We start from the raw sequence: 112511 nt of genomic DNA, 5'->3' as shown, positions 1-112511 counted from the left end.
TATTTTGTGAGTCAGTATGGTTAATGACAAAAATGTTTTTGTTTGGATAGATTTTTTTTATAGATAAAAAAAAGGAAAAAATGAAAACTCAACAAGACACTTCTTTTTTTCTATAAAGTTTAAAATGCTTCCTTTTTTCTTTTGGCTTATGATCGTTGCGTGGTTATATATGCCACCTTTGTGCATGATTTTTTCATGCACAAGGGTATGCAATAACTAAAATGTCTTCATTAAAATACAATTTTTTTTATAAGGGTAAACAAAAGATTGTAAAAAAAAAGTATAAAATATTCTCTACTTTATATATATATTTTTAAAATACCCCATCTCCTTTTTTATGTATATTTATTGCGTGTACACAGTGTTATGCACTCAACTCAATCTGCAATCTCCATTACTAGTTTCTAAAGGTGCTGGTGTCTCGAGACCATGCAGAGCAAACAACTTGGTTCTTCCACTTCAACCTGCCATTGGGTAGTTAGAGACATGAATATGATCAAAATTCTGTGTTTGTCTGAGACCCGCAACCACTATTCTCGGGCCCAACCAAAAGACATGCCATGCCATCCTCTTGCAATGAGGCACGATGTGAACACCACTATCCTCTAAGGATGAGGTCTGGTTAGCCACCAGCCATTGGATCAATCTATCGTTGGTTAAGGCGATAGCCAGCAAGTTGGAACAATTTCACCAACATCTTGCATCGTTTGCAAATCAAGGTTTTTTTTAACTAAAAAATAAAAAAAGCCTACCTGCGATACCCTTGAAAGTTGTTAAAAAATCGTAAAGATAACAAATGTAAGAGATTTAACGATGTTTTCTTATGTAATTTTGCCTGCTGTGGGTTTGTTTTAAGAGGAGGTGGTTTCTGGTACTTTTCTTATTCTTCTATGACAGTGAAAAACTCGTGCAGTCGTCGATGTAGGAAAACCCTGTCCCCAAACCATATAAAATGATTGTCTTCCTCTTTCTTCTCTTCTTGGTTTTCTTCTCTTATGACTAAGATGCCCTTTGTTCACATTAAAAAGGAAAACTTTTTGTGAAGGTAAACATGAAAATCACAAAAAGTAAGTAAACTATAAAAGACATTTCCTTTTTCGAAAATTACTAAAAGGTCCCAGCTGCTCTTTTAAGGCTTATATAAGTTGCAGCGCAAGCAACTCACTCTTTACTTGTGGGGAGAGTACTCCCAGCTGAATGTGCATACTGTCGCCTCTTAACAAGGTAAAGACTTTCCTTTTCATTTTTTAATTATTACTTCAAACAAATTAAAGATATTTAAAGTGTAATTTGATTTTTTTGCTTGAACCCATTTTGCTTTACTCGTGGACAGAACGTCTCAACTTGTTTTTCTTTCTTTTTTTAGAAAATACTCACTTTCCTCAAAGGAGATTATATTGCACCATGGTGATTACCAAAATTTTTAGAATTTAAATTCTCTTCTAACCAAGGATTTGAGAATACTAATTTAGCCAAAGTCGTGTGTTGACATATTTGGTGAATTAAACACACTACTTTGGCTTAATTAGTGTCCTCAAATACTTTCTTAGAGGATAATTCGAATTCTAAAAATTTTGGGAATCAGTCACCACGGTGCTATACAATCACATCTAAGGAAAGAAAGAGTATTTTGTACAAAAAAGAAAGAAAGACAAGTTGAGACGTTCTGTCTCCGAGTGAAGCAATGGGTTCATGCCGAAAAATCATATTACATTTTAAATATCTTTTGTTTGTTTGAAATAGTAATTGAAAAAGAAGGAAAGTTTTTACCTAGTTAGAAGGTGACTGCAGGGTCATTTACGGAGCGAGACCCTGTAACCAGGGGTTGGTGCAACAGTCGGAACATGGGCCGGTAGGTTGTCGGTTCTTGCTTCGGATCTTTATGACACCAAACTTTTGTGCTGTAAAAGAAGGCTATTGACGTGCAAACTGAAGCACGGAGAAGGCGCACCCTGAGACACTTAAAACAGCCATTGTATGTTAATGGGACTTTGGTCTTCTTTTGAGCAGTGAGAGATCTTGCTCACCCATTAATGGAGAGAAAGAATCTCTCCATAGGAAAAAATAGAAAGGCCGATAGGAAGAGAAAGGTACACTAATAGTTTCCTTCATCAACATTAAAGAAACAATCTATCATCAACATTAAAGAAACAATCTACCATCATCAACATTGAATTAAATCATATACCTTAGAAAGAAGTCAGTAAAGTTCTTGAATATGCTCTCACAACAATGCTGTTCAATGGATACAGATTCAAAGAGATTGATAGTTTTTTGGTGCGCCTTCTTATGATTTCTACGCGCTTCTCCCCATACATCAAATTTCATTTGTTATAACCAATAGTAGTTGCGCTCAAGGAGTGATGAGGTTGGTTTCTTATCTAGAATTGGCTTGCTCACAAAGTATCATGACACTCTCTAACTAGTATTTGGGCAGATCACCTACTTTGGCATAATAACAATTTCTCCTTTTATCCAAGGAAAGTTGTCTTTTAATAGCAAAAAATCCCGAGTCTTCTGCACTTTGGCCCGTGAATAATGTGTTGCATCATGGAGTCCTATTTTGTTTCTTTAAGTGAGTGCACCTACCAACTAGTACTTCTACTTCAGCCCTTCCATTCAAGGCTCATTGACCAGCACTAGCGGAGTTAGAATTTTTTTTTGGTGGAGCACTAATTCAGTACCTTTAATTTTTGTGAGGCACTATATATATATATATATATATATATATATATCTATATATATATATATATATATATAGAAAGAGAGAGAGAGAGAGAGAGAGAGATTTAATAGATTGCAAGAAACTGGATATTTAATATATATATATATATATATATATAAGTGCCCCACAAAAATGAAAGGTACTCAATTAGTGCCACACCAAAAAAAATTTCTGGCTCCGCTATTACTGGTTGGTCAGTGAGTCTTGAATGGAAGGGCTGAAGTAAAAGTACTAGTTGGTAGGTGCACTCACTTAAGAAACAAATGGGACTCCATGATGCAACACATTATTCATGGGCCAAAGTGGAGAAGACTCGACATTTTTTGCTAAAAGACAACTTTCCTTTGATAAAAGGAGAAGACTTTATTATGCCAAAGTAGGTGGTCGGCCCAAATACTAGTTAGAGAGTGTCATGATACTTTGTGAACAAGCCAATTCTAGATAAGAAACCAACATCATCACTCCTTGAGCGCAACTACTATTGGTTATAACAAATGAAATTTGATGTATGGGGAGAAGCGCGTAGATATCATAAGAAGGCGCACCAAAAAACTATCAATCTCTTTGAATCTGTATCCATTGAACAGCATTGTTGTGAAAGCATATTCAAGGACTTTACTGACTTCTTTCTAAAGTACATGATTCAATTCAATGTTGATGATGGTAGCTTGTTTCTTTAATGTATCACCTACAAAATGGTAGACTGCCTTCCTCCGGCCCTCCCACGTCAATTTGCAACGGAAGCACTACCCATTATACTATTTTCTGTCTTATGGTAAACGAAACTGAGATATTGAACTTGCTATTACGATAACGAAAATAGAGTTTCTTAGGGAAAGGTTTTTTCGTAAAACACGGTAGGTTTTTTGTGAAAGCTTTTCATGACATCTGAGACGGAAAATTTGTCGCTCTTTTAAAAAGTCAACAACTTCTCTGATTCCTCGTCCTTCCATTTTTCCAAGTCTTCCTCTTGTAATTTTTCTTTCAGAGGTTAGAATCTTAGACCTCTGTTTTCATCATCCGATTTTTGTGATAATTATTTGTCCATTGGCGACCTTTGAGTTAATTCTGACGTCAACCCTATAAAATTTTCAGTTGTCCGAGACCGATATTTAGTGTTCACCTCACTGGACGAAAATTTTCTTTCGAGTTTGCATCTTATCGATCCCTGTTTTCTTGCCGCTCGAAGCTTCTTTTTCTGTCTTTTGTTATAGCATGCTGCATCTTTTTTCTTTTCAAGGAAGCATTGGGCAACATGTCATCTCATCTCCTTTTGTTTGACTTGTTCATGATCACAGAAAAATGGTAGCCTAGAGTCTCCGAGAAAAAGCTGCTCTCAATGAAGATCCAACGGGTCACAGATTCCAGCACCCAGAAGCTGGTCAAGGGCGATGACCTGAGCTGCAGAATTCACTGATCTTGGTTCCTGAATTTTCTGATGTACAGTGCCATTTATAAAATTCAGGTGCCATGATCAATAGATGCTACAGCTAAGGTCATCACTCTTAATCAGCTTTTGGCATTGGAATCCACGACCAGAGTGTTCGTTGAGAGCAACTTTCTCCGGAGGCTTTAGGCCTTCATTTTTCTTTGGTCACGAAGAAATTGAAAAAAAGAAAGGAGGAAATAAGTTGCCCGAGGTGTAGCAGGCCAAACAAGGCTTCGATTGGCAAGAAAGCAGGGATGAGAAAGATGCAAACTCCAAAAGGAATTTTTCAACCCAGGGAGGTGAAATCTAAATATCTGTCTTGGACATGGCTACCGGCAATTGGGTCAATCCTATCGTTGGTTAAGGTGATGGCATGTAGTTTAGCACAATTTCGCCTGCAGCTTGCATTTGTTTGCAACTCATGGTTTTCTTTCCTACTAAAAATGTAAAAAATCTTAACTGTGATACCCTTGTATGTTCCTACAAAATCATAAAAATAACACTAGTAAGAGATTTAATAAGGTTTTGCTCCATGTATGGCTACCATCGACCATAAGGATGGATTGTGTGAGATGAGATATTTATACTCTCTGATTACAATAGTTTCTAAATGTTGGTTTCGATGTTTTTTTTTCAACGGAAGTGGATGAGCCTCCTTAACGTTAACGACACTTTTAATATTCTTGTTCTCTTCTTTACCTTCGTAGATATCGTTTCCTTATGAGGCACAATATTATTTTTAACTATAATGACCTTCCTTTTGTTAGGAAGATTCCATTTAATAATGTTAGACATTTCGTGTAATGCTTTCCATTTTCATCTTCTCTCAAACTTAAAAAGATGTATATGAAAAGTCCAGGAGATATTTCAACTGTTTTTTTTTTCCAATGCCAGGTCGATGCTTTTACCTCCACAGATATCATTCCCTTGTAAGTCGCAACATTGTATTTACAATAATAACATTCCTTTTGTTGTTAAGATCTTATTTGATAACATTAGATACTATGCATTTTTTAATGTCTTTTTTTTTCATCATCCCTCGACTTAGATGACGTACTGGAAAAGTTCAAATTTGCCTTCAAAATTTTGGGAAGATGAATCAAGTCATCCCTTGTTGAAAAAGTCAGTGGTCTCTTGGTTATTTGGGGGCTTTCATTTAATTGAAAATTTTCTTGAATAAGTGTCACCTTTATCCATCATAGTCTTTTCCATCTAACTTGAGCATCTTTTTGAGGTCAGAATTAATTAGCTTTATATGCACCATGTGGGTATCTGTTAACCGAAATATCAAAAAGGCTCTCAAAGTGAATTACTTAGGAGATGAAAAGTTATGTCTCTTAAGAGATGAAAAGTTATGTATGTTGGGAGATGAAAAGTGATGTCTCTTAGGAGATGAAAAAACATATCTTGAGAGAAGAAAAATCATGTCTGTTGAAAGATGCAAAATCATGTCGTTGAAAGATGAAAAATCATGTCTCTTGGGAATTAGAGACCCCTTACGTAACTCCTCTATATAAAGAAGCATCTCCACCAAAGGAATGCAAACAAAAAATAATAGAGCAGTGGACATAGGCCTATTGGCTGAACCACTTTAAAAATTCATATCCCTTTAGTTATTTCTTCACTTTGATTTCTAACATGGTATCAGAGACACTGGTCCTTGTTAGTGTTTCTGCTAGATCCTAAGGATTACATCTTGTGTTGTCGCTTTTCATTCTCATGGCAAATCAAGAAGCATCATCAAATATGAGAGTCAACTTTGATACAGGTATGAATTTTCTTGCTTCTCATCTTCAGTACCCAAGCAATTTACAACATTTCCTTACCATCAAGTTAAATGCTGAAAATTATCTCATTTGAGAATCTCAATTCACTTCAATCTTGATCTCATTTGATCTTATGAGATATATTGATGGAAGCAAACTAGATCCATCAATGTTTAGATGTGAAACAACTGAAATTAGTTCAGAATATATTGAATGACTGATAAAAGATTAGTTACTTTTGAGTTGGATTAAGTCCTCTATATCTGAAGCAATACATACCCAAATTATTGGTTTAAAAACCTCTCTAGAGGTTTGGAGTGCTCTTAAGCAGTCATATGCTGCTCAATTTAGGGCTCGAACAATGCAGTTAAAATCACAATTTCAAGATTTGAAAAAGGGGTCTAGTTCAATGGATGTTTATATAAACAATGCAAAAGCTAAACAAAGCAAAATCTATTGTTCATCAACTAGCAATTGCATCCAAACCCATTGATGAAGATGATCTTGTTCTTCAAATTCTTAGAGGATTGCTAAGTGAATATCTTGCTTTTAAAGTCAGTATGGAAACTCGAAAGGACCCTGTCTCTTTGAATGAACTTCATGAGCTTCTTCTCACACAAAAATCCAACTTAAAAGAAGATAATTCTCAAACTTTTGAATCTATTATGTCAACTGCGAATATTGTTTCAAAAGAAGTTTACAATAAGCAAACCAACTATAGAGGTCATGGTAAAAACAACTACCAACATAAATGAGGATTCCGAAAAAATGAGCAATACAAAGTGATCGTCTTGTGTGCCAAATATGTGCAAAAGTTGGTCATATTGCAAAGTTTTGTTGGTCATATACTAACTTGCTTAAAGAAAAAGAGACAACATCTCCTCAAGCATATCATGCAGTTTCTTCTAACACTTTGAATCAAGACATTGGAGATGACAATTGGTATCCTGACTCTGGTGCGACTCATCACATCACCAATGATGTCAATAACTTGTTCATTCATGTCACATACAAAGGTGGAGATGCAGTAAAAATTGGAGATGGATCAGATTTGAAAATTTTTCATATTGGTTCTTCAAAGACATCTCAAAATTTAGTTTTAAATGATCTCCTTCATGTGCCCAAAATAACACGAAACTTGTTATCCATACAATGTTTTCCTAAAGATAATAGAGTCTATTTTGAGTTTCATCCTAATATGTGCTATGTTAAGCAGCAAGGAACAGAGAAAATTCTTTATCAAGGAACTAGCAGTGATATGCTATATAAGATAGACCTTTGTAGCAGGAAAAAGGAAGCGCAGCTTGGAGAAAGACAGACTATTGGGCAGTGACACAAAAGACTTGGTTACCCTTCATTTTTCATTGTTAAGAAGGTTTTAAACAAGTGTGATTTATCTTATTATGATGATTGTTTAAATTATTTGTGTGAAGCTTGTCAAAAGCTAAGAGTCATAAACTTCCATTTAATGCTATTTCAAATAAGGTGAAACGCCCGCTTGAACTCATTTATTCTGATGTATGAGGTCCGGCTCCGGTGGGGAGTGTGAATGACTTTAAGTACTATGTGATTTTTATGGATGCCTTTTCAAGGTATACTTGGATTTATTTGATGAAAAAAAATTAGACGTTAATAATGTTTTCAATGTTTTCAAGACACTTTTTGAAAACTCACTGGACACAAGATAAAATATTTTCACTTAGATTGTAGAGGAGAATTTCAAGGACTTCAATCATATCTTGTCGATGATGGGATTGGACATAGAATATTATGTCCTCATACCCTTGAACAAAATAGAGCAACTGAAAGGAGACATAAACATATTATTGAAACAGGTTTATCTCTAATGACAAAAGGTAATATTCCCAATAACTTTTGGTCCTATGCTTTTTGTACTGTTGTTTATTTGATTAACCGAATGCCAACCAAGATCCTTGATTTTACTTCTCATTTGAAAAAATTGTTCAAAGAGAAACCTGATTATGACTTCTTCAAAATCTTTGGATGTGAATGTCTTTCTTGTTTAAGAGCTTATCAGAAAAATAAATTGTATTACCGATTTGAAAGATGTGTTTGCTTGGTCTATGCTCATCAATATAAATGATATTATTGTTTGCGTGTACGAACCAGTAAAATCTATATTTCGAGGCATGTCCAATTTAATGAGAGAAAATTTTCTTTTATTGATACTCGAGAAACTAGAACTCAAGATTTAGAAAGTCAAAACCAAGCTATCATTTTAACCTCCCCTCATGAATATCAGTTCTCAAACCCTACAATACCATCATCTAATACCTCCACAACATCAGGAAACCCTTACTTCAGTTTAAAACAAATAGTGAATCTTGAAACTCTTGGAAATGAGGAGCCAACCCAATCTAATGAAAATGAACCAAATCAAGAACGAGTCCATCCTATGACTACTAAATCTCAAGTGTGAACCCTCAAACCTAATCATAAATACAATGAGTTCAATGCATATTTTTCTAACAAACACTCTCTTCCAAGAGCTCTTATCTCAACTCTTTTTGAAGACAAAGAACCCTCAAATTTCAAGGAAACATATGAAGAAAAAAATTGGAGGAAGGCCATACAAGAAGAATATGATGTTCTTATTCGAAACAATACTTAGAAACTTGTTCCAAATAAAGAAACTAAACACACACATTGTAGAATGTAAATGAGTGTTCAAAATCAAGCGAAAGACAGATGGATCATTGAAAAGATACAAAGCTAGACTCGTCGCCAAGGGGTATAGTAAAAAAGAATGAATTGACTAAACTGAAACCTTCAACCCTGTTGTGAAGCCTACTACAATTCAGACAATATTGACTATTTCTATTAGTCATAAATGGAAAATACGTCAGCTGAATATTCAAAATGCATTTTTATGTGGATCTATTTCAAAAGAAGTTTATATGGTTCAACCACCCGGATTTCAAAATTATTCTTTCACAAATCATGTATGCAAGCTTGAACATGCTTTATATGGTTTAAGGTTTGCCTGTCTTAGTCTAATCCTCCAAAATCTTAGTTTTAAAGGGGCTCAACCAAATTCATCACTTTTTATTTTGAGAAAAAGAGAAAAACTTCTATATGTTTTGGTATACATGGATGACATGATCATAACAGGAAGCTCACCCGAATATATTCATAAAATTATTTGTCAATTTAAAAGTGAGTTTGCCATTAAACATTTGTGTGAACTTCATTTCTTTTTGGACATAGAAGCAAAAAGAATTGACAATAAGTTAATATTGTGTCAAAGGAAATATATATTTGAGCTTTTCAAAAGAACAAATATGCTTAAATCTAAGGGAGTTTCAACTCTCATGTCATGCTCCCCTGCTGTATCTGCTTAAAGTAGATCAAAATTTTATGATCAAAGTCTTTATCACAGCATTGTTGGCACCCTTCAATACTCTACTATGACTCATCCAAACATCTCTTATGTTGTCAATAAGGTTTGTCAATATATGCATCATCCTACTGATGCTACTTGGAATGTCGTAAAGAGAATCCTAAGATATTTGAAACACACTATTGATTATGGTCTTGTTATTAGACCTAGTTCAGTTCTTAATATTAATGCTTACAGTGATGCAAATTGGACTGGATGTCTTGATGATAGACGGTCTATAGGTGGATATGCAGTGTTTATTGGATCTAATATAGTTTCATGGAGTGCTAAAATGCAATCAATTGTCTCTCGTTCTAGCACTGAGACTGAGTATTGATCTATTGCCAATACCACTGCTGAAATCATGTGGTTACAAATTTTATTAAAAGAAATTTGTGTTGTTCAATCACAACCTCCCATATTATGGTGCGACAACATCGACGCAGCCTATCTTGCAGCTCATCTTGTGTATCATAGCCGCAACAAACACATAGAGATTGACCTTCATTTTGTTCGAGAAAATTTGGCTAAAAGAGATTTGAAAATTCAATACATCTCTTCTAAAAATCAGATTACTGATATTTTAACTAAGCCGCTTAGTAACCAGCACCATTGTCAAATAATTAACAAGCTCAATTTCATTGCTGGAGCATTGAGCTTGTGGGGGGATGTTAACAGAAATACTAAGAAAGGCTCTCAAAGTGAATTACTTGGGAGATAAAAGTTATGTCTCTTAAGGGACTGAAAGTCATGTATGCTGGGAGATGAAAAGTCATGTTTTTTGGGAGATGAAAAGACATGTCTCTTGAAAGATGGAAAGTTGAAAGATGAAAAGTGATGTTTGTTAAAAAATGAAAAGTTATGTCTCTTGAGAATTAGAGACCTCTTATGTAACTCCTCTATATAAATGAGCATCTCCACCAAAGGAATGCAAGTAAGAAATGATAGAGCAATGGACGTAGACCTATTGGCTAAACCACTTTAAAAGTTCATGTCCCTTTAATTATTTATTCACTTTGATTTCTAACAGTATCTTCCATCTCCAATACCACGTTCAAAAGAACACAAATATAATGAAAGCAAAAAAATTATCATGGTTTTTATCTATATGACGCCACCATCGTCCTTGAGGGTCGATTATGTGAGAATTGGTATTTATGCTTTCTCCTTTTACAAAAATCTCAAGATATTTCTTCAGATTTTTTTCTTTTTGCAACCTCAAAGTTGAGCACCCTTCTTGTTGATAACAATGCCATCATCATTTTTGTAGGCATCTTTACTTGTATAGATATCATGCTCTTATTGGTTATAACATTTTTTTGTCGCAAAGTACCTGTTTGATAGCAACATTGGATACTTCATATAATACCTTCCATCCTTGCATTTGAGTAGGCATATTTGTCTTCTATCGACAAGCAGGACATCATGAGAGAGCTTCAGTTCTCTCAATTACAAGATATATGGCATTTAGTGGCATTTAGAGTTACGCGGGGAATATTTTTTCAGTGGGGAAGATTGTGCACCACCAGAAAAGCTATAAACTGCAGATTATTCATTACATTCAATGGTTAATTTTCATGACGCCAAAAGTAGTCGCCTATGTGGTTCTTGGGTGCGTGGTGCCGTTGGAAGCTTTCTAGTGTTGCCTCGAGCATATGTCATGTAGATGCTTTTCTGGCCTGCTACAGGAATCATCTAAGGTGGTGGCATTTTTAAACTCTATTGTTAATCTATCACAGCTTTGAACAAGTGCCATTAAATAATTTTCTATGCTACTGAAGACCTTTTCCATTGCTTCCTATGAGTGCCACTAAAGTTCGTTACTGTTATTCTACTTTTAGCTTAATGAGTGTGTGCATTGCTTGGTTTGTTTATTGTGTTCCATTGCAATTTTTACTGTGATGCCGTAGATTAGATAGATAGCTTATGAAACTTAATGCATTATAGTGTAACTTGGAGCTAGAGTTAACTTTTATGTTCTCTAGTGTAGCTACTAGTGTAGATTTACATATTTTCACATTTTACTAATGTTGGAAAAAGCATATCGTAAGTTGTATCAGTCTGGCTTTAAGATATGTTGTATCGTAAAATATCGTAATGTATCGTCACCGTATCGTATTTAAAAAAAAATCATAAAAAATATAAGAAATTCTCAAAAAATAAAAAAAATCAATAAAAATTACCGTATCGTACCTATATCATACCGTATCGTAATGTATGGTAATTGTATCATACGTATCGTAGCCGTATTGTAACTATATCGTACGATACATGTGGAGTATCGTATCGCATTTTTGAAACGCAACGATACGTAAAACACTGCATTTTACAACAGTTTGCTTTGTGGTTTCATGTTTTGCTAAACTATCTGTAGTCATTTAAAGGTTTTAAGTGAACAGTTAGTTGTATCATTATTGATTTAGATAGGCTATGTTTAGCTGTTCATGGGTTTAATAGTTTATAATAGGTTCAAGCTGTGTTTCACTGCATAGTTTGTGGTTTTATTTGGATTGGTTAAATTGTTAAAAACCATATTGTTACAATTGTATTCACACCATCTTGCAGTCCTTTCTCTAGTTGTTCAGTATTGTAGTTAGGCATAACTAGTGTCTGTTTTGCATAATTAGTTTAGGCACATTTCTGATTGTAACAATAAGATTGCAGCTTGCTTATTTTGAGTTTGTACAAAAGAAAGAAAGTGAACTTAGTACAAAATTTGCCTTGAAAATTTTGGGAAGATGAATCAAGTCATCACTTTGTTGAAAAAGTCAGGGGTCTCTTGGTTATTTGGAGGCTTTCATTTAACTGAAAATTTTCTTCAATAAGTGTCATCTTTATCCATCTGTCTTTTCCATCTAACTTGAGCATCCTTTTGAGGTCAGGTTTACTCAGCTTCATATGCACCATGTGGGTATCTTCCACCTCCACTACCACGTTTAAAAGAACACAAATATAATGAAAGCAAAAAGGTTAACATGGTTTTTATCTGTATGACGCTACCATCGTCCTTGAGGGTTGGTAATGTGAGAATTGATATTTATACTTTCTCTTTTTACAAAAATCTCAAGATGTTTCTTCAGATTTTTTTTTTCTTTTTGCAACCCCAAAGTGATGTTGTTGGTGGTGGAGCCACCACCGAAATAAACTCTGCCACTGCTGCTGGAAGGTCCCTTTCTTGATCTTCTCAATCGGTCTTGCCACCCAATCTCTCATTCTCACTCTTTGTGTGTGAGTGCTGCTGACCCTCTCCCGCTCGCTCAATCTCTCTACAAAGTGAGGGTGAACAGAAAGCTGCCGCCCGACCATCACAAGGCTTATTAATTTTTAAGAATGACCCAAAAGGTGAATTAATAAAGTGTTAATACGAACTGTGAAGATTAGGAAATTAATTGGAAACTGATTACTTTTTTATAAAAGTCTCCCGGGTGCGAAAAATCTAGCCTTGTATTTTCTTTTGCACTTGTTCCGTTCCTTGCCATCAATTTGTTTCAATGATCAACATTATGACTTATGTGCATTAACAATTTATCAATGTTTGAAATTTATACTATGCAAAGAATTGACATTATCAATTTTAATGAAAGGGTAGATATTCTCAAGTTGGTTGATTTTTAATGTCATGTATATTACTAGCATATAATGCATATAGAATTAACAAGTAATTATTATTATCACATTTTAATTGTCATTATTGCTGTTATCAAGATTGTCCAGAGATACTATGGGTGCTTGCACAGACACATGCGCAAATGAATGAAAAGTTAAACTTAAAATCTCTCTAGTGACATTGTGGGCAGCATGTTACTGGTTTTTTTGCATCTGCACACCTCTTCCTAGCACGTCAACCACTCACATATGATATGATGTTGCCCACAGTTTTTTTTTTAAAATATTTTTTACTAAAACCTTTGAATACAAACAAAAAAAATATTTCGACGTGGTTCGCAAAGCAAAAAAAAAAAAGTACTCACAATAAATTGGTCTTCCTTCATATTATTGTTACTTTACTTGTTTTTTCAATTTTCATTTTATTTTTATAAATATTATACACTTAACAAATTTGACTATGAAGCTTACACTTCAATCACCGTCTCGCCTCGCCTCATCGCCTTTTACAACATTGCTCTTAACAGCTTAAGAATTCTCTTGTTAACCAAATCCATGCAGCAGCTCGCTCTTTGGGCCTAGAATAGAAAAATAACCTCACAATAAGGGTTTGAAACCAGGAAAATGGATTGAAAGTGCAATTCTTAACAAAAAAAAATCATACATTTTTACATTGTCAAATTTACTCAAGACAATGTAATATTGCCTCAAAGAAAACTCTTTCACTAGGATCTAGGAGCAGTTGATATAGCAAAACAGTAAACTAGAATTTAAGATCTGGTCTTTTTATCATGCAAAGCACATTATTAGCAAATACGCATAAGTTGAGAGGAAATAGAACATAATATAGTGCCCATAAACTTACCATACAAATTTACAATCTAATTATGCATCTGCTCTAGATAATCTATAGCATAATATAGCAAGATAAACTGGCCAGCAAGAGAATCACGCAAATGAAGCACCACTTATGAGACACTTATATAAAATAAATATAATCAAATTTTAATTCAAGTTTTTTTTTTGGTAAAAAAAAATGTGACCTTTCGACCATCAAAATTCTCATAAGAGCCCTTTTCTTCATTATTAAAAATATTATTATACTAAAAAATTACTACCTTAATGCATGTTCCTCATCAAATCAGCCTGAAGATCACATTTATTAAGTTAGAATGCTTAAAAAACAATTTAATGCTTACTTTTAATGGGTCTGATTTATCCCTTGCCTAAGCGGTCTGGCATTTCCAATTGGTTGTAGCTGAATCGGCAAATGTATGATATTATTGTATCCAGTAAAGAGTGTCAAGAGAACGCATTAGACCCAAAAATTACATTCAATTGCTTGTTTAAAAGCTTATTTCTTGCTGTTTTGCTGACATCTTGCCCTAGAAATAGTTCCCATCCAACTGTGATAAAAATAGTTAACCGAGATAAATTGCAAAATGGATCTTAGCTCTTAGCTTCCATTTTTAACCTTTTCTCTATTTTTTTTCCAAACAGTTGTGATTCGCAAAACTATCGATTGTCGCCTATTGTCACCACCGCTTTCTACTGCTCCTTTTTTGAATCGATGACAGATCACGATTACATGCTTTTCCCATTAGTGGTGGATGTGTCTACACTGTTTAATTATAGTTCTAATTTTTTTGTATGAGTAGAAGGAGTTTTCATCATTCCATTCAGAGGAGAGCCGAAACTTTCACCCAACCAGTTAAAGGATTCACCCAACCAGGTAAAGGATGTTATCTCAGTGCCTTAGGGCGCCACCCGTACTTCAACTTATGCATTGGTGACCCTTTATTTATAGCAACAAAAGTTGATGCCATGAAGTTTCGAAACTAAAACTGGCTGCCTACCAACTCCTGCCCCGTCCATTGCACCAACCTCTTTGGGGATATTTATGGTTCTAATTTTTAATGAAGTTTATAACCACTTTTCCAATCAGTTACTCCATCACTGAAGCAACTATGGCCCAAGCATATAATATGTAAGGTGATCAACAACCTTTCTCATCCCGTTATCTTTGTTGGCTTGATTGGCATTACTCGCATCATCCTTTTTAGGAACTCCCATCGTCAAATCTTGAGGAACATGGTGTGCTGTTGTGTTGTTTGGCGAATAGTTAGGGAACTATGCCACATGAGTGCGGGGTGCATGTGCTGGTGTGAATGAGGGTGCCGACACAGTGTATCTCAAAAAATTTGGGATTGAGGGTGCGGCGATGGTATATACATATAATATATTTATTTTATATATATATAAATGTATGTATTCATAATATATATAATTTTAGCTTGTTTCTTAGCTTAATCTGTTCTTCTTTTTACTTTTATTACCGTATATAAAGAAAAAATAGACATAAAGAAGAAAAAATATAGAAATTATTTTGAACATTCATAATAAATGATGCAGTTGGGCTGTTTGTGGAAGCCGCACCGTATCACCACCAACCGTATCACTACCAGCATGGGTGCAACCCATTTTTTTGAAGAGTCCATGTGACATAATTAGAGAAGGATGCAGCTGACCATTTGTTTCTTGAGGGTGTACATTCATTGGGCTCACCGTAACCCCTACATTTGCCCTTAACTGACCCATGCCATCTGTTGCCCGTGAACAGAGCAATATATAACTAAGTGCTTATATATTTCTCTGTTCATGGGCAACACATGCCGTGGGTCAACTAAAAGCACATATCGGGGCTAAAGGAAGCCCATTGAATGTACATCTTCAAGAAACAAAAGGTCGGTTGCAGACTGTTCCTTTCCTTTATCATTCGTCAAGATTCAAGCTGACACAACATTGGTGTTCTCCAAGGATAGATTGAGTTGCGTGCACATATTTATGCATGCAACAAGTATGCACCAAAGGAGGTTGAGGGTAATTTCAGATTTTTTTAAATAAAATAATGGATATTTTAAACTTTAAACTTTTTGGCAATCCCTTTTTATTCTTTTTGGAAGTTATTTTTATTTTAATGGGGTATTTCTTCACATTTTTATGCACAATTTCCCATATACAAGCATGTGCACGTAACCAGCTTCGGTTGATCACCAGGCATATTATGTCTTGGGCAGCAGACTCAATCAGTTCATATGTGTCGCGACTCCGCCAAAATTGCCTGCGGTGCAAAAGTATGGAATGAGAAAATTCACATTTGTCATATATCCACTGCCCCTGTTAAAGCAAATGATTTCCAAAACTAGGGCATAATTTTACTTTAATTTTGCACTGCGTTTAAGATGACATTTAGTTTCTTAACCATGTAAAAGGCTCGAGTTTAGTTCATAGCTTGGCTATCCATAGTAAAGGCATCAGGAGCGGCCAAACCTCATATGGACGGAACCCGTCCCAATCTCTACACAACTTTGAAGGCCATCATCCTGCACCAGCACATGGAGAGAACCAAGCAAAAAATTTTCATGTAAACATGTTGGACCATGGACATTACTGTTCGTCTTTGAGCTCATGGAATGTGAAGAATGTGTTCCTCTACAATTATTATGTTTGTCAACGGAATCCTCTCTGTAGATAACCAAAAGAGAGACATATCAATTGACAAAGTATTCATGTTTATATATCAAGTATGAAAAGGGGAGAAGAAGCATAGAGGGCAAGGATGATTTCATGAGAATGGGAAGAACACAAACCAAAACTTCCGGCATTACTTAGCGACAAGATGACAAACACACAGATTTTGTCCAAATGGGATACCGTTCAAGATAAAGAAAAGCATAAAAGTTCGGTAAACCTCCATGAAACAAACATCCAAAAAAGAAGAAGACAGAATGTCAAGCGCTAGAACTAACCAGAAAAACTCTGGGGACCCCTACTTTCCGGCCTTAATGAGAAAAAGAAAAGGTCTTTCGGATCCCTTCCTCCTCTTCATCCTAACTTCCACTCTTTATATATCGAATCTGGTTATATACGGTGGGAGAAAATTTAGTCTGTTACTATTAGTAATGATTAATGACAAAAAATGCCTCTGTTTGATAGAAAAGAATTTTTTTTGTAAAAACAAAAAAAGAAATCGAAAAAGTAAAAAACTCAAAAAGGACATTTCTTTTTCAATAATTAAAAAAAAAATCTCCCTTTTCTTTTTTTAGGTATGTTGGTGTGTGCACCGACCAATGCACTCAACTCAAAACTCTTTATATATGATGGAGAAGTCGATACGAAACTATCCAAAGTAGGGGTGGGTATGGGGCCGGCCTGCTCCGTAAGAACCAGGTTTGGGCCGACCCGATGTCCAGAAGTCAGGCTGGGGCTTGGGCCAGATACCCGAAACTCCGGCTCGGGCTCACTCTCGGCTAGTTCCAACTTGGTTATAATAAAAAACTATTTTTTAAAATATAAAATAACTTTTTACATGTATAATATACTTTTTAATAATAAAATATATATTATTAATAATATAATGTTTTTAAAAATTAAGTAGGTCTGATCGAGCCCCCGATCCAAGCCAGCCCATCAGGGCCGGTACCAGGCCCTCACCGGCGGCCTGGCCCGGCGCCCACCTTTAATCCAAAGCAGACAAGCTACCCATTGATTTCGGGAGTTTAGATCCGAACTTTTTACTTAACTACAAAATTGTCCTTTTATTTTAATGCATGGTGGTAGTACAATAGAGACTTGTTTTTCAAGTATCTGCAAGCAAAGGAAAGAAAGGTGGCCTTCAGAAGGAGAACGCATAAATAAACTAACGCAATGCAAAGGCTACGACACATTCTCCACCAAGAAGGGGAAATGGAGAAGGTGAAAATTTCAGGAAGTGAATGGGATTTCCTTCTTTTTATCTTTCATGTGGATCAGAAGGGTGGGAGAGGGAGAAAGTGGTCGGTTGGTGGAGTAAGTAAGAATTCATGGCGATGTGTGAAAAGTTGGGATCCAAACTCTCGGCTGAGAAATTATCGGGGGAGCCTATTGAAGATAGGAGGAAGACGAGGAAGGGATCCGAAAGACCTTTTCTCTTTCATTAAGGCTAGAAAGTAGGGTGTTTGGAGTTTCTCTACTTCAGTTCTAGCGCTTGACATCCTGTTTTCTTCTTTTTTGGATGTTTGTTTCCTCGAGGTTTAGCGAGCTATTACGCTTTCTTGATCTTGATGAGTAACCAAATCTTTGTGTCTCTTGTCGTGTTGCTAAGTAATGCCGAAGGTTTTGGTTTGTGTTCTTCTTCCCATTCTCACGAAATCCTCTTTGCTCTCCCTACTTCCTCTCCCTTTTTCATACTTGATCTTCAAAAACCAGTACTTCATCAATGGATAATGGGTCTTTGGGTTATTTGCTGATTGGATTTTGTTGACAAACAGAAGACATTGCAAAGGAAAACATTCTTCCCAGTACTATCAACAGGAAGAAGATCATAAGTTTAAAGACTAGTAGTTATGTCCATGGGCGAAATCAGAAATCTTTCATGAGTAATGCCAAATTAAAGTTTCTAAATTTTGACTAGGGTTGAAATATCATTTTCAAAATTTTTATATAGAACAATTGAAATTTTCTAAAATTTACATATAAATTTAAAAAAAAAATTGAGGTAGAGCTAGGACTCATGTGGGCCTTACATTGGCTCTGCCCCTGGTTATGTCTATGGTTTAGCATGGACAAAAGAGGATTTTTCCTTTGTGTAGATTGAGTTTATGATGATATGTTGTTCAAGGTACCGAGAAGAATGTCATCCTCTCCAATGGTGCTTATGGGATGACAAGCTTCACCAATACAAAAGTATGAGATTTAAAGTGGTTTTTCACTATATAAGGCCACAATCCTTTGTGAGGATAGATAGTGTAAGATTGGATATTTATACTCTTAGTTTATAATAATTTCCATATGTTTCTCCTGATTTTTTCTTTTTTGGAGTGCTAGGTTGATGACTCTCATTGATGATAACAATATTATTATTTTTATTGGCATCTTTACCTCCATAGATATCATTTCCTTATGGGGTGTGACATTATCTATAATAATTAATAACATTCTTTTTCTTGAGAAGATCTTGTTTGATATTGTTAGATACTTTGCATATTGCTTTCCATTTTCATCCTTCCTTTAACTTGAAAACACATCTTTAAAGTCCAAGAGATTTTATTTTTGGTCTTTTGCAATGCCAGGTCAAGGACCCTCGTTGTTGATAACAATGTCATTATATTTTTGTTGGCAGCTTTACCTGCACACATATCATTCCCTTATGGGTCATAGCATTGTCTTTAACAACAATAACCTTCTTTTTGTTGCGAAGATCGTTTTGTTAACATTAGATACTTTGGATAATGTATTCTATTTTTTACCTCTCCCGAATTAGTTGGTACACAATGAAAGCCCAAATTTACGTTGAAAATTTTGTGAAGAAACTTTGTTGAAAAAGCAAACGATCTCGGTCAAGAGACCTTCACTGAAGCATAAATCTTCTTCAGCAAGTGTTCACCATTTCCATTCTTTTATTTTCATCCTAACTTGAGCATTGGTTTGTCGTTAGGAATGCACCATGTGGGGATCTTCCCACTCCAATACCATGTTTAAAAAAAAAAAAATTAAAAATAATGCACATAGGAGATTAAAAAAACTTAAGTAGATTATATTTATTATCTCATTGTATTCATAACTTAGGAATAAAGACAATCATATATCAAAAGTTGGATGCTTGCTATCCTCGTATTTCTCGGATGTACCCCTAAGTGGAAATTAACTCATATTTAGAGGTTTTCTTTCACAAAACAAACTACAAAAATGTCAATCATCTCCCTAAAAGTTAAACCAATATAAAACAAATTTCTTTATATGTTAATCAAAGTATAAGAAGGTTTTAGAAATGCACAATCAATCTTTAAAAATTCAAAAAAATACTATTTATGACATTATACAAAAATAGATTTTAGAAAGATCATGTCCATATTGTCAATTTGACAGAAAAATTAAAGAGACAAAATTGGAGCTTCATCAAATACAAACAAAGTTGTGATCATGTTGCAAAAACCTAGAGTGCATATTATTTTCCACATGTGTTTAAGACCTATCTCATATGAACTAAGTGACCAGTAATCCAGCCATTCCCTTCCATTACCTCCATATTGCGGTCTCCAGTATGTCACCTCTTAGGAACCTGAAAAAAGGTTTTTTTTTTTTTTGCGTAAAACACAAATTTTGGAACTGAATTGCTTGTATCTTCTCAGCTTATCATAACCCCATGCAAACATTGAGCAAATGACTTTCTTGTCGAGTTTTTAGACATATAGTGATTCCATGTCCATCCAGTTAGCTATGTAATAACTTTATTCTTGTTGAAAATATTTAAACTGTAGTATATGCAGTGCATTTCCTATCTCTTCTTCACTCTCATTCTCTTTATTTTTTTCTTGACAGTGATGAACACATCAGTGGTGAGTAATGGTAGGCCATCACCATCTTCAATTCCAAGCGACACGCCGATAGTGCTGGTTCCCTGATAGTGAGCAGCACACCCTCTCCCCCCCCTTCTCTCTCTCTCTATGCAACTCTCCATTTCTATTGCTCATCATCTCCATTCTACCTATTAGTTTCTACAAGTGATCTGTTGTGAGACCTATAAGACAATGACTGTGTCTCTAGAAGAACTATGATGCTTCAGGGGCCTGTCATGTACAACATCCAACAACATTTTGAAGGAAGCATAAGAAATTTGGCCATTTGTGGATATAAAGGTGGTTGTTTATCAGTTCACTAGTAATTCTTAGGGCTTTGGCTTTGTCACTTTTGGTTATGAGAAGGCTATGAAAGATGCAATACATGCAATGGATGGCATGAGTCTTAATGATATCATGGTAGAGGCACATATGGGCTCCCCACACTTGTTCTTTACTTTCACATTAACATCTTCAAATATTTGTTCTCCTTCAGATATGGAAATGTATGAATGAGTGCCCCTTCAAAAAAAATTTCTGGTTCCACCATTGGGTCGAGCTATTACTGTTGATAATGCTCAACCATCTAATAGGAATCATGACGGTGGCTTCATGAGAGGAAATAGAGTTCTCATGCACTACCCCTCACCAGGGGCGGAGGGAGGGAGGGCTTGCCTAGGCCATGGCCCCACCCCAACTAATTGAAAAAAAAAATTACATTACAAAAATTAAAATTTTTTGGTTGGGTAATGTATTTTTTAGATTTGGATTTAGTTTGGCCCTACTCGGATTTAGTTTCGCCCTAGTCGGATAAGTTCAATGGACTGTTTGACCCGTCCCTGAAAAAAATCCTGGCTCCACCCCTGCCCCTCACCATCCAATTTTCTTAAAATAGGACAGCCATCTGTGAGATCCATCAGTTCCTACATATGAAGAATTTGACATAATCTCTCTCTTGATATATAAAATGAGCAAAATGTTTGGAAACTGATTTTGTATCAGATCGCCTACCCCAATTGAAGGGTGTTTGAAAGGTTGGAGTAGTACTTAGCCATGGATACCATTCCTAGACATTTCAGGTGGATAGCAGAAGGGTAACTCATCTTGGTGAACTTTTTGGTTTAAGTCCAACCTTAAGTGGACTTAATGATATAATAATGAGAGATTGGCAGCTTACTAATTCGATAAACTTATTAGTCATTACTTGATTAAAAATATATTTGATCTGTTATTTACACAGTTAACATGTGTATCATAATCAGATTATACTCTCGATATATATTTTTATATATGATGAGAGTATGAGAATGAACTGCCTCAAGAGGCATAGCTCAAATGGGTGAACTTAGGGTGCATTACTTGGTCTGTCTCTGGTTCGACTTGTAGGGGTATATGTTCTTGTACCATAAGGAGGGTGGGTCCTACATACAAGTTAAAGCACATGAAGACCTCACCGCCTAGTACCGATGCAGCTCTAGCCCTATGGGCAAGGGAAAAGAGGGGGCTTCGATTCTCACTAGGGTGGTGGGATTAATCCTCTTGTGCACCTAGAGGGTATGAACATGAACTCGATGGAGACATGTGTACAATTGTAAACATGACGTTCCTTCTCACCAGACATCACTATATATGCTTATGCTTACGATGGTTATTGAAACAAATCGCCAACCAGGGGCCGAGGGAGGGGGGTCCACCTAGGCTGTAGCCCCACCCAAGCTAATTGAAAAAGAAAAGAACATTAATAAAATTGAAAATTTTTAGTTGCGTAGTGTATTTTTGGATTCGATTTTAGTTTGGCCCTACCCGGATAAGTTTGTTGGACCGTTTGACCCTGCCCCTATTTGCCAACCCACTAAGAGCTAGAACATGTTGTCCATGAATTTTTCTTGTAGACATTAACTTTTATTGAGGCTGGAATAGCTTCTTGATCCCCGACACTGGCCTCGCCTAGCAGCATCTGAGAGAGCATACCATACCATGCATTTGAAAATCCATTTATAGATTATCATTCTAAGAGGCCTCACTTTTACCACCCTTGTTTTAATCTAAGTAGTAGCCAAGAAGTAAGCAAACATGCCTGTATTTCTCGTAGTTGTAGAGGAGGCCAGGAATTTGATTGCCATAAATTCATGCACATAATATACATGAAAAAATATAGTATTTCTAAATAAATTTTTTCTAAACATAATGTTATGATTAAAAAACCAAACCCAAACTAGTGGCTACCATGCATAACATGATATGTGTTACTTGTTAAACACCCCTTTTTGTTTGTGTTCCTGTGTTAAATTTGTATTTAATTTCAAACAAGAACAAGTATTTATACCTTTTATGGTCTAAGGCCAGGTTCCCCAAGAAGCTGACCAAAAAATGGTGCTTCAAGTTGGGTTTTTGGTGAGCCATCCTTATATCAAGATGCTCATGAGTTTTGTAAAAAGTGGATAAGATGTTTGCAGACAGGCATCATGAAGAGAACCAATATGATTTCCACTCACCTCCTATTCAAGTTCTTGAGATTTTTGATGTGTGGGGAGTTGATGTCATGGGATTGTTTCCATTGTCATTTGCTAATAACTATTTTTTGAATATTCCAGTGAACTACATGTCTAAGTGGGTGGAAGTAATGGAAACATGAATAAACAAAATCATAAAGTGGTGCTTATGTTCATTAAGCACAATATCTATAACACGTTTGAGGTATCATATGCTATTATATCAGATGATGACAAACATTTTAGGAGTGCTCATGTAACTTCTCTGTTGAGAAAATTAAAATATACTATAAAATTATCACCCTCAAACCAAGTGGGCTGACGGAGATCTCCTACAGGGAGATCTGAAGGGTTTTAGAGAAGACAGTCATACGTGATTGCAAAGATTTGTTTGAGCAACTTTATGAAACAGTCTAGGCATAATGATTCCTTTGAAAATTTTCATTGGCATGTCTCCATATCAATTGATGTTTGAAAGGCTTTGAAGTTTCAATTTAGAGAGCACAACCTACTTGGCAATTAAGGCATGAATTTCGATCTGGCTCAAGCTGGAAAAGATACAAAGTTGCAATTTCATGAGCTAGAAGAGTAGGATGTCAATGTATCCTATTCGAGTTGGATCATCTGTCTGAACAATTCCAAAAAAAAAAAGGATATGAAAATGAATTTAATATCGACTAACGAAATTTGGTCAAGTTTGGATTTAAGAAATGACATCTGACCGGTTTCAGATATGGATTTGGGTATACATAAATATGTAATCGGATTTGAATTTGGATTTGGATCAGATTTAATTTTAAATAAATATCATATATCCAATGCTATATTTTGAAAATCACCTATATTTGGTACAAAATTCGGATTCAGATATGAATAAAAAATTTGGATTCAGATCGGATTTGCATTGTGACATCGGATTTTGGATTCATATCTGGATATGACTTTTGTTAATTCGTATTTGAATCTGAGTTTATGAGTATCTAAAAAGGCAGATATAGTTAAGAGTATATTTGATTCAAATCCAATCCATTGATATCCCTATAGAGGAGCTTTTGAATGAAGACTTTGAAAATGCCAAGATTTACAAACAGCATATGAAGGCTTTCAATGACAAGTATATTCTGCGACAATTTTTGTGCCTGGGTGATGAGGTATTTCCCAACTCTAGGTTTCGACTTGTCCCTAGGATGCTAAGATCAAGATAGAATGGATGTTACAAGTGGTAGATAATGCAATTTAGTTTAGTTAGGTTCATCAATTTTTATTGCTTTGTGTTTTTCTTTGTTGTTTTGGTAGATTAGAGAGCATTTTGTAGAATCATATAAGTATCAACAATGTTAACATAAGAGAGGATATGTTGAAGTTCAAAGAACCATCTAGATTATTTCAGTAAATACTCTTGTACATGTGTTTCATGAAAATGGAAATGTGATCCTGCAAAAAACAATACATCCGAGTGTGCACGGTGGTGGTGCAGAAGCACGTGGAGGATTTTGAAGACTTCCTGAAGTAATGAAATTGTGTTTTTTCTTTCTTTTCCTTGCATTTTTCTGTTGTCAACATTCATTCAATGTACTATAAAGACTCAACATGGGAAGTGCCACTGAGGACAACATGATTCAAGCCTGGGAAGAGAGGAATGATGCCCATTTAAAAATTTATGTCCAAGCATTATTATGCAAAAAATCAAAACATTAGGCCCAAAAAATAAATTCATATTTTTATACAGATTGTTATTTCGTATGCTTTGATATATTTAAGGTTACTTAAACGCAATTCGAGAATTTTTGGTTTTTCCCCAACCAATGTCAAATGCATAAATTCTAGGTCGATTTCAATTGTTGAAGTTATGTCAATGCATGAGTATGTTTATCCAAATCCCCAACATTATAAACAGTTAAAATCTCACTGACTGTTATAAACAAGTAGAATTTTAGTTTCATGAACAAACAAACATAGAATTAAAATGCCTCGAACAAAAATTCTAGGTGGCCAAACAATATATGGTATACGAAAAGTAGAACTTTTGTTCCACCTGAAAGGTACCCATAATTAAATACCCCAGATTCTAAAGTTCGGGTATTTAACACCATGCATTCATATGTTGTCTTATGATCATGTATAGCAGTGGAAACATATTGAAAAGAAAATTAGAGCAAGTGTGCCATTGGTTCTGATCATTTAGTGACTCCGTAGTGCAATGAGGTTGAGTTGACTTGTATGTTATAAATGACCATAAATCACTAGACAATGAACTCTTAGCCTAGTTGCTACCAATGAGGATTATTGAGTTTGAGGAATTAAGTTCTAGGGATGTTCTATGCCCAGTACCTTAACGCCAACTAATCTACTATTTTTCAGCCCAAATTAAGCTCACTATATAAACAAAGTAAAAGTCTAATAGATAGGTTATTGCACAAGCTGAGGCAAAATATCAGTACACATCTCAGAAATTTTCTAAAATTTATATGTAAAATTTTTAAAACAAAAAATTTGAGGTGGGACTAGGGCACATGCGGGCCCTACCTTGGCTCCTCCCATGGTTATAAACAAGTGGAATTTCAGTTTCGTGAATAAACAAACAAAAAATTAAAATGCCTCAGACGAAAATTCCAAGTCACCAAACAATATCGTTATATGAAAAGTAAAACTTTTGTTCCACCTGAAAGGTACTCGGAATTAAATATCCCACATTATAAGGTTCGGGAATTTAATACCATGAATTCAAATTTTGTCTTATGATTATGTATAGCAGTTAAAGTTATTAGTAGTCGAAACATAATGAAAGGAAAATTAGAGCAAGTGTGTCATTGGTTCAATGCAATGAGGTTGAATTTACTTGCCTGTTATGAATGACCACAAATCGCTAGATAATGAACTCTTAGCCTAGTTACTACCAATGAAGATTATTGAGTTTGTGTAATTAAGTTTTAGGGATATTCTACACCCAGTACCCTAATGCCAACTAGTCTACTATTTTTCAGACCAAATTAAACTCAATAAATAAACAAAGTAGAAAGTCTAATAAATAAATTATTGCACAAAGCTGAGGCTACATATCAGTACACATCTTTGAAACAACTGAAAATTTCTAAAATTTATATGTAATTTTTTTAAAACAAAAAAATTTGAGGTGGGACTAAGGCCCATGCGAGCCCTACCTTGGCTCCTACCATGGTTATAAACAAGTAGAATTTTAGTTTCATGAATAAACAAAAAAAAATGCATTGAACAAAAATGCCAGGTCACTAAACAATATCAGTTATATGAAAAGTATAACTTTTGTTCAACCTGAAAGGTACTCGGAATTAAATATCATATATTCTAAGGTCCGGTTATTTAATACGATGTATTCAAATGTTGCATTTTGATCATGTATAGCAGTTAAATTTATTAGCAGTGGAAACATATTGAAAAGAAAATTAGAATAAGCGTGCCATTGGTTCTGATCATTTAGTGACTCTGTAATGCAATGAGGTTGAGTTGACTTGTCTGTTATGAATGACCACAAATCGCTAGATAATGAACTCTTAACCTAGTTACTACCAAGGAAGATTATTGAGTTTGAGGAATTAAGTTCTAAGGATGTTCTACACCTAGCACCCTAACGCCAACTAGTCTACTATTTTCAGCCCAAATTAAGCTCACTATATAAACAAAGTAGAAAGCCTAATAGATAGGTTATTGCACAAAGCTGAAGCTATATATCAGTACACATCTTTGGAACAACTGAAATTTTCTAAAATTTATATGTACATTTTGTAAAGCAAAAAATTTGAGGTGGGACTAGGGCCCATACGGGCCCTACCTTGGCTCCTCCCATGGTTATAAACAAGTGGACTTTTAGTTTCATGAATAAACGAAAAGAAAAATTAAAATGCCTCAAACAAAAATTCCAGGTCACCAAACAATATCTGTTATATGAAAAGTAAAACTTTTGTTCCACCTGAAAGGTACTCGGAATTAAATATCCCACATTCTAAGGTTCAGGTATTTAATACCATGTATTCAAATGTTGTCTTATGATCATGTATAGCAGTTAAAGTTATTAGTAGTCGAAACATATTGAAAGGAAAATTAGAGCAAGTGTGTCATTGGTTCAATGCAATGAGGTTGAATTTACTTGCCTGTTATGAATGACCACAAATCGCTAGATAATGAACTCTTAGCCTAGTTACTACCAATGAAGATTATTGAGTTTGTGTAATTAAGTTTTAGGGATATTCTACACCCAGTACCCTAATGCCAACTAGTCTACTATTTTTCAGACCAAATTAAACTCAATAAATAAACAAAGTATAAAGTCTAATAAATAAATTATTGCACAAAGCTGAGGCTACATATCAGTACACATCTTTGAAACAACTGAAAATTTCTAAAATTTATATGTAATTTTTTTAAAACAAAAAAATTTGAGGTGGGACTAAGGCCCATGCGAGCCCTACCTTGGCTCCTATCATGGTTATAAACAAGTAGAATTTTAGTTTCATGAATAAACAAAAAAAAATGCATTGAACAAAAATGCCAGGTCACTAAACAATATCAGTTATATGAAAAGTATAACTTTTGTTCCACCTGAAAGGTACTCGGAATTAAATATCATATATTCTAAGGTCCGGTTATTTAATACGATGTATTCAAATGTTGCATTTTGATCATGTATAGCAGTTAAATTTATTAGCAGTGGAAACATATTGAAAAGAAAATTAGAATAAGCGTGCCATTCGTTCTGATCATTTAGTGACTCTGTAATGCAATGAGGTTGAGTTGACTTGTCTGTTATGAATGACCACAAATCGCTAGATAATGAACTCTTAACCTAGTTACTACCAAGGAAGATTATTGAGTTTGAGGAATTAAGTTCTAGGGATGTTCTACACCTAGTACCCTAACGCCAACTAGTCTACTATTTTTCAGCCTAAATTAAGCTCACTATATAAACAAAGTAGAAAGTCTAATAGATAGGTTATTGCACAAAGCTGAGGCTACATATCAGTACACATCTCCAGACCTAGTAAGTTGATGGTTTATCACTTGTGGGAGGAAATGGATGTCCAAATGAAAAAATAAAATAAAAGCCAGAAAGAAAAATCCCTACCTAGTCTTATGAGTATGAATTGAAGGATGATGGCATGATCATACCTTATTTCAGGAAAAAAATATTATAAACTATCGCAAGTTTAAGAAAGATTTGAAAGGTTTGACCTCCATGGCAGAGAAACACATAAAACATATGCTTGAATGAATTATTTGAATTGTCTAGTGATTTTATAAAGGACTTGATCAAATGTTTGGAAGTAAGATGTTTGTAATATCATTGGAAACCCTCATGGGGATCTTATTTGTTGCTGGGGTGAAATCTATGTTGAATGCTTCCTATAAAAGTGAGTTAGATTATACCAAAGGGTGTGCATTCAACTTTCTTTGATAGTTTTGTTTTTATTTTTGTTTTAATTAGAATGATTTTTGAATAGTTGCCCTAGCACTAGCAATATCTATTCATGGGCGATTCTAATAATGCATGAATTGAGTTTGTGACATTTATCATATCTTGCTTGCATCTATCCATTATTTGTTACATTTATACACATTTTTATTGATGTTGTAGAGGTTATGGAGCTCCAGATCGAGTTTTGACAGAATGAAAATTAAAATAGTGGAATTAAAGCAAAAGCATGGAATTCTGGGATCTTGGGGCAAAATAGACAATCCATACACAGATTCAAATGTAAACTCTACTCCATCCCTCGAGCCAAGCCTTGATCCATGTGGCAAATCCCTAAAGGGGCCTCGTTGTAAACCATCTCCATTTTTTAGATTCTAGTTAAAGAATTTGAGTCCAATAGAAGTTTGGTTTTTAGAGTAGCAGTGGAAATTATATAGGCAATAAAGAAAATGTTTTCCATTCTTACCCCTAAGTCCAGTAATTTCTCCTTATTCCCATCCAAATGTTTTTAAAGTAATTACATTTTTTTCGTTGGCTTTCCTATTAATTCCTATTTTATCATCAGGAAATATTTGTGTTTTAAGTAAGAACACACGACCCTAATCAAATCCTCTTTTCACAAGGGGTTTTGTTTTTCTTTCAGTCGGCCTCCAACTCTAAAATAATTAACAGCATAAATGAAAGAGTTGATAATTTAAGTGGACACGCTGTTCGGGGGCGGAGGCGACGGCAGCTCAGGGCCAGAAAGCCCATTCTGTTTCATGCTGTTTCGAGGGTTAGGTCGGAACAGTATGGAACATATGATAATTTATACTCCTTGTTTGATCGCCAGTCGTGTCCATCCTATACTGTGCACAGTGTTTGATAAAAAAAAATTGATTAAACAAGACACACTTGTTCCGGCTGCGTGTCATGTAGCCATCAAATGCCTTCTAAAATACCCTTGTAGTGGGAACATTACATGAATCATCAATCTTCTTATGAAACTAGGGTTGCACAACAAGTTGAGCTTGAGTTGAAACTAGGGTTGCACAACAAGTTGAGCTTGAGTTGAAACTTGGCTCGTTTATAAACGAGTTGAGGTCGAGTTCAAATATATACTTGAAATGTTAAGTGAATGAAATTCAAGTTGTACGAACTCGACTTGCTTAAACTTGACTCGCTTAAACTCGACTTGCACCAACTACATAACAAATGCTGAAATATAATGAGAGAATAGTTAAACGAGTATCAACTAAACGAGTTAAATGAATTAAAAGAGTTAACGAATTAAAAGAAACTTAACAAAAACGACTTAAACGAGTCGAGCTCAAGCTGGATATTGCATTGTCAAGTCTAGATCGAGTTTGTCTATGGAGAGCTCGACTGGCTGACTAGTGTGCAGCCTTACATGAAACCAAAAGGTAGAAATAGCTTCTCTTTGACAAATAGAAAATTCATGCATGCTTTGCATCATATGCCTTCTGTTTTCAATTATTAAACTAGGTTGGGCATATTTGGTGGTTTTTATGCATGAATAACATCATATTTAGATTTATTCTTTATGTTTTTGAGTAGCGTAGAACCATACTTTCTGATTTCAGTTCGCCGCCGAGAATCCTTTGATGCTTGTGTCATGTGCTCACCATTTAACTGGCAAAATCAACGAAAGCATTCAAGTTGACAATAACGAAAGAATGGAGCACACCGACTGGCAAATCAGGCAAAGTCTCGCCATGTCCTCACTATAAAATTAGTCCCCCATATTATCGCCGGAGAATACTTCATCACGTTCTCACGTTGTTCTTCTATGCTTATTAATTATAGAGACAGTTTTTTATAGATCAGAAGGGCGTCAGACATAGAGATGTTAATACATTCGGTTTAGATTTGATTGGGAAAAAATTGGATATGAAAAAAAATGATTAAGAAATCGTATCGGATTTGGATATAAGAAATGACTCCAATAGGATTCAGATTTAGATTAGGGATACACATCAATATTTGGTGGATTCAGATTCAGACCAGTTTTAGTTTTAAACAAAGTATCTTATATCCAATGTTTTTATATTTTGAAAATCAGTCAAATTCCATTTAAAATTGAAACTCAGATTTAAATCGGATTTTGATTATGAAATCAGTTGTATTTGAATTCAAATATATAAATATCTAAAAGTCAAATTTTATGTTTAAATCTAAATATATAAATATCCGAAAAACAGATTCACTTACTAAGGGTATATCAGATTCCGATTCGTATCGGATTTATTAGATCAGGCAGGCGATGGGGCCGGAGACAGACAAGGGAGTTAAGTCGTCTAATGGAATGCCACCGAGGGGCATAATTGTCCAAGAAAAAGGCGCGCGGGAGCTGCAGTAGCCCATGTAAAGGCGATATTCATGGGGAAGGAGCCGCGGCCAGCGGGCCTAGCCTATTAGACATTCTCAATATTGCCCTCGTATAAAAGTCACAAGGTCATGGTCCTCCTCTCCCCCCACTCCAGCCCACTCCGTCGTCGACCAAGCCTTACTCCCTCCTTTATTCCTTTCGCTCTTCTCCAAATCCTAGAAAACCCGACAGAGAGAGAGAGAGGCGAGAGAGAGGGAGACAGGTTGATCTCTCGCTGTTCAGATCCTCTGGAGATGTCGAGCGGGAGCGACGACCTCGACGAGGACGAGCTCCTTCAGATCGCACTCAAGGAGCAGGCCCAGCGCGAACTCAACTACCAGAGGCCCTCCGCCGGTGCGGCGCATGGACAGTCCCGCCCTGTCGTCAATCTCGTGCAGCCGCCTTCTTCCTCCAAGCAGCGGAACCCGACCAGGGCTCCTCCGCAAGGGAAGCAGCGGGCACCGGCCAAGGAGGAAGAGGATTCCGAGGTAGAATTGCTGAGTATTTCCTCGGAAGATGATGATTCGGTCTTGGGCGGTCCCGCCAGCCGGGCGGCATCTAGGAAAGTCGGGAAGGATGAGATCGGAGACCGTGGATGGGACGGTGAGGAGCCCAGCACGTGGAAACATGTCGATGAGGCGGAGGTATGCCATGTTTTCCTGGTGCTTGTTTCTTATTTATTTGTCTGCTTCTCTCGCACTTTTCTTTGCCTGTCGATGCTTTCTTGCCAAATTGATAGTGATCTAGTTCAGGGTCCCAATGCAAGTGAAAGCCGCCAAATTCCAAATTCCAGTTATCTTCGACCATAAGCGTAGAATAGTCTCTCTCTCTCTCTCTCCCGTTGAATAACTGGCTTTGCTCTATATTGGAGGTCGATTTGCGGTGTCTTGACACCGAGGCATGCATTGATCCGTTTCGGGTGCGCATTAATTAGGATGAGGGAGATCTTATGGCCTTCTGAGTTCAGACTTTCTTGATCCACGTCTATATTGGATCAAGCAACATATTGTTCAACATGTTCTTATGATCTTATTCCTACCCCCACGGTTTGATGCATCTCCTCTGACTAGGATGGGACTCTATAGTAGGTAGTGACTTCGAACTCTAATATATCTCCGGTCTTTGTAGTGTGAGCAATCTGCTATTTGGGGTGATAGATTCGCGAACATTTAGCTTATCCTTTCTGTGGATACCATGATTTACGACCTTTAGTTTTAAACAAATGCTATACACCGGTGTTTGGTGAACCCTGATTGACACAAATTATTTCCCTGTTTTTTGCGGAGGTAAATGAATTCCTATTTGAGTTGAAGTTCTATATATGCATGTGAATGAAAAAAAAGGTGAATTTGACTATGTTTCAGCTTACCATAAGACGTACCCTGTCCTAACAGCAAAAAAGTTAAATTGTTGTCCATGACAACTTGGTAGGATGCTTTCCTCACCTTCTTAGTTTCAATGTTCTATTGTTGCTTTTCTTTTTGAGAGATAAAGTAAACAAGAGCTAAAAACCACTAAAAAATCTGTCTTGGTGCCTAAATTAGGTTGCTGTTATTTGGAAGTGAAAATTAACATTTCAAAAATAATGAGGTTCCTGAAAAATGTTCTAAATGCTATTATTTTGTACATGTTGTCACATGTCAAAACAACTCATATAGGCTTTGAAATTTCAAATATATAGTATATAGTATATACTATATACTACCCCGACTGCACATCAAATTATCTGCAGTTTATGACATTACATATGAATAAGCGTGGATATCAAAAAATATTTGCGTGTAGAATTTTTAAACTTTAAAAAGAAAATGATCTTGCTAGGTTTACTATGGTTAAGTGTTTGTCGACTAAGTTAATGGGAGCGATTCCACCTAAAGACATAAGAAATCTATTTAACACTACATTTCTTGGTTAGTTGGAATAAAAAAGGTGAAGTTTTGAACTTTTGATATGGTTGATTAGCTGAAATTGGGAGAGATATGAAAGTCAGACTTGTGGTTCATTTTGTTTCTACTATGCAAATCTCCTAAAACTGGGAAACATCTAAGGAATTAACAGGGTGAAGAACCTGCGATGAGTTGTCCTTCATATTTTTTTCCATACTCTATCCAGTGGATGTCATTAATTCTGGTTGGAGGTTCTCACGGTGAAAAAAATGGCAGGTGTGGGCTCTTCATAAGCAGATGGCTTGGTCACCTCACATGCTTTCATGTACTTAATTTTTTGACCAAATAAAATTAGGTTCCATTTCTTTGGTTTATGCCAGAATATGCCATGTCTTCATTGTGCCCTCTTGTTCAATCTCTTCTCCGCATGTCTGCGTTTTGCTTCTTCCAATGCATTAGATAAACCATAAAGTATTAATGGTTGATATATTGTTGAAAGTTGACTTTTTATCTGAAGAAGTTTGCAAATTATTTGTTTAGGTATGAGTAATAACTTGGTTTCAGATATGAAACTTTGAAGTAGTGTATGCTGAACTCCATCTTATGTAGCATTAAGCATAATGAGTGAGATGAAAGGAAGTTTCCTTTCATATAAGATTTCAAAAAGAGAATAACCAGATGTACAGGCTGTCATTCACTAGAATAGGTGGGATGGATCTTCTGAGTCATCCTAGAGATAGTGAATCTTGGGATTGGCAGCTGTTGGGCAGAGGCAAGTCGCTTAGCTTTATCCCTGTCAAGTGTTTCCTCAACTTGCAAGGAACCATGTTTTTTCTTTCTTATCATGCACTCAAGATGGAGTGTAGGATTGGACTTGGAGCAGGTTAGCTATCAAATAGCAGAAAATGACAACACTTTTCTTGTTTGCCAAGTCGACTGTGCTGGACAGCAGGTTTTCCCCGTCGTTTCTGTACTTTTTTCTATGTAATAATGGAATTCTTGTTCTAAGTAACAAAAATTTCATTTGCTGACAAAATGGTATTATACTAGCTAAAAGAAGAAACATTACCAAATAAGTTTTTGACACAATTTGATGTATAATACCTTTAGTTAGGCTTCAAAGTATTGTCACAAAAAACGGGGACGGGTATTAAACGGCGACGAAAAAAACGGGTATAATACGGCGAAGTCTTATATATCGGAAATAAAACGGGAAAAGTTCGGCAATTTTTTTTTTTAAAATTAAACATTTAATACATCTTAAAAATTATAAAAAATAATAATTAATAAAAAAATGGCAAAAAACGGGAAAATAACGGCAAAAAACGGGAAAATAACGTATAATACGGGAATAGTACGGGTATTATACGGCAGAACTGTTTTTAGCATTAAATACGCGTTTTTTTAAAAAAAACGGCATTTTTTGTGACAATTTCAAACTGACTTAACTTTTCCTGTTTCTTGTTCAGTCAAAGTGGATGATATTTCTACAATTCTTGCTATTACACTAAGCATGAGACTGATACAAGCTTGGATTGCCCTAAAGAGTTAGTGAAATCCTAACCCGTCATGTGCAGGCCTCACATAGGTACTTTCTACTTTCTAGTAACGGAGAGGGTAGTGATAAGTGAAGAGCGAGAGGTATGGAAGCAAAGTCTGTGTGTGAATAGCTTTCTTGATATCTGTCTTCGAGACTCACCTTTAATTAACAAATAACATACTTGAAAACTTGCTTTAGCCTTTAGATGACCTAAAAGATAACACATGAGAGTGGGACGGTCCTCCCAAGGGTTGATTGTGCATCTTCATGGGATGCATTTTCTGTAAGTTCTTGTGGTGTGGGAAACTAGAGTACTTTGTCACAAGCTTTATGCTGCAGAGTTTATGTTTTATCCTATTCAAGGCTGTATGATTTTGGATTGCAGTAAGAAACCAATAAAGTGCATGGAGTGAAACATGTTTGGGAAGGTGAAGCTAGGATTGCAGCATAACTACTTGAATGCATTATGGATTAAAGTGTAAAGTTTACATGGATGTTAAATGATTAAACCATATCTATGTGACCTCAAAATTCTGTCTGCCTGTGTGAGGACCTGAAGCATGGGATGCTGTTATAAAGGGACAAGATGCTATTTTAAGACATTTTTTAGAAAGTTTTTGAAGGTTTGAAGCATCCTGTACTTATGGAACCAAATATGAGAGGACAAGTATGGTTGGAGAATAATTTGATTGGTGGGCTATGATGTGCTGATCTGCCTTTGAAAAATCTATCAGGTTGAATATTCATGATGTGACAAACATTTGCAAGAATCAATTGTTCAGTCATGTTTGTAGGAGGCACACAGTTGAGTCTGGGCATTTCCTTGTGCACAAAACTCTTCTCCAGGGAAACACTAAATCACATTAGATAGATAAAATGAAAAAAGATTGACGGCTCTGGAGCTGCTTATACCTTAGATTTGCACTTTGAAGTGTTATTTGCATGATTTTTTTTTTCTCTTCTTTTTGGTGGTAGTCCATTTGATTATTGTTATGTTCATTTTTTTTTTCCTCTGTGCAGCTTGGTCGTAGAGTGCGTGAGATGCGAGAAACAAGATCTGCTCCAGTTGCTCAACCATATGAACCGAAGGCTGCTGCATTGGGTCGGAAGGGGCTCACTAATATGCAGTCCTTACCCCGAGGCATGGAATTTCTGGATCCATTGGGACTTGGGTATGATGTCTATCCTTGCTATCCAACTCGTTTGGGAATGCAAAAATGGTTATTTTGCTGGTGTCACTATCATTTAGGTTTGAGGAGTTTGCTAGAACAATCAAGTGCATGCTTTTAAGAATTCGATCAACTTTTGCTTCTGCAACATTTCCATGTGGTGTTTGACTATTATGCCATCGTAGCCCTTCTCAAATGATATATTGGATAGTTGAAAATTTTGTAGATTTATTTAATCCGAATGTTCATGTTGAGTCATTCTGGATTGCTCACATCTAGATTATTTTGTGATTCAGGATTTGAGTTAGATTCTTTTTCCTTGGTCGAGTTCCTTTATTCAACCAACCCATCTAGCAAACCTTTTTGGGATTGGTGCCAATGAGTCTTCCTTGCCATCGCATAGGCTGTGTTGGCATCATGCATGAGCTCCTTCCCAAGTCCATTGGCGCTATCCCTGCTGAAGGGCTCACAGGCCTCCCATGTCCCCTTTGTTTGATGTGCTAGTCGAACTTAGGTTTTCTTAGACTTGGTTCTCAAATTGCCATAATGAGCTGTCCCTTAGTCAGGGAAACCTTTCTACTTGACTAGGAATTCTTTGGAGCAGCTGCTCTAGTTCAGTCCTTTCATTCCATGGCATGATTCTGTCTCTTGTTGGTTGAGTGGAGTCTGTATCCTTGCATTGTTAGTGTGGACCTGGATCCTTGAGGGTTATCCTGATCTTCATAGTGAGGGTTAAGGAATCTCACATTGAAAATATTATCTGTTTTATTTCTTGTCCATATGCTGAGATTCTCATCTCCTTTGTGGTTGTGAACGACTCAACATATTGAGTAACCAATCCCTTGTGCACTACCTTGCTGACATCTTCTTCCCAAACTTGGAGCATTAGTGTCAGCACCACCTTGTCTCCCACTTGAAACACCAAGGGTCATTTGTGCTTATCAACATACTTCTTCATGCTTTTGATTGCCTCAGCCAAGCAGTACTAGGTCTCATCCATGGACTTCAACTAATCCTTCAACTTCGTGGTGATTATTGGGCTGTTCCCATGTTCAACAAGTGACACATTTATTGGAATAAGGAGCTGTTGGCCAATGACTAGCTTGAAGAGACTACCTTTTGTCGCAATAGTTTTGACGAAGTCATAGCAAAGCCTTTCCAAGTTGACCAAGCCTATCCAGTTCTGTTGATTGGCCATCACACAGTAACACAAATACTCTTCTTGAATAACATTTACCGTCTCTGCTTTGTCCATCATTTTGTGGGAAATTACTGATTTGAGTAGTTGGGCATCCTTTCCATGAGTCCAAATTAGGAAGTTTAAAAGCAACTGTTGAAGCTTGCATCTTAGTCACTGAATATGTCCAATGGGACTTCCTAAACTATACCACACGCTTGAAGAAAAGTCGCACTACCTCTTCTGCTGAGCAAGACTTTGGAGTCAAGATGAACGTTCCATATTTGGAGAAATGATCCACAACTACTAAACTGTTGCCCATGCCTTCAGGCTTCAGGTGCTGGCAAGCTGGTGATAAAATCCATGGACACTATGCTCGGCATTTCTAGCCATGGATAAAGGGTCCAAAACTATGTAACATGGGTACATTAATTTTGGTGGAGTACCTGTACCGATCAGATGCAACACTGGTACCGGTACGGGTACACTGTTGGACACGCCCCAGGTACCCGTCAACACGTATCGGGTATGGCCAACGTACTCGGGTCCATATCTGTCCAAAAATAGACTCAGTCAATGTTGATTGAGTCCATTTTTGATCCAAAACTTAGGTTTTTTTGTTTTTTGTTTTCGTATTTCCTTTCAAAAACACAGAGCCTCGACAAAACTCTAGCGAGAGCTCTGTTTTGCTTTTCTCCATCGCTGTTTGCTTAGGAAGAACTCTAGCGGCCCCCGGCGACCTCCGGCAACCTGCGGCGACCTCCAGCGACCTTCAGCAACCTGCTGCGACCTCCAGCGACCTTCGGCGGAAATGATTTGGGTCAACATTGGCTGGCTTGGACGATATTTCTTCCATCGACCTCCGACGACCTTCTTGCATGAACTATTTTTCTTCTTATTGTTGTTCTTAGTAGTATTTTTGTTTTTCTTCTTTTATGGGTTTGTCATTTTTAATCTTCTTTTTCTTCTTTGAAAATCATATTGTTTGCCCTTTCTCTTTTACATTTATATGCAACCATGCTCCACAATGGTGAGCTGTTCCAATATTTTTTGTATTTGGTGCCTAAATCTTGCATTTTCTGTAATTGAGCCATTCCAGTTCAGCATTTAGCACTTAGATTCTAGTTCCACAATGTTGGGCCATGTTTTGGATGTGAAAATTCGACTGATCTTCATATTTGACTGTCTAGAGGGCTGCTCGGTTGTCCATATGTTTAAAATTTTTCATAGGTTTCTTAGATACACTGCTGCAGGAGCCATTGATATATATTTTTTATGTTATTTATGTTGTTTATGTTGATATATATATTTTTTATTTTGATATATATTTTCTAAGTATTTCTTCTTGTTTATATATATATATATATATATATATATATATATATATATGTGTGTGTGTGTGTGTGTGTGTATATATATATAAAGTCGTACCGTCGTACCATCGCACCCAAGTTTTTTGAAAATGATCCGTACCTGCACTGGCACCTCTACTTGTACCTATGTGACATAGCTCCAAAAGGGGCCAAGGCCCTTTCCTGCCTCGAGTTTCATTTCAAAGCATGTCATGTATTTCCTCCAATATCTTTTATTGCAGGTTTCAGTAACTGAGACACAGAGCTACTGTATTAAGGATGTAGAGGATCTTCCTCTTCTTGAAACCATCGTGACATCCCCTATGCACTACCAGGACTAGGCACTATGTTGCCTGATCCTGTTGGATTGTTTGTTCTTTACACCAGATTCATCCAACACAAGTTAGAGAAAGGAAGAGGAAAGAAAGAGGAATAATATATGCTGCTAGTGGTTACGTTCCAGAATGTGATAGATGACGTAATTGATTAGACATATTGTTAAAAAATTAACACAAAAGGAAGTGATGCCATGAAGCAAATTGCAACTTGTACTCATGCACGGAACAGGTTTGCAGATGGATAACTGAAGTAGTTAACCTCTCTTGCACTAATCAGCAATAAGTTCCTTATCAATTTGATACTCTGATCCACCAATGAGAATAGTTTGGGTAGAGATAAGATCTCCTGTGATGCACTTTTGGAATCAATCATGAGCCCTAGAATACTAACGCTGCTTTGATACCATGTTAGATCGTTGTCACTTACATCAGAATCATCAGCACTAGGTAGAGGAAGGAAGAAGTACGAAAGAGGAATAAAAGATGCTGCTATAGGTCACATTCCAAAAGATGAGAACTTGATCTAAGCTGATTGATTATATATATTATGCAAAGCTTAATATGAAGGACAATGATGCCCTTAAGTTATAAACAAAGTAAAACTTGTTTCCTTGCTCGCCATGGTGGCTCTGATACCTTATATTAGCTACTTCTGGTTCTTGCGATGGAAGTTGATAACACACGACAAAACACACACACCCTCCTAATGTCATAAAATCCATGCGTAACCCTAATCTTAGGGTAAGAGTGTATATATAAGTAATGAATTTGGGTCCACAGGGGATCCAACCCATTATTACAGGACCTATTCTAAAGACCCCCTTGTATAACAGCAATTCTGCCTACGACTAACACTTTGCCTAGTAAAAGCCATAATGATATAAGAATTAATTACCAACGGTTCAATGATTAGCACTCTCTCCACTGACCCATGTTATTTTATTTTCACAAAATGAACCTTGCCAATGGAGGAAAGTGAAACACAAGGACAGGAAAAGAAAATTCTGTTCTCAACTTTCCATCCCTGCTACAAAAAAGTATATACAGAAGTATGGATTGGTTCTAGCAAGTTGTCAAAAATGTTTTGGAACGAACTAATAAACTAATGAAGCTAAAGGACAAAAGGATTAAAGAAGAGTAAAGGAAGAGCTAAGATAGGTTCAGGATAACTTATATCTCCTCTTTTATCTCATTCATCCTAATTCTAACTGAATCATCCCCAGTTGTGAGAAGAATAACAAGAGATATATCTCCACCACCATACTTCTATTAAACAAAAATGAAAAACATTTGACACACATAATTTCCCATTCACTCTCTTCTTGACAGTGCAACCGATGACCTCCACAACCGACACGGAGCTGTTTGTGCACGTGGAAGATGCTAATGGGTCGACAATGGATAGTAGGCTTTGGGTGCGCTACTTGCATGGGTAGGAGGTGTCTCATGTCATAACTTTGGGTGCTTTTGTGTAATCAGTATGGGGCTGCCTTTATAAGCTCGGTAAGTGAGACCCTGAAGTGCATGTTGTCTATTGAGTAATAAAATGAGGTGTTTGGGGGAAGTTCTTTGTCAATTTTGCACCTAGGAGCAAAAGGCTGCTATAGCTCCTGGTTGGGTTTCAGAAAGGAGTTAGGATACATGGGTAAGGAAAGAACAAAAAAGGTGCCCATGACACCAAATCGTTACTTCTGCCTTCGCTGACTTCTTTTATTTGGGCAGCCAATTGGCTGAGTTGTCTGGATCTTGATGCCTTCATATCTCACTTGCTATCACAGAATTCCTGTGGGCCATCCACAAGTTCCTTCGCTAGCACTTTGATGCAACCATTATCATGGTTTATTCTCATGGGATACGGCTTTGAAATAATTGAAGGGATGCTTAGGTTACATTAACATTTGTATAATGTTGGGTTTCTGCATGTTCTTCCATACCTCTGGTATTTTAATGGCTAGGATGGTGTGCTGCATATTTGACTTTAGTTGGCCTGGACATGCATTTGTTTGGAGCATTTTTCAAGCATATTACACAGTCTATATCTAGTCTCATGAAATAATGAAAACTGAAAACGAGTGGCAATCAATAGAAGCACAGATTTATACTTGCTGTAATTGCTTTCATGCTTAACTCATTTTCCTCTTTTTGTTCACTCAATAACTTGATTTATGTGCATTATGCTAGTATGCATACATCTACAATTTCCATGAATGCTGTTGAAAGAAGATGGCACATAGAGTTTATTTGTGTGAAAGTGGAAAATCAAGCATTGGCATGCAAATTAGCTTTTAAGGTTCGAAGCAGGAGTTCTTGTAAATTGGCAATTTGGCATTGGAATTGGAAGACAAACTACTCATGGTCCTTAGCATGCTGATCCGGATGGGATGCTAGACATGCTATATGAGTTTGTTTGTGCATACATCCTGTTTAATGTAATATACATGTATTAATTGTTATACTGGATAGAATCTATTCTATTCTGCGTCATGGAAGTGGTTTTGACATTTTGTCAGGGAGCTGAAGATAAACAACAGAAACCTGTAATCTGAGATAGATGGAAATTGATGTGTAACGTTTAATTGGCAGTAGAATGCTATTGATGAAGCTGGCTTTTTCCCTTTTTTTATTTTTTTCCCCCTGAAAATTTTAATCTTCTGGGTTACATAACTTACATTGTCTGCTGCTACTTTCTTTAATCTTTCATCTTACAAATACCAAATTACTCAATAACTGTTGTTTGTCATATTCAGGATCATTGATATGAAGACCCTGACCTTGGTTAGCGATTCTGTAGAAAGCGCTCCAGCTGATCAAAGAGACAATAATGATAGAGATGTTGTAGATCAAAACATGCGAGGTAATTTTCTCATATCTATTTGGTTTTCCACCTTAGGGGGCATTCAGTCTTATAGCATGTTGCTTCAGTAATTCTCTTTAGTTGGTCTCAGCAAAATGTTGGACATATTGCTATAATATTTCAAATGATCAGTCTTTTGTCCTTTTAGGTGTCTGTTTCTGATAACAGGGTTCTGTGATCTCTTTTCCATTTATAAGTTAATTGTTCTGATATGTCAAAAGTATCATTGTTTTTGCTATCTTAGTTTCATATATTTGTTGGGTTGTGAAATTCTGCAGAGAAGTTGATGTTCTACTCTGATAAGTTTGATGCACGGCTTTTTCTTTCTCGGATCCACCAGAATACAAGTGTAGCAGATTTGGAGTCTGGAGCCCTTGGTTTAAAAACTGATTTGAGAGGGAGGACTCAGCAGAGAAAGCAATTAGTAAAGGAAAATTTTGACTGTTTTGTCTCTTGTAAAACTACAATAGATGGTAAGTTCGACTGCAACCTCTGGTTGTGTTGCATATATAGGCTATCATCTTCTTCTTGGCAGTTTTCATTATGCATAATCTAGTATCATCTCTTATTCTTGTTTATTTTGTTAAAAATAGAAATCGTGGTTTAGTTGGATTTGAAGATGTCAAACATTTTTATGCTCTCTCAGATATTCAATCAAAACTAAAGAGAATAGAGGAAGATCCTGAAGGTGCTGGGACAGCCAATCTTTACAATTGTATAAGGGATGTCAGTTCAGTTGCCAATAGGGCTCTTGAACCTCTGTTTGAAAGACAGGTAGGAATAGAGTGTGTGTGTGCATACGTATGTGTGCAATTTCTGCACATATATATACATATAAAGTTCTTTAGAATTTATTTATATTTTTGGCTTGTTGAATGGAATATCTGCACGTTTGAATTTTCTTTTCGGATGTTCTATTCTTGACTTGGTTAATTGCATTGTAACTTCATGATCACACTTTCAGGTTCAAGCTGAAAAGATAAGGTCAGTTCAAGGGATGCTTCAGAGATTTCGAACACTTTTTAATTTGCCAAGTGCAATACGTGGAAATATCAGCAAGGGTGAATATGATTTGGCTGTCAGAGAGTACAGAAAAGCAAAATCAATTGTTCTGCCTTCTCATGTATGCAAGTTGCATCCCCAAACTACTACTCATCCACGTGAACCAAAAATTAAGCTATCCTGTTTAAGTGTTTAGTACTTCAGTGATAACCTGGTTTGATTTACCAGCACCGTGTGAACTTTTTTTCCAAAATATGCTTTTACAGTCTATATTTGCAATTTACAGAAAACATTTTTTTTATAATGTACAAACACACGCCTCCCATTGCTTTAGTCACTTTTGTTTTTAAATGTAGCACCCACACCTACAACACTTGCACATGCATCCCTCACCCACGTGACACACCTAAGTAATAATGCTTGGATGAACTGGTAATGGCTCATATGGGTCCATTTGTTTCTTGTTTCATGAGTGCGAGTTCCTGGCTGCTAATTTCCCCATACTTTTCTTGTTACCAAATTTATGCTAGACAATCGAAATCCATGAACGTCAAGCTGTAACCTTTTCTAGAACATCACAAGGGCATCTGAGGTTAAAAGTGTCTGTTATGAATTTCGGGATATTGGGCAAGCTGATCACCACCTAGACTGCATGCACTATACAACATGTCGAGTCATGAACATTATATGCTAAAATGCAACTTACTGTTCTGCATTGAAAAGGCGATTGGTCACAATTACCTCTTAATGGCATACTAATTTTATTATCTGGTAAAAGCTGGACCCAAAAAACTATATCCTTTGTGGTTTGTCCACCAGTCTTGAGCATTTTCAGGAGCATATGGTGATTAAGTGTTTATGTTTCAGAAGTAAAGATGCAAATGAGATACCCAACTCCACCACTATTTTCCTTGTTCTTTTTTTGCCTGAAATCGTGCCGACCAAGTCTCAGTTGGTTTTTGAGAATTGGCACCTGAACAATTCATTTGGCAAAGTTCCTGCCAAGTCTTAATTCAAAATTCAAACTCAAATCTTAAACTGTTTGCTGCACAAATTGGAGGCGTATCTGAATTGCTATTTTACCACTTCCAGTCTTGGTTGTGGTTAGGATTGGTATTTTCAAAAGGGAAAATTTTATAGCCAAGTAACCTTTTGTTAAAAGTAACACTTGTTGACAGGTAGCAATGCATATGCTGATAGCTATTACTAGCCAGTCTGGGAATATTGTCATCATCTTCTAATGAGAATTCCGTAAAAAGCTTGTTGAGTTCTTTTATTATCCATTTCGATGAATATTTTCAAGCCTGAGTATTCTCTAGTTAGTTCCAGCTTGTTAATCAGTTGGTTGATTCATACAGTACTACCTGTAGCCAGAAAAATCTAAGTTCTCTATTCATGTCTTCATCTGCTTCTATGGCTATTAATTCATTAGCTTCCAGGCTGGAATGTTGAAACGTGTCCTTGAGGAGGTTGAAAAAGTCATGCATGAGTTCAAGAGCAAGCTTTATAAGTCAATGGAAGATCCCCAAATTGCCTTATCAGATGTGAGTTCATTTCCTTATTCTGTTTGTTGTTTTCTATGCTGAGTTTGATAGTGTTATAATATGTCGACTACACAAGCAGTAGTCCTAGTCCAAGATCTGAGGTGGTGGATCAAACATTTTTTTTCAGAATGTAAATTGGTTTCCCTTCTTAACAGCTGGATATATTTATTTAAGTCTTGAAGTTTTGCTTATTACACTTCCATTTTCATGACGGATAATCTTATCTAATATATATCTAACAAAATTACCCATAAAATAACATTCATCCACCACATATGCATACACATCTAGGCAGACAGATGATCTTGGTATACATGATTGTATTTGGTTTATACTAGCACGTGATGAATTCTCTACTTTTAGGTTGGGGTGTCTAAATGTTTTATCTTTTAGATTCCTTTGAATCACCTTTGCATGTGGCTTTTATTTCTTATTATAATATTCTTATAAAAAATACTGTATTTAGTTAGCCACAGTATTTAAAATACTAAGAAACATGAGTCTTTTTGTATCACATATCCAATTCAAGTTTTGGAAGTTAAGTTCAACCATGTTGTGCATTGCTGGGATCAATTTAATTCGTTCTGTAGTTGTATGTCCTTTTTGAAGATTCAATTATTTCTTCATCAGGTACTCTTAGCAAAGTCGGTTGTTGTATAGCAACTGAGGTAAAAATAGAATAAGCTATTTATGGTCTTCTCTGTTGCCGATAGTTTGTTCACTAGTTCTATTGTTATTTAGTTTTAATGCATACTTTGTCTCTATCATACTGGAATATTGATTATTCTATAGCACTTTAAGATTTAACATGTGTATCTCTTCCTCTACTGACTTCTTTGACTTGTTAATCTTAGCTTGAGAACACAGTCAGACTTCTGTTGGAGTTGGAACCTGATTCAGACCCTGTATGGCATTATCTCAACATACAGGTTGGAATTTAATTATGCTTGTTCACACTCGAACATTTTTGTTGCTTAGTATCTCTATCATCTCAATGTCATGCTGCTTTGCCTGTCAATCTTTCTTTATCTTTTGTTTGGACAGAATCGCAGGATACGTGGCTTGCTTGAAAAATGCACTTTAGATCACGAGCATAGAATGGAAGCTTTGCATTCCCAGAAGCGTGACAAGATTCTCTTGGATGTAAGATGGCGGCAGCTCCAGCATGATCCAAATAAGTCTGTAAGTAGTTTGCACCTTACATATAATAAAAAATAAACACACAGAAATGCACATGAGATGCCCGCAGGCATGAACAGAATATTCTTCATCTAATGTACATACATATTTCGTCTTCTCTATATTTGAAAATCTAATGTTAAGAGTGAGTTTTAACTGTTAATTAATGATACTGCTAATCCAACTAATACTATTTTCGATGTCATTTTCAGTCACCAGTAGACTTGTCTGTTCTCCTGGGGCCTAATACTGCATCAATGGATGCTCAACCTGTAGATTTAGCTGGGGAGGAAGTGGATGCTCTTAGAGGGAGATATATTCGGCATTTAACTGCTGTCCTTATCCATCATGTCCCTGCATTTTGGAGATTAGCACTTTCTGTATTTCATGGAAAATTTGCAAAGGTATATTATTTCACTGTGCAATTTAACCTGGCATCAATGCTTCTCATTGTTTCCCTTGATCTTGACTGCTACAGAAGTTATATTGTTATTCCCACTTTGACATTCAGGAATAGTCATTAAGATTGCTGATATTTTTGGGAGTGTTTTGGTATTGATGCAATTTATTCTGCCGAGAGAATATCAGAACACATATCATCAGAATATTGTAATAGGATTGTGATACCTTTTTAATCTTGCCTGGAGATTTTTTTGAGACTTCAAAAACTTTAATTTTATATATGTATCTTTAATTTCTTTTAAATGCAAAAACTTTCACGTGACTCTTTATATTTTTGCAAGAAAAAACTAGAAAACCCAAGGTTCCATATCTTGATTTTTGCTCTTTTATCTTCCAAATTTTTAGAACTTCCAAGGCTTTCTTGAGGAAGATACATTTAAAAAAGAACCCAAGAAAGACCTTGGCAAGGCTTTCAATTTTTTTTTTCTTTTTCTCCAACCAGCCTTGTGCTTCTGAACTTCATCCATTTTCTATTGTAAAATAAAAGAAACTAATTAACATTTGGCAGATTTTTATGGCTCTGTTCTTTGATGGATTTTGTCGTTCACTGGTGATATGAACGACCTGAACATGCATAAAAAAGCAGGTACTTTTTTGTTTTTCCGGTGTGATAATGTGCTAAGGTGGTGAAGCACTAGAAAGAATGATACAACAAATTTGAAAAAGTTGGGAGTAAATGTTTCATTTAAGTTCTTTACCACATGGCCTGAAATTTATCTGTTGTAAACAAATTATTTTAACTGTCACATCGTTAAAAAATCTTGTCTTTGATGTCTAAAATCCATCCAACTTATGTTTTGCTGTTTAACAGAATTCTATAATTCAAATAAAAAACTCAAATAGTTACACAAACCTTTCATGTTATAGTCTTTCAAAGACATGAATTGTACTTCACAAGAGTGTTGAATAGTGTTCTTGATTCTTGAATAGCTTATCCAGTGACTTGGATAATGTAATTTCCTGCTATCACACAATCAACTTCTGGATGCCAAAAACACCACTCTTTTGTAACTGCTGAATGATGACTGGAGTCAAAATATATTCTGTCGCATTAGAGCTTGTTTGATTCTTTGTTCCTGGAACACCTGTTCAAGGTATTCAGCTGGAGTGGGCATTCCTGCTATAGCTGTTCCTGAATGCCTGGAACAGGTGTTCCAGAACCGTGGAGTTCTTGTGTCCTTAGTTTGATTGCCTGGTGCATGGACAAGCTGTCTATTTTTTGTGATGTTTCATATGCATAAGTTAGGAGACCAGGATCACCATGTTCAGTGTTTGTCAACTCTTCAATAAGTTGATCAAATCTAGATGAAAAATAATTTGTGATGAAGCAGTTTCTCAATAAATTGAACCACTAAGAAGAGAACCTCTTTAGCAAACAATTATGGACTCAAAGCAACAGAGGATCTATCAATTACATACTTACCAAGAAAGCCAACACAACTAGTATTATGACAATCTGAATAAGTATATTTGAGGGCAAAACATACAAGTAATTCTAACTCAAACTACAAAATAATAATGGCACAACATGGAAATGAACCCCTACCTCCAATAACAGAACCCGTAATCCTTGGCCAACAAGTGGGTATATGGGGTTTTGGCAAAACCCCAATAATGTAGGATCTGCTAAAGGATATGTTACATGAATACAGCTATTTGGCTGCTGCATTTGCACTGACATGACATGGTGTGGGCAGTGCTGCTTGGGTTTGGGAAAGTTTACAAGGAGGAGGAGGTGGAGGAGAAAGGGGATGGGGAAGTTGAGGAAATCATACCTGTTCAGGAACCAAATTTCTTGCAATAAGAAAACCTCCTATGTTTCCATCGTTGCCTAAGTTTCTTTTTTTTTTCCCTTCCACATATGAGCATCTGGTCTCCTGATTCTGGCTACTACTACTGTATTTCTTACTCCTTCCTTTCTTGTAGTCTTCACAAGTTGAGAGTAATGCTAAATCCTCTGTACAAGCAAAAGCTGATGACAAGACCGGTGATATGAGGTATTCAAATCATTCTGTTGATGAAGTTGCTGAAATGATACATGGTACTCTATCAATTTATGAGGCTAAGGTAGATGCCTTCTTCTCTATGTTTTGTTTTACTTGTACCTGTTCTCAGCTTCAGCATGATATATGCAGTTTCATGTTAAGTATAATTAATTGATGATCTTAGTGGAACTGCCAGTGCCACAAATTTTTTTATCCTTTTAGCATGGTTAAATTGCTTTTCTCTTCATTGCTGCTGATTTTTAAGCATTGAGGACCTTGATTATTTTAATGCTGGTAGAACCTTTACTATGTGAAGAAGATTTTGTTACCTAATTTACAGAGGAAACTGAGGTTTCATACTAATGGTACTGCTAGCTATGAGACTCATCTAAAGGTTCGTTCTGAGGATCGCACTGTTATAATGACGTAATTGCTATTAGCAAGAACAAGTTGCTCATTTTATATGTGATATCAAATTTGATTAGTCTTGTACAACAGTCAGTATGTCTGAGGTGGCTACAAGTGTACAAGTTAATGAAGCAAGACAAGAACAATTAAGACATGAAATAGAATATCCCCAAGTACGACAAGGTTGTCGGTTCTCTTTTTTGCTTGGTCTTTCCTCTCTACCTCTGGGTGGGGAGATGGGTGGCTTGGAGTTTCTGTTTTGGCTGGTGGGGTGGAGCAGGACAGACTTAGAAATATTTGGCTGGTGAGAAGTGTTAGCATAAAATGTATATGTTATGCACTTTGAAAATTCAAGATGCAGACTGTTGCTTCCAACCATCTCTACAGAGTTCCTAGATATCTATTTGGATGGAGGGCGAGACATAATTCAAGCAGTTAGTTATGTTTCTTCGAAGGCTTAGATAAGGAGTTTTTTGTTTGATTATTAGAAATTTGTCTTCATTTGTACTTTTGTGAGCTCATCATGGTCGCATGCATGTGTATTCACATGCAGGCATTATTTTTTTCTTTTTTATTCATTCTTTCCTGTTCACCATCTCCATTATTTAGGCTAAGTGCTTCTCTGTTGTTATTTATCTTTTGTTGATTTGTTCTCTCTCTCTCTCTAATATATAAGACACACATATGTCTATAGACACACACACACACACATTTAGATTTTCATTCTAATGCTTATATATACATTTATACTTCCATTCTAATGCTTGTGTACATAAAGGGAGAATAACTGATCACTTTTTTTATAAATTTAGATTTTCTTTTTAGTGCTTAGTATGGAATGAAAATCATAGATTACAATGTATATTTGACTCCACTGAGTAACATTCCATCCAGGTGATGAATGCATTCCGTGATCTTGAAGATTCAAATGTTCTTTATAGACACATGAGAGATGCAACAAAAGAAATTGCTAAGGCATGCCACGCTGTTGAAGCAAAAGAATCTGCTCCTGCAAGTGCAGGTTATTAATTTTCCTTGATATGCAAGTGACTGTATACCAATTCTGCTATGATTCTTAGAGATGGTTCATGATTCTATGACAGTTAAGTTCTTGTTCGCTCTCCATTTGGAACTTGCAAGGATCTATATCTCAAGACTGTGCTCTTGGATGAGGGCAGCAACAGAAGAGCTCTCAAAAAATGAGCTGTGGGAACCTGTATCTATGCTAGAGCGGAACAAGTCTCCGTACACTATTTCCTTGTTGCCTTTAGCATTTCAGGCCATGGTGGTATCTGCAATGGATCAGATTGATCTGTAAGCTTGCCTTTATAGAGTTTAGTTAAATATACCTTATGCTCAACATGACAGTATTATGGTGTCATTTTGTCTTATATGTTTCTTGCTTCCTTGGAAGACTCTGTTTCTCTTTTCCATTCATGTTTGCTGCCTATAGTACACACCTGTGGTGACCCATGTTATGCTGACATTTGCAAACACATGAAATGTCAGTGTCAGACATGTCTGGACATTGACACATGTCTGGACATTGACACGAACAGTCACCGATATGCTTTGACATGCTTAGGACTTGTTAGTCTGATACTTTTATAGCATGAGGCCATGAACTGTCCAAAACATCTGAAACACGTATGGTCTGATACATCTTGAAAAATATGGACACTTATAAAAGAGTGGGTCCTCTATGAAAATAAAAAAAGCTCATCCTTTTCTTTTCCAAACTCAGCTGCTTATCTGTGCTCCTCTTCTTCTTGTTCTCCTGTTGGTTTCTTGTGAGCTGGTTGCTATGATCTGCTCTCTCTCTCTCTCTCTCTCTCTCTCTCTGACTGATGGCATGGGGCTTGACAGTTCCAATATTTTTCTCTTGTGGGCTTCAGGGAGAGGGCAATTGCTTCTTTTCACTTTTAAAAAATTTTATAATGGATGTACAATCTACAAACTACTAGTGGCTGTAATGGCCACATAGTCGACTAGAGATTCTCTCTTATTTTTAAAGTTGCACATGGGCTTTTTCATGGTTCCCATTGAGATAAATTTCAACTTTTATGGAGAGGAATCCGATATTCTTTGCTATAATTAGAAATATTTGCTTGTCATATGTGTATACATGTATGTATGTGTTGTCCAAGTGTCTAGTTTTTTTAAAGCTAGCTGTCTTAACAGTTTCTAACCATTGTCTGATACTGATACCATTGTCGGTATCCATGCCGCATGATTGATAACTAAATATTTTGTGACTGCAATGGTGTTGCATTACGGACTAATAAAATATATTTTATATTTGTTGAATCACGTGAGCATGAAATCATGTATGATAATATGAATCTTGATATGCATGTGCTTGTTTTGAGATCTATCTATCCTTTTTTTGGACCTTAATGAATTGTTGATTGCCTTCGAAAAATCTGAAATATGCAACAAGGCACAATTTTTGCTTAATAAAACCTTTTTCTGGGAAAAGCTTTTGCTGTGTTTTACTTGTGAAAAAATACACCTTGAAAGAAAGGATTAGAAAATGGCACAATATAAAAACAAGTGGTTCAATAAGAAATAACTACAATAAAGAGGAGATAAAGGGCCAACCTTCTGTTTGATAGAAATAGGAAAAATGGGTGGATAGTAAAAGTTTTGCCTTGTCACCAAACAAGGCCAAACAGATACTTGCATATAAGAGAACTTATAGTAAAAACAGATAGGCTTGCTCCATGAGTTTTTGGCAAAAATTTTTGCTTAGAAAAGCAGGTCTTTTAAATCTTCTGTTTGTTTTGTGTGGCATAAACTGGGTTGATATATATATGCTTGGAGATTTTTTCTGAGTACAGATTTCCTCTCTACTCATGGTCATGTTGATGTGACTTTACAAAACTCATCTACTTCATCAGTACTTTTTTGTTTTACAAGATGCAATATATTTCAATTTTTGGAGCAAGCATTTCATCGGATTTCTTGCATCCCTTGCTTTTTGTCTTAACTGACGTAGTCTGTTTTCTTTTTTCTGCAGGATGATGCAAAGCCTACAAGGTGACATGGTAAAATCTGATGACATGTTTCTTCAAGTTCAAGAAATGCAAGAAACTATTAGGTTGTCATTCCTAAGTTCTTTCTTAGAGTTTGCAGGTACATAAAACAGTTAATGGTGGTGAACTTTTTTATTCATCCACATCTTTTTGGATATATTATGGGATTCCTTTTCTTGACAAGCAGGTATACCATGTCCTCCCTTTTTATGCTACTCATGCAGGTTATCTCGAGAGAATTGGAAGTGAACTTTCTCAAGATAATAAAGATGTTTCAAGATTGCAAAATGGGACCCTCACTGAGTACGATGAAAATTTTTATGGTGTTCAGCAAGGTGCTGTGATTGGTGATTCACATCAAAAACTTTTGGTTGTCTTGAGTAACATAGGGTATTGCAAAGATCATATTGCTCGTGAACTGTATCAGAAGTACAGGCATGTCTGGATGCAGTCAAGGTACTTCATAGTATCTGTTTGGCATTACAAATATGAAGTTTAACTAATGTTTGGACAGTAAAAAAAATATCATATTTCATGTACATGTTAAATTGGAGAAGGTGCAGTTTTTTGTGTTTTTCTCAAGAGCTTGTGGAAGTCCTATTTTTGGGTATTGTAATGCATTGAAAGGATGTGCAGGGTTCATCTGAACAAGACTTCAGGATGTCAAGCATCCAATGATGATTAAGCTAAAATGAGTCTTATGTGTTGTTCCTTAGTTGGTTTCCCATCCTAGTAATGTGTGATTATATAATGCTGTCAAGATAACTATGAAGTTGAAATTGTTCCTGGAATTTGCACTATTGCTGCATGCTTGTGCATCAGACAGTTCACATGAGTGATCTTTCATCTTACTGATCCCATCAATCTAGATGTAAGCATTTTTTTTTATTTGAAAGTACCAAAAGGACATGCTCGTGTAGCAGACCGTTCACATCAGAGATCTTTCAGTTTACTGATCCCATTAAGCTAGGCATTTAAAGAATTGTTTTATTGAGAACACCAAAAACTTTTCCATACTGGAGACGTAAATTCTGATTTTGACTTTGCACTGCATTGGGTCAATGACTGCTATGTTCATACATTCATGAACTCAAGGTTGTTCAAGTTGCTTCAATTGAAATAGAAGATGTCTGTTTGAATGACTAGATGTAAAAGTGGAAGGCATTGTACATTTATGTTTTCATATGTGTGGTTCCTAGATCCTTTGTATGTTTGCCATATTCAAGCTGACTTCCAAATGTGAATTGCATTTCAACAATGCATAACAATATTTTTGTTAGCTTTCACATACTATTGGTTTTGATGCATTGGTGACTTGTATTTGTGCATCTTTTCTTGGGTATGAAAATCAAAATGGCAATATAGAATTGATACAAGTTTGAGCTAGACCTTTCAGTTCAAATGTATCTACTTTTTTTCCCTCTCATGAGCATGGTATGTTCAGGGAGAAGGATAATGAAGATGATGGTGACATAAAAGACCTGACATTATCATGTTCAGCAATAGAGGAGAAGGTCCTTGCTTATTATACATATGCAAAGGTATGTGCCATTTCGTAAAGAAAATCTCATTTTGTGGTTTCTTGTTATAACCATTTAAACATTGAGATTCAAGAGAATGAAATCTTTAGAGAGGAGAGAGAATTTCTTTGGCTATGCTAGGATTGACTTATCATGTTTCTTCTTCTTTCATGCTGGCATATATAATTCTTTTTTGTGTTTTTGCACATAATATGTTCCTTTTGTCTCATGGTTCTTTTAAGTCCATGTATGCATGTCTTCTCTGGAATTTCATATGATTACTTGTTTTGAGGGGTTTGTAGTGAGAGTTTCTTATAGCATGTTTTCTATTCTTTACAAAATACTTGGTGCTTATTCAATTATATGTACGTGCTTGCTTTGGCTATCCATTTTTTATTGGTCCATATTTTACTTTTTTTTTTCGTCTTTTGTAGAAATATGGATATTGAAGAAGGGAAGAGAAACACACAGATTTAACGTGGAAAACCCCTCAAAAATAGAGGGAAAGAACCACGACAGAGGTGGAAGAACAACATTCACTAGCAGGAGGGTTAAAACACCCCTCTTAAGTGACGACAGTCACTACACTTAAGAGATGGACAGATCGGGTCTGGACCCACGACCCGTCCAACTATAAACTCGTTAACACTCCCCTCAAGTTGGGAATACAAGTCAAACATGCCCAACCTGCTTACATTCTTCTCAAACTGAGTAGACAACAAAACTTTTATTAACACTTTTGCAACTTGATCATCCTACTTCACATATGGTTAGACAAGCTCCTTGGAGTCAATTCTCTCATGAATGAAATGTCGATCAATCTCCACGTGCATGGTCCTATCATGTAACATGGGATTGTTGGCAAGATTTATGCAAACTTATTATCACAGTACATCTTCATAGGTTCATCAATCTTAGTCTCGATATCAGCCATCAACACTTTTAGCCACAATAATTTAGAAACTCTTATAGCTATAGCACGGTACTTAGTCCCAACACTCGAACGGGAACAAACATCTTGCCTTTTACTTTTCCACACCACCAGGTTACCTCCTAAATAGACACAATAACCAGTGGTAGACCTCCTCGTATCAATGCAGCCAATGCAGTCAGCATCAAAATATCCTTCTATGTTAAGCTGATCTTGTCTCACATATAGAAGGCCCTTACCATAATTCTTTTTTAGATAACACAAGATCCTTTCAGCAGCCTTCCAATAAGCATCAATAGGAGCATGCATGAATTGACTTATCACATTCACGGCAAAAGTGATGTCGGGTTGAGTGAGCGTGAGATAAATCAACTTTCTAATTAATTGCTAATACTTTCCTTTAGCTTCATTATCAAACAGCTTTTGATCTTTAATACCGGTCAAGAGTGTATTTTTTTCAGCAGGTCAAGAGTTTCCCGATCTCTTTCAACAGGTCAAGACTGTACTTTCTTTGAGTTAGGACAATGCCATTGCTTGACCTAGCCATTTCTATACCAAGGAACTATCTTAACTTTTCAAGGTCTTTGACATCAAACTCTGAAGCTAACATCTTTTTCAGCCTTGTAACCTGTTCTTCATCATCTCCTGTAACTATCATATCATCTACATAAACTAAGAGAAGAGCAACCTTGTCCTTTGTTTCACAAAGAGTGTGTGGTTTGATGGTATCCATGCTTCTTCATCACAAGTCTGAGACACTCAAACCATGCCCAAGGAGATTGTTTAAGACCATACAAAGCCTTCTTCAGTTTGCAGCACTTTCTTGTTCTCTCATAACCACGGGGCACTCATGGAAACTTCCTCTTCCAAGTCACTATTAAGGAAATGCTTTTTCACATCAAGTTGATACATCTGCCACTCCTTTGAAACTACTAAAGCAAGAATCACCCAGACAGTCTTCATCTTTGCAACTGAGGCAAACATTTCCACGTAGTCTATGCCATACTTCTGACTGAAACCTTTTGCGGCTAGCCGAGTCTTGTATCTTTCCATGGATCCATCAGGTTTATACTTGATTGTATAAACCCACTTTGATCCCACAAGATGTGCATCAGGAATATCCACAACTTCCCACGTTCTATTCTTGTTAAGGGCTTTCATTTTTTCTTGCATGGCAAGAACCCATTTCGGATTCACTTGAGCCTCAACAACAGTCCTGAGAATAATAGAATTATAGAAGTAAAAAGAAAAGATATGAAACATTTGTAATCTCTACTAAGCTTTGAATAAGACACAAAATTACCAATAGGGTGCATGGTGCATGACCTGGTCTATTTTCTCAAGGCAATAGGAAGTTCTTCAATATTCCTGTCATTTATGACATTTTCATCATGTTCATCACACATTCGACTTGACTCATTTGGGGTTATCTTAGGATTGAGATTGGTGTCTTCATTTTTTTCATCTTCAACAGGGTGCCTCCTGGAGTAAATCTGTCCGAATGAATGATCATGCTGCCCTTCACACTGCCCGGTAGTACTTTGTAGTCCAATTTCACTCGCATATTGTTCGGTCACATAAGCTTCTCTATATGTTCACTCTTATAGCATAGTTCAGGAAGTCAACAAATTGAATTCTTGCAACTAAGAATACTCTTCCTCTTTTCTTCCCAAAATCTCTCCTTGAAGAAGATTTTGTTGGAAGTTGGAAATATGCTCGAAAAATGCCGCATCCCTTGGTCACATCACAGTGCCCTGTGGAGGGATCCAAGCACTTTACACCCTTTCTGTGTAGGGGAGTAACCCAAGAATATACCTTTAATGGCCTGAAGATCTAATTTCTTGACATGTGGACTGTGATTATGAATGAAGCATACACAACCAAACACACAAGGGGGAAGAGTGAGTGGATCCCGGTCAGTAGAGTAATGCGCTTGCCCATTCAACACACGACTGGGCATACAGTTGATAACATAACGCACTAGTGATTACAACATCACCCCAATACTTCTTGGGCACATGTCACTGAAGTAATAGGGCTCGAGTGTCATCAAGCAAGTGACGGTTCTTTTGCTCAGCAACCCCTTTTTGAGGTGGGGTGCAACTACAGGATGTTTCGAAAGAACAATTCCCTTTTTTCGAAAGAATGTTTCAAAAGAATGAGAGACATACTCACGAGCATTATTAGATCGAAAGATTTGATTAGAAGCATTATATTGTGTTTCTACAAAAGTAAAAAAGGTTTCAACGACATGAGCCACTTCACTACCTTCTTTCAACAAATAGACAAAAGTGCTGCGAGAGTAATCATCAATAAACGTAATGAAGTATTGAAAGCCATGACCAGAGGAAATGCCTGAGGGTTCCCACACATCAAAATGAATTAAGGAAAAAGCTTTATTAGATCAATTTTCAGAAATAGAGTGCGAAGCCCAAACATGTTTAGCCAATTGGTAGACTTTACATGATACTTAGTTCATGCTAATGTTAGAAAACAAATCAAGAAACAATTGTTGAAGTAAAACAAAAGGAAGGTGCCCAGGTCTCTCATGCCATCTCAAAACAAGCTGAATCTGATCATCTCTATTCGTTTTCTCACTGATTGCTGTCATAAGTGCAAAATCAACCTTTAGTGGCATCTGATACAGCCCATCAAAAGCCAAACCAATCCCAATCTTCCTCTTTGTCACCAAGTCCTGGAAAACATATCAATCAACAGAAAATATTAAGTTATGGTTCAACTCCGTGGTGATTTTACTGACAGACAAAAGATCCAAAGGAAGATGAGAGACGTGGAGCATTATGAAGTATGAACTAGATATTTATTTAATAGCACACGACTCCCTTTTCCAGCTATAGATACAAAAGAACCATCGGTTAAAGCGACTCTGTCCTTCGCAAAGGAGAGGTGGTATTCCTGAACTCCTTTTTCCAGCTATAGATACAGAAGAACCATTGGTTAAAGCGACTCTGTCCTTCCGAGAGGAGAGGTGGTATTCCTGAAATACCTCGAGATCTTCAGTCATGTGGTGTGTAGTACCACTATCAACAGCCCATTCACCAAAGAGGCAAGGGCATGATTGATCTTCAGATCATCAGAAGGCTCATCTTTGTGAACATCATTGCAGCTTAAGTAGGTTTTGAAGTTCACGAAACTGATCGGCTGTTACCTTCCTTTTTTCACCAGTGTAATCAACAACTTCAGGAGGTATTACAACTTCAGGAGGTACCTTTTTTCCTTCCGGGTTCTTGCTGCGATTATTCTTTCTTTCTGGATGGAGATCCCAACAGAAATCAACAATATAACCATTCTTTTTGCAATGTGAGCATCTTTAAATGCCTTTCTGGCTCGATCCCAGACCACGACTAACTAGGGCAGACTGCATGCTAGGCATGGTGTCAGTGGAATCCTAGCTTACCATAACAAGTCGCCTTTGCTCATCAACATCGACTCTAAAATAGACTTCCTCAATCTTAGAAACTTCCCCAGAGGTAAGAATTTAAATTTGAATGCCCTCAAATTCATCTTTCAAGCCTCAAGGGACCGTTTGATGGCCTGGAAAAATCCTGTAGCAGAAGGAAAAAAATTCAAAATTTTAAAAAATTTCCGATTTCATCAAACGCCGAATTTTTTTTGAGACCGTTAAAGTGGAATTGGCAAAATCTTTCTGGAAAAATGTTTCCAGTGGAGGGGTGGAAACATATTTCCGTTTTTTTTTTTGCCTGTTAGGGCAAGCTTGCGTCGCCTTCCTCCCTCCTGCCGCTGCCGCCTCCCCTGGTCGTCTCTCTCGCAGCTCGTTGTCTCTCTCAAGCCCTCGCTTCCAACTCACGCAGAGGCTTTTCCCATTGAAGCCAGGAGAGAGGCCCTCAACTGAAAGGACGTGAACCGAGAACGAGCAAATAAACCGTCGTTTTCGGACGTGGGCTAGGGCACGGAGAGGCTTCCAATTCCACAAACTCTTCTTCTCCGGCGGGCAAATGGCCGTTTCGGCGCCCTTGGTACCCGCTGACGACAGGGGATTCTCCTTCTCTGAGGGCATCCTCACCTTCGAAGCCGATAAATCGACGCCGGATCGAGAGGATTTCAAGTGGGACTTCCCTGCAGAGATGGAACGAGGGGAGGGATTGGGGTTTCCGTTGCGGTAGAGAGCCTTCCTCAGGGCTTCGAGTTCCTTCAAGAGCTGCCCTCCCGAGTTGCCGGTGTTCCCTCCTCCAGAGTCCATTTTCCGCAACATGGCCTAGCACAAACGCCACAACGAAGTGAAGAAACTGACGAATGAACGCGAAAACACAACACCAAGAGGACTAATCAGCGATTCAGTCGACTCCAAAAGGTACCCAAATCGATTCTCTTCCTCTTCAGATAATCACAGAAGGCAAACGACCCACCTTCTTCTTTCTTCTAATGTAGGCACGAAAAGTCAGATTTGGCATAATGGGGTGTTGATTTTACCACTCCTATCTTTCTTCCGTGAAGATAACGAAGGGGAGAAGAAGAAAATGAATAAGTGTTACCTTGCCGCCATGTCTGAGCAAATGGATTAGTCTCGTCGGCTTTCTGGTGAGGGGAGGTCGATGAGTTGGTAGAGAGCCTAAATCGTCATACATCATGTCTTCTTCCTCCCTCCTTTCTTTCTTCCTCCGCCTCAGTTCTTCCTCTCTCGCTTCCTTTTTCCTCTTTCCTCCTTCCCTTTTTTCTCTGCCTCCCTTCTTCCTCCCTCGCTCCCTTTTTCCACTGCAACCCACCATTTCCACCGATTCTAACTTTTCGCCATCAAACCAAGAAATTTGTTTCCAGAAAAATAATTCCAAGTTAACAAACACAACGTGGTTTTGGAAATATGGAATTTTATTTCCCATTCACCAATTCCAGAAATTTATTTCTGGAAACTTCTTTCCATTTCCATATTTCCAGCCATCAAATGGGCCCCAAAGGAACACAAAAAATGCGACTTTTCCATTCTTTTTACCAAAACAGTTTCTGGTCATATGCACACTCCCACATATCTTCGATGTAATAATCCAACTCTTCCCATTTCGACTTGAGAGAAGCACAAAATTCAGCTACAGTCTTATCTTCCTGCCGAAGAGCTTATATGTCAGTAGGTAGACATAGACATCTTTCTTTTTCTGCCCTTACATTTGTTCAAGGACAACCCACATATCGTAGGCAGTCCTTTTCCGAAAAATCAATGATTGAATTTCAGTAGAAACAAAGTTAACAATCTAGGTTTTGACCTATGTCACATAGGTACGGGTACGAGTGCTGGTGCGAGTACTGACCATTTTCAAAAAACTTGGGTGCGGGGGTACGGCCATATATATATATATAAACAATAAGAAATACTTAGAAAATATGTATCAAAAACCAAGCAACCCCCTAGTTAAATATGAATATCAATCAAATTTTCACATCCAAAAAATAGAATAAAAAGTAAGGTGGAAAAAATTAAATCAAAGTTAAGCAGTTTGGATCTATAGGTACCCAAGTGTCAAAGTACCCATTTTGGGTACGGGTACGGCGACACGGGTACATGGACCTTATTGAAGTACCATGTGACTTAGGTTTTGACCTGGTTGTCTTCAATATACCACGTTTCCCAGTAGGGATCAGTTTCAACATGCTGTTTTTTCTTCCCATTTATGTAGAAAATCCGGCCACAACCAACAATTCCCATTGTAATGGCTGCAGGCCAGCAAAGGAAATTGTCCTTGGTTAAGTGTCGCGTCGTGACTTGGACAGGTAGATGATTTGGTTTCTGCGACATACAATCCATCTTTTGAGTGGAGCTATCCCCTTCTTCTCAGCAGCCATCAGGCGTAATGGGAATCACGACGCACAAAAACCAGGCGACGTAAGAGAACCTGCTCCAGTCTGCGCACCACACCTGTGCACAGAAGATGACACCACTTCCAGCGACACAAAAGGACCTGCTCTAGTCTGCAGCATAGAACTGCACACAGTCGAAGCCCTCACTGCTGCTACCGTTCTGCCGTGCAGCTAGCAATCCTCATTTTTTTTTCCAGTGATATTCACGGATTTCCTGTGATCGGCAGGCTATCTTCCACCAGAGGCAGCAGTCCTCAACCTTTTCCAGCAACAAGAGGCTTTGATTCAAGCTGATGGCTCCAGCGATGGCGCACTCAGGTGACGGCTCCAGTGGTAGTGCACCCAGGCGACGGCTCACCAAGAAAAATCTTCCTCGATCCAAAAAAATGCTTTGATACCATCTGGAAATATGAATACCGAAGAAAAGAAGAGAAACACACTGATTTAATGTGAAAAATCCCTAAGAAAAAAGGGAAAAAACCACAACAGAGGTGGAAGAACAGCGCTCACTAGCAGCGGCTCTTTCACTCTCCTAATTTCATTAAAAAATCAAATTAGGGTTAAAACACCCCTCTGAAGTGACAAAAGTCACCACACTTAAGAGATGGATGGGTCGGATCTGGACCCACGACCGATCCAGATACACACTCGTTAACATCTTTGAATCCTAGCTTTGCATTAACATTCAAGTTGCACTAAGCAATTATGTATTATATGTGACTTATGTTACACAAGGTGTGAGTGAATTTGTGGGTGTGAGAATTTCAAAAAAAAACTTTGGTGTGGTTGTGGCAAAGTGTGTGTGTTACATTTTGGTGTATAAGTGTTACATTGTCTAGGCTTGCATCCAATGTTATATCATTCAAGCGTTCTTAAGAATTTAGATCTCGTACAGGTTAGTGTTTGCTTAGATGTTAATTGAAGACTATACTCGGTATGGTTTTGACTGTATCTAGGATGTAAGTCTCGTAACCATATGCAGGTACTGCTCCATAAAAGCAGTACATCTGTGACATAGAATGGCGCCTAGCAACTTTATTAACATAAGGATTAGGAGATCAAGACAGCTTGGCAGCAGTGACCCATTTTTTCCTGAAAATCACTATAAGTCTACAGACCAAGAAGGAGCAGGTTGGAAGTATTTCACAAGCATTCCTAGGCTTCAGGACTGAACCTGACCATTCTATGCAGCTTTTGGAGCTTGGAGATGCCTTGATGATGCAACCGCTATAAGGATTATTCAGCTGAAGAGAAAATTCGTCTCTTTCCTTCAAGAGAGTATTATTTTTGCTTGCTCAAACAAACATTAACTGCAAGGTTTATTTCAGTAAGGAGGGTGGGCTTTGCTTAAGTCGGTTGACATTGAAGGACCTTTTGAAGGCTTGCCAGAGATCTCTAATACCGAAGTACTACTACCTATGACTGTTAAGGTGGACCATTTCTCAGTATCAACTATCAAAATTGCAAGCGGTGGTGCTAGTCAAGCTTGAAGAACTGCTTGGCAAGGCACTATAGGATTAAGGTTGAATCCGTGAGTTTGGGGGTTGTTATAACAGGCCTGGCCAAGATAGCCTGCGACCATCACATATTTGTCTCCAATCTCAATGGGGGTAGGGCCAGTTGAGCCTTGCAAAGTAGGTCCTCAATGGGCAACTCCAGCATGCAATGGAGCTCTTATTGCCGAGAGGGCCAATGCCAAGTCACTGGCAACTTGGAGTAATTAGAATTTTTTCATGTGAGTCACACGACAAAATGGCCAGTAGCCTTTTGTAAGCTTTCCCAGCAGTGTGTGATGGAGGCACAATAGTCAGTCCTGTTCCCAAGGCCACTGTTCAAGATCTACTCATGCGAATTAGGTGGAATTTGGCCAGCATATGCATATCTATCAAAGGGATCTAGGTTGAGAATGTTGGCTGAGCCAAGTGTTTGGGAAACAGGCCTTGGCTAAAACCCCTTAACTCGGCAGCAGCATTCATTTCCTGACTAGGCAACTTTCTGTTGTTCTTTGATTAGGGTCGAGGTTTGCCATCATGCATTTCTTCTCTTTCTACTAGAACTGCGTCTTGCATACATGAACCCTTTCCCTGATGCCTTCGAACCAGCCACCTGTAGTCTTAGACTAGGATCAGCAAAATCAGAAGCATGAAGCTCAGGAACATCTTCATCCTCTACTTCCCAGGGCTCACCATACCCCACTTCTGAATCTTCCATTTATTTTTCCAACCTATTAGCTTTTAAAACATTTATAATGTACATGTACTGTGCTGGCAGCTCTGTTTCTTTACAAGCGGGGCTAGAGCTACATTCTCATGCATCCCGGTTAAGTGGTGTCTTAGTAGAGAGATCTCTGTTGATAAATCTTTTTTACAAAAGTTGCAAATAGTTTTCAACTAATTGTTTTCCTTACTTGTGCATCATCTCCATGCGGGGTCATTTGAAGCCATGTCTTCATAAGCCAATGGAATTCTACAGCAAAGTCAGGGATTTTATACTTTTCATAGAAGAAATCGGAAACCCTTCAATTGAAATCGATCTTCCATGTGCAATTCTAGTTTAAAATCGGCATTTTCTCCCTTAACGTGCCAAGAGCTTCCTGTCATGCAACTCCTAAGATTGTGTGGGAGCTAGATAAGGAGGCCGAAAAGGAAAAATTGGGGCTCGAACCCCCTCCCCTTATCCATCAACCGTGTAGCATATGATGCAGGAGATATCAAACTATGTCATACAATATGGTGCAATAATGGTATAGCGACTTTCTGGATCTACATGCAAGGGTGTATTATATTGCAAAACTTAATAGTCAACATATGTATCTTATGATGTAGCCTCATATCATGTGGTGTGTAGAAAACTGCTTTTGAATTTTGAAAAAAATGTCAAAAAGCATAGAGAATTTTCACGTTTTCAGAATTACGTGTTGATTTGAGGCCCTTTTTTGCAGCTGCCAACAAATATAACGCTTGTATCCAGGAAACCAGAAATGTACAGCCCATTTTTTTATGATTATAGTAAAAATGCTACTCCTTGATGGAAATTCCTCTACAGTTTATAAAGCAAAGTAAAGTAGCATTAAGGTTGAGTGTTCCAATGTTTAATGCTATGCAGTTAGTTGTGGTGATGATACCATGAGACTGTGATGCCAGAGTTGTGGCGAGGTCTCATTTAATGAACCTCACTTGAAATGTTGAGATAGGCAGCCATTTATCTGAGGAATATAATCCTATTCAGACAATCAGAGATATTTATGACAGAAAAATGTTGCATGGTCTTGATCCCATCCTTTGAGGAGACTCATTGAGAAGATTTCTGTTGTTGACCTGTCCATAAAGACTATAATTTTGTATATGTGCATTTTGTTTCAAGCAGAATAGTGACAGACTGACAGTATTTTTACTAAATCAATCATAATTTGTGACTGCTGGTCGCTTGTCTACCACTCTCCAGCCTGGTTTTTTCAGACTCTTTTCATTATTTGATCTGCTTTGTGTTGGCTATGATTTCAAATGACCTTAACTTAATTTGTTTGTGGTCCATCTCATTGTTCATTTTTTTATCTTTTATATTGTGAATTTTTTGTGTAAGTAGGTGTTGTGTTCCTTGGATTTGAGAGAATGTGGTCTCGTTTTTGTCAGGCAAACTTGATCAGAGATGCTGCAACTGCTTACCTTTTAGATGGTGGAATTCAATGGGGAGCTGCACCATCAGTCAAAGTACTTCTCACTAATAATAAATTTCTACAAGCCTTTGAATTCTTATGGGGTGTGCAGAGAGACAGGCTTGTGCTTGTGAAAATGCAACACTTTGTCTGACATTTTGTGCTTTTGCTGTCACATCTTGCAGGGTCTACGAGATGCAGCTGTGGAGCTGCTTCATACTCTCATTTCAGTCCATGCAGAGGTTTGATATTGTTCTTGTTCCTTTCTAGTACATCATGTGAAAGCTGAATAGAGGAATCATATTTCATTCCTAAGGGCAGGCTTCATGGTGCACAATATGCTGTCAAAACCACTAGGCGCAGCGTAGGCCTTGAGTTGAGCTAGAGCATAGTCGTGACTAGGCACATCATGCTGTACCAGATAAGAAACACCTAATAAAGTGCAATATTAAGTATTAAAACTAATAATAAAACTGAAAGTTTTCTCAATGAAAGGCATATACTCATCGACTGTTAACAATAAAATGAGTGGGAGGAAGTGGGGAGAGGAAAAACGAGTGAGAGGAAGTGGGGAGGGCAAAAACCAAAAGCGAGAGAGTTTAATAGAGGGGGAAAACAAGATCGAGGGGTCGACTTGCAGGGGGAGATTTTTTTTTTTCTTTTTGGGTACTTATTTTGCAGAGTTGGGGGTGGTGGGTGTGTGTGTGAAGCAAACAAGAATGAAGAGGGGAAAACCTCCTGAACACAAGAAAGTTAACAAGGTAGAAAAACACAAATTTATTATTATTTAAAAAAAAAACTGAAATGTTGACAAGTTAGTCCTTGTTTCAGTTTGACTGCATGTGTGCCATTTTAGATGAAACGGCAGTGAGGCTGGCTGCACTGGACAAGTGGTGACTGCATCTAGCGCAGAACCTGCACCCCATTGAGACAACATGGGTGTGGGTCCCAAAATGCTGAGTCCATGTCACATAGCTTTGTACCTATTATTAACTGGTGTTATTTTTTATCAATGTTTTTGCAGGAAGAATAGTATAAAAAGGAAACCTAATTATTTGTTCAATTTCCTAAACAAACAAACAAATTTGTCTATTAATGCCTGAGAAACTTTGTTCATAAAAACCCTAGAACAACATTAGCCTATTATATTTTAAGAGGCCTGCAAATCATCCTCATCACTCATAATTTTTCTATTTGACTCATAATTTTTCTATTTGGGCATTGCCCTTCGGTTTCTATTCCATTCTCCTCAGTTCTGCTTGAAACTAAATTGCCTTAACTGGAGCTGTACAAAATGAAGGAAATCCTTGTAAACAGTAATGACACTCTCAACAGCTAGCATAGCCAATGATTGTAATGCTTGTTAGGCATTACACTTATTACATAAAAGGATAGGAAATACAGACAAAGAAAGAAAATGTTTACCTGAAAGAGAATAAAATGTATGCATCAATACGGTCCAAAATACATATGTTAAGATATATATATATATATATATATATTGTAGATCTGAATATTTATCTTTTTACGTGATCCATCAGACTATGCACTTAGGTCAATTTTGGTCAGGTCATTGTACAGGTACTTGTAGCAAACTGCATCCTTCATGGTTTGGATCTGGTTGAAATTATAAACATTTTTTATTCTTTAATTATCACAGATTGATATATGACTTATGAATTTAATTTGCTTGGTCTTTTGTGGATCATGATTTCATATATATATATATATATATTACACTGTGCATATGTACCTGCACTGGTATATTTCAGAACCCATATCAATCAGGTATAAAGACAAGATCCATATCGAAAATTATTGTAACATTGTAAAAGCTTTCTTTTTATTAACATAATATAAAATAATGAAATACAATGGAATCAGCAATCTTGCTTTTTGTTTAAAATATGGCTTTCTTTTGCCACATTTGCTCTTGTTCGATTGGTTTCCTTTCCTTACAAAGTGATCATCTTCTTATGAATCCTGGTCTGTTGATCATGTTTAAACTGTGGTAACAGGTCTTTTCTGGCGCCAAGCCTCTTCTTGAAAAAACACTGAGTGTTTTGGTGGAGGGCTTGATTGATACACTTCTTGGTCTTTTCAATGAAAACCAGAATAAAGATCTCAAATCATTGGATACAAATGGCTTCTGTCAGCTCATGCTTGAGGTGAATATTTGGTTTGCTTTTAGTTGCTTCTCTATTTAAGTTGTTTCTGATTCTCTGAGGATATTGCAGCATGACTATTTGTTCTGAAAGGAACTCAAATCTTTTTAAGCCACTAGTTGGTGTAGGAATTTCTTCATAGTTCACTTTTTTTGTGATACTTGTGAATTGTAAACAGTTTAGCTAGTATCTCTCTGTTGCTCGTTTTTATTCCTTTTTGACCATGCAGAGATACTTTTAGCCTTGAAAATGCTGTGGGGATGATATGGACTTTATGCCATACCTTGCCATACCTTTCATTTTCCCTGTACCTGATGAATGATGATGACAAATAAAAATGAATGGATAATGGATACAGTATGTGATGGTACTTTTAGATCTGTATTTCTGTGAGTTTTTGCTGCCAGAACCGATGAATGATTGCTGTATAGTATGGTGCAGGTAGATCATAATTTAGTTGACTGATGGTTGTGCGTTTGCGTTTTTACATGGTAGTAAACAATAAAACTCTTTGTTGCCTTATTCTGGATCATTTCGAAGAAACTTGCTTCTACGCAATATGGAGAATCCATGCAATGAGTGTAGCTTTCTTTCGTTTGTTATTTTTCCTTTCCTTTATTTATTTTTAGAAATATGTTGACCACCTAGGCATTTTTTCTGTTGTACCTTCCACTCTAAGACTGACTTAGGTTCACTTGATATTTTACTTATGTCCATTTTATTTAAAAATCTAGCAGTTCATAGAGGAGCAATTATAACATCGCTAGTTTTCAAGTGAAGAGCTCTTGACATCATTAACTTATGGTTCACGCTTCTCCACATTTATGAATTTGCAGTTTGAATACTTTGAAACTATACTGCATGCTTATATCACTTCTGAAGCACGGGAAGCTTTAAAATCTTTACATGATCTACTGCTTGAGAAAGCATCAGAAAGCGTGAATGAGTCTTTAGAGACACCAATGCATGGTCGTCGGCCAACACGTGGTGAAGACACACTTATGGAAGACAAGCAACATGGAGCGGCCATGTCCCCAGATGACCTGATTGTGAGTATCCTATAAAGATCTCGTGTTTCATGACTGTAACATAAATAGACGGATGTGTTAAACTTGTTTTACTTGCATTCCTCTCTCTCTCTCTCTCTCTCTCTCTCTCTCTCTCTCTCTCGTGTTTGTGTATTAGTGATGAAGAACTATACTTTGTCAAGCTGAATAAATAATCCAAAAGATAAAGTATGGTGTTGGACGTATCATTTATGTTTTAACCATTTAATAAATACATCTATAGTTACTCCGAAAAAAAAAAAGTTTGGTCCAACAGTGTAGGCACATTTTACACATCCGTGCATGTCTGAGGGACAAATGCACAACTAAAATTTTATTTTGTAAAGTTTTTCGAGAATAAGATTCAGGAACTCATTATGTTTGTCATTGCTATCTTTGTTCATGATATAACTACATTTCTTCCATCAGGCTTTGGCACAACAATATAGTTCAGAACTGCTTGCGTGTGAGCTCGAAAGGACCCGCTTAAACATTGCCTGCTTTATGGAGTCTTCTTCTCTGCCTCTAGATTCGGTGCCAGAAAATGTGAAAGCAGCATATTCCTCCTTCAAAGCTCCAGTGGCCTCCCCAAGAGATTCCCACGAGTGGTGCAGCCAGTTGGATCTCCAATGGCTGGACGGCAGAGAAGAAGAGGATTTTAGATCTATTATTTGTCTGTAATGATGCAATTATTTGGTTAATTATTCATTCTTTTACTGTGTTGTATTTATATGTTTTTGCTTAAGCGGTCTGTGTAAGTGTTGCTTCTGCCTAATGCACTTCTCCTCTTCAGTAAATAAATATAATATTTGCTAGCGTTCATTATACCTATCGATTGCCTCTGGCATTCTACTTCCCGAGTGTGTACTGTTATGAGTAATTGTTTGGTTAACTTGTTAATATAAGCTATTTTGCCTCTGGCATTCTACTTCCCGAGTGTGTACTGTTATGAGTAATGGAATTTTGAGGATGTAAACTGGAATGTTCACTTATAGTGTAGTAATGCTTGGGAGGTTGGCTTAATTTAGATGTGCAAGTTTCAAATTCAGTTATGTTGTAATTTGGCTGTGGAAACATCCCAATTTATCCAGGATCTTGAATGTTTAGAACATGTCTTTGAGACAAATTGCGTCCTTGAGTTTGCGTAGATGAGTCGGGCATATATCCTTTGAGACAAGCAAATAAAATCGTTATAGTTCATTTAGATGGGTGATTTCTCGAGAGAATGTGCTAGAATGATTGTCTAGATGTACATCAAGCACTTGGCGAAGCCATGAACTGGCATGTTAATATAAACTAGCGCTAGTAAAAAACATGACCTTTTTCTGCCTATTATGTATTGTCTTTGGGGAACAACGAAGCTATGCACGTTAGGAAGTGCTGCTGCTACAGCGCATTTTTTTTGTGAAAATGTTAGATTATGACGCTGTGTTCGTCCCAAGTATCCGCAAATCAGGTATAATAGTGGTGATTCATTTTATGGAAGAATCTAAGTAGTCACAACCAGGGATCTAATTGCCACCAACTGGTTTGCCTTTCTTGGGATTTTTTCTACACAAGCCTCCTTGGCATTTGCATTTGATCAGAGTTGAGGGAGCCTTAGATGCCTTATTTGTCCAAGTTATCTTCCCTTTAGAAGTCCTAGGGGACCTTAGGAGCACTCAAGCTTGAGATTTTCTGCCAAAGTGTGCTCACGCTAGGCTGAGGAGAAGTGATGCATTATTGCCCTGAAAATCACCGCATTATCTTTTTTCCAGAACTACAGGTCTCCTTTCGGTGTTTGCTTGTTAATTTTTAATTTGAATTGTGCATCCTTAATCAATCGCTTGAAGATAGAATCATGTCATGATACGGATTTAATGTGTCTTCACAGGGTTTGGTTAAAACCTCTTGCTAAGTTTAAACTAGTAATTAATTTTTATGGTACCATGTGTTTCCTGAAGTCCAACATTTTCTAAAGCCTGATCCACACACAGCATTGCGTATTTCTTGGCAAGAATGGGCCTTGTCTCATATGAGCCATGTCATAGTTAGCTAAGGATGTCCAAATTTAAGGTCCATTCTGGTCAAACTGTCAAGACCTGTCAAAGGGGACATCTCCTTGAACTAAAAATGTATTTTTTTTTTAGTTCATTTACGATCTAGAAGCGTAAGTTGAGAGAAGCAAATGAACATGCCTATCTACTTATTAAAAAGACATGATGTGTCAAGAGATTTTTGATAGACTCACTTCCAGCAAAGGTAAAAACAATATGTTTGGAAAACCGGTATACATGTTAGATTTATGTTGAATGTATTTCATCAACTTATTTGGACAAATTGATCAAGTACCCACACTCTTTTGGACGAAACGAATACCATAATACATATTGAATATATCAACATTAGCTTTAGACTTTAGTTTGGTTACCCCTAGTAAGGGCACTGCATGTGGCCAAACCTTATATTGAAGAGGATGAGTTCTGCTACTCAAGTCTTACATTTTCAAAATGGAGGCCGCTTACAAACTTCTTTTCATAAAGTGAAGTTCTGAAACCTTTTCGGAACTGTCGTTTAAAATAAATGCAAGTTCCATATTCAATTGTCTTGGAGGAAAATTTGAAGCCATGTGTTAAAACAAGTAACGACCGTGATGGGACTTGTCATTTAGACCTTGTTCTTTTAGATGTAATTTACAATTTCCCTCTTGTGAAAACAAGATATTAAATTATTATACTAAAATCTAAATGGGAGAATGAAATGCGCATGGCATGGCCTATTTGGAAATGTAAATTCATTCAAATGGTCATTTCGGTGAATTATTAATATTGGGCTTGAAAGTAAGCAATTTGAAAGGGACTCTGGAAAATGACGATTGGTTTGGTGCCTCCAGATCTAAGTCTTCATCATTAGGCCTAAAGTAAGAAATTGGAAAATGGTTTTCAAGACATTATCTGAAATGTGTTTTTAAGATCAATTTAGATATTTGCTTAAATTGTTTTTGAAGAGTTCATTTTGAAAATTATTTTGGATTTAAACTGTAGACTAATTCGTGTGGATTATTACAGAATATGTGCAATGACAAGCAATTTGCTGTCAAGTGAGACATATATGGTGTGCCCATCATAATATAAAGCAGGAAGAAAACATCTGCCTAAGTGTTGGATCGCATATTATGATTGAATCCTAAACTGGGAACCTGAAAGAACAAACAAGACAGCAGAAGGGGTTAATATACAGTAAAGGAATATTGGCTATTTGACACAGACTGGCTGGCACTTTGAGACCGTGAGTGTAGGCTCCACATGTAGCCCCATGTCAAAAACGAAATTTGAAATTAAGGAGATTTGAGAACTATATCAATATTTTAGCTACTATCCATCTAACAAATTAGTGATATTGTGGCTTATACCTGGGGTTCAGGAGGATTGGTTAGATATTGCTCTGAAGGTAGTAGTTGTGAAGTGGAATTCCTGAATTCCTGATTTAGTTGCAGGTATGCATATCTCATTTCTTCCTTCTTTTTTGATCTTCGTCTCGTTCTCTTCCATGACACAATCCGGATGAAGGTCAAAATTACATATTCTACAGCAGAATGACCAGAACCTTCCTTCCTTTCGACACCCATTGCAGATGAAGGCCTTTCTCATGTCAAGCTTCAGCAGATGCTTGTGTTTTTGGTCCTTAACTTGATCAGCTAGTCCCTCCTTTTCCCTTTCCACAGCAGCACCCAACTCTACGGCCCTCTCCTCTGTGAATGGGAACGCATTGGCTCCATGGCATGTGATCATCTCCCGCCCATCAGTGCCGTATGGTTCCCCTTTTGGGCCAATGAAGACCAATGCAGGAATTGCCTTGATATTGAAGATCCTAAAGAGCTCATGCCTGGATTTGCTGTTGAATGGAATGGCAAGCCATGGCATGGTGCTCTTGCATTGATTAAAAGCACACTGATCCCTGTCACTTGACACCAAAACTACCTCAAATTCATCACCATTTGTCACCTTGAGATCATCATACACTCTAACAAGTTGGGAAGTGAAATATTTGCAAGGTGGACTCCAATTTGCAGCAAAATATAAGCCGGTTGTTCTGCCTGTGAGATTGGAAAGAGGAACCTGAAGAGACAGATGTCAGCTGAAAGTCATAGCTTTGAACACCAGCAATTGGTTGATCATGTTTTAGGATTTCATGTGCATACTTTGATAGGGCTTCCTTCCAAAAGTGACATGGGTATGGGTACAATTCGGGTACAGGTACGGACATACAGTAACTTTAGAAAATGTAGATATGTGGATACAACAGGATATATATATATAGGTATATATGCAAAGTAAGCATAAGACAATGAAAATGAAAGCAATGTTTAAATAAACAAGTGATATAAATAAAATCATTATATGTCAATGAAGAATGACTCTAGACAACAGAATGAAAATTGAGTTAGAAAATTTAAAATCAGGTAACACTAGGTAATTAGGATCAACTTTGATGTACAAAGTACCTAAGTGTGTCCAAGTGCGTAGTTTAGGTATGGGTAGGGTGATAAAGGTACGTGGACCTTACTGAAATACCCATATAACTTTGTTGGAAAAGAAAACTAATGAAGTACATAGGCCATGCCCGGTTTGGTTTAGTACCTGAATACCATTATTGCTGTAAAGGTGATTCACTCTATCTGAGACGAGCAAGGCCTGTAATGTGCACCCCTTTCTTTCCTCATCAATTGCCTTTAGTTTCTCTCTTCTCTCAACTGTGAATGGGAAGGCATCGACACCATAATCTTCAATCAGTTGCACTGCATCAGCTACAATGGCCTTCACGTTGCAGTCCAGTGGAATCAGTGCTGGTATATGGTCAACCTTATACTGAGAGCATATCCGCCTGCGAAGGCCCTCATCAAATGGCAGAGCCAGCCATGGCATGGCCTTGTAATGTTCCAAGAAGCAAGCTTCATCTTTGTCGAAAGAAATGAATATCACTTCTAGATAATCTCCCCTCTGTTTGAGTTCGTCGTAGGCTTGTATTAGTTGAGGTGTGAAATTCCTACAAGGCCTGCACCAATGGGCTGAGAAGAAGAGGCACACTGTATGTTGGACAATTGATGAAACAGAAACCTGTTTCCAACTAGGAACATTCAATTTGAGAAGATATAAAACATACGCACAAAATTTTCAGCAAGCACATTGTTTCTTCCACACTAATGAATATTAGAGCATATTGGTTTAATTAAATTCAATCTTATTCGTAAAATTGTCTGTTTCTATTATTGACTGACTGGTTCATTTAACAGTAAGATGGATTGAGCCTCCTCACTGCAGCGTTCTGCCTAAAATCCACTTGTCAATTGAAAAGAGTGGAAAAGCTTTTCTCCGACAGAAGCATACGGTGCTTTTCCATCTTACAGTAACAAATAGAGGAATCAATTTGGAAAAAAAATCCCTGCAACATCCTGAGGCCGCTTTTCCCAACACCAATGACTTGTATTGCAGGTGATGTTATTGAAGGATATAACTCGACGCGTTATTTTTAGGATTATCATTTGTAGTTGTAGTATGTAAGGTTTTCTCCATTAGAATACAAATGAAATACCTCTTGTGAAGACCTTTTGATAGTTGCGACTTGCGTGACAAGGAACTCGATGGGGAGAACGATTCTCACTATTGGAGATATTGTATATGCTCCCAGACCTATTTGAGATTTAACTAATATGCACAAAGAACACACACTGTGAAATTTCATTCACACTCACTGTTGCGCTTTTCGCACAGTTCTTGTGCGTGCTTGTGTGTATCTGTTTGTGTAGATTGCTGCAACATGGTCTCAGAAAGAACTAACAGAATATCCAGTCTTACCAAACCCAAGTTTACCAAGGATTTGTCCACTACAAGTTACAGACGAGCTCATGAATGCATTTGTGTAGCATAGCATAGAAAAGAAGACACTATTATTCAAGTTCATTCCTAAGGCAACGGATTCTATCCGAAAATTTTAGTTGAACCAGACATCTTTGAAGACTTCTCGAGCGGCCTACGTTAGAGATAAGAGATGGCTTTTCACTTTTCAGCTCTCTGGCTTTGGTAAACTCCAATGAACTCCCAAGAGCCTCCGTTGACACAGAAGGCAAGTCTATTGGCATAATCTGATAAGGATCTGCCTGTTCTCAGGTTGACAGAAAAAGAAATACACGAAACTCAAGCCTTCTATGTTTCAGCTAACGAGATCACCAGCCATAAGATGTAGATCAAGCCAAGCATGGCGATCAAACTTAGGCCGGTCCAGGTCCCTGCAATCCTAGCTCATTTTCATCAGCCATCATGAACCATCTTCATGTTAGATCACAACAGACGGCTTCCACAGATTTGAGGAACTGAAACATAGGACCTGGTTGAGTTTGACTGGATCGATCACTGGCCAGGCATTAACCAAGTCAAGAGGCAACTTATAAACCCAAGTCTAGAGACCTTGTCGAGTTAACTACATCTAAAGACAGGAGAGTAAAGCATGCTCAATAGTAGTGTGAAGGCAGAATTTTTCTTTTTGGCTGAAGGGCTGTACTTTAAAAAAAAAACTTAGATATAATAAAACGATTTAGGGGCATTAAGCAAATAATTGAGGAGCACACAATATATGAATAGACATATTTTTAGAGACCACCAATGTGAAAAAAAAAATCGTAGGGCTGTGTGCGCATCTGCCCACATATAGCTCCGCCTCTGATGCTCACGTGAACGATAAATAGTGGTCTTGACATCGCCTAGCTAACTAAGACAACACAGTAACATGAAAACATTTTCGTTTAGATATGAAGGTAAAGAAGCCCGATTAAGTACCTCCCCTTCATGAGAGAGCACAAACTCCAAACCTTCCGGAAGAAAGGGCGACCGATCATGGATCTCCATGCCTGGCTCTGAAGCCAAGAATAAACAGAAGAGAACAAATTATGACGACGACGAAGAAGGAAGGCTGGAACGAGAATATAAAGGGGAAAAAATTCCGATGAGAAGTTGATAAGATATTATTGGGGCAAATTGCGTGTCCAATTGCAATAAGTACATAACCCCTTTTTCCTTGGGAACGAGAAAGAGCATCATTCTTTTATTCTTTCACTTTGTGTATAAACCGTCTACCCAACTGGTGACCCAACATGTCTAAATAATCTTGCCTCCGAAGCTTGAGAGGCTGACCACAACCTCATGCTATCAAGTGGGACAGGCCGACCCAGTCAGCCCAATACTGGTTTGGGCCCTCAGTTTAGGCATCCTATTAGCAGCCAATATACAATTTCGACGTGTGAAAGTTATTCTGTCACATACGACATTTCAAAAGCTTTTTGGATTTCAAACTAACAAATCCCAAGTTGGAACTCAAGATAAGATAACTTTTAAACCACTTTTGTCAACATACATCATAATCTTAGGATTTAATAAAAACATATGAAGACACTCAAGTTAGTGGTAGAGTCCAAGATTTTTAGCTAACGAACACTCTTATTTTAAGCTTCAAACTTTGAAAAGCACTCATTGTAAAAACAGTAAAAAAGAATAAAGTATCAATACACAAACAAAACAAATGTTATGGGCAATTGCCACAACGTGGGTCCGCCCTTGACTCAAGTATATGTTGTTTGACCATTTTGGTTAGGGCGGCTTACCCTTGTTCTTCATACCAACCAATAGTCAGCGCTGTTTCAAACTCAAAAATTGGTTCTACTTTCCATAGTTTAATGAGGATGAGTGAGAAAGCTCGACACAGCTTGGGCATTTATTCTCCTGCAACTTTCTGGGTTATCGACTGCACTAGGGAAAACGGAATAGATAGTGGCAAAATGACAAGAGAAGCCACAACGCGGGGGATATGCTTAGATGGTAAGTGGTAGTTTTTGGGTTCTCGCGTCAATTGGCCTGCCCTTTCCCCAAGCCACACGAGACAAGACCAGCATTCTCTTTCAGCCCCTCTTTTAAATCCACTTTAGGAGGTAACCGCAGTGGGTTTTCTCCTCATATGGCTAGTTTTGGTGAAAAAAAAAAAAGAAGAAAAGAAAGATCCCTTCAAATGGCACAAGCATAGGATTCTTCCTCGCACTTCACCAAACTCCCCCTGCAAACTTTCTACAAATACATTCTTCCACAGCTCAACTTCTTTCAGGATTTGTTCTGTGTTAACAGCAACAGCTGAAAGGATTGTTCTAGGAATTTGGAAGTCAGGTCAAGTAAAGCAACGATATTCTAAGCGACTTCGTCTAAAAAGAAAACTGGGGTAGGAAAGAATTGACAAATCAGTCGTCTCTCATACTCATTTAACACAGCCCTAACCGTCAAAAGGAGCTGATAGACTGGTGCCCGCCGAGATGATTCAGAAGTATTTTCCTGAGCTTAGGCACAATCGTAATATAATGAATTACGAGAGAAAAGAACAAAAACATCACCTCATGAAAAGGTTAAAATGAAAATCACAATTATTCATAACGACTATGCTATGTAATGGACCCAAAGACCAGTGGGCCACCTCCACTTACACGCCTAACGTGCATGAATAAAAACTTGCACCTACAAGTTGGATCTAAACAGAAATGGCAATGGAAACTAACCCACCGCACCAAAATTTTATTTGAATGTTCTCGCCCAAATTTATGAGATGATATCTAAGTGTCTAGGACTTGGTAAACGACCGGGAAAAATGTAAAGATCTGACAACGAACAATGTCTAACTCTTCCCTCACACTGTGTCATTTGGGTGAGCGGGAGGTCCACAACTGCATCAGTACTATGTGATGAGATCTCCACATGCTTTAACTTGCAAGCAGAACCCACCTCTTTTAAGATACAATAGCATAATCCCGCACAAGTTGAACCAGAGATGCACAGCATAATAAACCCTAAATTCAAAATCAAAATCTTCATAGAGAAGATGGTGAACATTCGTGCACTTCCATCCTGGCTAACCTTCAATTGGTAAACACTCGAGTGATTCCCATAGGTGTCGATGCATTCCACACCACTATAGACTCCTTTATGCCATTGGGTCATCAGGGGCCTTCCTTCAGGAGGAGATTACATACACTTAGGAAAAACCCCTTGTACGAAGGTCAAGGTCTTATAACCACAAAAATAATGTACTGACTAATTTATAGTATTTCAATAGAAATAATAAAGAAAAATTTTGCATATTACAAGCAAATTAATTGGCAACCTCTAAAATGTTAACTTACACTAAACTAGACACTCTTTAAGGATCAAAATTTTTCAAGGGGAAAAAGAAACTGATCACAAAAATCAAATAATTATCAGTTAAGCAGATTTGACTTTTCGTGTCGGAGGCCGACGGAAAATGCCGATAAGATCATCAAGACCCTGCAAAAAGGGAAAGGAAATTAATATAAAGCATTCTAGCAAAGAGTAACAATTGTGAGGCCTGGAGAATATAGCATACTCTTGTTGTGATAATGAGACAACAGAAAAGGAGAATCAAGTAGGATCCCACTGCAAGAAGCAATAGCAGGTCAAATGTCACGCTTGCCACCTGCAATTGAGTAAAGTCCGATCATCAGACATGGCCGCAGTTTTGATTCCAGAATCACGTTTTTTTTTTTTCACTCTTGAAGTCCAATAAACAAAGGGCAAGACAGAAATTCATGCCAGGTGGTGTAAATCACTTATTACTTTCCCTGCAAGTACTAGTAAAAGGATAAACACTATCTGGCACTAGCACATGTTCGTTAAAAGTAAATATTCCCCAGCTGCAAATAGGCAATACACTAGTAAGTGCCCACAAGAACTAACTTAGTCTGTATCTGTCAGCTGCCGTTACTAAAACAATGACAAGACAGGAAAATCCACATGTTTTACATTTCAAAATAAGAGCACAAAGTGCATTATATAAGAATCATGAAAGAGAACCTTTTCTTCTTGACTAAATCTATGAAGAAATAGTTGTCATCAACATGCAGATGCCATGGATGTCAAAGAGTTGGTGCTTTGTTCCAGTTGCTACAGACAAAAACCTTTACCTGATATATGTGAAGTTTGGCACTTATCAAGTCATAAAAACTAAAAGCCCCATCAAGCAATTCATCCTGCATGTTGACTTCAGTAACATGATCTGATAATTCCTGGCAAAAAAAAAAGGAAAAAGACATTGGCTTGCAGATGCAATACATTGACAGAAAACCAGATGCATGAGGCACCATTAGAGGACGATTAAAACAAGTACAAAACCAGATGCATGAGGCACCATTAGAGAACGATTAAAACAAGTACATTGACCAAAAAAAACACATGCCTGGTAGCAAGGTTACGTATGCATGTAGAAGACATAAACTTTAGAAATAAGTGAAAAATTTATTTAGGTTTTACTAAAGCATGGCTATGTGATAAGTCAGTTATTTAGTTCTTCGTAAACTACTGTGAAGGAAGCTTCAGCCCAGTTGGGGAAAAAAAAAAAACATATTTGTGATAGTATATGTCACTCAGATATGCCTGAGGGGATGCCACATGATCACAAGATGGGACGAGGGTGCAGGTTTGGAACAAGGGCAAAACTATATTTTGTGTTTACTTGGTATTCCTTGTTTAGTAATTTATATTTTATGAATATACATCCATTTATTTGTTAGGATCATATTGTCCATGTCCCTGCAACCCAAGTTGTGTGAAAACCCTCTGCACCAGTGTTTCACCCATACCTGTCTGCATTCGCACACATGGGTGATAGTGTAGCTAAGATTTAGGAAATCAACCAGCCTAACATAAGCTGGCAACATATGAAGTGCCCACTGGCTAATAGAGAGTGACCTTGATAGAAATGTAAAAATTGCTTTCAGTCTCCACTCTGATTTTGAAACTTCCATCTCAAAATACGAAATACCGGGTTCGTAGTATATATCGGATGCAACAGGTATGGTCTATGGTTATGCATTGTATAGCATGGGAATGTCGTGTATGCCTTTAAGCAGCTGAAAACTCATGAAAGACACTATCCTACTCATGATCTGGAACTGGGGGCGATGGTGTTTACATTGAAAATATGGAAAATGTTTACATAGCATAGTCGTTAGGGCTGTTGAAGAGTTTACAAATCACAAATCTCTTAAATACATGTTCTCTCATAAAGATTTGAATCTAACGCAGAGTAAATGATTAGAGTATTTGGACGATTACAGTTTCAAAATATCATACCACCAGGTAAAATCAAATGTGGTGGAAAATGCTCTAAGCAAACATGCAGATGTAATGGCAGTTAGCTTCATGGCTCATTCTTTGAAGCTGGTGGAAGAAGTGATAGGATAACATCATTATCTAAGGGAAAAAGGCAAGGCGAGCATGATAGATTTGATATGATATCAACTCTTGGATGCAATCACAGAAAAGGAAAAGGAAGATCCAGGTTATAACAAATATGTTGAAGAAAAAGAAAGCATATTCCCATGTATCAAGATGATGACAGTGGTTTCTATGGTTTCAACAAAGATTCTGGGTTCTTCGAGATGAGACAATGAAAAGGCAGCTGTTGTATGAGATTCATAACTCAAGGTTTTCTAGATATCCTGACAGTACAAAGATTGTTTCAAGGAAATTTCTGGTGGCCTAAAATGAAACAAAGAATCACCGAGTACGTCGTTAGATGTTTAAGTTGTCTGAAAATAAAAGTGGAATGCTACCAACCTAGTGGTTTGCAATAGAAAATAGATATTATACTACAGAAATGCAATGATATTACCATGGATTTTGTAATAAAAATATATGATTATCTTGCACCAAAATGTAGAATAATGCTATCTAGTGACTATGGATCAGCTTTCCAAGTCAGTATATTTATTACCAGTAAAAATCAGTCACTCTCTTGAAAGCCTTGCAGATTTATATAAATGAGATTGTCAGACTACATGATGTGCCAAAAACCATAATTGTCAACTGGGATTCGCGATTTACTTCTAGACTTTGAGGGCAGCTGCAACAAGGCTTGGCACAACCTAAAGTAACTACAACTTTTCTACACCAAATAGATAGACAATCAAAACGGAAAATCCAAACTCTAGAAGATATGTTACGTGTGTGTAATAAAATAGAAAGGAGACTAGGATAAACATGTGAAATTGGACAAATTCTTTTATAAACAGTTACCATCCAACATTGGCATGACATCATTTGAAGTTATGTGTGGAAGACCAAGTTGATCTCCTTGGCATTGGACAACCTAAGTCAATGGGTACCAATATGGATACGGGCTCAAAGTATTATAGGTACAGATGAAGTACATGATACTACCAATGTTGAAGTATTTTAGGTATGCTCCATTATCTTACATTTACTATAGCAAGTTATCAACCATTGTTTACTCTATATATGTGTGTGTAATAAAATAAAAAGGAGACTCTGATAAACATGTGAAATTGGACAAATTCTTATATAAAAGGTTATCATCCATCATTGGGATGGCACCGTTTGAAGTCTTATGTGGAAGACCCAGTCGATCTCCTTTGCATTGGACAAACTAAGTCAATGGGTACCAATATGGGTACGGGTTCAAAATATATAGGTACAGGTCAAGTACATGATCCTACTAATATCGAAGTACTATAGGTATGCTCTATTATCTTACACTTACCATATCAAATTATTGTTTACTCTATGAATTAGGTATCTCAGTTTATACATGAGCTACAATTAGGTCACATAGATGCAGTTAAGAAAATTTTGAGGTATCTAAAGGGGTTATTGGACAGGAACGAATATATCATAAATCTCCAATACAAGGAGATATGCATGAGCTAATGTGATGCACATTGGGGTGGGGGCCCAAATTGAAGAAGATTGATGTCAGCATATTGTGTGTTCATTGGAAGAAATTTGATATCCTAGAGAATCAAAAAATAGAAGGTTGTAGTTAGATACAGTACTGAAGCATTAAAAAGATCTAAGGCTGCTTTGTCTCCTCCTTATTCTTCTTTGCATAAGCAAATCTAGTGATTTTTCTCTTTCAAAGTTGATAACTCGAACTAGCTTGCCTTGCTTTCCTCATTTTATACTTCATAAGGGCTTAAAAACTATGCCAGACGGTTAATTCTAAACAGTTGCCGCAGGCATGTTGATACGGCATGGGTGTTGATGCTCCTCAGACACTTCATGTCCACTGTGGTCAGCTGAACTAAATCAAAACTAACCATTTTAAGTGTACACCAAGACTCAACTAACTCTAATACAAATGTTTATAATGACTAAGATGTAAATATAGATAAACAAGATTATTAAGACCAATGTTATAAAAGGCGTAGCGTATCGCGTATCGGTCGGGTTGACCTATACGCTGTATCGTAACGTATCGTAAACGTAGCGTAGCGTATCGTAAAATTAATTTTTTAATTTTAAAAAATATTTAAAAATCAGAAAAATAGAGAAAAATTATTAAAAATCTGAAAAAATAAACAAAAAATCAGAAATCAAGAAAAATATATTCAAATATAAAAAAGATCATCATACATAAGGAACATTCATGTGTGTCAACAATGCATTCAAAAATTAGAAATCAGATATTCAAAATAACATAATAAGCATCCATAACAATTTTAAACTTGAAAATTTTATAGAATCTTAAGACTTAGAGTCTTAGGACTTTGAGTTTTAGGACTTATATTACATCACAATTTTATAAGTTCAAAACATATAGTTATCAACTTATCATCTTTCATGATTTAACGATAATATTTTCCAAATCGATGCATCAATCCTTGGTTATTTTTTATGAAAATGTGCAAAATCTCTCCCTCCTACGTCTCTTGGAGTCTTTAAACTTTAAAAAATAAAAAATTTTGTGTTTTAACCCGTATCGTACGATACGGGGGTGTATCGCCCGTATCGTACGATACGGCCCCCGTATCGCACGTATCGTGCGATACGTGTACGATACAAACGCGTATCGTCTTTAAACGGCGTATCGTATAGGTTTTCTTGACCTATACGATACGTATCGTACGATACGCGTCCGTATCGTACGATACGGATAACATTGATTAAGACTATTAAATAGTTAATTAACTATATAACAGATTATATATATATATATACTTTCTGCACGCCCCACCTACTTTTTTTTTTTAAGTTGCTGCATCGGCACCCACACCTTGCACCAATATGACATAGCTTAAAAAGAACAGTTGATTTTTTTCATATTATAAATTCTGGACCACACATTAAAAAGAAGATTCACTTGTGTTATTCTTACATTTGGACATGCAGTATGTCATAATGCAGTTGCATTTCTTGAAAAATAAATTTTGAACATTACCATCAATCAAGTTCATTGGATTACTCAATCAGTTTACATAATCTTCATATTTGTTCAGTCCATGTATTCCATGATTCACACACACAAACACAAAGCAATGATACTCATGCACACAAAAAAAAAAAAAAAATGTGAAGTCAAAAGCAAATCCACCAATATCTAGTTACAAGAACAAAGTGACAAGCACCAAGAAAAAGGATAAGTGGATAACTAAAAATAAGTATCAAGTAGACAAACCTTCTCAAGTGCTAATATAAGTGGATCATTCTTTGATAGAAAAGGTGCTACTCGAGGTGTCCTTGACAAGAGGTCCAGCCACAAGCGTATGTAGGAAGGGTTAACAGCTAAACTACTACCATCTGCAAAAATTTGGACCTTCGATTGTTGTTGCCCATATATGTGCCTCTGGGAAAGGAAAAAGAAACGAGATGGTCAGCAGGAAGGTACCAATACTTGTAAAATAGAAAGTACAACGAAGGTGGGAGAGCAAAAGACCCTTGAAACAATATAGCATTACGATAACTCAGCAGTATGGCAATTAGTTTAATGAGTCTTGCACCCTTTGCTTCAAACCATAGTCCAATGTATTATTGGATCAAATACTACAAACAGTATCAAATACTGATATGAGTAATTGACATACACCTGTGATTGAGCTTTTAAACACAAAATTGCAGTTCTAGATCAAGACGCAATTTAATGTCATTATCTTTCATATCAATTGTGCTTCAATTTGAGGACCTAATTCTACAGGTTCCAAAGACCATTGCTCGCAACTATGCCATGGCATACTTCACGAACATGGTATTGTGGTATAGTGCATATATGATAGGTTGTAGTACATAATTTGACCATGTCAAGGAACATCAAGTTGCATCCTTGTAAGTAGTTTTAAGGGTGTAAAACTAATGTATAACACCATAGACAGCGAATTGAGAAGGGCTGACGCCCTTTCTTTGAAGTTGGGTTGCATAAGCCGTAAGTGTTTTGCAACCACACACTCCTAAAAGTTGAGCAAAGAGACTCTTGGCTTTTATGGGAAAAACCGTCAACTTGGGGTGCATTAAAGCTTATTGATGCTGGGATAGAAGCCCCTTTTCTGTCTAAAGGGAAGAAGTTCACGGTTCAAAAGAGGATTTTACACCAAAAAGAGGATTTTACACCAAACATGAGCATCTATCTTGAAGACAACTTCCCCTATGTTCAAAATTTCTGCAAGAAGAACCATATTAAAACTCAAACTTTATTTTTTTAACTATATTCCTGTTCAAGAAGCAGAATAAGTAACCCAAGTGGTAATAGTTGTTACAATGAATTCAAAAACCCAAGTGGCAGTTTGGCAGATTGAGGCAGTAACTCATATAGAAGGGCAGGAAAAAGCATAAACACAGTTTCCCCGATCCAGAATCCACAAGATCTCCAATAACTTCAGTATCTAAGCAATTTGGACATAGAAAAATGCAAATTCATAAATTCAGGATTCTTGCAAAACAAGTTATGAATCCAACCAATGTATCAAAAATACATTAGCGATATAATACTACCTTCAGAATCTTAGCTTAAGATTTGTCTCGTTAAGCATCTAACTGCTTTTAATCTACTAGCTTGTGAGATGGACACGTAAACTCAAAATTATGTTTCCATCAATATCTCCTAAACGCTATGGCATCCACTATAATAACAGAAAAAGTTCAGGAGTCAATAACAATTGCGTTTACATTACAACTGACAAAACTATCCAACAAGAATTACTCACTGCAAGACTTTCAGCAACCAACTTGACACCTTTGATGACTGCTGCTTCATTTACTGAATGTCTAAAGGAAGTTTGTCAAAAGCAAAAAAAAAAAAAAAAAAAAAGATAATTAGAAAATGCCTATCAGAAAGTACAAACATTATTACTGAAGATAACATAGACTTGCACCTAGTATCATATATTCCGCCAGCCTTCTCAAATAGATCAGGGGCAGAAGTGAGTTCAGAAATAGTGAGAGCAGTAATTCTTTGTCTTGAAAATTGTTCATGCTCCCATGCTACCTGCATTAGCAAATTCACAATGTTGACTAACAAGATTAAAAGAAAAATGAACACATAAAAGAATACCACACGTGCCATGTCACGTATGTGGTGTGGTGCAAGTCCCATCATTTTCCAAAACAAACTTGGGTACAGGTGCAGTGATGGTGTATGTGCAATAATATGTGTGTGTGCATGAAAGAAGCTATATGCACTAATACAAAGAAATGCATGCATTTCAATTGAAGAATAAAATACAATAGTCACCAATAATATCAGTGTCACCCAAAATGCACACGATACACACCCAACTAGAGTGAGGCAGCCTATTTGAGGAATCCATTTGACTCATCACACAGGTGCTAACTTAACCAGAACGGAGAACAGTGATACATCACAAAGAACGAGGAAATAAACAATGAAAGCCTCAAAGATGACTTCAAATATAGGATTGCAGGCCTCAGAAATAGGAAAAATCCAATCTATCAGGGGGAAAAACTGAACATTTGAAAACACAATGCGGCCTACCATGTAGAAATGAGACAGACCAACATAACCTAACAATTAAAAGTAAAACAACTATTTATGCATCTAAGGTGCAGGAGCAATCTGGATCCCTAAATCTCAAAGCTACAATCAGAATTGTTAATCCAGCATAAACCAAAGTTTTATGAAAATCACACAAGACAAATGAAAAAAGCAACTAAATCCATAATCAATTTCCAATGTCTTAAATTCTTAATCATATTTTTAAAGAAGAACCTTAACCAAACCCCAATTTTGAATGCATAGCTGCTGAAGGTAATGAAAGGCACCAGAAATGGAGTTAAAAAAGCTCCACACCATCAAAAAATAACAGAAACACAATCAACAACGGTTGCAATAAAGTAAATCTTTTGCACATGAAGTGAAACAGGCTTACTCTTGAATTTGATATATTGATCTTTTTATGTTTGATGCCAATCTTTATCCCCAATTCCTCTGCAACGCTTGCAAAACTCTGGTAACATCACCACAAACAAGTGAAGGAAATTGGATGCATTTACTTGGAAAGCATTATATGTTACAAACATAGCAATACAACTTACCTCATGCAGTTGCTTTATATACGCGTTTTCTGGGGGCTTTGATACATGAAGCCATAATTCGTTATTCCAAGACCCAATGCTATTCAAGCAGATAGCATAATCAATGCTCTCACGTATACGTTGGTCAAAACTCCTAAGCCACTGAATATCATGATTACAGAAAAGTTCAAAAAAACAAAAGATAAAAAAGACCTAGAAATATTCAAACCTGAAGAGGCGAACACAAAGGCAAAATAAACTCCATACCTTCATGGTTCCATTGTAATTGTAAGGCCCGCCAGAAGTTAATCCAAAGAGTAGATTGAATCTTCCTCTTGTTTTTGCATTTGAATAAAGACGGGAGAATAGCCTAGCTATTTCCAGCAATGCAATCACTCCACTTCCATTACTATCACTTCCTACGGAGAGTGCCTAACATTTTAACAATGAACAAAACAAATTAAGTTGTAATTTGAGGATCAGGTGTCCCAAATAGTTACTACTTACTGGTGCGGCGCCAAATGTGTCATATGATGCAACAATAGCGATAGTTGGGAGCTGGACAACATCACCATCACCTCTTGATCCTAGCAACCATCCCTGTCATGTTCTACAATTAGCAAAATCACTCATTTATTTTACAAGCAATCCTACAAATGCTTTGTTGTGTTTTGCCAAGTTGCTGCCCATTTTGAGGTTAAATCCATGTAAGAAGACAAACAACAAACACACAAAACCTGCTGATTCCTTTTTCATGCTCTACAAGGATACGAAAATATTTGAACAAGAAGGACACAAGCTTTCCTGCCTTTTTTGTCAATCACTTTTTCTGATAACCAATAGACTTTCTCAACAATCATAGAGACCACCCAAGTTATTATGCAACCAACAGCAAATAACTTAAATTTAACATGCCAAACATTATGAAGCTTCAAAAGGACTATAACAATATATTCTAGACTTCTGCTTAGTAAACCAACCAAACATGTTTCGACTAGCAGCACTATGCAAGTATTGAACATATGGGCCCAAATGCTAAGACCTTGCCCACTGTCAGCTCAGCCTCACTATATTAGTTCCAAGCATCTTCGAGGGACAACTAGGCAATATCTACACTTTGAAATGAACGTTATATATATATATATATATATATATATATATATATATATATATATATATAGAGAGAGAGAGAGAGAGAGAGAGACCTGAATGTTTGTGAGAGAAGGAGATGTAAGTCGCTTAGGTTCAGAAGTGGAAACAACAAGTTTGTATCTGAAACATTTAGAATGCCAAAATGAACATAAAAAGACATTGTATCAAGATTGCAAGGGAAAAGGAATCACTAAATAGCAGCCACAAAGGCAAATTAATGTTTACATAGTTGCAAATTTTCACGTCATGTCATGGGTAACATGCTAAACTCATTGAAGAATAATGCACTAAAGTTCTGCAGTTAAAAGAATCAAACATTCATGAAATAATTGTAAAAGAGATGCAACAAAAGACAGTCTCGAGATTATTCCATGAAACGGGCATAAAAATTACATAGCCTTAGAACTCTCAAGGCCAAGGCCCATGATGGTAATATATTTATAAACTTGCTAAAGGAGCAGCTGACAAATGCATGAAAGTGTTACTTGCAGCAAATGACGTACTCGTAATATTTGGTTACTAATCACTTGTAGACTGGAAGAACTATGAAGCACTTTATAGGCAACTTCATAACTCACCATGTTTTGGTTTTTGGTTTCCTGGAATTGCTTGATAGCTTATAGCCACTATTAGCTTGCCATATAAGACAAAATCACAAAAACTAATCAGCATGCAGATAACCAAACACAAAGAGTCAAAATAACAAACAGCAATCAAATTGTCACTTATCAATTGCACTTTTTTTAATTGTAAGCAAGAATTTTAGCATAAATTTTTGTTATACTTGGCCAACTGATTATCCTATCATGCAAATAAAATTTCATTACTCCACTTATCCACAACGCAAGTATGACTAACAGGGTGAACAACCAAAAACTCCAATACAGACAGCAACAATTGTTGCATAAATTACTTAAGTGCCCTCTCTAGTTAACAAATAAGGGCCTTTCAGTCCTTCAAGCTTCTGAGATGTTTTAACAGGAAATTCACAAGGAAATAAACTGAAGAAATTTCCACTCGAAATGTGAAATTTTCAACAAAATTTTTTCACTTTCCAACTTATTTTTGCTCTCAAAGGTTTTCTGAGGAAAAAGGATCCTAACTTTGACAATCTGCTGAAAGAACTTTCTAACATTATAATAAGGCCAGCATTGGTGAACAATGACTGTGCCATCACACCAGCTTTTACTTGCAGGAACAGAAGGAAGTTAACAAGGCATAGAATGATAGCACACAGCTTTTTCAATTTGTTAAAAGAATAACTAGGTATGAGAGTGATACCCGCCAGTGGTTGTGGTGGAAGGTTGACCAGTAGCATCATTATGTTCAACATCTGCTAACATGGCATTAACTTTCTCTTCCTCAAATGCAAAGTATACAGGATACTGGAATATTTTGAACACATCAATTAAAATCCATTCTGTGATGACAGAAGAAAATGTGCAGTACAATAACTAGAACTACACTAGCCTATGCAGAATGTCAATAGAAAGCATGCTTAAGACACTAAGGACACCCAATTGAATAACAGCTAAAAGAGCATAGTGAATTTGGATCAAGTGCAGAATAAGCCAATGACAAATGAATACCAACTTACAAAAAAGTGAACCTACAAATTTTTACAAGGATGCCGAAGGAATATTTTGTAGCATGGGCATAATTTTATATAGCACATCACGAACGCCAGTTTCCCATCTCAATACTATTTACCAATCATCATTAGTTCAAGAACATACAAGGTAAGTAAATAACAGTTAATAGATAACAACATGAAAGGAAAATATGGCTTGCAATGGAAAAGAATGAAATAAGCAACAGCAACTTAACATGACATTGGACATGCACTCTGACACTTAAGGTCTACTCACAGGAATATTAGCACGCATTAATATTTGTTCCATCTCCATCACTTTTCTTCTCAACTCGCCATTCCCGCAACCCTGACCACCTTCTTCACTGTGTTCTTCCTTTTCACTAGTTGAACTTTGAGGAAGCAGAAGCAATAGACCCCCCAAAGGTTGCTGATCAGTCAAAAATTCTGCAGGCAAATAGCATGTTTGGTATATGTCCAAGCTAACTAATATCAAAACATATTTAGTCCAACATGCTTAAGCTACATACATTCTTGAACAGAGAATATGATACACAAAAATGTTAAGCTGTCACATGAACTTGCCAAATAGGCAGCCATATATATATATATATATATATATATATATATATATATAATCATACACACACACACACACACACACACTGTTGCATCCACTCGCAAAATGGTACTGTATATAAATGGAGAGGGAGAGAAAGAGAGAGAGAGTGAGAGAGAGAGAATGTGTGTGTGTGTATATATATATATAATATATATACATACACACGGTCACACACACACTGTTCCATCCACTTGCCAAAAGGCCACTGTACATATTTTAGCATACAACTTATAATTAGGTCAACCAATGACAAATTTTAGCACATAATTGTGAATGTATGTGTGTGATTGGTTTAATATATATATACATTCTGAAAAGAGAAAGAGTATAATATGCAAGATAGAAAGAGAGAGTGTTTAATTTAGTATTACCAACTCGTTATATATATATATCTATATATATGGGGAGAGAGAGTGTGTGTGTTTAATTCAGTGTTGTCTACAGCTTGCACATTGTAGCAGCGTGTCAGCCAATGTGCACTGGCCTCTCTCTCTCACTCTCTTTCTCTCCCTCTGTCTGTATGTGTGTGTGTGGGAGAGAGAGAAAGTCCAGTATTGCCGGTACCAGTTTGCACATTGTACATACATATAAATATATATATGGAGAGAGAGAGAGAGAGAGAGTATACGTGTGTGTTCAATTTGGTGTTGTCAGTACAGGTTTGAGCTTACTTACACAGTGTTTCAGCCAATATGCATTGGGCGTATTAGCTATTTCCAAATTTTTCTATTTTGAAAAAAACAAGATAAATATTTTGAATTATTTAATAGAACACAAAAAAATGCTTAGTATTTCAAGCTCCATATCAGCCAGCACGTATTGGACTGTTAGTGACAATACTGGTTTGACTAAGACATCAATTCAGCGGATGTACAAAACCAGTATCCTTGAGGACCTACCCATTTCTACCCTCGTGTGACAATAGAAATGAAAAAGGTCAAATAGCACACTCTTTCAGATTTTCGATAACTTTAGGCTTTAGCCGATTGCACAAACGTACAAATTTTGGTTAATTGGGAAGGTGGCAGAAAGCAAAACTATATCTGAAAGCAGTTACGTCTCCAATTAGAAAGTAACGGCAAAATGGATTTCTTAAATTTGAGCTTCAAAATTATCTTCCCAGGTCTTCAAGCAAACACAAATTTATCAGCAAAAGTTTCCCTCAAGAGAAGGCCCATTAGGTCGTCGGGTCCTCAGAAGGTTCCTCGTCATTTATTTAGAAAAGGAGAGCATTTACTTGCACATCTTTAGCAAACTTGATCTAGTGTGTGCACCAAAAGTTATGCATCCTCTGTCAATACGATTTTCCCCTGGCAGCACAGCCCATGGTCATCCCATTTGCAATCATCTTAATTAAGCATGCAATTCGTTCTCCAACGAAAGAATCAAATCAAAATACCGTTTCCCCTAAACTGCTTTCCGTCAAGCTTGACATGCATTTTCTGAAAACCGGCAAACTGGTTTAATCTATGAATGAGCACGAAAAACCCAACCTTCCCGCAATTTGAAAACGAGGAAGTGAAACAAGACCGTGAGTAACTACTAGAACGAGCAAAAACCAGTAAATCGAATATACAGAACAATCCGGTACCTAAAGAGGAAACAGAGAGCAAGAAGCAAGGGATTCGAAGTCGAGAACCATAGGGGAACAAAGCCTAGCCTGACTCTCAGTCTACAAACCGCGCATATCAAACTCTACCAAGACAATCTCGATCCAGAAGAAAGACTGGAAGCAACAAGGGAGATGATGGATTCTTACTTTGCAGGAAAGTAAGATTGAGCTGGCGAATGGGCACGATAACGACGGTGCGCGAGAGGTCAACACCAGAAGCGTCCAGCGAGGATCCGGCATGGTGGTTGAGGGCCGCACGGCGGGATCCGAAGGGCACGCCTGATAGGTCATACTGGATGAGGCGGTAGACGTCAACCACGGCCGCGGCATCGCCGAGCTCGACGCAGGCGAGGAGGACAAGAGCCGAGAGGACCACGGAGAAGATGGACTCCAGAACCTCACCTGCTCGACCTCTCTTCCCCCTCATCGCCATTGCCAAGATGGAACCGATCTACAGGCTGAAGCAGAGGGAAGAAGGGATTGACTCCGTAGGGTCTCGGGATCGGCGGTGGTTGCAGACGAGAGAAGGGCAGTATGCAGGCGAAGTGGCCGGGATCGATAATAAATGCCAGCCGCGCCTGCTGCCGTGCGTAATAGCGCTCGCTGGCCCTGCGGTCTCGCGATGAACGGCCGTCGCTGGCGATTGGTCGCAGCAGTCGATGATAAAGTGGGGGAGAGACGGATCTCGAACAAGGGACATGCTCACTTCTCGCCACGTTGGGAGTCCTTCCTTGCCCGAGCAGCCTGGGCATCGCCGGTGAGTCGGGCTCGGACCGGCTTCACATCCGAATCCTGGACCCGGATGGTCGATTAAATTAAAAAATATATTTTTAATATGAAATAATGTATAGATATAATTCATTATAATAAAATATTACACTATATATATATAATAATAAAATAAATATTAAAAATTTTATCAAGCCCATTCGAACCGTGATACCCTTCTTTTGGAGCTTGAACCAGTTGAGTTGGACATCGGGTACCGGCCGGCGGCCGGCTCAGGCTTAATCATGATACAAAAAAATCACAATACCAAGCATCGGACCTGATTTATAGATCGACTCTGCCTTTACATCAACCTTTTAGAGCAAGCCGTTTGGATGACATCTTAAGTTCTTAACCAGTTTGTAAGTTGATTTGGAGTTCAAAACGGAGTCTAGAGTCCAAAGTAGATTAGCATCTGAATTTGGATAACTATCTAAAAGGGGTTGTCAAAAGCTAAATTTGGCTATTAAACCAGTTTATTAAGTATTGTTTTTATTAAGTTCCTTTCTTTATAAGAGGTGGAATAGAACAACCCAGTTGAAGCGCAATGATCATACCAACTTAACAAATACCTGTGCACCCGCACATAATTTAGAAAGTTTAACCAGCTTAACAAATAAAATCAAAGAATGAAACTCTACCGTTTGAAAGACCAACGGTTTACCACCAATTAAACTAAAGTCTCACGTTAAAATAGTTAAATAATTTTTAATTAAATTATACACACATATATGTATATATATTCATTTACTTCCTAAAAACATAATTTTTAAATGTTTTCACACGAAGTTGGCAATTTCGCCGGTTCCATTCACAAAACGATTTCTGCGGAACTGGAAACGACACAAATATATCTCATGTAACACTTGAACACAAATATCAATTTGAGTGACTGTTGTCATTTCTTTTTCTTTATCATTTGGAAAACTCTTATGAATGTTTAGCTGTAGTTTCTTTTGTAGAAAAAGTAGAAGACTCATAATTGCGTAACTTTTTATGTTATTTTTTGTACGTATTCTAGAAAATTTAATTCCGGAGAAGAGAAATCACTTTTTAATCGTGAAAAACTACGAGCTGGACACCGATATTTGTATATCTTCTTGAAACATTAATTTAATGTTGAAATTTCATGAACTTAAGTCCAGTTATATAGGGTAGTCCTGTAAGATCCAGGTCATGATCAATTAAAAATTAGTTAACCATATTCCCAATACCCCGTTAAAAAAAGCTGTAGCCTACGGCCGATGCATACCGTTACATCCAACACGAGTCAGCAAGCCACATTACCCACATTTGGGCCGAACTGTTCTGGTCTGAACGTTCTATCGAAAGTAGCTGTTTGATAAAGATTAACCTCAAACCGTAACGGAAGATGCATGGGATTGATAGAGTGATTAAATTTCAGGGATACGTGCTGACTGAATCGACCGGCGGCAACACCAGCTTGATCGGACCAGAGGAAACCAAGTGGCATGGTTCGGCCGGAAAGCCTGCGCCGAATGTAGAGGCGAAAATCTGATGGACTGTAAGATTGAGTTTTCTTCAAGTTTAATGGAGAGGGACCCATATCATCCATTGAATTAAGCTTTGATGAAGAGCCTACCATGATAATCATGGATTTTCCGTCAATGTAAAGTTCTGATATAGATGAATGCCGTGGTGTTGATAGGTACCTTAGGACAGTGTGAAGTGGGTGGCATCTCATGAAGGCCATGGAGCTGTTGAAAACCGTTCCAAGAGACCCTCCTCAGCTATGTTGTGGCATGGAGGAGAAGGCACAAGATTCGTTTTGAAGCTCTTAAAGCATGCAAAACTTGAAGTGAGCTGCTCAGCTTTGGACGGCCAACAAGCGAGAAAGAGAAGAAGAATAAGGGTGTTGTGAGGTCCTTTTGTCTCAACCTCTAGTCCTATGTCCATCTTTCTAGCTTGCTAATGTACAGATATCGGTTCTTGGCAAAAGATTCATAACAAATGTTAGATGATTTGGTTCCAATGTTTTTCTTTTTTGCTATTTCTTATTTACCTGTGATTTTTCTTCTGTTGCTCTCTTTTTTCTTTTGTCGCAGTACTTCCTCCAATTAAAAAGTTGATCATCTACTCTTGTAAGAAGAGAAACCATCAGAACATTACGGCTGAAAATTCACGCCTCCTTATCTTCACTTCTCATATTTTTTGGAGGTTGTGTACTTAACCCTTTTTATCATTGTATTTGGGGGATAAAAAATTAATGAAAAATCATCCAAAGTTTGTGTTGTCTTTCTCTGTGGACGTAGGCCTATTGGCTGAACCACGTAAAAATTTTTCTCTTCTTGTTCTTCTTACTTTTGTCATTCTACATGATATCATAGCCATAATGCTCGTTGATGGCTATCCTAAGTTGAATATTACATGGTACTTCAATGGCAGAAGGATCATCCAATATTCTAGAGAATATTGTTGTGCAGGAACAAACAAAGCCACATAACTACGCAGCAAAAAAAAAAAAAAAGATATCGCTCATATGTTTCAGCTATACTGCAACATTTGAAATGGAAGGAAGGAAACACAATCATTCAGCGAGCATCTGAGGTAAATGCAAAGTATCTGAGAATACATAAAGTTGGTGTAAAATCGCCTGGGTTTATTTGTTGAGCAGCAAAGTTGAGGTGCTTTCCAAATGTCATGAATTTTAAATGGTGGAAACTCAGTTTGAAGTCAAAATTAAGACTTCAAGAGAATGGATGATGGCACAAAGTTTAAGAGTTCATTTTTAAACAGTTTGAAAAAAAAAAGAAAAAAAAAACTATACTATGAGCCATCAATATGTTTGTGTTGGCATGCCTCAACGGAATGTTGTTGTCCAATGCAAGAATAGACACGTGCTTGAAACAACTAGAGTTCTTCTCTTTCAAATGAATGTTTCCAAATAAATTTGGAGTGATGTTGCTATGATTTCTTGTTATATCATTAACTGGATCCTCTCAAGCAATTAAATGGAAAATCTCCTCGTGATGTTTTGAAAGGAAAATTAAACTGCACCACACGAGAATATATGGATGCATAGTCCACATAAAAAACCAAGTGGCAACAAACTCAGTCATGAAGCTACAAAATGTGCGTTTTTAGGATACTCTTTGTCTAAGAAAGGTTAAGATATCCTTTGTCTAAAAAAGGTTATCGTTGTCATAATGTTGTGTCAAAACATCTCCAAGTTTCTTGTGATGCGGCTTTTGATGAGCATATGCTTTACTTTAAAGCTAAGGGTGTTGATTGTCTTGAGGAGAAAGACACAATCATTGAGGATTACAGATATTTTGATGTCTCTATAATAACTTCATGCCCTGACAATAAAGAAAGCAATGTGTCCATCGAACCTGACAACCATATGAGTCAGTCAGTTACATCACAAATTCATCCAGAGAATATATTGGAGGATACAGTGACTAAAAGGTCTCAATGCACAAGTTGTCCACTGAGGTATCTTGATGACTATATTACATATACAACTAAATCATATCCAATGGATCAATACTTAAAATGTGAACATGTCCCTCCTCAATGCATGACCTTCTTAAGTAAAATTTCTGGTTACTCCGACCTGAGCAATTATGAAGAAGCCACCAAGGAACATGTTTGGGCTCAAGTTATTGATGAAAAACTGAAGGATCTTCATGAATATCATACTTGGGATGTTGCATATCCTCTTAAAGAAAAAAAAGGCTATGGGGTTTAGAAGGATTTTAAAACTAAGTATAACAAATATGAGACCACAAAGCATTGTAAGGTTCAACTGGTAGCCAAAAGCTACACACATACCCATGGATTGGATTATGAGGAGAAATTCGCTCAGTCATGAAAATGGATACTATTAGTGCCCTCTTATCCATTTTTGCAATTTTAATTGGCCACTATATCAATTAGATGTGAAAAACACTTCTTTGCATTGAGATATAAAAGGAGAGGTTTGCATGTAGTTGTTGCATGGGCATCCTCAAACAAGGACTCTAAACTTGGTGTGCAGGTTGTCTAAGTCTATATATAGACTAAAGCAATCTCCAAGGGCCTAGCATTATAGATTGGACATTGCTTTAAAAAGAAAAAATTTCATCTCTATTTATTAAAAAATCAAGTGAAAAAGTTGTCCATGATGTTATTTACATTGATGATATAATAGTAATGGGAAATGACTTGGAGATCATAAAAAAACTACCAATTTCCTCCATGAAACCTTCAAAATTAAATATTTGAAAGGCTACAATACTTTCTTAAGATAGAGTTATTCAACCTACAAAAAGCATTTATCTCTCTTGATGAAAATGACATCGATTTACTCAAAGAAACTGGAAAAATTGATTGCCAAACTTGTTGATTCTCCCATTGGGCTGTATGCAAAATTGGATGTTGACAATGAAGTGACCATCAAAGATTCCACAAGACATCACTTATAGGAAAGGGAAAGCTAAGATATCACATTGTGACAAGGACAAACATCACTCATACAGTAAGTCTAGTGAGCCAACACATGCACACACCAAAATTCATTAATGTGAAGGCAATTGATCAAATCCTAAGATATTTGAGGAAGTCTCTTGGGCAAGTTCTATGGTATAAGGCTAATCAAAATATTGACATAAAAGATTATTCAGTTGCCAACTAGGCAATGAGTTCAGATAGGAGACTCATTATAAGGTATTGCATCTTCATGGGAGGTAATATTGTGACTTGGAAGAATAAAATGCAACTCATTGTATTTCGTTCAAACTTAGAGGCTGAGTACAGATGGCCCTAACAACTAGTATGCTCATTTGAATTAAAACTCTCCTTCAAGATATGAGTTTTACCATTAACACTTCCATTTCCATGTAGTATGATAGTCAAGGAACCATTCACATTGCAGCCAACTTAGTTTTCCATGGGTGTACAAAGCACATAGATATAAGATGTCACTATGTATGTGAGAAGATACAAACAAAGGAGCCAGAAAACAAAGGAGCCAGAACTGTCCCACACAAAAAGGTCGGACCCGCTAGTAGATGGTCTCACTAAAGGCTTATCAATAAACCAATTTGAAGAACTCAAAGGCAAGTGGGGTTGTTTCTATCTTACAACATCCAAGGACATGGCACATCATCATGTATCAATTTTAGGTTATCTTAGTTCATAATGTTGTATATTATATCACATATTGTATAATTAGTAGTTAAAATATGGCTTTATCTTATAGCCATTACTCAATTTATGGTTATTCTCCAACTTTTTGAGCTAGTCAACTTAATTCCTTTTACAAACCTAAATAGAAGTTTGGGACAATGTCAATAATTCATGCATCATTCTAGTGGGTTCCACTATGTGTGAATAATGTCACTTCCATCAATTAGGAAGGTTATAAACATCTTTGTTAGAATCTCAAGCAACCAATTTGTCTTAAGCTAATATGTTGGCTGCAAGATAATCAACCTTTAGTAACACAGGATTTTCATTACTAAATATCTTTACCAACGAAAATAGTATGTGACAACATCTGTTACTAAAAGTTGTGACGCTGAATCCATTGGCAATGAAATTTCATTTTTGTTACTAATGATCCAGTATCACCAATGAAGATGTTTTCTTACAAATTGTCTATAACAATGAAAAATTTATGCTGCAAATTCATGGTTTGCATGAAGCAATTTGGGCTTCAGTAAGGAATTTAGATGTTGCAAATTGTTCACATTTTTCAACATGAGTATGCATTACTGAATGGACTATTAGTAACAAAATATGTGTTACTAATTTTTTACAAAAAAAAAAAAGCTTGCTTCGTGAGATGGCAACCTTATTCCCTAATTACAAGAGACTATTAACACAAGAAACAAGAAAGAAATGAAACAAGCAAAAACATGTTAAAAAACCTTTAGCGTTTTTACTCTTATTGGTTATAAAAATATGTTAACAAGAGGGGTATACTTACGAAGATATTAAGTCGAGCCTGTATGATTCTTAAATGGTAAGAATGATGCGTCCTCACTCCAGCATTGAAAGGGTAAAGCAAAGACACACATGCTCTTGTATGGCAGCAGAAATCAGTTGGAGTTGACATAATACCATCTCTGCATCATGTATATATGCAGATGATACATACAAGAAGAGCCACATGAACAATCTAAAACATCAAGATTCTTCAGTCCCCATTATGCCCTTTCATGAATTTGGCAGATAATTCAGACTTGTCAGGCTGCAATCCCATTATATGTACCTTTATATTTAGAAAAACATGCTGAGAATTGCTTTTTGACTTGAAGGCTTTTATTTGTAGTTCTCAACTATGAACAGTTTTTTCCTGGAAGTTAAATCCAAGCCACATACTCTAGATGATCACATTCATATTTTTTTTTGTCACTGCAGCTTTATATTCTATTTGAGATCATATTAGATACTTCTCCAAGATGAAGGCCTCCTCTCCTTGAGCCGCATTCATTTGACCAAGCTTGCAAACAATCTTCTGCTACCTTGTTCATCATGGAAGAAGAAACAGCTTATTTGAGAATAATCTGCTAACAATGTGGTCAAATGGTTGATGCATCAAATGTTACCCTTGAATGTAGAAGTTGGTTATTAAGTTATTGCACTCCATCCATTTCTAATGCTACCAACATGCAGAGAGATTGGCAGAAATGGGATACCATGTACTATGTCAGTTACTCATGAATGTTCATTTAATCATGGTCCGTCCAAAGAAAACAAGGTCTAAACCACAACAAGTAATTTGCATCCCCCTTTGGCCACTCTCGCAGTGGAAAGGAAAGCCTCCATGCTAAGTAATATGACAGTCATCTTAGTTCCATTAGTGAAAAAGTTCGAACAAAATCACTCATCTTAATTCCCTGGTCATGCAAAAAAGCACACCCATCTTAATTTTCTCTAGTCCACTAGAAAGCACCCATCATGTATATATTTATGAATCTCAAACAGTAGTTGTCACTATGAACTTTTGGTGTCTTACTGGAACATGCATGACATTGTCACACTCAGTTCATAGAAAATGTAATTGTCCTTCATAATTTTCTTGATTACTTTACATAAATCATACTTGTAATGTAGCAGTGGAGGCATGAAGCTGCTAACATGGCAAAAAAGGTTGAGTGGCTAGAGATCTCAAAAAGGAGTTTACATATTACCACAGACAAATAGTCTTCATATTTTTCTCCTATATTGCATATGGTTTCCAAGGACAAATTTTGAAACACAGTTGTGTTTCCAAGTGGTAGAGGTCCAATTGGAGCAAAGCTTGAACAATATTAGGGAAGGAAAGGTACATAGTCAAAATTTACGTTCCAAAAATGCCAAGATTTAATAAACACCAAAGCTTTCTCATTGTTGATGAATGTCCTATTTGTTTCTGGAGCAGTTTGAGAAGTTAAAAGAAAAGGTAAGTACATCTCATTTTTTTTCCAAAAAAATTAATATTATTTTGCATGTTTGTATCTAACAAATACCAAATGGCAAATAGATGGGCATAATGGGATACCATTCTCTTGTACCCTTCAATCACCATCCATCATAAATTCAAAAAATGAAATTAGAAAAAATTGACCCTAAAGGTATTACTCACTCATGATTGCAAACAAGCTTGTCATTTTTGCAATATAAGCACATGGCAGGACTTTATGAACACTTGAATAATTTGTGTCAAGAGAAATTATGTCCATGATGTCTAGAATGCAAATTGAACCAGTTGTCTTTATGTCTGGAGTTGGAAAGTAAAAGAAGAGAACTACCCAAAATTTATTGTTGGGGGTATCATTAGAGTTCTACAAAGGAAATGGGTAGGTGGATGAAGCCAATGAATTCCCATATAAACGGAGATATTCATCATTCATTGACGTACAATGATTTGTGAGGAATAGACTGTAAGATGCAGGAAGAGATCAAGGCGGTAAAGAAGGCATCCCTCTCCTACACAAGGTAAGTGAAAAACTCTTTCCCTCTTCCCACCTCCCCATGGCCGTGCAAGAAAGCTGAAATGATTTTCTATCCAGAATCAAGAGCTACTCTTGAGTGTACCGGGAGTATGAGCATGACAGAATAAATTTCATTTCTTCATTTATTTCCAAAAATATACTTACTATATTGTCTTCATTCATCATTCATGCTTGAAATGATGTTCATGCATGATATTCTAATCTTCTCTTAATCAATGAGCAAATGGACAGTGAGAATGAGTATTTGGGGTTGAGATTTCTTCTTGTGATTCTTGAGGTTGGGACTTGTCCAACCCAGAAAAAACCCTTACGAAAATGTACATGTTGATATGCATTTGCATGTCATTTTGCACTAGTTTCCTTCCTAATCAACCAATTAGGAACCCTAACGAGTGCTTCATTATATTGCTTGTTTTTCCATACCCAACGGTAGAAGAAATATATCCCTTATGACAAACCAAATAACAACATTATATGTTTATGTAAATAATATTTTCCAAAACATTTTCAAAAGAAACCTTCTAATGCGGCCTTATAGACTTAGCTTAGACTCTTGCATGAGTCCAAGCTTCCCTCCGACGCACATCAAACTTGAAGTCGGTTGTTTTCATTCCTTGATTTTTATTCTCATAAAGACATGTATGTATATACATGTTATATATGTATACTTATACATGAATACCTTTCTTTATCTTTATCTCTTTATGAAAAAAAACATATGTTTTTTTTTAACTCTCGCGTACGTATATATATATATATATATATATATATATATATATATATATATATATATATATATATATATATATATATATATATATATATATATATATAGTGTGTATGTGTGTGTGTTCCATTTTAAAAATTTCTCTATCTCTTTCTAAAATGATCTTCTCTTCTCTACTTGAACTAAATATCATTTTCGTAAGCTTTCATATATGTATACGAATATGTATCTCTTTGTTTTAAAATATTTGATTTTATGATTTTCAAGATCTCTTTCTCTCTTTCTTTTCCTATATCTCTCTTGGGATGTAGTCTTTTATCTTTTTTATTCTTTCAATATGTTACTCTTATCATTTAAGATTTTAATTTTTCATTTGCCAACTTCATCAAGACCACAAACCAAGTAATGATCTAATATTGGAATCATACTTGATGGTCTACAACTCCAATCTATTTTCAAAAACTTTTCTTTCATATATATATATATATATAATAATTAAGAAAATAAAAATCTTATATGTATGTTATGGTAGGAATGCATGTAGATGAATGTCATGGTAGGAATGCCTTATTATTTTTTAATCATATAGGATCAATGCATTCATGCATTCATATTCACTTAATATCACAAATGAGCACAATCACATCTCTAAGAGAACTTAAGCAAGATGATATGAAACTCTAAGTAGGTGGTAACCGAATTAGAGCAAAATCTCAAACTTACTTAAAGTTTTAAGAGAACACTAAAATGATTTTTCAAGCTTTTTGAATGATATTCATAAGGATTTCCTTCTACTTTTCCCCCAAAATATTTCACATTCTCAAGCAACTCTTCAAGAATCTTTTTAATAATTTGAAACATCAAACTTTCAATATTTTTCTACACCACATATAGAATAAAAAAGATGTTTAAGTTCAAACAAAATGCATCAATGATAAACATAGCCCTTGGGTTGATTATCTCTGGTAAAGGGGCCGGAAACGGTCGATCCTCATACCGACGGGTGAGCCTCTTTCTTTCCTATTTCAAAACAAAACCTTATTTTTCTGCAACACTCCAAAACCAATGAAAATTTTGAGATGCAAACAGTTGGTTTATTAAATTATGGCTCCAGCGATGTCCATAATTTTTTCGACCATAAGTGGCATAGTTTTGTTGATCGTATTAAATTAAGGGATACCAAAATGGCAAATATCTAAATAAATTTCAAAACAAGATACAAAACTAATCCATAGTTCAAGATGAGGCAATACAAAGGCAGTAAGTAGAAGAAAACCAGCAAATTCAATATACCCACCGAGAAAGCAGAGAGAGAGAGAGAGATTACCAAAAAGAAGGTAACAAAGAAGAAGCTGAAGATGACAATGGGTAGAGCAATGGCTAATAAGAGGAAGATGCAATTTAGTTGTTGGTAGATGACAATGCACACCAAACAACCTACCATTGCCCAAAAAATAGTTAAAACAAAAAGAAAGAGAGAGAGATTGCTAGTTCAACTCAGCCTAATGATGATGCTATAGAAACCCTAACATGGACATTGACTACCTCCTCTCTTCCTCCTCTTCCAAGCACTTCCAAACCTCTTATCCTGATGATGCAGAAACCCACAGTATGTTGGTGCCACCGATCCTTTACACTGACATTGAAATATTGCCACGGAAGGCCACCACCCGATGATGATGGAATCAGTCAATTCAAAAAAACATCAAATCATCAGAGCTCATGGCAAGGAGCAAAATGCCAATGGCATCCAGAGAGAGAGAGAGAGAAAGAGAGAGAGAAGAGAAACTTCATAAGTACGTGATGTGGCACCGATCAGTTTGGGAAAAACCCTCATTGGTAGGTAGCAATGCCCTAATTTTGGCAGGAAATAGCAAATCACACTAAGGTTTCACGCTGCCATGAATTGAGTAAAATAAATAGTGACCTCCAGCAACAAAAACATGAATTGGTTGATAATTGATGAACAATTAGTAACACAAATAAATTTTGTTACTTTTCATCACATTTACAAAAAATTTGTTAACTAAATTTAGACATTGACCTCTATAGTAACAAAGAGATTGTTTTGTTACTTATCTCATGGTACTCTCTCCCATTTATGATGAATTGTCGACTTCGTTGCTAAAGGCTCAATACATAGCAACACATATAGGTCTTACATTGCTAAATGTTAAAATTATTGTAGTGATTCTCAAAGCTATATTGATCCATTTATAGATTAGTCATACAAATCCATTTCATATTGGACGTTTTAGATTGATGCCCCTGCATATTTGATAGATATTGTGACTCAGTGCCATTGCATACAATGACTTCAAAGTTAAAGTGTGCTTTTTGGAACATAGTCAATCCATACAATGACTTCAAAGTTAAAGTGTGCTTTTTGGAACATAGTCAATCGACTTGGCACCTTCCCCTACAAAATTATGATGGAACTCATATCAGTAGCACATCCATCTTTTTTTCTTGTCCTTTAGCCCTTATAAAGTTTGGCTTCGATATCTTCATTAAGGTATGATAGGACATACTTCAATTTCACCTTGTTCATACTCCTAAATTTCCTTTATTCTTCTTAGGACAATTCTGTTGAGGATTCTATGTCTTCTTCCTCAATATCTTTCATAAAAAATACCCTAAGATCCTTGCACTTATGACCATTAAACCATTTTTCATCACAATTATAACATAGACTTTTCTTTTGTCTTTCATCCTTTTGTTGTTAGGTAATGTAGTCAACCTTAGGCAAATGGGGACAGTTTGAGCTTTTGTTGTGGTGGAAGGGTCTCAGTTCTTTTTTGATAGGGTAGAAGGGACAATGTATAAGAGTTGTGCTTATCATGGTGGAACAATTTCTTATAGGACTACAATGGTCATCGTCTGTTCATCATCATTTTCCTTCCACCACGAAGTACCACATTTATCACATGTATCTTTCATTGCATATTCCTTCTTGAACAACATATGATTATTAGAACACATCAATTTTTTTGGCAATCAAATCTTAACTCTCCAATGATCTTGTTTGCCTCATAAATGGATTACGGTTGTTCTACTCTTGTAGAAAATGAGTCTATTAATAACCCAAGCAACAAACAAAAGTTTTTGTTGGTCACCCACATAAATTTTTATATAAAACAACTGTATTAAAAGACTCATATTCGTAAAACTGTTGTACCCTAGATATAGTGGATGTTATCTTTAATCAATCTTTCATAATCATCATTGATCTGACCATCTAACTTACTATCTGTCATATGAAAAGATGATGCATTTGGTTGTAAATGAAACATGTCTGATAGCAACCCTTGAATGTTTTTCACAACTATTTCCAATTCATATTCATGTGAACTTCTTCTCTCTCCATGATACTCTCAACAAAGATAAATTTGTATAAAACCATTACATATGATGTGATTGAAGACATCTTTAGCAGCCCGAGGGCTTACACAATGACATCTCATTCTTCCATTCACTATTGCATTATGTGCAACAATATAGTCAAAAAATTGCTTCACACCAGTTACATATTCCAAACTGCCTATTCTTTTTGTAATCCAAGTTTAATTATTTATCTTTTAATAAATTTATACAACCAACTTTAATATGATCAATGTTAAATTTAAAAAATTTGATTTTTGATTCATGCAAAAAATACTTATTGTGTAGCTCGTCATGCAATCTTTTAAATAAGTACCTAAACATTTTATTTGAATAATCCTACATCTTTCAAACAACATCAAAAAGTGACACTTTTAACATATATATGACATACATATCATAAACAAAAGATTTATTATACCATACAACAATGTAACATGCTACATAATTCATAAATGACGCTAGAATCCAAGCGGTTCAAGAAAAATACATGGTGGTTGCCGGAGAACTTGCCACAAAGCAAAAAGAAAGTACCAACGTGGCCATTTAGCATTTAAAAGATAAATAGTCATATGCTTGTGTTTTTACCATTACATATCGGCTGCAAATGTCATATGAAGGAGCAGTGACTTGCTGCACGTCTTCATGAATCTTGTGTTTCATTTTTGCACTCTTAGAACAATGAGAAAATGTGGTTATGCAAATACAACTAGTTTCAGAAAAATTACTGTCAAAAGGTAAAAAGCCCACAAAATGAAAAAAGATAGTGCCAAGCCAGAATATCAATTGTCCTGAAAATTGTCAATCTCTTGACTCAAATGGCACTAATGCAATGCCCAAATGCCTTGGGAGACGGTTGGCCTTGCTCACACCCTACATGAGATTCTACTCCATGTTGATTGATGCTGATGCTCACGACCGCCTGATTTTACCTGCCTAAAGCATGTGTTCACAAAATATATAGATCTCAAGCACATGCAAGGGTGTCTTTTAAAGCAAATTTGCTATTGAAAAAGAAATTCCAATATGAGATATATTCAAACCAGACCTATTGCTGAGCTTGTGAGAGTTATTGCCTTGGTATTCCTCACATGTACCCAAATGTGATAGCTGGCTAATTATGTGCGAGTGTGGCTCTTGAGGATGAATACCAATGGCAGTGGTGGAGCTCGAAATTTTGGGATGAGGGGCACTACTTAGAAAATGCTCATATCTTAACGGGCACCACTGTATATAAATGAGCAAATTTTTTCAAGTACCAATACGAAAATAAATATTTTTATGAAGCTGGTGTTGACAACAGCCTACACCTACCTACATGTAGCTCCGCCACTGCCAATTTGTATCTCTAACCATTTCAGTAGGCATGTTATGAGAGGTAGAGTATACTTAAGTCTGATAATTGATTTTTGAATTGTGGGCAGAAAAAGAAGGCAACAGGCAGCATTTATGCTGAGATAAGTGCCCTAGCTTTTCACAAAGTTGACAAAATGCTTAGGAGTCCCCATCATTGTTGTGACTGTCATGCCTTTATCCTTTGTCTCTTTCCTCTAGAACCTCTTCTTCTATACCAAAATCCATGGTTAATTTTCATAAATCTACCCTCTATTATCATATATATGGCATGTTGTAATTAAACAAAATTGCTATAAGGCTAATATTAACAGATTCATCAAGATTATAATTGTGAGATTATTAGACAAAGAAGAAGACTATGTAGTTCAGTCATCGACATCTATTCGAGCCTAGTTTTGAAACATTAAAAGGCTGAGTTTTTATTTGGTAGACCTTTAAGTAATGTCATTGCCAAATCTTTTTTAGAGATGGGCTTGCCAGCAATGCAACAACTGAACCATAATATTTTTGGCCATTAATACATACTGATTGATACTCATTATCGATCCCTTTTGGATATCTTGCAATTAAGATTTCAATTGCATTTTTTCCATCTAGAGTGGGTGGTATACCTTTCCCTTAGAATGTTCCAAATAAAATACGAGGAAGAGAGGCCAACAACTTGACTGTGAATGGGTTGGTTCAAGTCCCCAACTAAGCAACAATTGATCAAGTTTTTGCCAAACCATGAAATCTGGGTTAGAACCAAAAACACAGTTGATTGTCATTGGAGAAAAAAGTTTTGATCCATCAACATACCCAAGAAGATCATATATGAGAAGATTATGCTTGAACTGAAACCCCCATATCAAACACTTGTAGATTGTTACCTTGGTAGCTCTGAAGCAATGAAGATTACTTGGAACCTAAGAAAGAAAAGTTGTTGGAAGATGGTGACTGTGAGCTGCCACCAGAGTTCACATTTCCCGCTAAAATGAATTTGTCAAAAAAGTTTTGATGTTGCAAAGCGAAAACAAAAAAGGAACTAATTTTTTTCAACGGTGTTAGCTTGCATCCATTGTTCTGACTATCTATTTCAAATCAAGCAAGAAAGTGAGGATTACTTTGTATCAACAATGTTACAAAAGGAACTGCCTTTCTCAACAGATGATACATTTGCAACAGATTTACGCCATTCTTGGATGGAGGAAAAGGAATACAGGAGGCCTGCTTCCCATTTTTATCAAGATCAGCACTTATGGAAGTGATATGTTAGCTTGTCTTTCCTTATCCACTTTGATAATCTTGCCATTCAGATTTACTTGTTCTTATCATACCCGCCACTCATCACATCCTCTTTGATCACATTTCCTTCAATACACCCCACTATAGATAGATCTGATCCAAAGTCCGAGAAGCACATTTTCAATGAGATCTAACTCATGCTTATTGAATTGATCCATTAAGAAAAGTATGAAATTTTGAATAGTTTGTGTAAATGAGGCTAAGTTTATGCTAATCTTTGATTGCTTCTGCAGAGGAATTGATGATCCATACTCCATTCTATGAAGTAAATGATGCCAAATTTGAGTTAGGTAGCTTGGCTACGGTAGATTCTTATATATATTCATGCATCATTACCTAACATCTCTCTCTCTCTCTCTCACCATTTTTTTCAGGTATGAGTGTGAGTGTGAAGAATCACACTAAGTTTGTTGCTATAAATGGTGTGACGAGGACTGAAGCACGCAAGTTAGCTAGGTGCTAGTGGATGTCATTGTCAAGCCTATAGTATAGTTAGGAGGATCAAATAGCTTTACCTTCTTTAAATATGTTTATGGGATAGAAAGTTGTAGCCACTCAAGCGACCCATTTTGGAGAAGCCCACTATGGCTAGGGAACCCCTTACCTCGTGTAACGGTTGCCTGGAATTAGCAACGTACAAGCACATAATATATATATATATATATATATATATATATATATATATATATATATATATATATATATATATGTATGTGTGTGTGTGTGTGTGTGTGTGTGTGTGTTTTATTTTTTCATTATATAATTTGGAACGCTTTATCGTGGCCTATTGTTGTTGGTCAACTTGTGCCATGAGTTATACTAGCCAGCTCGGGATGCAAGCAAAGATAGGATAGGAAGTTGGTGACAAGGCAATTATTTTTGTGAGTAAAATTAGCGGGCTCGAGCTGGAGCTGGCAGTAACTGTAAGTATGCACTGCAGGGATCCTGATGTGTGCAAGCATAGCTGGACCTGAGTGACATATGGATGACACGTCCTCAGTTCGATTCCCATAGGTACTATACTTTTGAACTGTAATGTTAGCATGTGTGATATTCGAGTTGAAAGATGTGTCATATGACCACCTAGGTCACGACGCAGCTGTGGATTCTGGGAGAAGGGGGGAAGAAGGTGGGGCTTTGGCCTCTCACTTGCCCGGTGGGATTCCCTACTGCTCACCGAAAATCATGAACCTCAGGGTAATAGCATAAATTGAAGTAGACTTTGTCCATGTTATTCTGTCCATGCATGCCCAGTGCCTTGGAACAAACAAACACAAACCATACTGAGACTTCGTCCATGTTTCTCTATGTGCACGCATTCCCAGTGCCTTGGTACAAACAAACACTGATCATTCTGAGCCTGCTCAAGTCGGAGACCTTAGAAAATGGAACGAGCTGTTTACAGTTTAAATTTGCAGCATGGCCGAGCTGTTCATCCAGCGGGCGAGCCAGGCATGGGCTGGTGTGTGCAATTGCTCGCACCAGCCCACAAAAATTGGGGTGTTTATGTATTGGTACCTTATTAAGTTTTTTACACATTACATACAGGTGCCCCTTAAAGTTTAAAATTTAAGTTCTTAGCTGCCCTTGGCCAGAAATATCTGGCTCCGACACTGCTGACAGTTCTTCCCATTTTCCAGAACTGCTAGCTTGTGGTTTGGTATATATACATAAATATCCTCTAGCACTTCCTTAATGTGAATGAGTTGTGTAATTGATTTTTTAAAAACCTATACATATATATATATATATATATATATATATATATATATATATATATATATATATATATATATCACATTTTTTAAAGCAACCACTACTTAACCATGTACCACTCACTAATTTCAAACAAAACGGCGCACCAGGGTACGCTTAGGTGAGGACTTTCAAGGAGTAGTGCTGGAGTTTACTCAAAGCAACAATGAGGCATTGTGGTTCCGAACGATCCATGCACATCTTGAGTCGATCGGCATCTCCAATTTCATCTCATGATCAAAGGGCGGAGCCTGGGGGGCCAACCGAGGCCATGGCCCCTCCTCAGATTTTGAAAAAAAAAAACAAACTTTACCACTTACATAATGTTGAAAATTTTCAATTTGGCCCCAATAAAAATTTTGAAAGATATTGTTTGCCTACTATAAGAATTTTGAAAATACTTGTCAACCTCTCAATAAAAATTTCCCCCAGTCTCTAGAGCTGTACAATGAGCCGAGCCAACTCGAACTCGATTGGTTAAGTTTGACTTGAGCTCGACTCGCTTGTAAATGAATCTAACTCGAGCTTAATTGAAAACATGAGCTTATAAACAGGTTGAGTTCGAGTTACATGAATTCGATTCAATTAAACTCATGTTATAAACTTGTTTAATCTTGGTTTTTTCTTTTTTCGAATTTCCAAACTTAAATCAAGGAAAGAAATTAAGTCAAATGGGTAGTTGATAAATGAGTTTAAACAAGCTCAAGCCTAGACTCGGTCTATCGAGTCAAGTTTGAGCTGACCTTGTACAGCTGGACTTGAGCTCGGCCAGCTTTAGCCTAGCAACATATGGGTCGAGTCAAGTCGAGCTGACTGTGCTTGAGCTCTACTCGGCTTAAGTGCAGCCCTACCTATCTAAGAGGCTTTGGAGCAAGAAGTAAGCAGATTCATCTAACAGACTGAACGGAGTAGGCTCTGTTGAGTCAACTAACGCATGCGACACCGCAAAGTCAACTAAATTGACCAACTAGCTAACTATCTGACCGTGCTACGTACGCAACAATCAAAAGAGAGGGAGCGGCAAATTAGGATGAGTAGGCAGCGAAGAAAAGCTAAAGAAAGCGAGTAAGTAGCGGCTACAACCAGACAAAAGAGAGGATACCGTCAACTTCAAAAGTAGAGCGATTTCCAGAGGAAACCTGTGAACCATCAAAAATGAAATTGGAGCAAAAAGCACTCCGTATCCACTAAGTACAAATGATGTAGTGGGCAGCATTGGTGGGCCAAATGACATAAAGAGAAGATTAGATAAGATTGGGTGATAGTGACTAGGAAATTAAAATATAGAGACGCATGAAGGAAAGTATATCGTGCCTACTCCCTTTCTTAGGGGAAAATGGCTAGGCTGTGGATCTCCCATCTAATTCAAAACCAAGCATGCATGGTAGTAGTAGTACTACAGAGACCGAGAAAAAACCATCAATTAGACCTATAACCTGCCCTTCCTTCCACAAACCGTGTTCTCTATTTCTCTCTCTCTCTCTCACGCATGCGCATTGAGAGTGGGAAAGGGAAAACCAACTTGCACCCAGAGGACTGCAGGAACAGGTAAAATATAGTAGTAGAGGGAAAGTTCGACTAAAGAACCATTATTGAGACTCATAGCCTGGCTTTCTTTGGACGAAGCTGCAGTCTGAGCTAGCTCTCTCTCTCTCTCTCTCTCCCCCCCCTCTCCCCCTCTCTAGCCTATGCAATTGCATAAAAGAAGAGCGTTCTCTTTTTTATATATAGAATTAGAAAATCCAAAGTGAACACCCATGCTAAGGGGGAGATATTCTGAAGAGGTCCAAGCTTAGAGTGTAACGTCTCTACTATTTGCAATTAAAATAAGTAACACCCACAAAAATCAAATTGACAACTGGACTTTCACTGGTCCACTAATCCAATCAGTTATGCTACACCTCTTGGGGTAACACCCATGGTACACCCCTTCTGTCAAGTAAACTTATCTCAAATTACAAAGGGCTCATTTAACCCTCTTTCTTTGTCATTTCATTTTTAATAGGTACATGAAAACGAGCAACAAATGAAATATGATGTAATACGCACTTAAAAACATAACTCAACATATGATATCTACTTTAGTTTCCTTTTGAAACTACATTATGTTCATTGTATTCTTGTTAAATGTAAGAAATGGTATAACATCACCCTATTAAAGAAGTTATAAATATGTGTATATGTCTCAAAGGGTGTGACATAGTTGGTCGGACAGACAGACACATCACTAGTTTGATCCCCATGGGTGCATCCCCATGGGTACTGTTTTAGTAGACCATAGAAGATGAAACCACGATACTTTAATTGGTAGACATACCATACGCCACTCAAGTTTCAAGGCAACACAAGCCTGAAAAGCTTAATGAACGAAGGGCCTTTTAGTGGCGGTGGGTTATTGACCACCTGCTCCCCTGAGCCAAGTTATAAGCACTCGTGCCCATGGTTGAGCACTACCATCCCTTGCATAAAAAAGAGATTGTTGGTGGGGTCCGAACAGGATCATGTCATTATAAGAAGAGGACAAAGAGGTCAAACTACAGGAACAAATTAAAGAGTACTCCGATCCAGTACCTTTGCCTCCAACGACAGCACCACTTATGTGCACGATGGGCGGGCATGTGAGTTCCACAATGCTTAGTTGCGTTTATAGGAGGAAAAAGTACTCCGTTCTAGTACTAACCTGTCTCCATCTCTGCGAACGCGCATCATAAGGCCTTTAGGTGACTCTGTGTTGTCAATTCTTAATGCTTCTTGACTCAGCAAGGGGGAGCTAGGCTCTAATTCAGAAGCTCAGAACCTATAATGGGGACACTCTTTGAATCGATTGAACTGTTGATTTTGGCTCTTCAGAAGGAATCTGCCAAGTTCCAAAAGTGTTCAAAATTCTTTCTTTCTTGTATTTCTTTATGTTTTTCCATGGCAAATGACACTACAGTCCGAGTGGGGAGGCGGTTATCTACAATAAAGTGTATCTTCGTGCATGACATTTGCCCCATTGACCACCCTTAAGTTGCTTTGATGGCCTTGAGGCTGCATTAAAAGATGTGCTTCTCAAGATCCTCATTGCGAATATTTGTAAAGTGAATCTTAAATCTATGCTACATATTAAAAGCCATAGATTTAAGGTTGGATTGGAGAGAGGGGGTTCGATCTTAAATCTACGGATTTGAGATCTTAGAGATGTCAGATCACCGCAGATCTTAGATCTCCAGTGAAACAAATGCACCCTTAAGAAGTATTGTCATGCACATAAGCATATAACCAACTTCAATAGGAGCCTAGCTGCATTTTAGTGGCCACCGACTCATTTTTTGTATTTCTGCCGCTTTCGATGCTTTGGACCTCGCTCATAAAGGGAAACTCTGGACAAAAGCAGTTCACAGTGTGAAAAGGAAACACGATACAAACTGCTCAAAGTCACAGTTAGTGACTAGAAAACCAGATGCTTGAAACCGTAGTTGAGTCATCCCACTAAGTTCACCATCAACTTTCGACTAAAGCTCTCCGTCCAATTGTCGTACGAATAGCACAGCCGTCTTATTATAAGAGCGCATACCTATCTAGAATATTCCTAACCTTCCACTCCCCATTACATATCATATATAAGCAACACTAGCTGGTGATCTTTCTTCACATCCATCGCGTCTTGAAACCCTTCCATAGTATTCAAAGACCAGAAGATCTCTCTCTCTCTCTCTAGTTCTTGAGTTCGAGCTCTGTGTGCAGTTATAATGGAGTGTGGTGTCGACGCCCATGGTGCATCAGCAATGAAGAACAGAGCAGAAGAAGGAAGGACTGGATTCATCACACGTATGTTCCGGCTAGTGTCAACTTTGTTGTTGAAGCTTCACGTGAATCTGAAGGAGTTGTGCAGCAAGATGCTAAAGTTGGCTAAAGATGATCCCAGAAGGGTGTACCATTCGTGTAAGGTGGGATTCGCCCTCACCATTGTCAGCACCCTCTACTTCATCTGGCCTATTAACGCTAGCATGGCAAACAATTTCATCTGGGCAGTCATGACTGTGGTTGTCGTCTTCGAATACACTGTGGGTACGTCGAGTCTAAGTTATTTAATTTATTTATTCCATACTTCTCAGTCACCTATAGGAAGATGGACTGAGAATTCCTGTTTGTACCAGTATTTATGCATGTCTATGATTCATATAAAGAAAGAGGACGAGATGTATGCAAGAATTAATTGCTCATTGAAGATTGGTTTAAGTTGCAGGTGGAACTTTGAGCAAGGGTTTGAATAGAGGATTTGCAACACTATTGGCGGGAGCACTTGGAGTTGGGGTCCATTACCTTGGAAGGCTTTCTGGGGAGAAAGGAGAGCCCATAATACTTGGAGTTTTTGTCTTCTTACTAGGTAAACAAAAAGAACATGACATGAAGTAGCTGGCTTAGATGTGCATCCCTAGATAACCATAGACACGCTTTTTCTTTCTTGTTTGTTCAATTTTTCCACACCCAATGGGGACTCAGAAAGATGGTAGCATGATTAGATTCTAGCTCTTTTTTAGCATCTAAGGGTGGAAGATGGGCTAGAGCAGGCAATTGCCCACACTAGTCCATACAAATTGTCATATTGGTACTTTCATATTTTTAAATTATTTATTTATATAAAAGTGCTGCACAGAAGAGACCCATCGCCTAATAAAAAGCTGAAACTCCCACCCAAAGCCTTACGTCTTAAGGCACATAGCCAGATTTTGGTGTCTTAAAGTACCACTTTCCCTAGAACTTGTACACTGTGAACCTCTTTTTTCCTTGATACTTTAAAGTTTACAATTTAAAATATTATTGTCCCTTGACAAGAAATTAATTTGTGGCTCCCTCAGTACTGTTTTGTGTCTCGGTCATATAATTGAACACTAGATAATTGTTCAACTAATTGGTGCAGCTGCAGCAGCAACATTTTCGAGGTTCTTTCCAGGAATCAAAGCAAGATATGACTATGGCATCCTCATCTTCATACTCACATTCAGTCTGGTAGCCGTGACCGGATATAGAGAAGATGAACTCTTTAAAGTGGCAGTGGAGAGACTTGGCACAGTAGCCATTGGTGGTGCACTATGCATGCTTGTGTCGATTCTGATATGTCCGGTGTGGGCAGGGTCTGATCTCCATAAATCAATTGTGAACAACTTGAACAAGGTTGCAGACTCCTTGGAAGGTGCACCACTTTGTATTTCTCTTTTTCCGCTTAATGGTTTATTGCTTTTGGTGAATGAGTCAGATGCCAGTAGTGTATGGCTGGTGGGGGCCAGTATCTATACCAGCACTTCAAAAATCCAACTGCAGTCAGGGCGGAGCCAAGGGGGGTTGCAAAGGCCTTAGCCCCCCACTCAAAAGAAAATTTTAAAAAAGTTTACATATAAATTTTAGAAAATTTCACTTGTCATATATAAAAATTTTAAAAAATCATATTTGGATGCATGCCAAAATTTAAAAACTTTAATTTGGCTTGACCTAGCTTCAGTCACAGAGCAACATCCATACCAAACCTAGGTCAGAGACTCAAAGTGCCCATCAACCAAAAAAACCTGGCTTGCTGCTACCAGACAACAAATTTTAATTTGTTAGGTATGTTTACATGTAATGGAGATTTAACTTTGATTTTGAAATTTCAGGTTGCATGGAGGAGTACTTTCATGAAGGCGATGGAGATGGTGAACTCAAAAGTGGGGAAACTTCCATTCAAGGATACAGAGCAGTACTTGATTCGAAAACCAGAGAGGAGTCGCTGGTAAGTGTTCTTGATGGTACATGTCCAAGTACTCTTCACAAGCTTCGCCTTAAATTTCAAATAAGTCATTTCTTTCCTCGTTTATGACCGCTGGTGGTGACATTAACAGACAAACTCACACATACAGGTTGGAAGGCGCATATTTTCTGATCTATAAGAAAATATTATGTATCTTGATCAAATATTGACTAAATGTGCTGCGCAGGCAAACTTTGCTAGATGGGAACCACCACATGGCAAGTTCGGGATTGGCCATCCATGGAAGCAGTACCTAAAAGTTGGAGCTATGACCAGGAAATGTGCCTACTGCGTTGAAGCACTGGATGCTTGCATCAGATCACATTCCAAAGTAATTCCCTTCCTCTTTTATATATATATATATATATATTTATTTATTTATTTATTTATTTATTTGAAAACCAGACCGAAAGAAAAAGTTGATTTTCAAAGCAACAACAGCAAATCTTATACTCTAAAAGAATGAATGGAAAGGCGAGTTGGGTTCCTTTGTTAACAATAAGGTGAGATATTCCTCTTACTCACCAATATATATATATATATATATATATATATATATATAAAGTTCTGTAAAGAAGAAAATAAAAGAAATGCACCTCCTAGTTCATGTCATCAGTATCTTTAGAGCTTTTAGTTTGAGCCCTTGTGCTTGTTTGTTTTGTCAATCCATACCAAGAGATATTCCGATCTTATCAACCCTAAAGACAAATTTAACACTGTCAATTTCTGGCAAGTACGAGTCTTTGACTTTTCAAGAGTTAAGGACGTGCAAAACTGAAAAAACGCAATCTATGATATCGATTATATGAGGCAATCTATGGAGAGCAAGTATAGGTGTTTCCTTGTTAAAGCAAATAATAAAGCACCACTTGAAATATATTTATAGTAATTGGTAGATACCTAAGGGTTAAAAACTACACCGTTTATGTTTATGTTAAAAAGTTTTTTACACAAAATGTGAACTTTCTAATGTGTTTACAAATACCAATTTAATATAAATCATGTTTTAGTTTAGTTATTTGTGTTAAAAAAAATAGATCTTTCTATTATCAAAATTTTCACGTCATAAGAGTGGTTCATTGTTCTATTAAAAAACATTATTTAAGTAAAAAAATGACTAACTTAATATATGTTTCTCACAAAAAAACTTTCAAGTTCATATCCATAAGGTTAGATTGAAAAAGAATAATAATAATTAATTTTGATAGGTCTGGATTTTGTCCTTTACCCAAGTGTCAGACCTTACCAATTTTATTATATATATATATATATATATGTTACAATAATATTAATTATTGCTGAAGAACATAATCAAAGTGGGCTAATTTTCTGTACAGGCACCCAAAGCTCTACGTCGGCACCTTCAGGTTCCATGTTTAAATGTCACCTCGTTGATGTCAGAGCTTCTGAGGGAGCTTTCGACAGGAATCGACACAACTACCAGATCATCTACAGTCGAGTCTCTCATCGAAAGGATCAATATTGGCGTTGATGATTTGTCCACCGCCTTCAATTTGCTGCCC

At 36.9% G+C, this 112511-nt stretch overlaps 4 protein-coding genes across 4 annotated transcripts in view; 2 read left to right on the top strand and 2 right to left on the bottom strand.

Moving 5' to 3' along the window:
* The first annotated feature begins 30764 nt into the window (after positions 1–30764).
* LOC116266954 (exocyst complex component SEC5A-like) lies at positions 30765–66512 on the top strand. The gene is given in 22 exon segments (XM_031648484.2): positions 30765–31252; positions 35055–35206; positions 40818–40924; positions 41203–41397; positions 41571–41698; positions 41889–42047; positions 43366–43470; positions 44325–44399; positions 44515–44652; positions 44862–45053; positions 47038–47178; positions 48399–48525; positions 48608–48818; positions 50524–50639; positions 50764–50995; positions 51984–52080; positions 62452–62529; positions 62660–62716; positions 64493–64642; positions 65476–65688; positions 66115–66289; positions 66292–66512. Coding segments are annotated over 22 exon segments (3294 nt in total). The 5' UTR covers positions 30765–30862; the 3' UTR covers positions 66348–66512.
* An 871-nt stretch (positions 66513–67383) lies between these two features.
* LOC116266955 (probable nucleoredoxin 3) lies at positions 67384–72682 on the bottom strand. The gene is made up of 4 exons (XM_031648486.2): positions 72498–72682; positions 70305–70781; positions 69077–69782; positions 67384–68863 (listed from the first exon to the last, which is right to left on the bottom strand). The coding sequence occupies exons 1-3, from the start codon at positions 72564–72566 to the stop codon at positions 69084–69086; spliced, it is 1245 nt and encodes a 414-aa protein (XP_031504346.1). The 5' UTR covers positions 72567–72682; the 3' UTR covers positions 67384–68863; positions 69077–69083.
* A 2098-nt stretch (positions 72683–74780) lies between these two features.
* On the bottom strand, positions 74781–88698 carry LOC116267130 (uncharacterized). The gene is made up of 14 exons (XM_031648716.2): positions 88155–88698; positions 86051–86220; positions 85464–85567; positions 84236–84302; positions 83538–83630; positions 83298–83462; positions 83052–83192; positions 82886–82963; positions 81872–81984; positions 81704–81764; positions 80185–80352; positions 75674–75775; positions 75097–75186; positions 74781–75017 (listed from the first exon to the last, which is right to left on the bottom strand). Exons 1-14 carry the CDS (start codon positions 88438–88440, stop codon positions 74955–74957), a joined length of 1701 nt encoding a protein of 566 aa, XP_031504576.1. The 5' UTR covers positions 88441–88698; the 3' UTR covers positions 74781–74954.
* Positions 88699–108814: 20116 nt separating this feature from the next.
* Positions 108815–112511, top strand: part of LOC116266652 (aluminum-activated malate transporter 8-like) — a 4520-nt gene continuing 823 nt past the window's right edge. The window contains exons 1-6 of the mRNA XM_031647959.2: positions 108815–109271; positions 109450–109590; positions 110125–110397; positions 110855–110970; positions 111176–111319; positions 112326–112511. The exon at positions 112326–112511 is cut by the window's right edge and continues 823 nt beyond it. Of these exons, the coding sequence (XP_031503819.1) occupies positions 108953–109271; positions 109450–109590; positions 110125–110397; positions 110855–110970; positions 111176–111319; positions 112326–112511 (1179 nt within the window). The 5' untranslated portion in view covers positions 108815–108952. The remainder of the gene's footprint in view (positions 109272–109449; positions 109591–110124; positions 110398–110854; positions 110971–111175; positions 111320–112325) is intronic.

Source organism: Nymphaea colorata, chromosome 13 (genome assembly GCF_008831285.2).
Source record: "Nymphaea colorata isolate Beijing-Zhang1983 chromosome 13, ASM883128v2, whole genome shotgun sequence".
NCBI lineage: Eukaryota > Viridiplantae > Streptophyta > Magnoliopsida > Nymphaeales > Nymphaeaceae > Nymphaea > Nymphaea colorata.
Note: the sequence above shows the minus strand (reverse complement) of the source record. Positions and strands in the feature narration are given on the sequence as shown.

What these genes read in the sequence shown, in the direction of transcription:
- LOC116266955 (XM_031648486.2), bottom strand. Translation starts at nt 72,566, where the DNA reads ATGGAGATCCATGATCGGTCGCCCTTTCTTCCGGAAGGTTTGGAGTTT. An exon ending in TGCTCTCTCATGAAGGGGAG is followed by an intron (nt 70,782 to 72,497) that starts GTACTTAATCGG and finishes AGTTGGAAACAG; the next exon opens with GTTTCTGTTTCATCAATTGT. An exon ending in ACAGCAATAATGGTATTCAG is followed by an intron (nt 69,783 to 70,304) that starts GTACTAAACCAA and finishes CTGTCTCTTCAG; the next exon opens with GTTCCTCTTTCCAATCTCAC.
- LOC116267130 (XM_031648716.2), bottom strand. Translation starts at nt 88,440, where the DNA reads ATGGCGATGAGGGGGAAGAGAGGTCGAGCAGGTGAGGTTCTGGAGTCC. An exon ending in TAATGCGTGCTAATATTCCT is followed by an intron (nt 85,568 to 86,050) that starts GTGAGTAGACCT and finishes AAAATATTCCAG; the next exon opens with TATCCTGTATACTTTGCATT. An exon ending in TCCACCACAACCACTGGCGG is followed by an intron (nt 84,303 to 85,463) that starts GTATCACTCTCA and finishes TAAATGTTTCAG; the next exon opens with ATACAAACTTGTTGTTTCCA.